The sequence below is a fragment of the Tinamus guttatus genome, unplaced genomic scaffold (assembly GCF_059628265.1).
Source record: "Tinamus guttatus ecotype Peru unplaced genomic scaffold, ASM5962826v1 Tinamus_guttatus_pri_ptg000194l, whole genome shotgun sequence".
NCBI lineage: Eukaryota > Metazoa > Chordata > Aves > Tinamiformes > Tinamidae > Tinamus > Tinamus guttatus.
Window position 1 is genome coordinate 1,043,030 of NW_028288728.1, and position 112,836 is coordinate 1,155,865.

Consider the following 112,836-nt stretch of genomic DNA (forward strand, 5'->3'; position numbering starts at 1 on the left):
GATCCAAAAGCCTATAAGGGACAGAGCAGAATTTACACTCTAATACCAATGTATGCAGCCCATTTAGAGGCAACAAATGTGTTCAGAAAAGTAAATCCATTGGAAAGATTGTAAACAACAGAGGAGTTGCCTGGGGTTGGGAGAGGCATTTCAGGCATGTTACATTGACAGGGACGTGTACAGGACTTACAAACATCTCTGAGAAATAAGTCTTTGCTGTTTTGTAGAGCAGTGATTGGAAATTGCCTCCCCGTTAAAGCTCATGCCAGTGGAGGTAATACCGGTAGCTCTTTCCCAAGCAGCACTGGAGATTTATCTGTGAATCACTCTTATCATTTACAGCAGCACAAGAGTCTAGGGATAAACTGAAGGGAAAGGAAGGCGCCGTGGTGCTTAGACATGGATTTTCTTCTCCTGAAGAGCTGTTTTGTACCTGGCAATCCCAGCGGAGGTTTAATTACATGTCAGCTCATAGCCTAATGACTGATCAAGTTACCAGCACAAAAGTGTCTTTCTGGCCTGATGGGCTCTTAAATGGGAGTTGTCTATAAATCTTACTTTCCTCTTAGATAAGATGCAAACCTTCTTGTCTCTACTTAGTGATATACTGATGACTCTTTGCTAAGAGGAGGCTAATGACAGATTAAGCCTCATGACAGTCTTTATATAGAAATGAAGGGAAGGAATAAATGGCTCGGTGCTGCGAGATGGCGCGTGGTGGCGGCGCGGGCAGGTGATAGTTCTTGGCAGCCTCATTCCAACCCTGCTGGGATTGGCAGGAATATTGGGGCCGTTCTCGGCTTCCACTGAGCGATGGGCTGAGCCCTCGGCCGCTCTCACTGCATCAGCTGCAGGAGCCTTTGCCTGGGGAGGTGCGTGAGCCACCAAACCGGGTGAGAAGCACCCTTAAATCTGTGTCCCAGAACTAACCCCCATGTTCCTATCTCCACTATGTTGTTAAATGGATCATTTCTTCTTTTTCAGACTGAACGTGCAGAGCTCCAGGTGGCTCTTCCTGGGTGTTGAGCAAGAGAGTTGGCTTCATGCATGCTAAGAACATTCACTTGATACCTGAGGCTCGAGACCTTAGCCAGACTTTCAAATTTATTAGTGAAATTATTTATGTTGGAAGATGTCGGAAACACAGGGATTAGTTTTAAATCAGAGTAATTACTCAACCCTTTAATCCTTCAATTTTTCTCCCTCTTTTGGGCAGGATTTTCATATATATAGGCTGTTTCTCACCTGTCCTCAGGAGGCTGGTGCCGGTGTGGGCAGCCTTTGGGAAGGCTCCTGCAGGGAGACCTGGCGCGGTGACCACGGTGCGTTTCCTTGCGGCGCTGCCCTTGCTGAAGGGCTGCGGCTTGTGCCATTAGGATGAGGGGCCTGAGGCCATAGGGAGCCAGATCCGCAGGCTTTGGGGCAGGTGGTGGCTGGGACGCGTGTGTCCAATGTCACTGCTGGCACCGTGGCACCGTGCTGGTGCCTGGGGCGCCGGCCAGGTCCCCGTCTGATTTGGCTGGTGCAGCCCTGCTGCCTCGCACGGACCCTGTTCCGTTTCCTTTGGTGCCACTGCAGAACGTAGCCCTCACCCTTCCATACTCCCTCTTAGGGAATTCCCTCCTGCTAATCATCTCTTTCTGTTGGTTTAAGCGCCTGTGCGCTCAGGCTCTGAAGATGTGGAGGCTCTGCTGCCTTGTGCTGCTCGGTGCCGGCTTGGCACCGTCGCGAGGGGCTGATAACCCGGGCGCTGTCCTCCGGATCGACATCGGCACTATTGACCATGGTGAGAGGAGAGCGGCGCTGGCGCTGGTCCCCGGGGCGCAACGAGCCGCAGGGGCAGCACCAGCCCTGTCACAGCACGGGGGCCATCGTCCCCTTCTGTGTGACCAGTGTCTTTACACAGACCTGAGCCCTCTGTTTCATGGCATGGGGATGATTTAATAACGTTCTAAAGGGTGTGACGGGTGGTTCAGAGCTCCCTCACCCTCCAGCACAGTGCTGGCAGATGCGCGTTTTGTGCTAAATTTGTTTTTTTTACCCTGTGGAAACACACCAGCGATCTCCACTGCGCTGGCTGAGAGTGATGTTCTTCAGAAAATGGCAGAGGAAGCAACAACAAAAAAGTCAAACACCAAACTCATCAAAGGTATCTCAGGGTGAGTTATAATCGGCACGTTACACTGGGGGCTGGAAATTGCAAAATAAAAGCAGGAGGTTGAGAAGCGGCAGCCTGGAGGCAGAAACAAATCACTCCCCACTAACAAGTGTGATATTAAAGCTGGTGATTTTCTGCATGGCTGTGTCTGCAAATACATGGAGGAACGATAACTTAAAGGCAACAAAGCGTGTCAGCCGGCTCAAAGCTGGCTGGAGATCGCTGCTGTGTCTCCCCAGGGTCCACGGGGAGCTCTGCTCTCAGCAATGCGTTGCTCCAGGTTTTTGGGCACAATATCCTAAGGGACACCCAGAATTTCTGGAGGATTTGAGCCATCTCTGAATAGTTTTGGACAAAAGAATGGAGAAGTTTTAAATACCAAAATGTTATTTTCATTTTTCCTTTTAAATTAAACATTGCAGTCTCTTCAGTCTTATGAAGAAGCCTACTTTCAAATTTTAAAATGGATCTGAATAGGAAGAAAAAAAGCTTAACCAAAAGGCGAAAGGAGAAAGATGATAAGTGCAATATCGTAATGGGTGGCTTTGATTTAAAAGGTCAGGCTTAGCTGTTCTAATAGCACCTCTTTCCTTGCTCTTTCTCTCTTTTCCCTCCCTTCTCCAGGGTGAAAGTGAAAGATATCCAGCCCCCCGAGATGAGGCTGGGGTTCTGCCAGGGGACGGGGCTCTTCATGGCCGTGCTAGTGCGGATGACCATCTGTGGGAAGAGGTGAGCAGGGTCCCGGTGCAGAGGGAGAGAAAAATGGATGTGACCGATGCCCAAAGCCCACTTGATTTTCCCAGTGTTTCTAGGAGCTCGAGCACGGCACCGTGGTGCCTCTGGTTCCACCATGCAGGCGGTGGGTCCCCAGGGACCCCCGGGGTTTATCCTGTGTTATCCTGGTTTGTTCTGTGCAGTTTTATGGGAAGCTACATGGAAATCAAGCCGGCAGCAAACCTGACCGCGCAGGGCAGGCTGGCTCAGGATGCGCTGGGCACCCCCCGCTTCAGCTCGGAGAACTGCCACATCGCTCTGATCAGCGTTAAAACCAACCTCCCCAGCAAGTGAGTGCCGGGACAGCCCCGTCCCACCGGGAAGGATGCGCTCGTGGTCCCTCAAAGCCAATAGCGCCCAGCAAGGACCCTAGGGCTGTTGTAACTGGAAATCTCTCGGTCTCCAGGTGGGGGTTTGTGCAGAACCGGGTGCTCTTCACTGCAAATGTGTGCTCAGTGAAGACCCCATTTTTTCCACTAAAAACCCCAAAATGCTCTATGCACAAATGCAGACTAGCCCCATCCACCTGATTTCATGTGAGGACCCCTGGCATGAGCCCTCATTTCAGCGCTGTCCTCCTGGGCTGGTTTAAAACAAGAAGGTGCCATTCACGAGAAGATATTTGTAAATAGAGCATTAGCTGTCAGGCGTGTGCGGGCCAATCGTGTTGGACAGGTTTCTTAGCACTGGACTTTGGTGCAGCTGCAGCGGAGCTGCTTGGCTGATCCGCTCTTTCCATCCAGTCGCCTGCCCAATGTCGTCAGCAAGTTTCTGGACAAGACCCTCCAGAAAGTGCTGCCGACTCTGGTGAGTCCAGGCCTCCTTTGGTGCTTGTTTTCCAGAGATCTCTCCCTCTTCCACTGCTCAGTAACAGTTTCCTTAGTTTTGCTAGCTCCAGGAGCGTGCAGGTTGGTGAAAGGCAACGTTTCAAGCATTTCTGTGTGGCTGCCTCGTGTTTTGTGCTGGCAGCACCCGCAGTGCAGGTGTCGCTGCTGCTGGAAGCGCTGGCATCAGGAGCAGATGGCGAGGGATGTGCCACGGGGACCGGTGCTGTGATGCTGAGCACATCCCTGCCTGGGGGCTCCTCAGCAGGCAGATCTGCAGCTGCTTAACCCACGCTGTAAACCTGATCTGGGATGATTTGATATTGGTGACCAAGTGCGGCCCTTTTCTTCATTCAGTTTAGATTAGATTTATTCCAAAATAACCTAGTTTGGTTCAGGATATAGAAAGCTGAGACCAGCCTCACTATGGGTAGCTATGAGTGGAAGGTCCCAGGGCTTTGGGTCTGGCGGTGCTCGTGGCAGCCGGCTCCATGCGGGGCTTCCTCACGAGTGTCCCCTCCTTTGCAGCTGTGTCCAGCTGTGGATGCAGTGCTCAGCCTGCTGAACGCAAAGCTGGCCCCCATCACCTGTAAGTCGGCAGCTCCAACTCGCCCGTTCCCAAGGCAGCGCCGCAGAGACGTCCCCCGGAGCGGGCAGGTTGCTTTAAAACGTCCCTTTGCCCCCGGCAGCTGAGGTGCCCCTGGGGCCAACGGGGACCCTCCGCTATGCCCTACTGCACCCCGCTGCAGTGACTGAGACCTTCATACAGCTGGATTTGAAGGTGAGAGCTGCCGCCCCGGGGTGTCCGTGCTGTCCCTTCGCTCAGCCGCAAGAGGTCCTGTCCTGCCTCTGACCTGGCCGTTTTTGCTGCCCTTTTAGACCATTCTGCACCAAAAGGAGGGAGTTGAGGTGGAGCTCCCCGCCAAGCAGCCGCCTCTCACTGCTCTACCCCCGAAGACAGAGGCTGCGACGCAGCTCGTGCTCTCGACCGCGTTCCTGAGCGCCGCACTCCATGCGCAGCCAGACGCCTTCGCGCTGGACATCACAGACACCATGGTGGGTAGCAGGGACAGAGCAGGATAGTCCTCGGCGTCCTTGAGTCCAGAGCAGCCTCCAGCCCAGAGGAGCCAAGCCCCAACCCGTTGAGTTTGCAGCCTCGTCTGCCCCCTCCCCTGCCCGCGCTGGCCCCAGAGCGAGTGCGTTGCTGAGCGGTGATTTATTGGCAGGTTCTTGGGCTCCCGCCGCTGGTGACATCAATGCTGGCCACCCTCATCCCTGAGGTGGGTGGACTTTGCTTAACGCTACCGACCCCTGGGTCCTCCTGGGCGCTTTATAGCAGCAGAGAGAGCAAAGCCCTGCGGTGGCTGCATGCTGAGGTCCTTGGCGAGTGTGCCATGGGGCAGGCAGAGCGTGCCGAGGACCTTGGTGAGCTCGCTGCACTCTGCGGCGAGCAGCCCATCCACCTCCGTGCTCTGCGTCTGCCCAGGTGTCCATGATGCTGCCTCCGTCGCAGCCGCTGCTGATCGCGATGCGGGCGGCGAGCGCCCCGCTGGTGACCGTCACTCCACGCGCCGCCTCCGTGCACCTCTCCAGCACGGCCGCCTTCATGGCCAGCCCCACCGGCGCAGCCCCCCAGCCCCTCTTCGTGCTGGACATTGTGAGTCCCTGGCCGTGGCCAGGACCCCGTGCGTGGCCGTGGCCGGGTCCCCTCGTGGGGCGCCCCGTGGCCCGGAGCCGCCGGAGCACCCGCCTGCCTTCCCTCCCCGCAGCGCTGCGAGCTGGGATTGCGCTTCGCCGTCACCGCAGACAGGCTGCAGGTCGCCCTGGCGCTGCGCAGGTACCGCGCTGAGCCCGCGGGGCTCCCGGGACGCGCATGGAGCAGGGAGCGCGCGGGATGATCCCTGCCGGCCCTCCCTTCCTCCGCAGCTTGGCCGGGCTGGCCTTGGCCTCCTCATCCGTGGGCACCTTTGACGTGAGTTCAGCAGCGCTGAGACCCGGCATGGGGCACCAGTGTTGGGGACATGGGCCGCTCACGTCGCTGGTCTCTGTTTCAGGAGCAGCCGCTGAGGGGGCTTTTGGCAGACCTTATTCACGTGGCCTACGCGCCGTCCATCAACGGTGAGCTCGGCGCAGCGACTTCCCCGGCGGGTCCGCTCTCTGCACAGGGAAGTGGTTCTTCCTTCTCTTCCTATAGACTGTTCTTATCATAGAATCATAGAATCATAGAATGCTTAGGGTTGGAAGGGACCTCTAGAGATCATCTAGTCCAACCCCCCTGCATACGCAGGGACACCTAAAGCACGTGGCACAGGACTGCATCCAAGCGGGTTTTGAAGATCTCCAGAGAAGGAGACTTATCTTTTGGGGGGTGGGAATGGGGGGAATATCAGTGACTTAACACGCTGGGGCTGGTCCCTGGTGCCTCCGTGGCCGCTCTGTGTTCCAGAGGCGCTGCGAGGCGGCATCCCGCTGCCCACGCTGCTGGGCATGCAGTACGGGCAGGCAGCGCTGCGCGGCGCCCAGGTAGGACGAGCGGCTCCCGGCCGCGCGCGGTGCCACAGGCACTGCCGGGCTCTCCCCCGGCCGCTGCCTGCAGCCCCGGCCCTTCTCTGCAACCCGCAGGACGCGCTGGTGCTGGACGTGCCCACAGCCACCAATGCCACTGGCACCGCCGAGACCTGACATGCAGCGAGGGGGCAGCGAGAGAGGGGCCAGCACGGCTGGAGGGCTGCCCAGGGGCGCTTTGCTCGACTTTCCATTGATTTGACCCTATTTGAATGAAATAAAGTCAGAAACTGAAATAAAATGACACAGCACCCGCCTGGCCCACACTTTTGTGCCGCGGGCTTTGCAGCAGCCCCAACACATCCTGGCCTCGCACAAGGAGCACCCCACAAAGGGCCTGTGGGTGGGAGGGCTGCATGCAGCCAACATGATCCTAGGGCATCCGTAGGGAACTCCGGTGTCCCCTCGGATGTGGCAGCATGAACCCAGGGGCTAGCTGTGTTTGTCCAGGACCTGTCATCATTCAATGTCGCTTTGGGCTTTTATCATGCGGCTGCAGACAGCAAGCTGCCATTCCCAAACTGCAAAGCCCAGCGCATTTAACAAATATTATCTTTGGCTTTTGCGCACACAACAAGAAGAATGAAAATAGTCGAAGATTTCCAGGCACCTTTTCATGTGCAGGCATCAGTCATCCGGTGCCTGCCCTAGGATTAAAGGTTAGCGCTGAAAGGGTCCCCATACGCATCTGGCAGAAACTAAACCCAGAAAACAAACACACTTGCCAGGCAGGGATGAGTCACGCGTTACCGTCCGGGCGGCAGGTTTTGAAGGCCACGAGTGCTGGGGCAGGTGCTGATGCCTGGACAGGCAGTCGGGGGGATGTGGAAGGGACGGGATGTGGCCGCGTAGGGCTGGGGACACCCGTGGTGCTCGATGGCCACGTGAGGGTCTTGCGGCATCGTGTGGGGACCCCAACCCAGGCTGGGATTATCACAGCACCTGGGCTACTTGGTTAGGGCTACGTGGGGCTCTGCCGATGGGCACTGAGGCACCTCTGGGGGTGCATTAGTATGTCACAAGTGCCTCGTGTTGTGCTTTGCTGCTGCTTGGCTGGTATCGATCCCACGCGTCTAGTCCACCGATTGCTGGGTAATTATTTGTCCTTAATAAGTTGGAATTAAGGCTGCTTTTGAAAAGACCATTGTGCTCCTAAAATTGTCCTCAAGAAGCTCTCACTGCTCCCTTGTTCGCTTGCACACGCTAGCAGCCACAGCAGGCATTGGCCTCGCAGTACCTGTGGGGAATGGCCTGGAAAAGGTTGGGAGCAACAAGAAACACCGAGGCAAAGCGCAGCTCCCGGCGGAGCGGCTGCCGAGCCCGCGTCAGAAAGAGTTTCCTTGTTCTTGCCTTAGCTGATAAAGAATGGAACAGTTTGAGCCCAAATTTCCTTATGAAGAAGGAGAACACATCGGAGTCCTGCAGGCTGCCCTCACAGGAGAGATCCGAGCAGGAAATCTCAGGCGGCACCTATTTATTTTTGCATGAGATAATTAATGGCACTGCCAAGTGGCAGGGCCAGCTCAGCAGCACATGCCGCCCACAGGCACGTGCACGAGGCAGTGGGTGCAGATTGCTGCAGCTTGGGGACCGCCGCGGAGACGGTCCCTGCAGCACCAGGGCCGGACGCTGCCAGCGGGATGGGCTGTCCCCTGGGACCCGGAGAGAACAGGGTCATTTTTGAACCAGGGCTCATGGTGGGGTGTCCCCAGGCACCTGCTACCCAGGGGCTGGTACCCAATCCCGTGCAAGCAGCGGTGACAGTGGCACAGGGGCCCCGTCCCCGACACTGCTCCTCAACAACCAGTTTTAATGATGATTCGCTCGTTATTTTACCCATGTCTCAGCACTACCTGCTCCTCTCCTATTAACATCAAGATCTCCAGCACTTCTCCGGGCTATGTCATGGTTAGTGCCTGCCCTCACTTTTCAATTTCCTGCTCTCCAAGCATCAAAGCTGCATTTATTCACAGCGTTCCTGTTCTCCTCTCTTTGAACAAGTCTGTCCCGATTTAGCCTGTGGTTCTGTCTTCATACATGGGTTTGACTTGATGTTCGTGGGGCTGCGCAGGCCGCTGCGGCATGGGCTGGACCTCACAATGGGAGGCTCCTTGTGGGAATCTCCTTCCCTTCTGCTGAAACGTTTAACTGCCGGAGAGCTCTGCACGTTGCAGGGGCTGCTGAGCAGAAAAACCACAGCCCCGCTGCCAGGTCACCGCACACGAGCTACCTCCCAGGGCCTGGATATCCTTTCCCAGGGCTGACCTTCCCTTGTGCCTTTTCTTGTGCTAATTCGGGGTGTGGGCAGTGATTGTCCAAAGTGCCAGGTGGCTGGGAGGGCTGATAACGAAATACCACCTCGTTAACGCACTCCTCCAGCTTATCAGATGTCCTGATCCGCCTTTGGCAGTCGGGTTTGTGCTCCAAAGGCCCCTGGCTGATCCAGTTGCAGGGAGAGCCCCAGCACCTTAAGTAAATTGGCACCTCAGTCATCCCTTCCCTGGCCTTCAGCTAAGATATTTTTCAAAGCTGTGCTTAATGCATGGCAAAAGCTGGCTAATCTCCTGGAAATGCTTCTTTCCAAGTTTGCAGAAAGTATTAACTCCGAGCAAGCGCTTTTCTGGGCTGCTCTTCCCCAGCGCGGGGAGCAGCCACCATTCTGGTGAGGGTGACATCCGTGCAGCTGGTTTGCAGCTCGCTTGCAGTTTGCTCGCGGCTGGTGGCTTCCCTGTCACCACATCCTCTCCTCCGCCGAGGCACGGCCTCGCTGTGCATGTCCCGGGGTGTGATCCTGTGCCGCTCCCTGGCCTGAAGAGCGGGGTTGTTCTTCCCTGCCCAAAGAGCTGCCTTCGTGCTGCAGCTCCAGGTAATCCAGGTCCGCACCAGGAGCGAAACCAGGGGCAAACTGGCACAAGCATATGGACACATGTGGTTCAGCAGAAGATTCTCTCTTTTCCTCCTGCTTGTAAAAGTAAGTTTTTCAAGCAGGAATGAGCAATGCTGCATGAGGTGGGACACAATTATCCATGCCATTTCCAGAGCCCATCCAGGAGCTGCGAGGGCTGCAGTGGTGGCAGAGGAGCCTGTGCAGGTGCAGGACTGCTCCTCTCCTGCAGCTCATCCGTGGCGGGTGGCCGGCTCCGGAGGCCCCCTTCTCTTGGTGTCCATCTGGGAACAGGAGTTCCTTGAGACTCCCGAGGAGGGGCTCCTGCACTCAGTGGTTTATGGCGTTGCCGTCTGATGTGCAGCTCTCCATGCATCCGTACATGTCAGTGTGCTTGCAATCACCCTGGGCCGCTCGGTGACCGAGTCAATGATAACACCGTCCCACTTGGGCCACTGCAGCATTTACACGTTGGATGGTTCAGCTCCAAAGAGCCTGTGCACTCAGTGCATCCACGAAGCGCTCACACTTCACCCATGTGCCTTCTCATGCTGTCGCTCGTCCAAGACAAGAAGACTTTTCCCTCCATTATCAAATAGATCTGGAGCTGACTCGTTGGTCTGGGAAGCTGCAGGAGTGTGGAGCAGGAATGTCGGGTTTGGCACACTGCCCTGGCCACGCAGCACCCCACGGTCTGCTCCCATCTCTGCACCGGACCCCAAGCAAGGTGCTGCCCTGAGCAGCTGAAACACGGCACGTCCCCTGCACGAGCCTGCTGTGGGGGACATGCTCCATGCATGCTTTAGGCAAACCCTAATTCCAGCCGAAAAAGAAAAAGGAAAGAAAGAAAAGATGAAGTGCAGGACACTTCAGTGTTCAGAAGTGTATAGGACATGTTCTTTCAGCCATCTCCATGTGCTGGTATTGAAGGAAGAGCAACCCCAAACCACAACACACAGGAGTCTGCCTGCATCCCAGGGGGACCCCAGGCCCAGACCTGGCCCGGCCTTTGCCCTCACTGGCCGTTGCTCAACAACTTACCTAACTTTTAACATCTATAAAGAAATATTTGCATTGGAAGTCACCAGAAACCATATATTGTTTGCTTTACTCCCCACCAATTATTCTGATGTCCTCGATGACATCAGTTGCCTCACTCCTGTTGTGAAGTTTGGTATATAAGGCTCCGTGGTCAGGGCAGCTCCAGAAGACGAGGACATTGGCTGGAGAGGTTCTTACAAGCAGAAGACTGGCCAGGTATGTGCAAAATTGCACCCTGAAAGCATCCTTCGAGATCCTGCTTTGCGAAGTCAAATGCCCCCCCAAAAATTAGATCTCTTAATGTTTGCTTGTGCTCATCGTGTTCACAGGTATCTTGATTTTTTAACAGAAATTGTTATTCTAGCCTGCTGTGTGGTCAGTGAGAAGCTGCTTCTGCCCTGAGCTCCACTGGCTCCATGTGAGTGTTCATCCTCTTGTCTGTCCTTGAAGAAGAAAGGGTATTTCATGATTTTCATAAACAATTATTGGTTAAATTATTCTTGGCATAACTCTATTATCTGGGATAGGTTTATACCTAAGATGAATGAGACCTTTCATGCTTATTTTGATTCTTTTTGATGTGCTATTTACATTTAAATGGATTGGGAGCAGTGAAGTTCATTACGATTCTTGAATAAATGCTACTTCCAGTTGTAGGACCCATAAAAATCCAGGAAATATTTCTGTGGCTCTGAAACTTTTAAAATGATTTTCTCCATATTACAATCTTAGCAAAAAGAACAACTATGCAGAGACCAGCCTCAGATGTTGGTCCTTTGTGCAGAACATTCCTGGTTTTCCTTTCCTCTTTCCTTCTCTTTCTTCAACCCATTGGCTCTTGGTCACCCTGTCAATGCTTTACCGATTGCAATTGCTTTCCACAGTTCCCAGACCAAAGATGTCCAAGTTCTGGGCATTTTTCCTCCTCTGTGGCCTGCTGTCCCCTTCACAAGGACTTCTTGGAAACATCCCTGTGGTTTCCCAAGTGGATAAAAATGAGTTAGAAAATGGTAAGTGTATGGAAGGGATGGTATTTTTCTGTATTTTGAGACCAGTTCTGTTCCTCCTGTACCTTGACTGTGCTTAGAAAATCAGAAGTCAGTAGTAGGGATGATGCTGATAATTTGTGCTTACAAAACACTTGGGATATGGGACTTGAGGGGTTTCACAGCCTTTGGTACCATCCTGGCCCTTGTGTAAAGGGGGAAATGGAGGAGATGCCAGGCTGGTCCAGTGTGTGTGTGCAGCGAATCTGCATGGCTCATGGTGACCTTCCTTTCATTTGTGCAGCTATTACAGGCTCGCTTACCAAAGGCGACTTACTTCAAGGGCTGCTGGGTGGTCTCGTTGGAGGGGATCAGCTCAGCGGTCTCGTGGGCGGCCTCCTTGGCGGAGATGGTCTTGTTGGTGACATCCTTGGCGGAGATGGTCTTGTTGGTGGCCTCCTTGGCGGAGATGGCCTCGTTGGCGGCCTCCTTGGTGGAAATGGCCTTGGTGGCGGCCTCCTTGGCAAGAAAGGCCTGCTGGGTGCACTCACGGGGTGAGTGACTGTGGAAGGCGAGGGTCTCCGGGTGGTGCGTGGTCCAGGCCATGCTGGGGAGAGGAGGTTCTGGTCCAGATCCTGCAGTCTAGTGCCACATGAATTCCCTTTTCCCTTCGTGGGTGGGTTTATAAACAAGCCTTGGGGAGATGCTGTGTGCAGCTAGCTGCCACGTCAAAGTGCCTTGTGTTTGCCCTGTGCGTCCCTGGCCATCAGTCCCCTTGATGGCCCAAGGCAGAGGACCACAGCAGTGGCTCGAAGGCTGCAGGTCTACAGGGGCCATGTTTTGTCCTGGAGCTGAGCTGCAGTGTCCTCCCCGTGTGCTGGTGGGACACCAGAACACGTCCCTAGAGTGCAGACTCGGCAAGGGGTGACGGCACTGAAAGGGGGGGCCGAGCTGACAGGGTGGCCTGGTCACACAAGTGAGCAGGGTGACAGGCCACATGTGTGCTACTTCTTGCTGCTTCTTGGTTCAATCCTCCAGGCTGAAAATCGTGAACATTACCCTGCCCAAAATCACTCTGCGCTTCCTGCCGGGCATCGGGCTGGAGCTGAGGCTCTACACCCAGCTCACCATAGACGGCGGCTCGTGAGTACTTGTCCCCCCGGAGCCGGCACAACCGGGCCTTGCAGGAGGGGGTGGTTCTCCATCTCTCTGGAAAGCCGAGGGTTGGGACATGTTCCTGCCAAGCCTTGTGCATAAGCGGTGTGGGGAAAATGCCAACGGGCCAGAAGGGTCCAAGAACGACATGGAGAAAATGCTAATGGGCCAGAAGGCTCCAAGAGCAGCGTGGGGACAACACGGGCTGTCTTATGCACCTGACAGCACCTAACGGAGCCCCCAAATGGCTCCTTTGAGGTCCCCATGTCCATCCGCCCCCCACTCACCGGGAGGGGGACTGACCCCCGTTGCAAGGGACCCAACGGGGAGGCTGCGAGCGAGTCACGCGCTGTGCCCCTGCGCAGGGCTGCGGGCGGGCTGCTCAGCACCCACGTGGAGGCCAACATCGTGGCGAGGGCCCGGCTGGCACAGGACGCCTCGGGGGCGCTGAAGCTGGTCATCGAGGACTGCAGGACGCTGCTGGGGGACATCACCATCCGTGTGGGGTAGGTGCCCGGCTGCTGTGTGCGGGGCTGCTCTTGCGCCTGGCATGTGGAGGCTGAGAGAAGGACACTTCTCTTCAAGCTTGGACTCAAATGCCCAAATAGCCTATTTCGGGGTTGTGCTGCCATCTTGAACAGGGCCACGTTCAGAAGGTTCATTTTTGTTAAAAAAAATAATAAAAATCAGGCCCTGAAGTATAACCCTGAGTAGTGCAGGGAGGCCTCAGGTCTCCCCTGTGCAGAGCACGTTTGTTTCTGGTCACTCATTCCTGCCACCTCTTACTTCCTATTTTCCTGCTATCTAGACCCAAACTGCCGGTTCTGGATAAAGCTCTCAAGAGTGTCCTGGGGGGTGTCCTGCCCAAGCTGGTAAGTCTGCAGAGCGCCCCGGGCTGCCTGCAGCCGCGAGCAGGATGAGCTGCTGGTGGCTCTGCGGGGAGCCCGGGGACCTGACCAGCACCTGCCTGCAGCTGTGCCCCGTCGTGGACACCGTGCTCGGCGTCGTCAACTCGCTGCTCGGCACCGTCACTTGTGAGTGCTGGGCGCCTTCCCTTCCTCTGCTCCGCACGCTCCCCGGCCCATGCCCGGGTGTCTGCCCAGCATCTGGAACTCCATTTTTATATATATATATATGTATTTAACATTGGATAAATGCAAATATTTTAACTCCCTAAAGTGCCCTTTCAGCTCTAACACATTCGCAGGAACCCCAATCAGCAGTGCAGAATCTTTCTGCAAGTAGCTGCTTTGGGCCTGCTGTGCGTTTGCTGCCATTTCAGTCCTTTTCACTCTTTCTCGCAGCTGTGCTGCCCCTTGGGGTTCTAGGAAACCTGCAGTACACGCTGGGCTCCCTCCCCATCATTGGTGACAAGTCCATCCAGCTGGATTTGAACGTGAGTGCTGCCGCTTCCCACACCCGGGCTCCTGTGTCCCTGAATGTGGGAGATGCCCCTGAGTTTTAAAGATGTGGATTTTAAAGAGCTGCTTGCAGAGGGCTCTGGCTGCCCCTGGGGCAGCAGTGGGGCCATCATGGCTTGAGACGCCCTGCTCTGCTTCGCTTTCCGGAGCTAATCCGTGTGCTGCTCTCGCCATGCCCCACAGCTCCTCATCCAGGACACTGCCGGCAACGTGGTCGACCCTGGCGTTGGGCAAGTGGGACAAGAGGGACAAGAGGGACAAGAGGGACAAGTGGGACAAGTGGGACAAATAGAACAAGAGGGACAAGTGGCACAAGTGAGGCCCATCGTGCTGCCGCCAGCGCCCAGCGGTGTCTCGCAGCTCGGGCTCCCTCCGAGCGCGCTCAGAGCTGTCCTGCAGCTGCTCCGTGGTACCGGCGCCTTCGACACCGACATCTCGGCGAGCTCCATCCAGGTGGGTGTTCGCCCTGCACGGGCTCCCGCAGCCACTGGAGCATCCTGCTTCACGCCGGCCTTTTCCACAGGGAGCCGGTAGCATCCCGTTGTCGACGTCCGTGCTGCTCTCGCTGATACCCGAGGTGGGTGCTCGTGTGCCGGGTGCCACTCCGCGCTGCCCACATGCTGCCCGCGCTCACCGTCCTGCCGCCCCCAGCTCGCTGCCGCCGTGCCATCCTCGCTGCCGCTGGTGCTGCGGGTACGGAGCGCCGGCGTCCCCACCGTGTCCCTGCGCAATGGACGTGCCACCGCCCGCCTGGCCGCCTCCGTCACCGTGCTGGCCGCGCGCCCTGGCGCCCCGCCGCAGCCCCTCTGCACCCTCCTCGCGGTAGGTGCCCGCGGCACGCGATGCCTCTGCCGTTCGGGGATGCCCCAGGATGTGACACGGGTTTTGCTGCTCCCTGTCTTTCAAACGGTGCTGCCCAGGGTCTCCAGCATGCACATAACAAAGTGCAAGCAAAATGTTTGGTGAATTATTCCAAATGCAGCTGAGAAGTCAGACTTCTCAGAACTGGTGATTCCATCTGTCAAAGGCTGCTCTTTCTACACACGGGGGTTGATCTTTCTGGTTCTGGGCTCTTTATTCTGGGGCTTCTGCCTAGTCCTAGGGGTGGCCAGGGAAATAACCTCATTTATTTTGTTGTTCCATCTTCAGGACATCGACCTGAACATTGACACGTCTCTCTCGGGTAACACGCTGCAGACCAGCCTGTCCATCGACCGGTAGGACCGCCCTGCCGCTCGCCATCCCCACAGCGCACGTTGTTCTGCGCCCGAACTCGTGTGCACAGGACAGATTCCAGCGCGGCAGAGCCCTGGGCGCCGGGCTGAGGTCTGACTGCTCTGTGTTTCTCTTCCACAGCATCTCCCTGAGGCAGGCGGCATCCAACATCGGCGACATCAACGTGAGTGCACAGGAGCAATGCGCCCGGAGGGAGGCCCAAGGGTTTTATTCCTCCTGGGTCTTCCCACTTTTTATACTCCTGGCAGGGAATTACTGTTGATTCTCACCCCTGTCAGAGCCTATAAGTACAGCATGGAATGTACGTGTTCCGTTGTGCTGCGAGGAGCACTGGAGGGGCAGGAAGCAAGGCTGAATCCCCGGGGCTCTCCACGTGCATCCCCACGCTCTGGCCCAGAAGGGCTTTGCTTAGGGACGTCCTCATGTTTGTGTTTTACACCAAACCCCCCGGCGCGATCCGCTCGTCCCCCCGGCAGCGCCGCTCTCCTAACGCGAGCTCTCCCCCCCGCAGGTCTCCCTCCTGGAGGGCTGGCTGAGGGACGTCCTCAGAGTCACCTACATGCCCAACATCAACGGTAGGGCCGGGCTGAGGGGGCTCCGCGGCTCCGCCGGCTCTCTGGGCTCTTCCCTGCCCGTCTGCGCGCGGCCGGGCTTCGCCGCCGGCTGATCCACTTCTCCTGCTCTTGCAGACGTGCTCAGTGTGGGCGTCCCGCTGCCCAACCTCTTCAACATAGACTTCGAGGATGCCGATGTCGACGTGGTGGACGTAAGAACCCAATTCTTTTAGCCTTCCCACGCTAGGGAGCTGCAGGGGAGCCCGCCTGGGGCGAGGACATGGGTGTCACTGCGGTCCCCTCCCTCGCAGCAACGCTCCTTTCTGAAAGGTCCCTCTGCCTTGGTGGCCCCGGCGTGAGACCTGCTGGGTGGAGAGGGGGAGAAACTGCTGAAAATACAAATGAGAAAAACGTTTTGTTTTTCTGTTGCTTCTTCCTGGCAGGATGGTTTCGTGATCTCACAGAGCCGCAAAATATCCTAAGAAGAGCCTCTTCCAGAGGAGCCTCCACCTTGCTCCAGGGGAGGCAGGAATTCCCTGCAGGAGCCCTCACCACCCTCACCCCACCTTGGAGAGGGTGACTCTGTGTCTGGCCCACGAGCTCTGCTGTAGACTAGATCTGGGGTAGGGAGAAGTTCCTCATCTGATTCACATTTAGGGGGCATTTTCTGTGGCTGTTTTAATGTCTGGAACCAGAGGTCATTTTTAAGCATACAGGTTGCTGCCTTTTCAATAAAACCTTTTGTAGTCCCGGTATTTCTATCTCCAAGCACCTCTTTGCTACTGGTACCGGGAGCGGGGCGCAGGGTCTGTGTGGAGCCCGGCCCTCCTCCGTGCTGCCCGGCTCAGCCTTCCCCTCGTTGTGTAAGCGGTGCCGGATGGGCCGTCCTGCCCGGAATGCTTTATCTCCAGAGGGAATTAGTGGTGCAAAATGGGTGGACACAAAGGAGCCGTTGAGCCAGGAGCTCCTTGTCGTGTCCTCCCATTCTGCGTGTGGCTGGCCCGGCCGGACCCCGGAGGATCTCTGGAGCCTCCGGGAACTGATGCACCCAGGGCTCGGGCAGGAGCCCGGTCTGCAAGGCCAGATCTTGCAGCTTTAACCTGGTGGGTGCTGGGTTGGAGGTGGTTGCTGTGCCCAGGCCCACCTGCGGGCAGGTGACCTGAGCCGGGCAGCGTGTCCTGCAAGCTGAGTGCTGGCATTTAGTGTTCGAGTGCAGGGACAAGGCAGCCGGGTCCAGGGCAGGAGTGTGGTGCTTTTGGTGTCCCCAAAAACCAAGGAAAAACCACCGCAGCAGCCCAGGTATCACCCTGGAAAACTGCCTGCGGATGCGTGTGGATGCCCAGGGAGCCCCTGGGGTGCAAGGTCCTGTGTGAGCATCAGTGTTGGCCCCAGATGAGCGGGCTTCCCAAAACGTGTCTGCCAGGGCCTCAGCCACTCTGGGGGCTCCGGCTCTTTCCTGGACTGGGCTTGGCCCCAGCTGATAACAGCGTCTCCGATGACTTGTTGCTCAATGCCGGCCCCGCTCCGTAATCGCTGTTTATGTTGGAAGATGCTAAAACCACAAATGCACTTTCTGCAATCCCCAATCTGCTAGTCCCACTTTTACGATTTAGGCATCTTTGCTCTTTTCCGTGTCAGTGCGGCTATATAAGGACCAGCTGCCCTTGTGCAACAGAGCGGGACGTGCAGGGGCCGGTGGCTGTGGGCAACCCCAGGGTCTCCCTGAATCCAGCGTCGGGCTTTGCAGTTCACAAGGGAGGCAGGTAAAGAGGGACACTGCATGTCGGAGTGGGGTGAGGGATGGGGTCACCCCCGATCCCTCCAAGGCACCCAGAGAACAAGGAAAGGTCATGGGGAACACAGGGGTGGCAGATACAGGGCGGCAAAGCAGCTTTGGGCTCGGGGCCAGACACAGAAATCAGGAGAAAAGGATGGACACAGCAGGGTGAAGAGCCTTGCTGAGAAAAGGAGAAAGGTTTAGAGTTATTTTAAACATGACAGTGCCTCCCTACATCGTCATTAATGTTAAGGTTAAAACATGCCGTTGCAGCGGCCGGGAAGGCTTTGGGGCAGCGGGACGCGTGCGGTGCAGGCGACAGCAGCAGCGACGGCGACAGCCCGCGCTGGGGACGTGCCGAGGGTGTCGCAGCGCCCGGGGCGGGCCGGGAGCGTGTCGCCCGCGGGCAGCGAAAGCCGCCTTGAAAACTTGCCCGCAGCCGCCGCCGGGCGCCCGCCCTCGCCGCTGCCGCCGTGCGCGCTGCGCTGCGCTGCCCGCGAGCCGGACCATGCGAGCGGCGCTGAGCCTCGCCGTGCTGGGCGCGCTGCTGGCGCCGGCGCGGACGCAGCCCCACGACGCGGTGCTGCGCGTCGACCAGGGCCTGCTCAGTGACGGTGAGCGCCGGGCTGCCGCAACGGGGAGCAGGGGCTGCTGCAGTGACAGCCCCCGGGGATGGGGATGGGAGGGGGTGACATCGGGAGGTGACACAGCACGAGGTCACCTGCAGAAATCGCTGACATCATCAGAGCTGTTATTGCTGTTATTATTATTATTATTATTATTATGACCCCGTGTAATATCTCCAGCTCTTGCAGGCTCCTTGCAGCGCAGCAACGTTCTCCAGGGTGCCCTGGGCGCCCTGCCGCTGGGGAGCAGCCTTGGTAGCCTCACTGGAGGTGCCCTCGGTGGCCTCACCGGAGGCGCCCTCGGTGGTGGTGGCCTCGGTGGGGGGCTGCTCGGTGGCGGTGGGGGGCTGCTCGGTGGCGTTACTGGGGGCTTGCTGGGCGGCGCAGGCGGGGGGCTGCTGGGCGGCCTGCTGGGACGCGACGCTCACGGGGGAGCTGCTGGAAGAAGCGCTGAAGACACCTATGGGGGAGCCCCCCGGAGCCTCCCTGCTCCCCCTGGCCATGACGTCCCCGCAGGGGGGACCCCCGCAGCGGCGCAGGGAGCAGGGGGGCTGCTGGGTGCCGGGGGGCTGCTGGGTGCCGGGGGGCTGCTGGGCGGCGGCGGCGTCCTCGGCATCCTCGGCGAGGGAGGTCTGCTCGGCACCACGCAGGGGCTCACGGGGTAAGGACGCAGCTGCGCTTCCCAAGGGGGCTTGGGTGGACTGTCCCTGTCCCATGTCTGCTGCTGGGGCTCCTGAGCTGGTGGGGAGGTTGGGAGGGCTGGGAACACAGGATGTGTGTGGGGGCCCCAAGTCCAGCACTTGACCAATCGCTGAATGCCCCATACTAATGTCTGGGTTGCCGTGTCGGATGGGAGGACAGGCAGGAGCCACAGGGAGAGACCAAAGCCCCTAATGAAAATGTCAAACGAGCCACGTGGTGGTTCCTGGGCTCCTTGTCTGGGTGGGCTGGGAGAGAGACACAGGGTTGCAGGGACATGGGGATACAGGCACATGGGGACGGTGGTGCTCAGCCGTGACCGTCCCCTCACCATGTGCTGCAGGTTGCGGCTCATGGAGCTGACGCTGCCGCGGGTGTCGCTGCGGCTGCTGCCCGGCGTCGGCGTCCACCTGAACCTCTACACCAGGGCGTCCATCAGCGCCAAGTGGTGCGTTGGCACCGCGCGCCCACACCGCCCGCGTCCCCGCGCATCCCCACGCGCTGCGGGGCACGCGGGTCGGCCACCCTGGCTCTCGGGGGCTGGTGACCATCCCGACTGGGTGGCCAGCGGTGCCCCAGGCCATCCCCTCATGGTGGCCCTCATGGTTTTTCCTCCCTGCGCAGCCTCCTGGGCTTCCTGGACATCGCGGTGGAGGTGAACGTCACGGCGCGCGCCAGGCTCACCATGGGCGGCCCCGGAGCGCCCCGGCTCGTGGTGGAGCACTGCGACACCCTCCTGGGCGGCATCCACGTGCGCCTGCTGCGCGGGTGAGGGACGGGGCTGACAGCGGAGCTCCCAGCTGAGCCCTTCTCGCCTCCCGCCCAAGGATGCCACCAGCAATGCAGAAAAGTATCAGAGCCATCTCATGCAAAATCCAAGCACACACACTGTGCTTTGGTGCTGCAAGCATGCGGCTCCGGGCGCCCTGCCTGCTCCAGGGTCACAGGGAATTGTCCTACAAGACTCCGCTGCTTTGAGCAGCATTTGTTTGTTTGTTTTTGGTTTTGTTTCTGTTTTCCACGATACTCCTGTATTTTTCCGCAGCCTGCTCCCCATTGTGGACAATTTGCTGGCGAGCGTCCTGAACAGGCTTCTCCCCAGCCTGGTAAGTCCGTGGCACCTTTGCGGTGCAGCTCTGTGAGCAGAGCCGGCTCCAGCTTCAGCGTCCTCATTGCACCAGCTGTGCCAGGACGCTGCAGACAGGGGTGTGAGCCCCATTTCCCAGGGAAAAAGGGGCACAAAAGGGCTGTCCTGTGTCCCATGTGCCCCCATGCCATCTCATGCCCTCTCCCGCAGCTCTGCCCCGTAGTCGACGTCGCCCTGGGCCTCGTCAATGACCAGTTGGAGCTGGTGAACTGTAAGTAGTTCCCTGCATTACGTCTCTGCCCATGCGTCCCCCGGCTCCATCCCATGCCCAGGCCATGCTGCATTCAGGGGCTTTTCCAGGGGAAACGCAGTGGGCGGGGAGAGGGAGCCGGGGTGACTCCTGCCTCTTTCTCCGCACCCAGCGCTGGTGCCGCTGGGCTTGCTGGGGAGCATCCAGTACACGGTGTCGAGCCTGCCGCTGGTGACCGGCCAGTTCCTCGAGGTGGATTTGAACGTGAGTCCTGTCTTCCTGGCTTTCTCTTTGTGTTTAAGAGGGTTGTGGTGCTTTGCGCCAGGGCTGTGACTCGGGGCTGCCTCTGCGGGTGACTGTGCGGGAAACAACCCGTGCGGCTGCTCCATGTTGTCCTGGGTCTTCTGCAGCGGGAAGTGCCGCGGTGACGGATGGGCTGCTTCTACCTGCGGCCATTGCATGTCAGAGGGAGCTTAGTTAAGCAGGAAAATACGAGCATCCCTGTAGCCTCCTGAACATCTCTATCGGTTTGGACTTTCTTCCCCCGCGGCTGCAGACTGTGGTGGGGCGCGCGGCAGGAGGCCTGGTCGACCACCCCCTGGGCAGAGCAGAGACTGTCCCCACGCCGCCAAGGGTCCCCATGCCCCCGCTGCCACCCATGCCGGACACCAGCTCCTCGCAGCTGGGCCTCTCCGTGAACTTCCTGAGCTCCGTGCTGGCGATGCTGCAGAAGCAGGGAGTCCTGGACTTGGACATCTCCAGTGGGATGGTGAGTGCAGGCCGGGATGGGGCAGGGAGACTCTGCCTGGCTCTGCAGTTCAGAGGCGTCAAGGGGGTCCCCAGCGCGCTCTGCCTTGGCTGCGCGTTAGCGTTTAGCATCTATCGGGCATTCTGCTGGCAGAGCTGCCCACCCCAGAGCAGGGGGCTGTGGCTGGAAAGCATTGAGCCCCAGCATGGTGTCCCCTGCTTGTCTGCCACAGTTCCCGGAGCTGCCGCCGCTGACGACATCGACGCTCGGAGCCCTGATCCCGGCGGTGAGCGCACGCGGTTCTGCCACGGCCTCCAGAGCCGGGGAGCTCGCCCGGTGCCTTCCGCCCAGAGGCCTCTGGGGGTGTGAAAAGAGCTTGGAATGAGGTTGGGAACTGAAAGCTGCAGCAGCCCAGAGCCTCATTTGTCACCTTGGGTTCAGGCGTGACTCTGGTGTCACAGATGAGCCTCAAGCAGCCCGCGGGCATCGCCCTCAGTGAGGGGCTCCTGTGTTCCTGTTCCCAGAACCGGGTGTCCCACACGGGCCCCAGGCTTCCTGGGGCTTGAAACCACCTAAATCCCCAGGGACAGAGCGGGGCCAGGCAGGAGCAGAGCTGGTCCCATGGCCCTGGATCCAAGCGAGTGCTGCCCTCGTAGGCAGCTTGTCCCAGCTCGTGTTCGCTGGCTTGTCCATGCGCCAGCAGCACGTGAGCTCCTGCCACCAACCACTGTCCCGCTGGGTGCCGGCAGGTTTTCCAGGCATACCCCGAGTCGCATGAACTGCTGCTGAAGATTGAGGTCCCCAAAGAACCGGTGGTGACCTTAAAGAAACACAAAGGCGCGATCCAGCTCACAGCAACAGTGGAGGTGATGGTGCTCCATCCCAACGACGTCCAGAAGTCCCTCTGCCTTCTCAATATTGTGGGTATTTCGGATGTCCCTGCTGTGCTGCTGGTGCTCCCCGGAGCCGGGGGACGGTGTTAGAGCCCGCGCGGCAGCGGGGCCAGGCCGGCCCTGAGCCCCTCACTTGCTGCCACAGGACGCTGAGCTGCTGGCCCAGTTCTCGGTGGAGGAGCACAGGCTGAGGATCAGCGTCAGCCTGGAGAAGTAGGTGTTGGGCTGGTGTCACCCGTCACATAGGACAGCAACATGCTCTAATGCTGGGGGGGGGTGAGATGGGACTGTCACGCAGGACGAGTCCGAAATGCTGTGGGATACATCCATCCATCAAAGAAACGGCCTTAATTTTACTAATTTCTGCTCCCTCCTTTTCTCCCCTGCAGGACTAAGATCTCCTTGGTGTCTTCATCCATTGGCAACTTTGATGTAAGAGCACGGCCAGGTTCAGCAATGTGTGAAACCCATTGTGGGGAGCAGAGTGCTGATAGATATTGGTTCAGAAGAAATAAGGACCAATTGGGGTGTACCTTTGGTGTCATGTTTGAAGCAGAGCCTTTCTTTCTTTTTGGTGATGGCTTTTTTCCCATGCATGATCCATCGGCAACTTGCAGGCAAAATCCTGTAAATCTCTGTGTGTGAAAAGCTATAATGGGAAACAGGAGATCAATCCCTGGTCCCCAGGACGATTCCTGGTCCTGGACCCAGGAGGCCCAGGGCAGAGGTGACAGAGCAGGAGTGATCTGCGCTCAGCATTTGGGGGAGTGGGTTTTACTGTCCGATTTGCCGTTCTTGGTCCAAACAAATGGGCAGAAGGGCTCTGCAGGGCATCTCTTTTGCACTGGAAGTTGAGCACTAAGTGGTCAAGCAGGGTCCGTGTCCTGCAGATGGGTCTTGCAGACGGGTGAGCAGAGCAGCTCTGTGGGGACCCGTGGGGCGCTGACCCTCTCCTTGCTGCAGACCTCGCTCCTGGACATGCTGGTGGAGAAGATCTTCAACGTCGCCTTCCTGCCGGCCATGAACAGTAAGGCTGCCCCAGCGCCCACCTTGGAGCTGCTCAAGCCATCGCATGTGTTTTTAACTCCACTCACCTAGGGATGACAGGAGCCAGTAGCACTGATTTGCTCCAACAACGGGGACAATTTGTGCTGCCATTTCGGCGGTTGGAAACAATCCCCCCAAGGAAACACAGGCCCCGGGCAAGGAGTTCTTCCCCAGTCAGGGAAAGCACCACTTGGTGCTGCTGAAGTCCCGCAGCCTCGGGAGGTCGAGCTCCCATCCGAGGGAGGGAGGGAAGCAAACGCAGCGTTCAAGAGGGGAAACCCATGGGCAGAGAGCTTAAAAAGCCATCGGGGTCCCTGTGCCTCGGAGCTCAGGGGCGCTCTGCCCCACAGGTATGCTCGGAAGAGGCATTCCCCTCCCCAAGCTGCTCAACATCGACTTCAGCAACGCCGACGTGGACGTCATTGAGGTGAGTGCCTGGGTGGCCAGGTCCGTTTCCCAGAGCACTCCGAGCATCCCAGCATCCGCTCCTCTGGGTGGCTGGGCATGTGTCCCAGAGCATTCCGAGCATCCCGCCTCGGCTCCCCTGGCGGGCAGGCTTTTGCGTGCACCACTGCCGTGGGAAGCACGTACGGATGGAGCTGGACACCGTATCCCTTGGCTCCTCCAGGACCTGCTCGTGGTATCAGCATGAACCAGGATGCAGCTCAGAAATGGAGACCTGCATTTGGACATCCCCCGGGAGCAGCGGAGCATCCAGCGGGGCCCCGGCGGCCGCAGCGGCAGCGCGGGCTCGACCGTGGCTCCCGCGGGACGGCGGGTGTGCGCCTGGCACTAATAAAACCAGCCTCCCCTGCAGCCGCGCGGTGCCTCCGAGCTGCGCCCGCTGCTCCGGGTCGGTCCCGTGGCGGTGCCGGGATGGTCCATTACCCGCTGCGGGGCTGGGGAGTCGCTGCTTGCACCAGGGAAGAGGGCCCTCAGTGCCAGGGTCTGGAGCATCTCCTGGGGATGCACCCGGCCTAAAGGGATGGGATCGCAGCCCACCACGGGAATCGAGTGCTCGGCACCCTGTACAGCACCGGGAGTCCTGGGGGATTGGCCTGTGGTGGAGCACATCCAGCCACGGTGCTGGCGCTGCCCCGGGAGCCACCGCGGGCTGGGGCTGCGGGGTGACACCGGCATCCCGGGCTGGTGCCCACGCGAGGCCTCGCAGCTGCAGCTCCCCCTGCCTGCTGCTCCATCGCCAGGGTCTGCCGGAAAATGCTGTGCTTCTTCCCTGGGAAATTCCCAGATCTCAGAGTTTGTCTTGGCCCTGAAAACTCCTTCACGAGCTCACAAGAGGAAGGACTGAAGGATCCAGATTTTAGAATAGGAAAATGCCCTTATCCAAGGGAAGCACTCCAGGAGTAGGACACACAACTCGGCCACATCCCCCCTTCCCAGCTGCTGCTGCAGCTCTGCCCTGGTGCCCATAGGACGGGCACATCCTGGGGCACGCGGTGCTCTGCAAGGGGCCGTGTCCCACCATGTCCCAGGGCTGCAGGGGCAGATGCAGCCATGTTCACCTCTTCCCCGGGCTCTGGGCAGGCTCTGGCCAGGGCTATGTCCTCGCTGCACCTGGGAGCCCCCAGCCCGAAGCTGCTGTGCACAGTGACCCCCAAAACAGCAAGAAATCCACCCCATGGGAACAGCTCCCAGGAGCCTGAGCCCAGCCCTGGGCGCCCAGGGAGGTGCAGGAGGTTGCAGAGCCGCAGCCCTGCGCAGTGCGGATGGCTCCTGCATGGAAATGGAGCTCCTGGGGTTGCAGGGTGACAGTGGAGCTCCTGGGGGTCCCAGGGGAAGTGTGGGCTTCCCTTGCTGCTGCTCCTGGTGAGGATCCCGGCATCCCAGGGATGCGAGATCCAGGAGTCCCATGGGTGCAGGTTCCCACTGGCCTCCTGGGAGCCAGAGGGGACCCATGTTCCCAGCAGGGATCCCATGGGCACAGACAGCCAGAGCCCAGCTCGGGGCTGGGACAAGTGAAAAGCTTTGCCAGGGCGGGAGCGGAGCCAGGGCAGTGTGGGAAGCCCGAGGCCACGGGGACGGGCTCGGCACATGCCCCCAGGCTGCGGCTGCGTGCGGTTTGCGGGGCCAGGCTGGCACCGCGGGAGCCCGGCTCGTCCTTTCCTCATTCCTGCGCCCGCAGCCCGTATAAGAGCAGCTCCGCGGTGGCGGCAGCAGAGCCCGCGGGCAGCGCCACATCAGAGGCAGCAGGTAAGAGGGGCCATGGCCCCCTCGCACCCCACGCACGACCCACGGCAGCGTGGGCGCCGCGCCCGGAAAACAGGAATTTTAATGCTGTTTTCCTTTGATTTCTGCAGCGGCATTTAATCATTTATGAAAATTAATTTTTAAAGCTAGGAGAGCTCTTGCTTGTGAAGTTCCACATTCATTTTTGTTGTTGTTCAGTTTATTGCAATGATTAAACCAGCAGAAATGAAAAGGACTTTTTTAAGCTCTTGGTACCCAGCATTCAGAGTAGTTTTGAACTTGCCAGATCTTGTCCAGCGGGTGCAGGGAAGGATTTAACTGCCCGGCTGAGCACGCTCGTGTGCGCTGGGCATCTCTCACGCGCACTCGTGCAAACGAGCAAGGCGCTAACCAGGCCGAGCTAGCCAGGTAACTGCATAGAGAGCGGTCTACTTGATCATGCATTCTCTCCAAGAGCTCCTTTAAAAGACCTGAAAACCATTTTGGCATCCTTTTACCATGCTACCCACGTCTCTCAGAGACCCTCCAACAAATCCTGCTGATTTTATTTGACACGATTTTCAATCGAAGCTGCTCAAGCCTCTCTCCCTCTCTCCTGTTCAATAATCTCAGCTACAGGAGCTGTGCATCATTACATGCTGATCAAAGGCAGAATGTAAAAGACAGTCTAGTGAATTAAAGTCTAATTTAATTGTGCCAAGAACTGTCATAAAGGGATTTTTAAAAGTATCTGGAACAGATAAAGAAGTTGTTCAGTGTGACCTAAATATTATTTCTTAGTGCTGCAACTCTGCAATATGCAGATCCTGGGCTGCCTTTCACTGCAGAGGCAGCACGGCCGTGCCGCGGGCTCTGGAGGCAGATGTTGTGCTAAACCTGAGCCTATTGAAAGCCTTTGGGGACAGCCTTTCCGATTTCTTTGCAAGTGCATTTATGGGCTTGAGCAAACACTCCAAGAGATGGCTGCAATCCTAGCTGGAGCAAGTGGTGTGAGAACGTGAAGCCCTTGAAGGTGCTTTCCTTTGAATAGAAGCAGATCAAATATGAAAAAAAGGGGGGAGGTGGAGGAGGGATACTTTCTTAAGCTGAATGGAGCAAAATGAGCAAAACAAACACCAGATCCATGGGCAAGTGGCTCTGGTCTTGGCTGCGGGCTGAGCCTGTGGTTTGACGCTGTGGTTTGGAGGTGGCTGTGGCCGCCAGCGGTGCCGGCTCAGGGTGGCCCCCGCTCTGGGGTCTCGGCAGGTCCAGCGCGGGACGAGATGCTGAGCGGCTGCTGCTGCCTCGCTGTCCTCTGGGCACTGCTGCCCGCGGCCCAGGGCCTCCTCGGCCTGGGCGAAGCTCTGGGGCTGCGTCCAGCGCGAGACGGAGCCGGTGAGTCCCAAGGGTTTGTGCTTTGTGTGGTGCAGTCACGGCAGAACTGTTCCTGGCTCCTGATTCCTTGATCCTGGCTCCTTTCTCCTCATTCCTTGCTCCTTGCTCCTTGTTCCTTGCTCCTGGCTCCTTGCTCCTCGTTCCTTGATCCTGGCTCCTTGCTCCGCATTCCTTGCTCCTTGCTCCTCGTTCCTTGATCCTGGCTCCTTGCTCCACATTCCTTGCTCCTTGCTCCTCGTTCCTTGCTCCTGACTCCTCATTCCTTGCTCCTCTCTCCAGCAGCAGCAATGAGCTGAGCCCCATGTGTCTGTGCCTGGGTGACATCCCACGGAAGCCTTGGCTTTTCAGGGGGTGCAGGGTTCCCCAGGGGTTGCACAAGTGGCACCCAGCTGGGAGATGCCCTGGAAGACCCTGGAATAGATAGATATTCCTGCACCCAAGGATGAATCCCCCAGGCACAGAGATGGGTCCAGCAACAGCTCTCCATGCTGGGGAGGTCTCTCTAGCATATCCGAATCACACTCTTGCCACTGAAATGCTTTCCAGTGAAGAAGGTCTAACAGTAACCGAGGCTTTGGTGGTGCAGGGGGCCTGCTGGGTACCGGCGTTCTCGGCAGCGAAGGTCTGCTTGGTGGCAAAGGCGGAGTGCTGGGCACTGGCCTCCTGGGCGAAGGAGGGCTGCTCGGAACCGGCCTCCTGGCCAAAGGGAGCGAAGGCCCCCCTGGAGCGGGAAATGCTTCCAGCGGAGCTGGGCTCCTTGGCACTGGCCTCCTAGGTGAGCAAGGTCTACTTGGCATGGGTGTGCCTGGGAGAGAAGGGCTTCCTGCCTATTAAAGCCAGTTTGGTAACAAAAGTCTGACTATTGCAGGGGGACAGTCCAGCAACAGCGGTCTGCTTGGCACCGGGGTCCTTGGTAATGGTCTCCTCGGCAATGGCGTGCTTGATAATAAAGGTCTTCTTGGAGAGAAGGGTCTGCTTGGCACCGGGGTCCTTGGTGGGGACGGCCTCGTTGGCAATGGCCTCCTCGGCAATAATGGTCTTCTTGGAGAGAAAGGTCTGCTTGGCACAGGTCTGCTCGGAAAAGGAGGTCTCCTAGGCAATGGAAGTCTCCTTGGTCTTGATGGTCTTCTGGGTGGAGGAGGACTTCTTGGTGCTGGAGTCCCTCAGATGTCTACACAAGGCTTTGACTGGTAAGTCAAGGCAGAAACACAACTGTGCTGCTCACTGCAGGTCCTCAGCCTGTCCCTCTCTTCCCCAAGACAGGAAAAGCCTGTAGGAGCTGAAGGCCTGTCCTGATGTTTTAGAGCTAAGTTTAGTAAATGATAACAGATACTTAGCCAGCACTTCTCTAAGAGACCAGTGGTAAATCCTAGTTGGAGCAGAGGTTGACTCAGGGCTCAGCTGCCCGACCCTCTGGCTCCTGTCTCAAGACTTGCTTTGATTTCGGCCTCCAGGTTGAAGGTCCTGAACCTAGAGAACATTCGAGCATCATGGAAGGTCGTTCCTGGAGGTGAGCTCCTGCTGAACCTCTACTCAAAGATGACGCTGAACTTGCCAGGGTGAGTAGGCTCAGGGGTGAGTAAAACTGTGAGGTTTGGAAAGGCCTGAGAGTGCTGGGGTGGGAAAGAATGTCTCCATGTGCTGGAGAAGTAGCAGCAGACACAGAGCCAGGCTCTCAGTGTGCTTCCTGCCTGTTCTCCATGAAATCTCCAGCTTCCCTCACATTAAAGGCACGGACTCACCGTCCGCAGCAGCAGCTTCCGTTCGGATCATAGAATCATAGAATCATAGGATGCTTAAGGTTGGAAGGGACCTCTAGGGGTCATCTAGTCTAGGGATGGTGAATCCGAGGTCGCCTGTCACCCCCGGCCCTCGCCCTGCACCAAAGCAGCAGGTCTCTAGCGCCTACAGGCACCTTCTGCTGAAGGGCCATCGTCTGCTTATTGGTGGCCCCACTGGAACAATCCAGAGGGCTCAGATTTCTGTCCTTTCTGCAGGGAGAGCAGCACTTTGGAAAGCCAACAGACCCGTGCAATTCTGTGGTAAAGGAAGTTTCAGAAAATAAATATTGGCTCTTAGCGGAGGTGTCACATTGCACACATCTCTGGAGCTGTTCCGAATTCACACTTTAGTGCTTCCTTGGAAAATCTTATTTGCTTTATTGTGCAAAACTGTTGACCTCAGCAGGGCACAGATTTTGACCCAAGAGGCTGGGGAAAATCCTGAGGCGAAAGCAGCGGCCCAGCTGAGCCCGCACTCGCCAACGCTGCTGTGCTGGGCAGCTTCCAAGCCGCAGGAGCTCCGGCTTTCTTTTCCAGAATCTTCCTCTTTCTGAGCGGCTCTTCAGTGGAAATGAACATCACGTCACACGTGGCCCTGACACAGGACACCCCCGGCGACCTCAGGCTAGTGATGAAGGACTGTGGCAGCATGTTTGGAGGCTTTAAAGTCAACCTGCGGCCGGGGTGAGTGTGGGGAACCGTCAACACTGCCGTGCGAGCTTAGCTTGTTTTACAGCTTCATTTACATCTTCTCGTGCAGAAACGTCAAGGGTCGCTCATCAGCTTGGGTTTTTGCTTTTCCTTTCCAGCCTCTTCACCAGCATAATGAGCGGTTTGGTGAACTCGTCTCTTCGGTCTTTCCTACCTGCACTGGTGAGTTTGGGCAAAACCCCTTCCCCATGAGCAGCTGCATCTTAGCTGAAGTTACTGCTCTTTCCCCATGCTTTAGCATTTAAAGATATGCCTATATAAATATGTATATACATGTGCATGCACGGACACACGTCCACATCCCATAACTGAATCCTCCAAACTTCCTTGATCTTCCTTGCAGTCAGGATTTATTTGTTAAAAGCGATTCAGATTCCATCATGCAATGTTACGGGCTAATTTGTAACCAATTGCTTTCTGAAACGCTTTTCTGTGCTGAGGCGGTGTGGGAAGCAGAAGTGACAGCATCACTTAGGAAAAAAGGTGCTTGTTAGAGGTGCTCTTATTCTGTTAAATGGAAGTGCTGCTGTTTGGAGACGCCTTGGAGACTGCCCTTTTTCTGCAGAGGAAACTATGTCCTAGAGCTGCTTGTTCCCCCTTGATTTAAAGTCTGTGAAACCCAAGTGCCGGTGGGGAGCAGCGGCCACGCGGCACTCACCGGTGCGCTTCCCCTTGGTGCCTTGCAGTTTTGCCCATTAGTGAACATTTGGTTCAGCATCATCAACATGAAGCTGCAATTCCTCAACCGTAAGTTGCAAACGTCCCTCTCCTACGTGGATTTTGCTAGTGGCACCTGAGCTTTCCGCGGGGGCCCCTGTTCAGCCCTGGGTTTCCCTGGCTCCGTCCGGGCAGGCAGCTCTGCCGCAGGCACAGGCAGGAGGGACGCCTGTTCCCGCTCTGTCGGACAGGCGGATGAGGACGTCTCCCTGTGTGCAGGTGTCGTCTCCTTCGGACTTCTTGGGAAAATCCATTCTGTCCTCGCCAACTCGCCAGTGACGACGGGGCAATTTGTGGAGCTGGATTTGCAGGTACGGCCTTGCTCAGGGGACCGTGGTGGCCGAGCCACCGGGTTTGTCCCCAACCGCAGCCCCCATCCTCAGCCAGGCCCTGCCTCCCAGCAGCCACAGCGTCCATCACACTGACACCTCTGTCACCGCCCTCTTTTTTTGCAGAATACACCTTTCCCCAGCGCCTTCATCAACTGGCTCCTGCGGAGTGAGTTCAGCCCACGGCAGGGCGCAGAGCACACGGGGTGCAGGGTGCTGGGATCGGCGAGGTGCACCGTGCTGAGCACACGGGGTGCAGGGTGCAGAGTACACGGGGTGCAGGGTGCTGGGATTAGGAAGGTGCAATGTGCTGAGCACATGGGGTGCAGAGCACACGGGGTGCAGGGTGCTGGGATTAGGAAGGTGCAATGTGCTGAGCACATGGGGTGCAGGGTGCAGAGCACACAGGGTGCAGGCTGCTGGGATTATCAAGGTGCAATGTGCTGAGCACACGGGGTGCAGGGTGCAGAGCATGGTGGGGTGCAGGGATCGGCAATGTTTGGGGCACTGAGCACGCTGCAGTACAGGGTGCTGAGCACAGCGCGGGGTGCTGAGCTTGACCCAGTAGCTCATGCAGGAGCCCCTTCTCCTCCCACGGAAGGGCTGAGCGCCCTGTGCCCCGCCGGGCAGCACCGGGAGTCGTTACTGCCTGCAGAGGCAACGGGAAGCGCTCTGGGCTCCAGGACACAAGTGACACATGGACAAGGAGCCCCAGCCTCCCCCGGGCTGGCCTCCCCTCGGGCCTTTCTGCAGGCGCTGAATCACGTCCCTGGTGCAGCCGGGGCCGTTGCTCCTGGCTGGCCCGTGCGGCCCTGCAGACACAGCCAGGTGCAGGGGGTGAGGGCAGCCCAGCGCTCACCGTGTCCCTCTGTCCAGCTGCAGGTGTCGGTCTCGGTGGCAGCAGCCAGTAGCTCCCGCGTTGGGGCGAGCCAGCACACCGTGGGGTAAGGCCGAGCAGGGCTCGCCGTGGTCCTGCCCGGGCCCCTGGCCATGCCCCTGTCCTTGCTCCTGTCCGTGCTCATATCCATGCCCATACCCTTATCCATGTCCATGCTGGTGCCCTTGTCCTTGGCCACGTCCATATCCATGACAATGTCCGTGTCTGTGCCATTGTCCATGTCCATCCCCATGTCCATGGCCATGCCCATTCCTGTGCCCATGTCCATGCTCAGTCCATGAGCATGTCTGTCCGTGCCCCGTCCGTGCCCATATCCACGTCCATTCCCATGCTCATGTCCATGCCTATATCCATGTCCATGTCCCTGTCCATGGCAGAGCAGCTCCTGCTCCACGCAGCAGTGGGAGCAGCACGGGCCTTTCCCCAGGTGCTCCGGGTACCACCAGAGGAAGATGCTCTGAGGACAAAGAAAGACGAGGATTGAGTCAACGCACCCAAGCAAATCCCGGAGCTTCTTCAGCTCCACGTTTCGACACTGCCCGACGCGGGTCTGTGCCCGGCTCAGGGCTAAGGCACCCCCGAGCCCTGCGCTTCCCTCTGGCACTCGCGCCCGCCACGTCCTTGTGCTCGCCCCGCTCCGCGGGCTGGGCAGGTGGAAACACCAGCTCCTTGTCCTTGCTCTCCTTCTGCACCTTGATTTGTTGACTGTTTGAAAACGAAATTTTGCTGTTTCTAGTGATTTTACACTGGAAGGGAAAAAAAAAAAACAGCCTTCAAGCTGAGCCGCAGGTGCACCTGGCTGGATACAAACATTTGTGCTTTGAGATGATGAGGATGAACACTGCGCTATGGGGCGACCTCTGGGTGGATTTGGGGTGCCTGCAAGGCGGGTTCACGGCCCCTCTGCTGCTCAGCCATGGAAAGGGCTTTTCCCCCTCTGCAGGGATCCTGCGGCCAAGGGGAGGACGCTGCCCCGGGCCAGGCTGCGCTTTGGTTAACGGGTTTTGAGACTGGCTTTTACTGTGAATTTCTATTCAACTCATGGGGGCTGCAGCGTTGTTGTAATTGCTTCTGTTCTCCTGCATGCGGGAGAACCGCAGTTCAGCTCTGCAGATACCCAGGGAGGTAAATGCTGCTTTGAAAACATGACGCCCGCTCCCTGGTAGTGCAGGAGGGGACATGGCGGGGACATGGGGGGGACATTCTGGCCTGCGTCCCACTAGCCCCTGCCCCAGCCCACGCGGACACTGGACACTGCTCAGGGCTGATGTCCAGCTGCTGGCAGGGCTCTCATCACCGTCCAATGGTTAAATATCCCAGTTAACTGATGGGGAAAAAAATATCTGAAAAAATATTTGGAGGGTAAGGTGACATAAATGAAAAAATGGGAAATTGATATCAAAGAACGGCACCAAAATGGGAGCTTATTAATAGGAAAGTCAAGAGAGAAAACTAATTCAAAGCTAATGAGGCAGGCACCTCATCTCCAAGAGAAGGAAAAGTCAATACTCGCTGCCAGGAGGGAAATGAGCGGCCGGGGAGGGAGCAGGCGGCGCGGGAATGGGGATGGTGCTTGAGCCCTGCTGTGGGAGGCACCGTGGAGGGAAAAACAGGGACAAATCCAGTGTGTGACACGAGGGGAGACGCGCGGCCCCGGGGGTCTCTCCGGGAGGTGCCGCCGCGCAGCCTGTTCCGTCCAGGGCTGCCACAATCCACCCTGTCCCAGCTCTTGGGGACGTGCTGGGGAACGGGCAGAGCCGGAGGCTGCAGGCGCTGCCGGGAAGTTATTATGGGATTGTCTTTAGGCTAACGAACTGCAGCGACGAGCAAGCCGGGCCCGGCAGCCTTTTCAATGCAGTGTTGTGTGGGAATAGTCCAAGGCAGGGATTAACAGCAGCCTCCTTGACTTGGGAATCCCTTCTATCACAGCGGGATGGAGAGGGAAGGGGGCACTGCTCGCAGATTTTCTCGCTTGGAAATGGGGTGGTCATGGAGAAAAGGTCAGAATGAGCAGAGAAAGGTGCGTGTCAGCCCTTCTCAGGAGGGGCTGGCCACACTTTTAACAGGCACAGGAAAAATGACCTAAAAAAGATGCTGCAGGGTAGTTAACCTGGTTATTTTTATTAGCAAGCACACACTGGCTTTGGTACCTGTCACTTTTGAGTGATGATGCTTGCGTCCTGCTTCTTCCCTTGGTATTTCCAACCAAACAGGCCCTCTCGTTTCCTTAAAATCCTCTTGTCAGAGGCTTTCACCCGCTGGCAGGGGCCTCTGAAGTGATTTGTGATTTGGGCGAGGATGCTGCCCTCCTTGGGGACGGCTGCCTGAGCAGAGCTGCGTTTCTGAACACTCCAGCACCCACACGGATTAGTGCTGACTGTGCAGCGCCAAGAGCCACCTCTGCGAGAGGAGAATTAGCTTTGGGGTAATCAGCAAAACGCGTTTGTTTCTTAAGCTAAGGGCTAATGAACACTCAGCGAACCATGCTGTTTTCAGAGAGATATAATTGGAACTTAGATCCCATGGAGGAGGAGGATGGACTTTCTAACAAAACCCTTTCATGTTAATTTAAAATTCTGCAAATTCATATCAGAACTACTTTACAAAGACTTGAGCAGCTTCTTCAGCATTTCTCACTGGAGAGAGCCTTTTACAATCTTTTATTTTAGTAACAAGTTATCCTTATGAAAAAGGCACGATTCTGTCTCACAGCTTGCGAGAGACTGTAGCCACAAGTGCAAGTTAGAGCTGTTTGCTTGAATTCAGCAGACAAGGCTGGACCATGGCAATGCGGCCCATGTTAACTGTGGGCTCTGGTTAAAAAAATGCAATTATAAGATGAACTTCCAGGATGAACTCCAGATGAACTTACTGGCCATTTAAACTGGTACCAACCATTTCTCCTCTTCAGCAGAGGGAAGGACATATCACAAAAAAAAAAAAAAAAAAAAAAAAAAAAAAAAAAAAGAACCTCAAACTCCTTGTGTTTGCACCCAAAGTTCTGACAGGTAACGCTCAGCTGCCCAGTCTTTCTAGTATGCATTTCCTTAGGCCTAAGGACAAGCAAATCCCTTTAGCCTAGATCCTAGGATCCCCAGTGCAAGGGGCACATTCCCTCAGTCCTTGGATATGACATACGAAACATCGTCTGTGCGTGTTAAACACAACTTTACATTCCACAGTTTTGTGCCACATTCCATCACACAAGCAGGATGCAGGTTCTCCCTTACCAATTCCACCTGTTTCCTAACAGTGAAGTTATTAATATTTGAAGGAATTCATAAAAATCTCCTCTTCCCTGAGTTGTTTGTCCTCTTGCACTGTCCCTGTTCAGCAACAGTCAGGGCTGTATTTTCTAGGTGCTGCAGGCTTTTGCAGCTCCCAAATCCAGCTCAGTCAGCTGCAATGCCCTGCCCTGCAGACATCGATTTCTCTGGCTGGGATGAAACGGAGGACGTGACTGAAGACAGAGATTGACCTGCAACACTGCAAGGGGCAGGAGCAGAGCCAAACAGAGCACCAGGGAAAACACAAGATCTTGCTTCGTTGGGTCTGGCAAGTCCATGCGCAGCTTCTATGCCTTTTGCTTACAAACCTGCACAGATCTATGGTGGAAGGTTGTTGCCAAAAGGAAAAGGAAAATCCCTAGTTTTGCCCCCACTTATGCCTGACCAAACTTCTTGTTTCTTCCTGGGGAAGTGTGCTGCTTTTGCCCCTCATCTGCAGGGATGCATCAACACGCCGCGGAGCGGGAGAGGGTAGTATGGCAAAGCAGGACTCCCTTCAAGGTCTGCGAGCTGGCAGAGGTTACCTGAAAGCAACAGCACAACAGTCCTTAGGAACAAAGACACTTGGAAACATCTATTTTAGTTTTAGGCTCTCCTGGCAGCAGCTGCTCTAGAGAACAGCACAATGCAGGAAAAAATAGCCCAAAAAACAAGCTTTCTAGGCAGGTCACCTTCACCAACACGTAGTCTCCTGGCTGGGCCCTGCGCAGAGCTTTGCCTTCTGCGTCCTCTACTTCGGCGTCAGGGAAAATCACCTTGATGTTGCCATCGTTCCTGCCACACAGCTCCGAGGGAGAGCGCTTGCTGGGCTGGAAGGAGAAGAGGGAACATTAGCTGAGTGGCAGTAACTCTGATTCACTGCTGGGCTTTATCACAGCAGGAATTAATTGAGCACTATTGGCAGTATTAAAAACCACTTTCCAGGCTGTTAAGCACGCTGTGAAACAAAGTCCTATGGCCAGAGCTGCTGTGTTGAGAACTGCACATGAAAGCCAGTCCTAGAAAACCTGACTGCTTCAGAGCTGGGCTCGAGACTGGTCTCCACCCATCCCATGCATTTCCAGCACGGCTGGGCCTCTGACAAGAGCCTCATCTTCACAAGTGCACAAAGGACCAACACGCTGTCTGTGCCATGCCAACAAGCATTGCTTAATCATTTTAGTCTCCTCCAGTTCCCTGATGGCTGTTTTTGAATTTGGACCAAGGTTTTTAGAAGCAAGATGGCTAAAGCCCAAGAGATCATGCACTCATTAGGCAGCATCCTGTGCGCAGCTCAGCACTCTAGAAAACATGCACAGACCTGGTACTGGAGCCCTAGGAATATGTGGCGAGATGGAAAGACAGAAGGGATACTGCTGTATATAGACCAAGAGCCCTTGACCAGCAGCCAGAGGGGAGAAGGGAAAGTCCACAGTCCAGACACACTCACCCCCTCCACCAGCACCACTTGTGAGTGGCCCACGACGGCTCCGTTGGCCCTCGCAGCCTCCTCTCTGAACACAGCAATGAGCTCCTCCAGGCGCCTCTGTTTCACGTCCGCGGGCACATCGTCCTGCAGCCGGTGATACGCCCGGGTTTTCTGAAAACAGACAAGGTCAGGGCAGCTCCTCCAGAACTAGACAACCCAAGAGCTGAACCTGGTCTTACCCCAGCCACGTGGGCTGCATTTCAAGCAGGCAACAGCTCTTCATGGGTCACCTGCTCTATCTGCAACCTCGGAACATCTTTAGCTACTGCGTGCACTGCTCTGGCAGGATCCCAAGGACCAGTAACGTCCTTGATTTCCACACGCTCTTTCTGTATCACCTTTTTGTGGAAGTACAGAGTATTTGGGCTGCATAAAGCTAAAGCAAAGGTTCAGCAGTTCCTGTGAGATGATGTCTGTTGCCTGGCTGTCCCCAAAGGCAGACTGTGGATGCTACTACTTTTAGTGCCGCATTCTGAGGGTTGATCCATACTCCTCTTTTTTCCCCCCTCACACTTCCCAGCCTCCTGCCCTTTTTCCCCACCAGCCTCTTACGTCCTGGAGAGAATCTTAATGGAAACTTGTCAAGCATCACTTCCTTTGCTGGTTATTCCTTCTGAAAATTCACCAGTTCTCTCCAGCCCTGACTGACAGAAAGCCTCTGTAACTGGACTCAAGCCCAGCTACATCAGCACAATTTTTCACCAGCAAAGACAAATGTACCTGCAGTCAGGTCCCTGCAGACATGGCTGCTCCACTGCAATCACTCTGGAGTGTCTGCAGAACCAGGTAACCCAATCAATAATCAACCCTGTTGCTTGTCCAGGGGAGCTGGAAGCCTCATAGGCAGAAAAGTTGCTCTGCAGAGCATGCTGAGAGACCTGAACCCTGCAGCTTCACTGCTTTTGCCCAGCATGAGCACCTAACAATCTCACACACCCTTGACGTGTTGCATGGAAGCAAAAAGCTTCACCAACATCTTGAGTCTCTAGGCATTATTTTCAAAGAGACTATGAGAAACAACACTCAGGAGCGAGGGACAAAACAGAAAATGAGAACGCAGGCGAGACGACCCTACAGAGGAGGGAGCCTTCTCCCCCAGATCCTCCACTCACCTCTCTCATGCTGTAAGCAAACAGGAAGCCTACGTTGTAGCGGACTTCCCGGAGCAAGGACACAGTCTGCTGATGATCCTCTTCCGTCTCCCCGCAGAACCCAGCAATAAAATCGCTGCTCAAGCTCACTCCTGTCACAGACACACAGAACAGGCTGTAAGATACACTCAGCATGAGTGTATCAGCATGAGACTCATCAGACCGAGCCAAAGGGAGCCCATACCTGGAATGGAGTCACGCACGTGCTGCACCAGCTCCAAATACGCTTCTCTTGTGTACCTGCAACGAACAACACGTGGATTTGCTGGTCAGCAAATCATGACATCAGCAAGGAGAAAACAGCACCCTGAATCAAAGGCCAGGAGAGAGGCTCTGCGTGGCCACCACTCACCCCCGTCTCATTGCCTCCAGAACTCGTGAGCTTCCGCTCTGGGCTGGGAGGTGAAGCTGTTTGCAGATGTTGTGTCGCTCCTGGATAAGCTGGAGAACCTGCGAAGGGCATTCGGAAAATACTCTCAAAACTGGCTCAACTCTGCCAGAATGTTAAAGGGAAGAATCTTCCCCAAGCAGAAGCCAGAACACCGCAAACCTGACAGCTTCAGCATAGTCACCTCCCCACTCCCAGGACGGCTGTTCCATGTGGGAAGAAGGCACAAAACACACACACCAGCTCACAGCTACCCGCCTGCAAACAGAGGTTCGGGTGCCTATTTTACACTTGCCTCATCAGGAAAATCCTTGGGGTGTGGAGAGGTGAAACGGATCCTCATTTCTGGGTCAATCCTGGAGACCTGGTCCAGGAGATGTGCAAAGCGCAAGCCTCCTGGTTTGGGTTTGTAGACCGTGCTGAAGCCACGGCTGAGGACTGGGGGAGCAGCCGACTGGAACTGGACCTCAGACATGTCTCGAAAGCTGTTGACGTTTTGACCCAAGAGAGTCACTTCTCTCACCCCCTACAAAGATAAAGAGAGACAAAAAATATACCTAACTTGGAAGGTCAAAGCTGCAGAAGCAGCCATGGTTTCACTCATACTTCAAAGAAGAGTTTCCAAGGGCAGCCCTCCCTTCCCTGGGAACAGTTACAAGGGCAATTAAAAAGTAACTGCTGAACCCTGAGGTAGCCTTATCTGCAGAGATAAAAGCTGCATCACTGGTGAAAGGTACCACTCAAAACCAACGCTTTCCCTGAGAACCACAATGTGGGACAGTTGGAATAAGGCTCTTCCTAACCTGATCCGAGAGCATCTTCACCTCCTGCAGGATGGAGGCAATGGGCCGGCTCCTTTCCCGGCCACGGGTGAAGGGCACGATGCAGTAGCTGCACATGTTGTCACAGCCCCGCATGATGGATCTGCGGAGCGGGAAGACACCAGTCAGCACCGTGACCGCCCGCAAGAACCACCCGTGTCGCATCCTCCCCTGCTCCGACCCAGCCTTCAGCCAGCCCCATTCCAACACTTGCTCTGCAGGGCACACAGCACCCGCTCGGAACCCAATTTTGTGGCTTTCCCATAAAGGGAACTAAAAATACAACAGAAATGACAACACATGGATTAGAAGAATTAAATAGGAAAATGGAACAGGGCGTAGCAGAAGGCAGGGATGAGAGCAGCACACATTTTCAAAGAGCACAAATGTTGGTGGGACAGAAATCACTTGGTGCAGCAGCCGGCTTAGACAACCAGCACTCCCAAAGGAGAGTAAGAGAAGCCTAGAGTCAGTCAGAGCCCAGGGCAGCCTCTCCAGGGCTCGGTCAGAGAGCAAAGAGGCAATGAACACTCTGGTAGACCGGAGTCCTGGGCCGCTGGCGGTGAGCACAACCAGGCCCTGCATCTCTTGGGTAGCTGCTGTCACTGACGTGTCTGTTCTGCACAACAGTATTTCCGAACCAGAACCATAGGAACTCGCACAGGAAGACGAGGTACTTACACAAACGCTGTTGCGCCACTTGCACTAGTCTGGACAGGCAAAATATCTGCATAAGTCTCCTCCAGTGACAGCAGGACGTTGGCGGCCTGCTGGCCAGATTCGGCCACTGCCAGCAGCCTGGGAAGGTCACGGTATGCATCGGGGCCTGCCACAATATCCACTAGCTTCTCCTTGTGCAGAATCTTCTCCTTCAGCCTCTCAGCCATGCATCCTGCCACCAAAGCAGAACAGTGCCTGTGAGGAAGGGCCCACCCTCAGTGACACCTCTGCCTCCTCTCCGGCTGCAGAAAAGGCTTGATGCCACCAGAAGGGGAGAGGGGACGCAGTGCGCGGCCCCGCGCAGCGCGTCCTGCCAGTACCTAGGATCCCGATGTGCAGAGGGAGGCGAGCCTGGAGCCGCTTGGCTTTCAGAGCCTTGAGGTGCTGCAGGCGATTCCAGATGGCCTGCTCTGCCTTCTCCCTGGGGAGCCAGGAAAACAGAGCTTACTGCCACTTGCCACTGCTCCAACCTGAAGGCACAACAGCTCTGCGAGAATTAACAGCGGTGACAAAAAGTTTCTCACCTCACTGAGCAGGTAACGAGCAGAACCACATCTGCCTAGAACGAGGATGAGACACAAGGAAGGAGAACTGGTAAAAGTCACCAAGAAGCACTAACCCCTGGACAGATCGCACGAGGAGGCCCACTATGAAACCCGCTTAACTCAGCGAGTCAGACGTGTCCCAGAGCAGAGCAGGGCTCAGGCCGGCAGCGAGCAGAGGCACCAGCAGGCAGCAAAGGCTTCCACCGGCCAGAGCAGCAACCTCAGGAGATCATAATGGTTGGAAAAGGCCTCCAAGGTCATCAAGCCCAACCATAAACCCATGGCCACCACATCCCCAAGCGCTTCATGAGCCAGGGGCACCCGCTGTGCACAGGCCCCCTTCCAGACGAGGCAGGACCCAGCGGGAATAAAGCCCCGAGAGCTCTGTGGGGTGCTCGCCAAGCGGCCCCGTTGGCCCCCGCGCGCCGCAGCCGCCGCGGTAGCGTCCTCACCTCGCCGAGCGCCCGCGCCCTCGCGTAGCCGCTCTTCTGCAGGATGGCCCAGGCGATGGCCGCGTCGTTGACGTTCATCTGGCAGCCGTAGGTCTCCAGGTACACTGCAAGGGGACGGCGTGACGGCGAGGCCCGCGGGACGCGCAGGCTGAGGCGGGGAGGCCTCCCGGGCCCACGACAGCACCGCGGCCGGCGGGAACCGGGAGGATGGGGAGGACCGGCACGACTGGGAGGACTGGGAGGACGGGGAGGACCAGGGGGACCAGAGGGACGGGGAGGCCCGGGAGGACGGGGAGGACCGGGGGGGACGGGGAGGACCGGGGGGGACGGGGAGGACCGGGGGGGACGGGGGGACGGGGAGGGATGGGGGGGACTGGAAGACAGGGAGGGACAGGGGGGACCAGTAGGCCGGGGGGGACCGGGACACCCTGCCCGCACCTTTCCTGGCCGCCGCGCACGGCCCCGCCTGGGCCTCGGGCTCGTGCTCGGCCGCCGCGGCGCCGCCGAGGAAGTGCCGCAGGTCGGGCCCGGCGGGCAGCGCGCGGTGGCCCCGCTCTCCCGGTCCCGCCGCCCCGCGGGCCCCGCGGAGGAGCCGCGCGGCCGCCCGCGCCAGCGCCATGGCGACGGCCACGGGGGGGACGGAATCGCGGGCGGACCCGCCGGCTCCGCCCAGCCAATCGCGCGCGGCCGCCGCGCGCGCGGGAAAAGTCGGTCCCCGCCGCCCCTGCTCCGCCGCGCTGCCGTTCCGCTAGCGGCACCGCTCCACTGCCTGCTGCGCTCCCAGCGCAGGAGGGATTTAAAAAACGATCAGTCAATCAGTCAATCAGTCAATCAAACAAACAAACAAACACCAACCCAGAGCCGGCCCGGGCCCTGCTGCCTCCAGAGAGGCGTGTTCGGGGGGTTTGTAACACCCTGGGGCCAGTGCTTGCAATGGCACCACAGAACGTTTCCAGGGGAAAGGGGCAGAGGAAGTGTCAGGGCCAGGCGGAACAGATGAGCAAGGGCCGTGGGGTGACGTGGGGTAGCGCAGGGTGACGCAGGGTGACACGGGGCAATGCGGGGTAGCGCGAGGTGACACGGGGTAGCACAGGGTGACACGGGGCAAGGTGGGGTGACGCGCGGCTCTGAGCACACTGGAGCTGGGGCCCGTGCGCAACTGGCTTTATTGGCAGCGCAGGGCAGGCCCTGGGGACCAGGGCCCGGTTTGGAGCCAGTCCTGCGGTCGATGCTGGTGGCGGAGGAGCCAGCGCGGGAGCTGCTTCTCCCGGGGCCTCTTCCAGCCCCAACGTCCTCGGAGCCATGGCGGGAAGTGTCAGGCAGCGGCCACCCTGGTGCCGGGTCCCCGGATCCTGGCCTTCACGCTCTGCGCTGGAGGTGGACATCGGCGCCCAGCAGCAGCAGGTTCTGGGGAATGGAGAGGGCGGCTCTGAGGGTGGCGCTGGTGCCCATGGCTGCTGCAGCCCCTGCGACCACCCGCTCGCAGGACGGAGCCCAGAGCTTCCTGCAGCCCCTTCTGGTTTAGCCCCAAAGGCGCTCGGCAGCCACAGCCAGCACTAAATCCTCAGCGGCCCCCATGCTCCCCACGGCCCCAAGGCTCCGGCTGCCCCAGCCCCCGGGGTTGCTGCACCCCAGCGTGCACGCCGGCCCCTCCACTGGCTCCAAAAGGTGCCCTGGGAAGCTCAGTGCCCCCCTTTCCACTGCTGGTGCCCACAGCCGGGCACCGACTCACCTGGTGCCACTGCACGAGCACGTTGGAGAGCTGAATGCGGTCGAGCAGGGGGAGCGGGAAGCCCTGGGCCAGACGCGCTGCAACGAGATGAGGCGCAGGGCCACGTGTGACAGGATGGGACGCGCCGGGCGGCGCAAAGCGGCAGCCACCTCCGACCCCAGCCCTTCGTCCTCCCTGCTGCACCCAGGGGGGCAGAGGAGCACCCCACCACGGGCTCAGCGGGGGGCTGGCACCCGGCCCCACTGCACCCAGAGGGTGCTGGAAAGCGTCAGGTTTTACCCACAGACCCATCTTGGCCCCAAGGATGTAACTAGCACCGGAGCGACCCGCTCTGTGCTTCCCCCGGTGCCCCCCGTTCCCCGCGGCGAGTCCCTGCTCACCGTTGAAACGCGGCAGCAGGATGCTGGACGTCAGGATGTTCATGACCGACTGCAGCGTTCGCACCTAGGGCAAGGAGAGGGTGTCTGCACTGCTGGCCACGGCCATGGGCACGCAGGAGAGGCCGCGGGCTCAGCGCACCCCAGCCCCGCGGCGAGGAGCGCGGGGACAGACGAGGGGCTCCAGAGCAGAGCGGAGGCTGGGCGGGCTCAGCACGGCCGGGGCCCGGGCACCGTCCGCCCTCTCACCCGCGCTGACGGCAGCGGCTGCGGGAGCCGCTCGCCAGCCCCAAGCAGCCAGGCGGGAGCTCCCGGGAGGCAGCTCACCTGGAAGGGGCCAACGTCCGAGTGCTTCAGAGACAGCCGCAGCCTGCGGAGACAGCCGGGAGCAGCTGAGCCCCTCGCGCCGCATCCCAGGGCAGGGCTGCTCCAGCAGCCCCGGCAGACGCACAGGGCGAGCTCTGCCCCTCACCTGCCGACCGCTAGGCTCCCGACGATGCGGTTGGACTTCACGTCGACGCTGGCGGACACGTTAGTGGTCTGGGAAAGAGCGCAGAGCTGCAGCACTGCCCGAGCCCTGCCCGGCCCCGCAGGAGCCCGGGGCTGGCCTGGGCCATGGAAACACAGCAAGGTCCCTGCCCATCCATGGACATGTTCACAGCCAGCATCAAAACCCAGGATGCCCATAGCTCCAGTGTCCCCCATGGGACACGGCAGGGCGCTCACAAGTACCCAGGACACCAGCAGGCAGCACAACAAGCAGTGCCCCGCTCACCAGGTTGAGCAGGAAGAGAGGAGCCAGGCTGGAGCTGGGAAGGATGGCGTATGCCTGGATATCCACAACAGGCTGCAGCGAGAGGCCCTCCGGGCCGATGCTCAGGAAGGGGGCGGCCGGCGTGGAGAGCCGCAGCTTCATCAGCATGTCGGGGTACATCTTCTCCAGCTGCAGAGGAGCAGAGAGCGGCACGTTCTTGGGAGCAAAGGCCCACGCAGGCTGTGCTTCCCTTGCCTGCAGCCTAGCATGGAGCGTGCAGCACTCCCAGATAAACCATCCCGCCGCACCGCTCACCTGGGGGACGAAGGCCGAGAAGGTGGAGGTGTTCAGGTGGAATTCGAGGCCCTTGGGGATCTGTGGGGCGAGAAAGTCACTGCTTGGGGGCAGCTCGGTGAGGCCACGCGGACGAGCCCATCGGGGAGCCGGGCAGGATCAGCCCTTCAGCCCCGCTGCCGCCCCTCACCATGGAGTCAGTGAGCTCGAAGACCAGGGCGCCCGCGGTGTGGTAGACCAGGCCGGCCGTGTTGAAGAAGTAGCTGGAGGCCCCGAAGTAAACCATGCGGGCACGGTCGGGCGGGAGGGCGAGCGGCGGCGGGGAGAAGGGCACGGCGGAGCGCCGCGCCAGCGAGAAGAACTCGCCCTGTAGCGCGGGGACGGCGGCGCTGGGACCGGGCAGTGCCGGGGCCCCGGCTCCCGCTGCCTCCTGCGGTGGCACCTCCCGAACCACCTCCCGCAGCCCCTCACCTTGAGGTCCGCGTCCAGCGCCTGGGCGGCCGCCGCCGGGGCAGCCACCAGGGAGTAGTCGATCCCCGCCACGGCGTCGATCTTGGCTGTGACTGCAGGGCACCGGGCAGAGCCGTGAGCGCGGCCGGGCACACGGGCTTCCCCACGGCGCCCGCCACACGCGCGCTTGCCCTCTGAGCCTCTTTGCAAGCAAAATGATAAAAATGATGGCGTTTCCCTCCTCACTCTGCTTCTCAGCACTGTGAGGACTCCCAAGCAGCTGCCCAGGGACAGCCAGGTGACAAAGCCCTGCTGATGCAGTGCTCAATGCTTTGAACACGGGTGGGGAAATAAAGGGAGAAGGGGCAGAGGATCGAGCGCTGTCCGTGAGGCCAGGGCAGCGCGAGGCAGGAGCGGCCGCGGCGCCGCACGTACCTGGCAGCGTGCGCAGGTAGGACTGCAGCTCGTCACGCACCGAGCTCACCACGCGCTCGCACACCTGGGGGAAACACAGCAAAGGGCAGTGGCTGCAGCGCTCGCGGCACCGCGCCGCAGCCCGGGGGCAGGCGCCCCGGACACGCGCCCCGCGCTGCTGCCTGCTCCTGTCCCCGGTCTTTGCAAAAGGCTGCTTAGAGGAGCACGCAGTGACATTCGTGTCTGCACATCAGACAGCAAATTAATTAAGTCCAGAACACACACAGGGTTTACACTTGCAAACACCGGCTGATGACAAGCTCCCTATGCACCGTTCAGCTGCACCACCGCCCTTCGAAGGGATCCCACTCAGGCCTCAGGATTTTCCCCATAGTTGTTGCTAGCGTGAACTGTGCTGAACAGCCAAGAGCTTAGCTTAAGCAGAGCAGTGGGAAGAGTTAGTCCATCCCTGCAGGGCAGGAGCCAGCTCGGTGCTGCTGGGACAGAAGAGCCTCCATCACTCCATCCTGCCGCCACTGCCCGGCCCCATCCAGGCAAATCCTCAGCATTGCCGGGAGATTCGAGCACTAAGCACTGGCCCAGGAAACCTGGTGCAGGCAACGTCCTGGGGAGAGTGAAGCTGCCAGAGGCCCCTTCCAATGCTGCTCCCATGTGGATGCGGGAACAGCCGTGCTGGATGAGCTCCTCGCCTGCCTGACCAGCAGCGAGAAGCAAAGGGCTGACGGTGCGGGAGCGGCCGCGATGCAGAAGAGCAGAGCTTTGGGCACGTCCCCACGGCCCGCGGGGCGCTGCTGCTCTCTGCCCCCCAGCCCACGCTCATCCATCGCTTCCTGGGAGGAACAGGCTGCCTCTCTCTCCCCGCACATGGCCCCTTCCCCTTGGAAAAGCGCTGGAGATCCCTGTGTTTGGCAAGGGGGGCAGCGAGGAGGCCAGAGCCGCTCCGCATTCCTGCAGCTTGGCCCCCACTCCAGTCCTGCTGCCAGCCCATCTGCTGCCACCGCTCCCCGGTGGCCCATAAAAAGCCACTAGATGGCATCCGGAGTAGCCAAACACGCCTGGATGGGGCCTCGGGTCTGCTGCAGAAGGAGGATTTGCCTCTTCTCCAACTGCCTCCTTCCCGAGCAAGGTTCACATCCAGCGAGGCTGCAGCTCCTGCCAGTTAGCCTTGTTGTGATTACTGCTAACAGCTTGTTTGCATGTCCTGCTGCAGCCTCCCTGCGCGCAGGTCTGCGCGGGGCTGCGGGCACCGGCTATCCCGACGTCCCCTTTGGAACGGGGGAGCAGTGTCCGCAGCGCCGAGGCCGGGACGTCCCCCCGCGGCTCCCTGCGCACGAGCGCTCCCAGCTCCGAGCGGGGCCCACGACAACGCAGCCGGCGGAGGGGAGAGCTCCGATTAACTGACCACATGGAAAGCAAAGTCTTTGTTAATTAGGAAACAATTACACCAGGCATTGGCAAGTGTTGCAGGCTGCGCTCGCCAATGCTCGTGATTTTACCCAAAGCAGCAGCGTTCCCGCATGCTCCGGCTCCAGCAGAACCGCCCGTGCAGCAGGAGCTCGGAGCAAGGGAGCAGCAGGAAACCTGGAGGCCTCCCGCCTCCCCTACCTGTCTCTCCAAGGTCCTCCTGAACACAGAGTCGATAGCGCTGTGGAAGAGGTTGTAGAGCCAGCTGCGGAAGAGAGCACCGAGACACAGTCACTCCCTGCCACACGGGGAATGCTGCGGAAGCGCCGGCCAGGGAAGGAGTGACACCAGAGATGCGAGAGAGTGGAGAATGTCCTTCCCGTGCCAATTTGGAGGCCAGCTTTGCTGTTGTGCTTACATTTGCAAACAGACCCGCTCACAAACAACACGCATACAAATGTGCAGCCCTATGCAAAACCTCTCCCTGGGCCAGATTTAAGTTCCTTCAGTTGTATCTCCAGATGGGAATTGCATTACAAGAGTCCAGAGGCAGCTGGGGAGTGGGGCACAGGGGCAAGTAGGTCTGGGGGGCTCCAGGGGCAGCCTGCAAGGGGTGGCAGGTGCCGGCATCCTACTCCTTGTGCCAGGGCCTGAAAGCCACACCACGCCGCCAACCACGTGCCCATAGTGGGTGCACTAACACATGGAATTCCTAGGCTCTAGCAGTGAAGTCACGCACCTAAACCTGCCGGAAAAGTGCACCCGGACGCTGGAGATGTGGGTGCTGCAGCTGGAGACATCCACAGTGGGCTTCCCGGAGCTGTCATTGCCCAGCTTCAGGCCGATGCTGATGGAGAGATCCTCAACCTTCAGGTCAAACGAACCGTGGTCCCTACTGTAGGGAGGGCAAGAAAAGGGCATTTTTCACCAGCGATTCCTGATAGTTGGACCCCAAACCAGCTGGATCTTCGAAACCTATCTGGCTCAGGCTTCTCCTTGTAGAGAACACCCAGAGAAGATGAGAAGACTTCTAAACTCAGACAGACCAGAAAGAAAACAGTGCAGAGCCACCGTGTGCCTGCGGAATGCAGCACCTAAACGGCTGGGAAATGCTCTCGGTGAGAGCCACAAGGCACCTACATGAAATGCAGTTTGACTCTCCAGTTCCCCTCCACCACGGCGGAGGCATCGGAGATGGAGACTTGCAGGCCCACATTGGGGATCGGGGAAATCTGCGAGCTCGGCAAGTGGAAACTGCGAAGGCTTAAGCTAGAAATAAAAAAAATAAGAAAAGCACTTGCAAGGTGGCACCTCGAGGCATTTGCATCGCATCAGTTTGCATTTCTGTGCTGCATCACCGTGCCGAACTTGCTGTTCTGAGCTCAGTTGCGCAAAAAGCCCTTGCTCCCCATGCAGTAACTCCAGTTCCCCTTTGCCCTGCACCAGGCAGGGTGGAGCATCCCAGCCCTCCGAGGACACGGATACGCCCCGGGGTGCCGCAGGAGGGGAAGGCACTGGCTGCTCCGGAGGCACCAGGGCCCTTCCCGAGCCTTTGCGGGTGGGAGAGGAGGGGAGACGGGAACCACGGGCCCACCTGGAGAGCTCGTAATGCACCTTCCCCACTCGCCGCACTCGGAAGTCTCCTGAGATGTCCGGCAGGCGCAGCTGGTGGAGCTCCTGCTCCAGGATGGCCACCCCGTACTGACGGGCTGCAGGGGACATGGAAACGCTCGTGGCCACGCTCGCCCGGAGGCAACGTGTGTCCTCCGGGTCCATGGGAGAGCATTAAAGCAGCCCTGCCAAGGGCCCGGCTCCCACCATGCGGAGTGGAGACCCCGGCGGGCCCAGGGCTACCCTGGGGCAGAACCCCTGGGGGCTGCGGGACTGTGTCCCAGGGCTGCCATAAGCCCCAGGGCAGCGCGGGGTCCCCAAGGGCAGCACCATCTAGTGTCACGGGAAAGCCGGGAGGTGCTGGAGCTGCCACATCTCTGCTCCAAGGAGGAAGGGAGGCCACGTCCCGCTCCCAGCGCGCTCCTTTCCTCAGCCGAAGCCCCGTGGGGCCCGTTCACCCCGCGCCAGGCACAGGCAGCTCCTCGCCGGGCTCGCCGCGACGCCGTGGACACGAGCACAGCAGCCGCTACCCCCACACCGGCTCCGCAACGGGGGACCCGGGGACCAAACGTACCGTAGTCCAAGCCCGCCTGCGTGATCCGGACCACGAAGCCGGGGTACACGGCCCCGGCTAGCGCCAGGCAGGCGGCCAGCAGCGTGCAGGCCAGCGCCGCCCCGCGTGCTCCCCGCGCTGCCATGCTCGCGCCTCACGCTCGCCCGCCCCGCGGCACCGCCCGCCGCCTTTATAGCTGCAGAAAGGGGAACCGCACGGGGCGGCCCCGCACCGCCCGGTGCTTCCTGCTTGGCCCCGGCACTGCTTCCCTGCCCATTCCCAACCCTGTGCTCCCCTGCCCATTCCCTCTCCCCGGGGCACGGGGACCAAGCAGGCAGTGACTGCCCCGTCTCTGGCGCCGGGTGCAGTGCCCGCAGCAGCAGGCAGGCACACAGCACGGGCTGCTGGCACCGCTGCCACCCCTTTCCTGGCTCTGTGCTCTGCCCCGGCTGCTCCTCCCTTGGTCGGGGGGCTGCCCTCGAGCTCTCCTGTGCTCTGGGGCTCCAGGCAGTCAAAGGCACCGAGCAGCCGTGGAGCCCCCGGGCAAACCCTGTTTTCCTCCCACATGGCCAAGGGAGCTGGGCAGGGCTGGGGGACCAGAACAGGGCAGAAGGGAAGGCTGCACCAAAGCCGTGTCCTGCTCTCCCGTCCCCGAGGCAGCTCTGCTGCAGAGCAGCCACCTGAGGACGCCCCGTGGCTCTGGTGCAGAGGCCCCGGGGGACTTGCTGTGTCACTGCTCAGGACTGTGGGAAGTGGCACATGGGCTGGGACAGCGAGGAGGAGGAAGGGGGAAGCACCTCGGCCGCTGCAGCCAGAGCGGGAGGGCAGGATGCTGCCGCGCGGGCGCCAGCTCCGCGTTTCCGAGCACTGCGGAGCACCGCTGCTCCTGGCCGCAGCACGCGCAGGGGAAGGAAGAGACCCTTTAAGCCACTTTCACTTCCCTTTCTGGAAGCGGAGCAGGACTGGAACTCCACGGGGCTGACTCAGGCAAACATCATCCCTGGACACCGGGGAGCCCTGGCGCCTCGAGCCGCCCCTTGTGAAACGGGGCCGTTGCTCAACGTGGCCATCGTGACGGGCGCGATGGAGCCGGGGGCAGAGCCCCAGCAGGGCCTGGATGGACTGGGCAGCACGGGGGCATTCGGCACACGGAGCAGGGCTGCAGCAATGGGATTCCCACCTCCGGCTTGTCCTGCTTCCCTAGCTTCAGCAAGGGGAGCTTGTGGCCATGGGCCTTGCCCTCGGTCACAGTGAGGGGTTGAGAGCCCCCAGCAGCACAGACCCTGGTGGCTCCGGAGCAGGAGATCTCAGACCTGGCTCAGTTCCCGGGGAAAGTGGAAGCTGAGAGCGGAGCACCAGTCCCTGCTGCTCTGTGCACAAGGCACTCCGAGGCCTCCGGTTCGTGACACTGCACCCGAGCAGGTGGTTTCATAACATTTAAGATCTTCAGGACAAGCATGAAGGAACCAGAACCTCTTCTGGGAAGTGAAATGAGATTTCATGAGGAGCCATGCACAGAGGAAGTGCAAATGGGAAGATTTCCACTTGTCTCAGAGCAGATTTTAAAGCTGAACTGAGAAACTTTCACGCAGCACCGGCACGCTGGCACCGTCGTGCCCCAGCCGTGGACACAGGCGGCACAGGAGGGCTATCGTGAGCGAGGACGCCCGGAGGCAGCAGCCTCCGAGAGGGAAAGAGGCGTTTTGCTGCACGCATCCGCTCCGGGAATTCCCCGGGCCGGTGCTCTGTGATCCTGCCGGAGGTGCCGGCAGCACCTTATCAGGCTTCCCTGTTTGCCGAGCTCCGCCCTGGCAGGGAGCCCTGCCGGGGAAAACCCAGGCACGGAGCGCGGGGCAGCGAGGAGCCTTGGCACGGGCTGCAGAGCAGGGAGCTCTGGCAGCCCCCACACGTGCGGGCTCAAGGCCACCCCCGCGTCCCCTCGTCACCTGCAGGTCTCTGGCAACATCTAAAAATACAGCAGGGCAGCACAGGGGCTGCTTCCCGCTGCTGTTTTCCCAGCTGTGCGATCATCCCAGCCCCTGGCATGACCCGGGCCTCGCTGTTGCGGGAAGCTGGGGGCAGCCCCCTCGGAGCGGGGCTCCCAGCTGGCAGAAGAGCCGGACACGGAGCAGCGTCGAGCGCCTGGGATCCCTGAGGATGTGACAGCTGGAGCGGGGCCCTGCGGGCAGGGGAGCAGTGCAGGGCACTGGGAGCCAGAGGGACCCTGCAGGCAGAGCGGCCCAGGGGACGGAGACACAAGGACGTCACCACTGTGCGGGACACTCAGGCACCAGCTCGGCTGGAGCCGGGGCCTCCCCGCGGGACTGCCTGGAGCTGAGGCCCTGCTGAGGCCCCTGGGGGTAGGAGAGGCGTTTTGGGGGGTATCGCTGCCCACAGGGCCTCTTGGCCACGTCCCCATTGGGCCCAGCTGGCCCACGAGGTGCCCCCTGCCCAGGCTTTACCCACATGATGCCCAGGAGCTGCACAGAAGACTGGGGAGGGGGAATATTTTGCAGCCGAGTCCCATCAAAATGCAGGAATGGGGAATGACGCCGCGGGGCGGCCCCGGGGTGAATGGCGGCTCTGTGCGGCGCAGGGCACAAGGCCACGCGCGCAGCTGCTCGCGCAGTGTCGCACACAGTGGCTCGGGGCTCCAGCACAGCAGACCCGACACGTCACAGCCCGGGGCCACCCTGGGGGGAGGTCACACGCATGGTGGCACTTGGGACACAGCCGGGGCGGCTCCACACCATCTCTGCCCCCTCGGCAGCCCTGCTGCACCAGGGCGTCCTACCTGCTGTGCCCAGGTCTGGTGCCATGTGGTTCTGTTCCCTCCATGGCTCCAGGTCACTTCAGCAACAACAAGACGGGGGGCCAAGAGACAGCACCAGCCCCCTGCACCCCCAGGGAGGCAGCAAGGCCCCTGCCCGAGCACATGAACCAGCATCAAGGGACGATTGGTGGCAGCTGCAGGAGGGAGGAGCCGGCCCCACGGGGCCGCAGCACCAGAGCTGGGCAGGTGGCTTTGACGGGACCAAGCGGTGCCAGCAACGGGGTGACCGGGCAATGCTAGGGGCTCTGTGCTGGGCCATGCGGCGGGGCTGGCATTGGCCTCGCGCCCCGGCTGCTCTCACCCCTGCGTGGCTGTGCCCTGGCAGCCCTCGTGCCGTGTAACGGCGGAGGAAGAGCCCTCCCTCGCACCAGTCCTCCCCTCGGCGCGAGCCAGCAGCCCAGCTGCACCGTCTCGCAGCCTCCGCTTGTTTGCACAGCGCGTCCTCCAGCTGCTGACTAATCCCCGGGCGAGCGTCACCGCGGCTGCCCCGTCCAGCCGGGGCTTGCGGCCCGCGCATTCCCAGAGCCCGGCCCTGCCGAGGGCTGCGCGCCCGGCTCTGCCAGGGAGCAGGGCTCTCTGCGTAGCAGGGCTTGGTCGGGCTGCTCCACATCTGGCCCTGGCTCTTGCTCCGATGGTTTCCGTGCAGCTCTGGGCAGGAGGCGCTTCGCGCTGCTGCAGCGTCCTGCAGCGCTGCCTGCTTCACGCAGTCGGGGCCCCGTTCCCAGACACACACTCCAGACTTTGCTAAGAGCTCGGGGTACAGAACGTGCCCTGCACCAGCGCGGGAAGGGGAAGGCAGCGCTGAGCTCAGAGCCGTGCACCAGGGGCACAACCAGCACCCAGGGTCGCTCATGCAGCCACCGCAGGCCCCGCAGCGATGCCGCTGGCCCCGGGCACCGCATGTCCCCGCTGCCGCCATGCCTGGTGCCGGGGGACCAGGGGGCGGCGGGGCCGTCCGGCGCGTGGGAGCCGCTGCAGCCAGCCCCCTCCCTCCTCCCCTCCTCTTCCCTCCCTCCTCCTCCCCGCGGGGCTCGCTCTCCGCTCGCTTTTTCCCTGTTTTTGTCCTTTTTTCCCTTCCCGTCGCGGAGCCGCGGGGGCGGGGAGGGAGCGGGCGCTGCTCTCCCTGCCGCGATGGAGCCTCGCGGGCAGCCGGGCAGCCGGGGCGCCCCGGGGGCCCCCGCTCCGTCCTGCCGTCCCGCGGCGACGGGACCGCGCTGAGCAGCGCCCGCAGCCGGGAGCGGCGGCCCAAGGAAGGAGGAGGAGGAGGAGGAGGAGGAAGGCTCGGGCACCACCGCCTGCCCCAGCCCCTCGGCCTCTCCCGGTGGACATGGTAACGCTTCTGCTTTCCTACCCCCGGCCCCCTGCCCCGCGCGCGCCTTATGTGCCCGTGGCCCACAGAGCAGCCGGCACGAGGGACACGGCCCGGTGAGAGCCGCCCGCCGCGGGCACCACGGAGAGAGACCGCAGGGCCTTCCCGCGGGGCTGCGCCCGTGCTGGGGCACTCGGCCTCCGCCGCTCGGCTCGCGGCACCCAGGCCGCTTGTTGCCCCGGGCTGCGGCTGTGCCGAGCGCTGGCCCCGCTCCCGGCGCATCGCCGCTTTCCCTGGCACTCGCAGCCCACAGTGCCAAACTCTGCTGAAAGGGGAAGCTGCTGGCGGGAGGGAATTGGTATTCCCTGGAGGTCGCAGCTCGGAGCTGCGGCGGCCCTGCGGGACGGCAGAGACAGCGCTGAGAGCAGGGGCGTTTGGGGAGAAACTCCTGCCTCTCCTTAACAGCACGTTGGCACCGCGGGTGTCGCGTCCACTCCCAGGATGGAGCTGGGGGCTTGTCCAGCACTCCGGCCTTGCGCTCCCTAACGGCGGCTGATGGGTGGCCTGGGGCAGGGACCGCTCCATCCCAGCTTCACCCAACAGCAGCAGCTTTCTGGGTGGAAAAGCTGAGAAAAGTCAAGGAGAATTAAGCAGAGCATGACTGCAAAGTGCTTTAGCAAAGCGCATTAGAGCTAATTAAGCTGAATTAACCCGGGCCACTTTGTTTCTTGACGGGCCTCCGGACTGGGGATTAGTTGCCTGAATCTAATTCCCAGTTCAGCTAATTCCACTGAACATCCGGACGCCAGCGCAGGCACCCGGAGAGCCCCGAGGCAGCCGGCAGGGACAACACAGAGCCCTGTCCCGCACAGGACAAGGCAAAGTCTGAGTGTGCGGCTGCCCCTGCTGTCCTGGGGCCTCGTGGGCCAAAATGGGCCGGCACCGTCCCTGTCTGCGCCTCCCCGCGCTGCCCCGCTCTGCGCGCTGGCCCCGTGCGCTGTCTGCAGCGTGGCCAAGTTTAGCGGAACCGCGTGGGTGCTGGGAGCAGGCTGGGAGCGAGGCCCGGGAACCGGGGTCTTCTGCAAAGCCGGGAGAGCAAACTCAGGAACGGGCGTTTGCGAGGAAGGGAAGGCAGGAAAGGAGCTTTCAGCCAGGCCTGTCTGCAGCACATGAGGCCCCAGATCCTCCCCCAGAAACCCTCCTGTGATTGACTTGGAGTTAATCACATCCAGCGACGAGCCCGCACGGAAACCCCCCCCACCATGTGCAGGAGCTCGTCCTCCATCCTGTCCCCGTGGTGTGGTGATGCTGAGTGTGGAGCCCCATGGTGCCTGTCCCACTGACCCTCCACTGCCACATGTCCCCACGCTGGTGCCCACACGGGGCGGCAGCTTCCAGGGCTTTCAACCCACTGGAGTCTCAGGGAACCGTCCGAGTGCCTCCGCGTGCCAGGGCCGCTGCCCAGCGCCGCTCTCCTCCTGCAGGACGCTGGTTCGCTGGACGCGGCGGTGCAGGGCGCCCTGCGCGCGCTCTACCCGCCCTTCGAGGCCACGGCGCCCACGCTGCTGGGCCAGGTGTTCCGCCTCCTCGAGAGCCGCTACGGCGGGGACGGGCTCCGCTGCCTGCTCGACTTCCTCATCCCGGCCAAGCGCCTCTTCGAGCGCGTGCGCCAGGCGGCCTGTGTAAGCGGGATGCTCTGCATGGCCGGGTCCCCAGCACGGCCCTGTCCCCATCCCCGTCCCCATCCCGGGGCCCTGGGTGGGCACTGCTCTCTGGGACCCTCATAAGTCCAGCAGGGATGTGGGCACCAACTCCTCTCCCTCCCACAGTAGCTCCCACCAAGGGTTTATCCCGTGGGACCTGGGGCAGCCTCCTGCCGCTGGCATCCCTGGGCATCAAGGATATCCCCTGGGGCCTGGGTTCTCCATGTCCCTGCCCAGGGAGTCACAAGGAGCTGGTGGGAGCGGCGAGGGGAGCATTGGGACGTGGCACTGGGGGCTGAGATACCTGCTCACGCCGCCCCGCTCCTCCCGGCCAGGCGCCCTACGTGGACTGCGTCTTCCTGCACGAGGGCTGGCCCCTGTGCCTGCACGAGAAGGTCGTGGTGCACCTGGCACCGCTCAACCCGCTCCTGCTGCGCGCGGGCGACTTCTACCTGCAGGCCGAGCCCTGCGCCGAGCGCACCGCCCGCATCACCCTCAAGCACCTCTCCCGCGACCTGCGCACGGTGCAGGAGACGCCGCTGCCCGAGGCCACCTACGCGCTGCTCTTCACCCACGAGTGGCTGGAGGGGATCAACTGCGAGCGCGACGGCGCTCCGCTGCGCGCCTGCCTCGTGGCCACTGAGGACGGCGTCGCCCCGCTGCCCTGGGGCAGGATCGCCACGCCGGAGTTCGTGCAGCAGCCCCACGTGGGCCACCCACGGGCAGCAGCGTCCTGCCCCACGGGAGCCTCCTGTCCGACGGGAGCCTCCTCTCTAGCGGGAGCTCCGGAGGAGGCTGCGGAGTTGGCACTGCCAGGCACTCCGGGGCCCCTGGGCACGGCCAGTGCACTGGGGCCCTACAGCAACATCGTGAGCTGCAGCGACGCCTCGGCCAAGTCCGGCCTCGGGAAATACCCGGGGCTCATCAAAGTAGAGCAGCTGGCGCCACGGCAGGAGCCGGCCCCGCTGGCTGTGCCCAGCCTGGCTGAGATCCTCAGCCAGGACCTGGCCGGGGAGTACGTGGACCTGCTGGAGCTGTCGCAGGAGAAGCTGGAGCTGCTGGCGCGGTCGTTACCGTCGGCCCGCCGGGCACAGGGCCAGCGCTGCGGAGCGGCACCAGGCTCCGAGGGTCCCCGCGCGCCCGGCCCGGGCAGGGGGCTCACCAGGGACCCCCGGTGCCTCGGCCCCCGCGGCCGCTACCGCGACTCCTACCTGGCCGCGCTGCAGAACCCCGTGAGCTTCGGGCCCGGGCTCATGGCAGCCATCCTGGAGGAGCCCACGGGCCCCGGCCACGCGCCGGCCGCTGGCGCCAGCGCGGTGCAGCGGCGGCCCAGCCCTGGGGGCAGCCCCGTGCGGCCCCGCTGCCCCGAGGGGGCCCGCGGACAGGGTGGCCACGAGCTGCTCCAGTCCCCGGCTCGCCCGGAGGCGCCAGGCCCCGGTCACAGGTTCTCCTTCCTGAAGGGCCCGTGGCTCGGGGCAGCACCCGGGGGCGGCTGCGCTGCAGACCGAGGCATCAGCTACCTCGAGGGGTCCTGGAGGAAGATGTCGGCCATTTACTCGCCCAGGATGAGCCGAGCTAAAGCCAACGGGAAAGGTAGCGGTGCAGGGCCAGGCTGGGGCCCGGCGTGGGCAGAACTCCCCCCTGGCACCCTCTGCCTCCCTCACCTCCATCTTGCTTATTGCGGGTAGGTCCGGCCCCAATGGCCAATGCCACTACGGAGGACAGGTCGCCACCGAGCACCCAGGGTGACGCTGAGCCCCAGCAAGCTGAGCGTGGTGCCCTGCAGCCACCGGCCTGGCAGGACCTGCACACCGGGCTCCTGCTCTCCGGCATCGTGTGTCTGCCAGGTACCGGGCACCTCCGCTGCAGGAAAGCACTCACTGCCCCCTCGGGCTTTGCAAAAGGCCCAGGGTTTTGCAGCCATTTCCACCCGTGGGGGAGCAGGCTCCGCTGCTCCGGTGCTCCCGTGCTCCAGGGCTGGTGGCTCCACATCTGCCTCCCTCTGCAGGGAGCACCGACAAGCTGGGCCGGGCGCTCATCCAGGTGAGCACGAGCGGCAGCGCCTGGGAGGCTCCGTGGTGCTCGGCCGAGGAGGTGGCGCGACTGCTCCTCTACCTCTGTTCCATGCCCAGGTAGGGGCTGGGGCCTCCAGGGTCCCCCCCAGCTGCCTCCCGCTCAGGTCCCAGCAGCGTGGGATGCCCAGTGCGGGGAGCTCAGCATGCCCCGCTCCGGCATGGGCACATCCCAGCCCGTGCCAACTTGGGCACAGGCCATGCCCGCCAGCTTGGGCACATCCCTCACACAGCAGCTTGGGCACATCCTGGCTTGGGGACATCCTAGATGCTCCAGCCTGGGCACGTGCTGGCTGGGCACATGCCATGCACAGCAGCCTGGGCACATCCCAACCCAGGCACATCCCGACCCGTGCGGTGCTGCAGCTGGGGCACCCTGGCACGCTCCGCTCGGCAGCCAGCCGGGATGAGGGCTGGAGCGGTGCCTCTGCCGCGACCGGGGGTGCTGGATGGGCACCATCTCCCCGACTTTGGTGCCAGGCAGAGCGAGGGCATCGCGTCCCGCTGCACTGCCCCGGCTGGGCAAGGCGGGAGCTGCGGGACAGGGTGCTTGCGGGCTGCCCCGCTGTGCCTGTCACCCACTGCTGTGTCCTGTTCCCACCCGGCAGGAGGGACGCAGCGCCCGGGAGGCTGACGGTCATCGTGGACGCGAGGAAGCAGCCACCGTCAGCAGTGCTGTACGCAGCGCTCCGCTCCGTGCAGGTCCGTGCGCCAGGCTGCCCCAGGGCTGCCTGGCCATGCTGGGGGCTGTGACGGGGGTGCTGAGCGCTGGCTCTCACTGTCCTCGTGCCCACAGAGCCGCGCGCCCAGCGCCATCCGCACGGTCCTGCTGCTGGCCGAGAAGGAGCTGCCAGCACCGCGCGGGAGGCTGCCTGGGCTGCAGGTGAGTGTCCTGCCTGCGCCTGGGCACGGGCACCCGCAGAGACCCCAGAGCTCCACTCCGGGGGGACACACAGGGTCAGGGTGCCCTGAGCCTGGCCTGGCCAACCTGGCTCCCATCCGTGTCCCCACAGGTGGAGACGTTGCCGTCACTGAGGGCTCTGTGCCGCTATGTTGACAGCTCCCAAGTGACACGTGAGCTGGATGGCTCCTTCCCCTACTGCCACGGCGAGTGGGTGCAGTTCTTCCAGGTGTCTGTGCCCGCGGCCGTGGCCCTGCTCCCATGCCCTGCGTGCCCTCGGGCATCGCGTTCCCTCCATGTGGCCACCAGTCCCACTGACCGGGCTCTCCCACAGCGGCTGCTCCCCTTCACGGCCGGCCTGCAGCAGGCGTCGGAGCTGCTGCGGAGCTGCACCCGGGAGCTGCGCGGCACCGCCGGCCCCGCGGGGCCGCAGGTAACGGCAGAGCCACCCGGGCTGTGCCCTGCTCCCATCCCTGTCCTGCTGCCCCGTCCCCATCCTGCTGCCCCAGCACTGCCCCACGGCTACTGCCCCACGGCCGCTTCCCACGCCGTGCCACCTCGGTGCGGGTGGAGCGCAGGAGCTGCGCGCTGAGCCCGTGCCCGTGCCCGCAGGAGGTGGCCGCCCGCGTGGCGCGGCACGGGGAGCTGATGCGCGCGGTGCTGCAGGAGCCGCAGCTCGCGGGGCTGCAGCGCGACGGCGGCGCCGTGCTGGCCCGGCTGCGCAGGGAGGCCGCCCGCCTCGGCGCGTCGCCCCACGTCAGGTAAGAGCGGGACGCGGAGCGTGTGGCCCCGCTGGCCCCACGCCGGCCTCCCTGCTGTGCCCCGCGGCCCTGCGGCAGCGTCCCCAAGGGCCAGGTCCCACGGGACGCTCTCCCTGCTCCCTGTGCCGAGGCTCGGCCGGGCCACACGTGCCTGGCAGGGTCATCTCGGGGCAGCCACTAGATGGGGCCAGGCCCTGGCCACGCTGCGCACGCATCCAGCCGTGCTGAGCCTGTCCAGGGTGCTGCCTGCACATGCCCCATGGTGACACGTGTGTCCCGCCACGCTGCACTCATGCAACCACACCGAGCCTGCCCACGGTGCTGCCCGCACACATGCCATGGTGACACGTGTGTCCCACCGCGCTGTGCATGCCCGTGGTGCTTCTCGCACTCCTCCACTCCACTCCTCACACTCACTGCCATGTCCCACAAGGCTACGGGTGTCCTGTCCTGCTACCTGTGTCCCGCACAGTGCCGCACACTCCGGGCAATGCTGCCCATGTCCCGCATGGTGCCGCACACACCAGTACCGCACAGCACCGACACTGACTGCACTCCCGGCAGGAGCAGCCTGGAGGCGGCCGAGGGGCTCTACGAGCAGCTGGAGGAGGAGCTGCACGAGCTGGTGTCCACGTCCAACAGCTGCCTGCAGCGCCTGGAGATCCTGCGCAAGGCCGGGGAGCTGGAGGCCGAGCTCCGTGAGGTGAGCGGGGCCCAGTCCTTCTTGCTCTACAGCCCCTTGCAGAGCACCAAACGAAACCTGCCCCTTTCCAGTGCTTTTGATGGTAAAGGAAACCCAGGGAATGGCAGAGATGCCTGGAGCTTTGATTTTAATTATGGGGCTGCTGGGTGCAAGCATGCCAGAGATCAAGATAGCCCAGGGGAAGGAAAGGGAGTTCCTGAGGAAGCCAGCTGCGGATCACGCTCCGATGGGAACCCCTTGCTCCCCTTCCTGTGCAGCTCAGGCGCTGGCTGGACGGCGAAGCAGCGGCTCAGCTGGAGGAGCTGGGTGCCCGGTGCAGCCCTGATGGCTCTGGAGAGCCCTCCAAGTGCGCTGAGGAGCTCCTCGCTCAGGCAACGGTATGTTAGGAGGAGGGTTTCTGTGACCACTGTCCCCAGGGCATCCCCACCACAAGAGCTGCTTCGTGGTTCAGGCTCCCTGCCAAGCACTGAGCGGAAAGACGAAAATGCAGGATCAGGAGTGTCATTGCGAGTCTCCATGCTGCCGGCCCCAGCCCCCAGATTTGGTTGGCAACAGGTCTTTCCTGCCGGCCGCCCAGGTTGAGCGGCAGCTCTGGGGGCCCGCCGAGGTCTGGGCTCGCACGTGGGGGTGTCGCTGCTCACCAGGGCACATGGGGCTATGGTGGTGGCTCCGCAGAGCTGGGGACCCCCATCTGCTTCGCATCTCCTCACGCACCCAGGGGGATGCTCTGGGTGCAGCCCAGGACGGCAGCACGGCTGCTGATGGGGATGCCCCGGCCGTGTCTTGCAGGTCACAGGACTTGGCGCAGAGAAAAGGGAGAGCCTGGCTGGGAGCGTGGAGGATCCGCAGGGCCCGCGTGGCACCTTCCAGACGCTCCCGCTGGATGTCTCCCTGTCGCGGCTGCAGGAGATGGTGGCCCAGGTGCGGGGTGCGCGCAGCGGCCGCGGGCCGGGCGCCTGGGCTGCGGCACAGCGGAGGCACCGGGCTGCGCGGCGGCTGCTCGAGGCGGTGCTGGCGGAGCTGCAGCGCGGCTGGGACACCAAGGCCACCGGCCACAGGCAAGGAGGTTCCAGTGGGGATAAACAGGGGCTCTTTGAGCCCGGTGCCAGCTCCCCGTTGACATCACCCCGGCCCCAGCATGGTGGGATGCAGGAAGGTGATGCCACTGGCTCCGGCTCTTCCCCCAGCCCCGGGAGCGCAGCCTGTTCTGGGGATGGAGGGAGCCCAGGCCGGGACACTCTGGGACGGCCCCTCAACTCTCCTGCCCCGACCCTGGGCACGGAGCAGCCGTCCCCGCGCAGTGACACCCAGCGCCCAGCCCACGGGACCCCAGCGGCCGCCCGCACCCGCCGCCCACCCCCAGATGCCACCCAGTACTTCCAGGTGTCCAGCTGGAGCAGCCTCTCCTCCGAGGACTCGGACTCGCACGCGTCAACCGAGGAGAGCCCGGCCCCGTGCGAGCCGCCCGCCGCCCCCGCCAAGCCCCCGCGCATCCTCTACCTGGAGGAGCCGCTCAGGGGGGACCCTGCTGCCATGGGCACCCTGTGAAGTGCCCGCTGCTCGGGGCCACGGGCACCAGCACCTTGGCCCATCGCTCTATCCTGGCTGTCCCCGCTGCGAGGCGATGCTGACCCCTCCTCACGCCCCGAGGCCACGGGAATGGGCGCCCTGCTGAGCACGGAGCTGCACATGGGGCCCTCTCCAGTGCGAGTGTCACTGCACCCAGTTGTGCGGGTGCAGGGCCACCCATGGCCCCTGGCCCATTCGCAGGCCCCGCAGTGGCCTCTGCCCTGCTGCGGTGGCAGCACCGGCCATTTTGCTGCATGCACTGACCTTGTTAGCGATGACAAACCTGGACGAAGCCCTCGCCGGGGCCGGGAGGAGCGGAGGGGAACCACGGCCGTGCACGAGCCCCTGTGCGGACGCCTCACCCTGGGGCCTGCAGCCGGGGTGCTGCTGCCCATGGGGACAGGGGAGCGAGGGCCGGCGGGTCACAGGGACACAGGAGCGGGTTGCACAGCAGCTCCGTGGGAGCCAGTCCCCGCCATGAGGCACCGGGCTCTGCTGCCTTGGGGTTTCTGAGGAGCTAAATTAACCAGGTACTAAACTGAGCTGTAAATAAACCAGAGCTAGAAAGAGGGACGAGGCTGTCATTCCTGCTGGGAGTCCCCCCGACACAAGAGCGCCTGAGTGATGTCTCCTCTTGCCATGGTGGCACCGGGTGAATATCTCCTATGTGGGGCCGGAGTGGCTCCACCGCAGCTGCACAGCCCCTGGCATTGCAGAGCTGCTGGCCTGCAGAAAAACCACCCATCCTGCTGGTTCTGCTGGGATCCGTCCTTCCCACAGCCTCCCCAGGCTCCTCGGTATGTGGACCCAGGCCTGGGATCACACTTGGTCCCCACTTGATGTGAGAGATGAAACCGCTCCCCAGCTGTGAGTAAAATCCTCATCAATTCCCAGGTGCTTCCCTTGCCCAGGATCACACCAGGAGCAACCTAGTGCTCTGCTGTTTCCCTGTGCCTATTACTTTTAGGGGAGCGGCACTTCCTATGGAGAAACGGAATAGATAGTATTCCAAAATTCAGTTGAAATCTTTTCTTCTACATAAGACAAACAATGGGTTTCCTGTTGTTCTCCAATTTCCAAAAGAAGAGAAATATTTCGAAAACCCTGTGATTAACTGGCTGCAGAAGGGTGACCTGCCTGCTCCCAGCTCTCGCTCTCCCACAGCACCCAGCACCGCATGGGCTCAGCCGGATGGATCCCACCAAAATGTGTTTTTGCAACATCCCGCAAAAATTTCCTTATCCACCCTGCTCCTCCAGGGCCTGATTTATGGTGCTCGGTCTGCCCAGTTAAGCTATAACCTTTCCAACAAGGCCAGTACGGGATTTAATCAATGTCTCCTTCCCATCCCAGAATGGCAGGAACATTAGTCAGGGCTCCAGGAGCAGTCCCAGCACCAGCCATCTCTGGCACTGCCAAGGGGGCCGCACGGGGTCCAGGGGAGGTTCCATCCCCGGAGGCCTTGGGAAGATCCCCAGTGTGCAGGGGAGGGAGAGCTCCTGCCACACGGATGCAGAGGGGAAAAGCAGCGTGGGGACAAGCCGGGGAACGGGCCGGAGCCCCCGTGCTGCAGCTGGCCCCACTGTGGCCAGTGGTGCCTCTGGACAGCTGGGATGGGGACGGAGCCACTGGTGGAGCCTGACTGGAGGTGGCCCCGCTCTGGATCACTCGTTTGCACCGCAGCCGTGCGGGAGCTGCACACCTGCAAACGGCTGGCTTGCATTTACGAATTGTCACTGTTTGGAGCCAGGGCCTGGAGAAGAGACCTCTCCTCTCCTCAGTTCCCGGGAACTGCTGTCGAAATCCACAAAAGCCTCAGATTACTGTGGAAAAGCCAATTCAAAGGCACAGTGACCACCTTCGGGGAAGAGAAAGGGTTTTTTTCCTTTTCTAGGGAACTGCTTGGAAGTGATTTGTGCAGGCTGGAATTCAGCCCCTGACATATTGATGAAGTTCAGTTTTCAACAGTTCTCCCAGTGGGCGCCGCTGGGCCAAGGCCGTGGTGCTGCTTCCAACCCCTCCTCAATCCTGGTGCACCCAGACCCTATTCCTGGTGATCCCGGTGCACCCGATCCTGAGCCCTGGCGGTCCCAGAGGCTCCTGCTGCCAGCAGGACTCATCCCAACCTGGGGGTCGGGACACCCTGACCCACTCCTGAACCAATCCCAGGCCAATCCTGAGCCCCCAGGACAACCCCTTCCTCCCATTCCCGCTGCTGTCCCCAAAATAAATCAAATAAATCAAGCATGTTAGTTTGAGTATCTGCTGCTTTTAAATAAAAAGGCCAGGCTTGGCCTGAGCACAAAGCCATGAGCTGTTCTTTAAACCCCTATTAAAAAAAAAAAAAAAAAAAAAAAAAAAAGAGAGACTCTCTCGCAGAGCTCTTTGCCCCAGGGCTTCCAAAGAATCCGGTTATCATTCCCTGATAGTCACATCTGGCGGCGCCTCCTTGATTTGGCTCTTGGCACGTCCCAGAAACGCTTCCCACGGCCTCGCTGCAGCCTGGCCCCGCGGCCGGCACGTCCCCGGCACGCGGGGAGCGCCGGGATCCGGCACCGCGGCGGGATGCAGCCCGGGGGAGCCCAGCCGCCCGCCCGCCCTTGCTGCCCGCTGCAAGATGTTATCACAGCGCTGCCAGCTGCTGTGTGCTGCCAGCGCCGTGCTGAGGCTGCGCCCATGGGCTGTTGGTACAGGGCCAAGGTTGCTCCATTGTCACTTCATTGCTGATAAGCTGTAGATAATTTGATGGTTCTTTGATCATACATTGTTGCTACTTTGCAGATACATTGTTGCTACACTGTTGCTATGCTGTCACTACATTGTTGCCACTTTTCTGCTAGGTTGTTGTTACATTGTTGTTGCATTGTTGCTACGCTGTTGTTACACTGATGCCACTTCACCCATACGGATGTCCCCTGCGCCCCGCTGCCATCCGGAGGGACCCGCACAGGGTGCGGAGCTGGGCCCGGAACCGCACGGAGCTCAAAGCAAGTGCAGGGTCCTGCTCCTGGGAGGAACAACCGCCCTGAGGCTGGGGGTGACCTGCTGGAGAGCAGCTCCGCAGGGAAGGACCCGGGCAGCCTGCAGGACCCTGTGCCGCTTGGACCCGGGCTAGGGTGCCCCCGTGGCCAAGAAGGCCAGTGGTGCCCTGGGGCGCATCGGGAAGTGTTACCAGCAGGTCGAGGGGGTGACAAGAGGGAGGTCAAGAGGCAACGGTCACAAACTGAAGCCCAGGAAGTTTCACCCGCATTGGAGGAAAAACCTCTCTCCTGTGCAGGTGACAGCGCGCGGGACCAGGCTGCGCAGAGGGGCTGAGGAGTCTCCTCCTCTGCAGATGTGCAGCCCCCAGGGCTCGAGGGGGCCCTGCTAGAGCCAGGGGTCGGGCTAGGGGACCTCGGGGTCCCTTCTGGCCTCAGCCCTGCTCTGACCCTGCCAGGGCTCCGAGTGCTGCCACGCCAGGGTCTGGGGGGCCGGGAGCCCCTCGCGCCAGCCGGGACCCGCGGCGGGGAGGGAGCAGAGGGGATCCACCCGCGGCTGATTCAGCACCGCGACTCGGCCCAGGACACTGACCCTTTTCATGGCTTGTTTATCTGTCTGCACAGGACCTGAGTCAGGGCTGGCCTGGCAGGCTCGGCCCAAGGCACCCGCCCGGGAGTGCAAACAGCCCGGCCCGGCCACACGCAGGACCCCGGGCAGCTGGGCTGGAGCAGCACCCAGCGCAGGGCGCCCACAACCCAACACCAGCGCCCGGAGCAAACACACAGCTACTGCGGGTGCCCGGGGCACAAAGAGCCTCATGCTGTGGCCTGGTAGCCACCTCCCCACAGGTTGTCACCAGCACCAGGCACCGTGGGCACCACGGCTGGCACAGGGGAGGCCGGAGCATCCCCGGGATTCTCCGCGCCCCTCACACTCCTCCTGCAGCAAAGGCTTTGGTCATGGCTGGCTCCGCTTGACGCTGCCAGGTGACATTGCCAATGCCCTGGTGACACCTCTGCCACCGCAGACAGTCCCAGCACTGCAGGATGCCCAGGGAAGCTGCCAGCACCTCTGCATCCCTGGCACATGCACAGTGAGATGTCACACCTGAGCTTCCCCAGCACATGCCCATCAGGACACGGTCCCTCCATCTCCCCAGCATGTGCCCGTCGTGACACTGCAGTGCCCTGCAGGACTCAGCAGCAGCTCCCCACGTGCCCTGAGCACCCCCAGTGCCGCAGGGTCCCCCCCGGGCTGGAGCTCCCGACTACGCAGCAGCGCTGCCCTGTGCTCCTCCGCACCCACAGACCTTGTGCCGGCCCTCACGGAGCCGCGGGGCTGGAAAGGGAGCGTCGGCCGCGGCACTGCCCGCGCGGCGCAGCCCCCCGGCACCCGCTGACGGGAAGGCAGCTGCAGCCCGTGCCAGAAGGGCATGGAGATAAGGGGAGAAAACTTTATATGGAGAAAGCATGCGCTGGCCCCGCGCCGCCCCCTCCACCCCGGCTGCCTCCCTGCCAGCACCCAGCGCCCGGAGCTGCCCGCCGGGTTGGAGTGTGGGACAGCGGGCGGGTGGCCACGGGTGACACGAGTGTGTCCCTGTGTGCCCGTGTCACCATGTCCCTGCGTCCCCAGCCTGCAGCCTGGCCCACGCTGCTGCTTTTCGCTTGTTTTTTTAGATAGGTGGGACCCAACCAGGGTTTCCTGGAAACTTTGTTTTCCCTGCCGGGGCCGCCGCGCCCCCCGGCCGGGGGTTGAGCCACCTCCGCTATAAAAGCGGCCGAGCGGCGGGGAGGGACAGGCAGCAGGGACAGGCAGCAGGGACAGGCAGCAGGGACGGTCCCGCGCGCCCACGGCCCCACGCTGCTCCCCGCCATGGCTGAAGGTAGGAGTGCGCCGGGTGGCCCGGGGACCCGCGCGGTCCCCGCCAGCGCGCCCCGTTCCCGGCACCTGCAGCGCGAGGCAGCCGCCGGGCTGTCCGGACGCTGCTCCGCCGGGGCTGGCAGGACCGGGGCAGTCGTGCTGCGAACTGCAGCAGACACAAAGTGCTGAAGCTCCAGCTCGTGGGGGACGTGCGGCTTCACAGGCTGCGTTCCCGGTCCCCGGCAGCGGCTGCGATTGCAGAGTGACGTTCTGGGCTATTTAAAGCATGGAGCTGCCTGCGAGCCGGTGCTGGCAGACGGGCAGGGAGCAGCAGGCGCCCGGCGTCTCGCCTGCATTTTAAAGATCTTTTCCACAAACTAAACCAAAAGGATCTCTCCAGGGCTACATCGCTCTGTAGGGCAGCTCCTCGTAACCTTGGAGCAAAGATTCTCCCAACCTGTGTCAAATGCCTCCAGAAATGCTTGTTGGTGCAGGATGGTGCTGGGCACATATATCTGCTGGAGGGCCAGGTCTGCTCCTTGCCTGCGCTCCAGGACGGGAGCTGCCAGAGTCGCCTCGTCCTTGACGCTGGGCAAACAGCCCTGGTGCCACCCTGGCCCCCTGACCCGGGCTCTGTGCGCAGAGGGGCTGTGCGGCCGCGGTGCCCGGGGGTGGCAGGGGAGCAGGGATGAGATGGGACCCCCCCGGCGCCGGCGGGTGCTGGGTGCTCTGCGCCGCCCGTGCTAAAGCTGCTGCCTGGAGCGGCCGTTAATCCGTCCGGCTGCATTCACGGGTGGCTGGACAGGGCTGATGAGGGGTGTCATTGCACCGCACTGCAGGGCACTGCAGGACACTGCATGGCTCCAGAGCGGCCCCAGCAGCGGATGCTCAGCTCTGCTCCTGTGTGCCATAGCAGGGGCTGGAGCAGGTGGAGTGGGTGCCCGGAGCCAGGGATTGACATCCCCTTGTTGGCCTCTGCCACCGGGCACAGCCACGGAGCAGCAAAGCTGCCCGGGAAGCTCCTGCTCAGCCTGGCCAGGAGCAGCAAAGAGCTGCAGGATGCCCAGAGCTCGGAGAAGCTCCTCGTGGTGGGAACCGAACTCGCTGCAAACCCGCACAGGGGCCCGCAACGGAGCTGAGCACCAGACTGCCCCTGATATGGGCACAGGGACCGGCCAGGCTTGGGACAGCCTCTGCCATCACCTTCCCCCCACAGCCCATCCTGCTGCCACCAAGCGCAAAACTTTGCCCAGTGGGGACATGGGGAGGGTGTCCAGCGCCAGCTCCCGTGGGCCAAGCCTGGGCACTGGGGGGGCTCAGCAGATCCCAGCCCCGCTGCCGCTGGGCTCAGGCGATGCCGCCTCCGCAGAGCTGGTGCTGGACGCGTGCGACCTGCAGTGCGAGAGCAACGGCCGGGAGCACCGCACGGCCGCCATGGGCTGCCGGCAGCTCGTGGTGCGCCGGGGACAGCCCTTCGGCCTCACGCTGCGCTTCGCCGGCCGCGGCTACGAGGAGGGGCTGGACAAGCTCTCCTTCAACGTGGAGACAGGTAGGCGCCCGGGCAAAAATAGCACGGGTATTTTTAAAGCCACCCGGGGCCGCCTGCTCTGCAGCCCTACCGGGTGGAGGGGCCGGGGCGGGCGCCGGTGCCTCCCAGGGCCCGGTTTGCTCGGCCTCGCTGCGTGGGCAGGGGAGAAACTGTGTCACGCTCATGAGTTCATGAGTATTTTTGGTGAGTCGCAGGCGGCCGCCCGCGCTGCGGGGCCGGGCCTGGCAGGGGCCCAGGGACGCGGCAGGGGCCGTGTGCAGGTGGCCTGGCCGCTGCTGAGCCCCGTGGCCATGAGCCCCTCCGCGCCGGCCCAGCCCCACGGCGCTGATGTAACAGCAAAATGTGCAGAGTTTGCGGCAGCGCCGGGGCTGGGAGCCTGCGCTGAGTCCTGGCTGGCAGCGCCCGCAGCGCAGGGGATACAGGGTGTGCGGGGTGCTGAGGATGTGCAGGATGCACAGGGAGCATGGGATGCCCAGGATGCCTGGGATGCACGGCGGGATGGGGCCGCGGCTCCCCACAGCTCCTCGCTGCAAAGGGCTTCTTGGGTCCCGCATCCTGGGAAGGGCCCCTCTCCCTGCTCTGCTGCCTCCAGCTTATCCCAGTCCCAGAGTTCTGACGGTGGCGCAGCCGCCTCTCCCTGCCCCGGCCCGGGATGGGTGTCACCATCCTGCCCCTTCCCATGCAGACCCCACACGCAGACCCTGCCCTCGCTCCCCGCCGTGGGTCCAAGCACGTAGTCCACAGCCGTGGGGCAGCCGTGGGCGCTGACAGCCCCACACCCCGCAGGGCCCTGCCCTGCAGAGAGCTCGGGCACCAAGTGCCACTTCTCCGTGAGCGACTGCCCCGAGGAGTCGAGCTGGAGCGCGGTGGTGCAGGAGCAGGACGGCGCCTCGCTCTCGCTCTCGCTCTGCTCGCCGCCCTCCGCCCGCCTCGGCCGCTACAGCCTCACGCTCGAGGCCGCCACCGACTACCAGGGCTCCAGCTTCAGCCTGGGCGAATTCGTGCTGCTCTTCAACCCCTGGCACCCAGGTGAGAGGGTCTCTGCCCACCCACCCATGGGGCTGCAGTGCCCACCCTGTGCCGGGTGCCCCCCGCGCTCGGTCCCGCGCTCGGCCCGGGCAGACGTGTTTGCTCAAAGCAGGAATTTCCTGGCAGCGAGTGGAGCGCGCGGTGCCGCCGGCACAGAGATAAGGGCTGGAGGAAGCGGCGCTCAGCCGCCTGCTCTTGCACACACATATATGTACATATATCTGCACACAGGCACTTTCTTTGCCAAACGATTTCCAGTAAATGCTGTTATTTCTCGCCGTAACCTCTGTGTGAGCAACAGGGCTTTAATGGCTTTCCCAGTCAGCTCCCGGTGCTCAACCTTTCTCGATGTTTCCCAGAGAGTTTTCCACTCCTGGGAAAACCCAGCTCCGTGGAGCAGAAGGGAAATAAGGGGGGGGGAAACAATAATAAAAGGAAAGCAGAAACAAAAGCTCTCGGCAAGGGTCACATTGGTTCAGCCCAGCTCAGCTGAAATCCTTCAGCAGCTTTTCCAGAGGGGAGCAATCCTGGCCCTTTGCTCCTCTTGCTTCATTTCCCATCAGATTTTATTCTTGGAATTGCTGCGGTTTCCTGGCACGTCCCCAGCCCAGGGAGGTGGCGCTGGGAGGGGAGATCTGGAGCAGGGGCAGACTGGGGGGGGTTGTGTGGGGCAGCTTCCCTATCCCATCCCCATCCCACGTTCACCCTCCTTCCTATCCTCGTCCCCGTCCCCGCAGAGGACACGGTCTTCCTCCGGGATGAGGACGAGCGCAGCGAGTACGTGCTGTCACAGCAGGGCCTCATCTACCAGGGTTCCCGGGACTACATCACTGCCATCCCCTGGAACTTCGGCCAGGTGACACGCAAAGGGACCCGTCCCTGTCCCCCGTCCCCACCAGGGCAGGCTCCGCTGCGTGTGCCGCCACTTGCCTGTCCCCCGCGGGCAGGGGGGCCGCAGGGCACATCCAGTGCTGGTGGCAGCGGGTGTCGCAGCCCCGGCGCTGGCTGCAATGGGGTGACAGGGGCTGCCCCTTCCCGGCGCCACCCGCTGCTCACACAGCCCCTTGCTGCCCCAGTTCGAGGACGACGTCCTGGCCATCTGCCTCAAGCTGCTGGACACCAACCCCAAGTTCCTGCGGGACCAGGACCGGGACTGCTCGCGGCGCGGGGACGCGGCCTACGTGTGCCGCGTGGTGAGCGCCATGGTGAGTGCGGCGGCCCCGCGGCGCCCCGGCCGCGCTGCGCCCCGCGCCGCGGCCCACACGTCCCCCGCAGGTGAACTGCAATGATGAGGACCGCGGCGTGCTGGCCGGGCGCTGGGACAACTGCTACGAGGACGGCACCAGCCCCATGTCCTGGATGGGCAGCGTGGACATCCTGCGGCGCTGGAAGAAGCTGGGCTGCCAGCCGGTCAAGTACGGCCAGTGCTGGGTGTTTGCGGCGGTGGCCTGCACGGGTGAGGAGCACGCGGGGACGGGCTGGGGACAACAGGACTGAGCTCCCGCCAGGGCGGACAGGGGCCAAGGCCGAGGTGCAGGCACCGTGGGGACAGGAGCGCTGGGGCTGCCAGTGCCAGGGCCCACTGCAGCGGCCACGTTGTCCTGGCGGGGTCCCTTGCCCAGGACGCGCTGGGGTCTTGGAGCAGGGATGGGGCCGGGATGGGGCCGGGATGGGGCCGGGAGCGCGGCGGCTCATCCGTGTGCCCCGCAGTGCTGCGCTGCCTGGGCATCCCCAGCCGCGTGATCACCAACTACAGCTCTGCCCACGACACCAACGGCAACCTGGTCATCGACCGCTACCTGAGCGAGACGGGCCGGGACGAGCGGCGCTCCAAGGACTCCATCTGGTGAGCGGCGGCGCGGGGCGCGGGGCCGGCGGCGCGGGGCGGGCGCGCGGGCAGCCTCCGGCCCTGCCTCCGCCGCAGGAACTACCACTGCTGGGTGGAGGCCTGGATGCGCCGGCCCGACCTGGCGCCCGGCTACGAGGGCTGGCAAGCGCTGGACCCCACGCCGCAGGAGAAGAGCGAAGGTAGGAGCGGGCACGCGGGCCCCGCGCGCCCCACGGGCCCCATGCCCGGCCCCACCGCGCGCTCCCCGCAGGCGTCTTCTGCTGCGGCCCCACTCCCGTCAAAGCCGTCAAGGAGGGCGACCTGCAGCTCAAGTACGACACCCCCTTCGTGTTCGCCGAGGTCAATGCCGACGTGGTCTACTGGATCGTGGGGCCGGACGGCTCCGAGCGCAAGAGCACGCACACCTCCGTCGTGGGCAAGAACATCAGCACCAAGAGCGTGGGCCGCGACACGCGCGAGGACATCACCCACCACTACAAGTACCCCGAGGGTGCGTGTGCTGCCGCGCAGCCGCAGGCTGGGGCGCTCCCCGCTCGTGGTGACGGCCCACGCTGCTCCCGCCGCAGGCTCCGACAAGGAGAGGGAAGTGTTTGCGAAAGCCGAGCTGGAGAAGAGCTCCATGCAGGAGCAGGACGAGGGGCTGCACCTCCGGATTAAGCTCACCGAGGGCGCCAACAACGGCTGCGACTTCGACGTGCTGGCCGTCATCAACAACAACACGGACGCGGAGCGCGTCTGCAGGCTCATGATCTGTGCCCGCACCGCCAGCTACAACGGCACCGCGGGGCCCCAGTGCGGCATGAAGGACCTGCTGAACGTGGCGCTCGCGCCGCGCGCAGGTAGGAGCCCGGGCAGGGCTGCACCACGCAGCTCCGGTGCCCTCCACACAGCTCCCCTGCTCCGGGTCCCCCCTGCTCCCAGGGCACATGGCACAGATGCAGCGTGTGGCTGCAGGCAGGGCATGGAGCGAGCGGCGGGCGCACGTCCTGGCTGGCTCCAAAGGCCCCTGCGCAAACGACCCCGCTTGCTCCGATGCCGGAGCCCCCGGCTGCTGGGAAAAGGGAGCTCGCTGCCCTTGGGTTGTCTGTCACAGCCATTTCCCTCCCGGCAGGCCTGGGCCCTTCGGCTGCTCCGGCAGCGGCTGCCCAGGGCTGTCCTGCCGCGTCCCCAATGCCCAGCACGATGCACTTCCTTTCTTTACAAATTAGCGGTGCTGCTGGTAATTAAACCCAGTTTTGATTTATGGCATCTTTTTACAGACCCTTCAGGGCTTACAAAACTAATAGATCTGATGTACCGGAACAGGCTCATTTTTAATCTATGCTGAAATCTGCTCCAAAATGGGCTGTGACAAGCTCAGCGTTGGGCCGGGTCCTATTTGTTCAGCTGCAACAAGGAAACGCCCGGGGCACCCAGGGAGCCAGTGCCAGCCCTGCTCGCGGGACATGGAGCCCCTCGGAGCGGGACGGTCCTGGCCACGCGCCAGACACGGCCACTCCGGGCACCTTGGCTCCCAGTGGGGCCCCCGCTGCTCCCAGAGCTCTCCAGGCAGCCCAGCCTCTCCGAGGCTTTGTCCCCGCTCCGAGCGTGCCCCAGCGGGGCCCTGCGGGATGCACAGTGCCCAGGACGCTCCCTGCTCCATCCTGGCACGGGAGCTCTGCGCTCTGCACCCACCTGCATCCCTGCGGCAGCTCCGCGCAGGCCCCGCTGCTCCCAGGGCCTTCGTGCGGAGTCAGCGACGTCCCCGCTGTGCACGGGTGGCAGGAAGGGGCCCCGGCTCCTCTGGCAGCCACCGGCATCCTGGGGGCAGAGGGGTTGAATCAACCCATGTGGAGGGAGCCAGGCGAGAGCAGGCAGGAGGGGAGCGCACGGGAGCGCTCCGGGGCTCCGGGACGGCTCCGGGGGCTCCGGGATGGCCCCCTGAGAGATGCCCACGTTGCCTTGCAGAGACGCGGGTGCCGCTGCGCGTGCTGTACGAGCAGTACGGCGCCCACCTCACCCAGGACAGGCTCATCAAGGTGGTGGCGCTGCTCACGGACCACGAGAGCGGGGAGATGCTGCTGGCCGTGCGCGACGTCTACGTGGAGAACCCGCAGATCCGGATCCGGGTGAGCGGCGCGGGCGGGCGCGGGCGCACGCGGGGGCCGGGGCCGGGGCTGCAGCCCTGTTTTTTTTCCGCAGATCCTGGGGGAGCCGATGCAGCGGCGCAGGCTGGTGGCCGAGCTCAGCCTCACCAACCCGCTGGGCGTCCCGCTCGCCGACTGCGTCTTCGCCGCCGAGGGCGCCGGTCTCACCGAGGGGCAGCAGCGGCAGCAGCTGTAAGTGCTTCCCCCCCTGCGGGAAGGGGTCGCTGGGACATGCGGGGACAATGAGGACCCTGCTCACCCCCGTTCCCGCAGGCCGGAGCCGGTGGAGCCGGGCGCCGAGGCCAAGGTGCGCATGGAGCTGCTGCCGCAGCAACCCGGGATGCACAAGCTCGTGGTCGACTTCGAGAGCGACCGGCTGGTGGGGGTGAAGGGCTTCCGCAGCGTCATCGTGGCGCCCGCGCCCAAGTGAGCGCCCACGCGGGTGACCTGGCACCGCTGCTCCGGGCCGCAGCCCCCGGCAGCGCCGGCCCCGCTTGCCCCGGCCCCGCGCGCCCTTCGCCAGCCCAGCTGCCCTGCGCACAGTTCGGTAGGGACCAGAGCGGGCCCTGCGAGCACAGTGCTGTCTATAGGCCCTATCCATACGTAGCGCCCGCCTGCTCATAGCTCTATAAGGACACACTGCCCCTCGCGCTGAGCACAGCAACACCGGGCACTCGCTTCACTAGCCGGGCCCAGCGCTGCAAACACCCTGCCACGAATAACGGGACGTTTCCTCGATGGGAATTAACCACACGAGCACTGAATAAAACCTCCCTTTTCCATTTTCCGTGTGGTCGCTGAGGCTTCCTGCGTCCCTGGGGGCTGGGGGGGCTGGTTAGGGGTGCACAGAGGAGCTGCAGGGGCCATGGCCCCGGGATGGCGCCTCGTGGGGCTCCAGGTTCCACACGGGACGGGCTGCTCCCGCCACAACCGCGCAGCGAACGCGAGTACAAAGCGCCCCGTTAAGATAAGCACTTCCGAGAGCGCCGGCCTTTTATTGCGGGCCAAGGCAAATCTCTGCAGAACAAACCAAGGCAGGGGCCAAAGGCGAAACAAGGTGAAGGCTCCAAGCGGCAACGGGGCTGGAGGAGGGAGGCGGCTGCTCCCCCAGCCCTGTCCCCCCTTGCCGCTGGGTTTCGCTGGAAAGGGACCCACGGGTGGGCGCGGGACAGAGCCCAGGGCCTTGTGGCCGGGGGGCTGGGACAGGGTCCCGCTGGTTGTGGTTCCCACGGGAGTGATGCAGGGACTGGGCTGCAAACAGGGCCAGGGGCCCCGGGGGGTTGTTGGCCCAGGGAGAGGGTGACGCGGGTGGGACGGAGCCGCGGTCGTGTCCCCTGTGGAGAGCGGGAGGCAGCCACGGAGCTTGGCGGAGCAGCGTGGACCTGCCGCCCCCGCGCCGCCGCCTCGAGAGCCGTAAATCGCAAATTAAATATTTACATTGATCGCAAAGAAGTTCTAGCTTGGCCCGAGGCCAAGCGCCGGAGCGGCCGCTCCTGGTGTCGCGGGCGGGCGCAGAGCGGGACTGGCCAAGGGGTGACGGGGAGAGACGGGGCAGGCCGGGGAGCAGCGGGGGAAGCGGCCGCTCTCGGTGTCCCGTGGACAGACGTCGTTCCGTGCAGCTCCGCACTGGGACCGGGGTGGAAGAGCACCCAGGCACGACGGGGTGTCCTGCCCCGATAGACGCCGTCCCGGGCTCCCCGCCACCAAACGAAGTATCTCACACAGCACAGCCGACTCCTGCAGCAGACTAGATAATCGCCGCCTTCGCTCGCTGCTTCACGCGCGGAGCTGCCGGGGCCGCGCAGGGCAGTGGCGGGGACGAGGCGGGAGCAGCGGGTTTGCGCCATTTCCCCCGCACGGCCCCGCTCTGCCCTGCGCTCCGGACGCTCCGTCCTGCCCTTCCTCCCGGCGTCTCCGTGCGCTCCAGCGCGTGCCGGGACCGGCTCGGGCGGCACCGGCCCCCGCAGCGTGCGGTGCGAGACCTGCTCAAAGCAGAGATCAGGAGGGGATTTTCCGCCTCGCAGCCGGCACGTTCGGCACCATCGCTGCCAGCAGGAAAAGGCAGGACAAGAGGAGGCAAAGGCCGCCGCTCTCCGGCGGATCCCAGCGCGCTTGCAGTCTCCTTTGCTTCCTTTCCATGGTCTCCCTCGCGTCCTCGCCTGTCCCAGCACGTCCTGCAGGCAGCGGCTCTGCCGCCGGGGCCCCTCTACGGCCCTCGCCACGAGCCGGGTCACAAACCCGGTCGCCCACGTCCCAAACCTCCAGCTTTGGGGCAACTCGTCCCTCCGCAGCCAGCCCGGGGCCGCCGCGGCGCTGCCGCCGGCACCTCCTGCTCCCCGAGCTGCCCTCGCCAGCCGGAACGTCCTGTTCCTCCTCCCTGTAAACAACTGAGCTCAACGCTGCTCCGCTTTACTTGGCTATTCAGACAAGATTTTTTTTTTCCTAAGATGGTACAAAAACAATAAATCTCCATGCTAATGCAAACTCATTTATCTTTGAAGTACAGTGATCCTGCACCCTCCAGAACATATTTTTTTTCATAGCTTGTTTATCCAACATCTGCAAGATGTGACTGGTCACCCCAAGCTGTGCTTGGAACCGCGCTGGACCCCAGGCTTGCAAACCACAGCAAGCCTCAAACGGGAAAAGGCAGTTGGTATCTGAGGCACTACCCTAAAAACAAGCAGAATTGCTGGGAAATGCTTGTTTCAGTTTTGCCCTGCTATTAATAGACGGAGAGCAACCACGCGGATGCCTCATTGAAGCGTTTCGCAGGGCTGTGCAGTTTCAGATGGTGCAGGGCGAGTTCTCCAGCGTTTTCCTACCTGCTGCTCCAGGGGGGACGGACGCACGGACTGGGACACAGCCGGGCAATTCCCCTTCTCTGCAGCCTCTGTCCTCTCCCTGCAGACACCCGGTCCCAGCGCCTCCTTCCTGGGACTCCGCGGCCTTCCTTCGATCAATACCAAGGGCTGCTTTAGCCCAGCCTGCACTTTTTCATCCTTGATGGTAAGATAAACTTTAACACATAGGGGACAAAACTCGCAGTTATCGCTAAGCTGTTGTTTTCCTTCATCCTTCTTTACGCAATCCCCAAATCGCCACTTTTGTTCCCCGAACTAGCCGATTTTCTCACTTCTGTATTTCATTCCCAGCCCAGCCCTTGCTGGGTGCCTCCCTGTGCCCCTGCCTGTCCCGGGGGTTGTGCACGGGGCAGCGACACGAGGGCCGGCCCGTCCGCGCATCCCGGGATACCCCCGAGACCGGAGCGAGGAGGCACCCGGAGCCGCGGGCCGGTGCCTCCGGCTGCTGCTGCCTCCGCTCCTCGGGGCTGGGAGCTCCGGTCGGCGGAGCCTCCTCCTGCAGCCGGGCGGAGAGCAGGAAATTCCTTCAACTCCACGGCAAAAAGATCCTCAAAGTGAATGAAAAAGCAATAATAAAACCACCACTATTCAACGACACCCTCTTTATTCAAAAATAGATATCTATGAGACATTTCAGAATATACTGCTGCCACAAACGGCAGCCTATACCTCTAAATTAATTCCTAAAATCAGTAAATATACAGATTTAAGCTTTTGTTAAAAAAAAAAAAAATCTTGGGGAAATCTGTTTAACCTTGAGAGGATTTCACCCAGTTCACCAGATGCCCTTTGCCCAAGAAATAAAGCAAATAAAATTAAAAACAACAAGACTTCATTTAAATTAAGCAAAATAAAACACACACGTATATTTGGAAAAAAAAAAATCAAAACATTTCAATTAAAAAAAATACATACAGTTTTCTCACAATAGATCTGCCCAAAACAACAGCATGAGATGTTAATACATTTTCCTACATAATTTTTTTTTAATTCCGGCTTTTTTGTTCTATATTGGATGCACGTTCAACGAATGGTCAAAATAATTTCTGGCTAAAACAGCCTCACAGTAACACCATGAGCTGGAACAGGATAGAAATGGATCTTGCAGTTTGGGTTTTTGAGTTTCTTGTTTTGTTTTTTATTTTTGGCAAAAGCAGAGAAAACACACGGCGCTTTATCTAACTATTGTTTGGACCATAAAGAGCTGCACTACCACATCAAATCATATTGGGGGAAAAAAAAAAGTACTTCTGTCACTGAAATTTTACTGTAAACTAAAGGGAAAAGCACATTTCTTGGCTGGGCAGTAAGGATACATGAAGATTAACCAAGGGAAAACAAAGAGAGAAAGAGAGAGAAACAAAGTGTCAGTAAGAAAAGCACACGAGCTTTTTAAAAACTTAATGACCAAAAATGCTGCATTATTTAACTGAATGCTGAATACTCTACCGACTACCCTGTAAATAAATAAATGAGAACGCAGAACAACTTTGCATTTCTGTAGGGTTCCTCTCGTGTCTTTGACAACAGCAGCTTAGGACTGTCGGGAGGCGCAAGCCGGGCACGCGGCTCCGATCCCGGCTCCGATCCCAGCCGGATCCCGCGTTTCCAGAGCCTTCGGATGCTCTGCAGCGAGAGGTGCTAAGTTTAAACAGGTTTGTTAGCCAGATTGGAATGGTTTTTAATGATTAGAGAGTCCAGCTTGTTAAAGCTAACACACAAACTGAAATCTAATTATATCCATGGCAGTTAAAACATTAGCTAGCAGAATCAAGGAATTAAAGAGTATTTTGAATTTGTTGTTCTTTGACTTTTCCCAATAATAAAATCAACTCACATTAATCTGTGACACAAAATTAAGTACATCCTTCTAATACCTACGTGCATGGTCATGGCACATGTACATACAGCATATGTGCACACATATGGGCCTATTCTCTACATAAATAAGCATTTATACCACATTTAACTTCTGTCTACCAAACAGCTTCTCTAAAGCTATAAAGAGAATTTATAGTATAATATTTCCAATATTTTCTTCCTCAGAGTAAATCAGAGCACCTGTCACTGGGATATCACCAGCTGCAATCCACCATTTCCACCTCTCAGCTAGTTAAACCGAAGCCTCTGTGACCATCTACTTTTGTATAATGGAGAGGAAAAATGTGGTATAAATCTAAGGAAGCAAAACCAAATTTACTTCCATTCTTGTGTAAGTAACATCCAGTTCTGCCTTGCTCAGCAGAGTGTAAATTATGAAGCTATCTCTAATTCACAAAGAAAAGCTGTTTATTTTTATTGCCTGCAGTGAGCCTCGATTTATGTACATGCCAAATACAAAATACCTTCATATCAGCCCTGCAACACCACGAGGAAGTGTAGGTTTAAGAAGCATTTCCCTGTTCCCTTGCTCGGTGGATGCCTTCCCCTGGCACCGGTGGAGCCCGACGGGGCCCGCCAGCCTCTCCACTGCGCTCAGATACGAGGTCCAGAAACCCAACTGAAATGGACAAGACTGATTTAGAAATAACACACGCTTTTATAGAGGGGGGAAAAAAAAAAAAAGTTATATGGTCAATCTTTCTTTGAAAACTTTCCAGGTATATATGTACATGATTCTTGTGACTTTCGTGGGGGGAACAAGTGCTAGGAGCAAACAGAAACTAAAAGGTATGGGAGAAATGTGAGAAGTTTGTCTGCACGGACTATCCGCGCTCCCTTCGGAGCTCGCCAAAGCTCCCTCCGTGTCCTCCCCCGGACGAGGCCGCCGCGCAGAGGGGCGAGCGGAGCAGCAGGAGGCTGGGAGCGGGTCTGCAAGGTCCTTCCTAGGGCACCCTCGGGGCCCGGGCGTCCGGGCACCGCCGGGGTCGGCTGTTCCTGCTGGTCATCGCGGAAACCGGGGCCACCTTCTGCCCTAGTCTGTTGAGAAGAGGTCGCCCGCGGACGGCAGAGGTGCCAGCCCTCCCGTAACGTTGGGCAGCAGCGACAGGTCGGGCAGGCTCTGGATGTGGGACTTGAGCTCCTTGCGGACCTGGGTTACCCGCGCCAGCTTCTGTTTATACTCCTGCAGGAGAGAGAAGGGCACAGGATTAAAAACGAGTTACTTAGCAGCGCTCTAGGCAAATAGGAGCGCATTCCCGGCCACGCTGCCGGAGAGGCTGCCAAGCGGCCGCCCTCGGAGCGAGCGCAGGCACGAGAGCAGAGCTCAGCACCTCACCCACATTGGCACGGGAAGCCACAAGCCCTGGCATCCCAGGGCCACTAATCCTGCTCCGGGATATGTTACTTCAATTAGAATGACACAAAGTGCCCCGAATTCAACCGCCCTGGGGCCTGGGAGTATCTGGGAGAAGGATCAGGACACAGCTGCTCTAGTGCTGTGCTCTCCCCCTGCAAGGGTCTTCTGCTCTTGTCACACTGCAAAGGACACCCCAGTGTTTACATTATACATCTCAACTGCCTCATCCTACAGGACACTGTCCGCAGACACTGCAAACCCTATTTGGATACAACCAAGCAGACTAAAAACTACATCGACTCCAAATACCACATTTGTTTACGTATGCTGCACATACGACTGCCTTCGCATGCATTCAGCGCATAGTTACTCTCTAGAAAGAGCAGGAAAGTAGCCAAGAATAAAGAGAAATCACTGCCATTAGGCGATTTGTGTTATTAGCCCTTGTTAGTACCATATTAAACAACTCATTAGCAACCACAGCAGCTCTAAGCACTAGATTGGCATGTTAACAAATAGCACGTAAATATGCATATGATTGCATATGATCACTGAACGCAAGTTCAGAGAAAAACACATCCCGACTGGATTGAAACCAAGCAAAATATAAACACCAACGCTTCCAGAACTATATGGAAACAAAAAACAAAAGAAGAAAGGAAGCAGATTTAAAACAAAAGGATTTGCAAGGGGTTTTTCCACAAGCGAGGTGTGGATTGAGCACTAGAACTCAGAAGCAGTCACAGTTCAGAGGCCAAAAATGAAACAGCCCCTCATCTCGTTACACCATGCTCAGAGACACGAGAGCAGAGCCCCCACACCCGGGTATCTGACACAAAAGCTCAACTGAACACTGATGTTTACCTCATTTTCAATAAATGCTTATGTACCAGGCACAGAAGATGCTACTGCCCAAACCATGCAAAACCCGTTGGTATCCTTCCCTTTGGAACACTCCGGTCTCTATCTCATTTCTCTTGCCATGTATTTTTAATGTGATCCCAGAAATGCAGGAAACAATGGGATAAAAAACAGTCCGCTGAGTAGATGTCTGTACAATCACTTGTAATATTTACTTACTTTTGATATCTTAATTACTTGGCAAAGAAAGAACTGTTTACCAGAGAATTGAAGTTTATCTTTGAAGATCAAATAAAACTTGGCGCACATTTAATCTAGAATCTTTCTGAAGAGTTTGCAGCTTCCCTCCATTCTTTCTAACCTTCTCAACGATGGATGTTCTCCTCCCCTTCTGCAAATATCAAAGCAGAGCAGCTCCCCTCGGTCACCAGACACGGATTTGCAGTCTCTGTGTTGTTAAGGGGAGCTGAAGAGCAGAGCAGCAGCACCGGGGGCAGGCGCGGAGCGGCCCTGGCCAGCGCCAGCCCCGTGGCCACCTGCGTCGGCCGCGCTCGTCCTGCCACGGGACAGCGTGGGAAGCACCGAACGTGCCGGGGCTCCGCGCGGTGCCAGCCGGAGCACGCGTCCCCATGAACGCTTTGGGCTTTAATAGAGGACAAAGGGTGAAAATGAGCCACGCTCAACATCCAGCCGTGCCACTCCGAGAAACACTTCTGCAATCCAAGATTAATTAACTCAATATGTTAGGAAAGGTCTCGGGCTAACTGCAGTGCAGCAGTCACTGAGAAGGGAAATAAAGTCTAAGGAATTAGCAGGAAAACATCAGAGAATAAAGAGACGTTAGAGGGATACAAATCCCGAGGCCTCTGCTTCTCCCATGCTCGGGAGGCAGGCTGCCTTGGGAAGTGCAACAGGAAGCAACAGAAATAAACTGAGGATAGAATAGGTTTTGTAAAAGACTTTATAAATTCACTTAATGCAAGCAGTCAGAGCTGAAGTTAGTTCCTTTCCACCTTCCAAAACTACTCACTTAACTGATTAAAATATTTGTCTTATATTGTCAGGAAGGACAGTGGACAGCAGAGAGGAGCAAATCTGAGGCATGAAACACAGGGAAATATGGCTCGAAAATGAACTTCGGAAGGCAGAGACCAACAGCAGCAAAAGAGAAAAGGGGTTTAAGCACGAATGGAAACCGCATGCAGCTAAAGAGGAAAAGACCTGGAAGCAGCAGCGCTGCAGCCTGCATGGCCCCATCAGCCACACTGCTCCCAGGGAAGGTGGAAGCCAATGTGGGGAACAGGAATGACGGGAGCCAGGATTTCTGCTGGGATCTGGTGACTTTGTGGTTAATGTGAGGCAGGCAGGCTGTAGAACACCAGTGCTGGCACATCCACACTTGCCTGACAGCAGAAGTATTTGTTATAAGCCAATGCTTACGGTTAGAAGGCAGATTTTGCTAAATTTAAAACATAGACATTCTGATCATTTGGGGGAAAGGGGGTATCTGTGGATTAATAGCGACATGTGATGAGCTTTAGAATTAACAGCTTCAAACGTGCAGGGAAACACTGCTCTTGGCATGAGCCCGCTCTTAGGGATACTCTCCTTTAAGAATGGCACAGAGGACTGAGCTACGAGAAACACCTGCACGGAAGTCCCTGTTCAAAATTAAGAGGATAGGATGACAAAAGTCACCTTGCGAAGCACATCCGCGCCACGCTGAGCGCTCGTGTCTTGTGGCACTCGCACTGGCCCTGTCCGAGCTTAGCAGAGCACACGGGCTGCAGCCAGGAGCAGCCCCCGTTTCACAGAGGCTGCACAGGGCTCCACAAATGCAAAAAAAGCAGCAGCGTGATTAAAAGCAACTGCTGCTTTCCAAGGTCTTCGTTTGTACTCCGTGTCTAATTGCCGCACTGCATAGTAGGCTCTCATCAAGATTAATGGTATTTGGATGTTATTTACCTTTTACAGACAAAATATTGAGATTCTTGCTGCAGCAGGACTTTGAGGGGGATGCAGGAAAGCTGGCGCTGCGCCTCGCAGATGCCTTTTCTAATCAAGATTCTCTTCTCGGTACGTGGGATTCTAACCCAACCGTGACCAAGGGAATTAGATATTTAGTCCTTGAAACAAACACCAAATCAGAATTAAACACCACTGAGCAAACATAAGACCTGATGGAAGTATTTCATTCAAAAGGGGCCTTGCTTGAACATTATAAATCTGATCTTTGCTGAAATTAATTTTGAGGACTGTTGCACGGCTTGGTTCACCTTTCTGGATTACACAGCGTGGGCTCCATTTTATTTGAGCTTAGAATTTGCACTGAAGACTTCGCTCCTGTTCCGGGTCAAGCAATAATGCTCTAAGTCACGGCAGCAATTGCATCTACTGAAAAACATCTAGTCAAGTATTAATGAGATTTTAGAAAGGGAGTGGGAAGAGCAGCCAGCCTCAGCTTGGAGAAGGGATAGCTCAAAATCAGAGATGCGAAAGCTAAATACCTGCCACGGACGCCAAGGGAAAAACGAATCAGAGGCTCAACAGAAACGTGACACCTGCACATAGCCCAGGAAGAGGTTTGACAGGGATGTGCTGAGAGGCACGTCAAAATTTCTAATTAAAACATTAAACATGACACTGACAGAACCTGATGTTCCTCAGCATTTCTTACACACTTAACCTGTGTAAAGGACTTAAAATCTATTCATTAAAGCACATTAGAGTATGACTGTCACAATGACAGCAATGTCTATAAAAACCAACAGGAACCACGCTGGGAGAAAATTACTGGAAGCGGAAAGCTTTTAAGGCCAGGAGAGCTGCCCTCATGCTCCAAAGCACTTTAACAGCAGATGAAGCCCTCACCTTACCTCCTGCCAGAGTTTTCAGAAATAGCCCATTAAAATGAGACCCGAAAGATATTTAATGAAGTGTAGATTATTATTAACCAGGATAGCCACTAACAACACGGAGGATCACCCAACAGCCTCTTTGCGCACAGATGATTTATCGGATCATTTTGAAAGCCCACAGTTTAACGCAGCTCCTGTGCTCCAAGCAGCTCCACAGTGCCGCCCGGATCATGTGCAGCACCTGCACTGGCTCCAGCTCCCTCCTGCCAGCCTTCCAAGGCAGCTCCGCGCTCCTCCTCCGTGCCCAGTGCCAGGAAGCACGCCGGGCACTGCAGCAGCTCTCCTCTGCCTCCACGCTGCTGGACGCGGCGGCTCCGAACAACATTCCCACCCGGACGCCCTACCAAGGAACAGAGCTCCGTCCTCCCCAGCCCAAGGCAGGAGCAGCCCCCAGGGAAACGGGGGCAGCCAGAGGCCCTCCCTGCGCCAGCCACATCCCCAAACCTCAGAGGGCTGCTCGGGAAACTGGATTCATCTTACAATGAAATACTATGGTCACAGAAATAAAGAGCTTTTTGGTCCAAAGGAGGCAGTGGGCAAACGCTAACACAGATTTGAGAGAAAAAATAAGGAACGAAGTATAAATTATGCATACATGTGCTCACTGTGCATCCAAACGGACACATCGGAGAGCTGGTGCGGAGCACCCGCTGCCCATGAGGGCCCACGTGGCCCTGGGCCGGGCTCAGCTCCTGGCCCTCCCAGTGCCGAAAGCCGCCTGCTCCGGAGGGGAGCGCGGGGCCGTGGGGCAACTCCTGCCCACCTGGGGGGCCGTGGGGCAACTCCTGCCCACCTGGGGGGCCGTGGGGCAGCTCCCTGCCCACCCCGGCACGGGCACATCCCGCTGCGCTCCCGCAATGCCGGCACTAGCAGCTGCGACCCAGGCGGCAGCTGCTCTGGGCTATCCGCGCTGCTCCCAGCAGGAAGGCTGGATCCGTTCTGTGGATCCAGCACAGAAGAACACGCCTCGAACGCGGGCTGGGAATAAATGTTAACATGGGAATCAGGCTCTCACAGCAGCAAAAAAAGCAGCAGTGGAGCTGAGGTACTCCAGCTTCAAGAAGGTACGTTAAAAGTGCACTGAAACCATCAATATTAAAAAAGAAAAAACAGAATGCACAGCTCTCTGTGAGATTCTAAGTTGTTTTGTTTGCTTGTTTTTTTCAGCAAACAATCAGAAAAATTCTAGTACTGCTTTCACTTATTTTTCCTGGTCTCATCTACTTAGCTGACTTCATTTTCCACTCATTTAGTACACCAAAATGGAAGTTTCCCTCTGCAAATCTCTCTCCCACGCTGCTACTCTATCCAGACGGATTCCCTGGATTTTCCCCCCTCTTTGCCTGCCACGCATCCACAAAACGAGCACGCGGCCTCCAGAGCCAGCCCTTCCCCAGCGCCCTGCACAGACGTGGGTGCTCCAGGATGAGAAGCCCTGCAAGCTGCGGGGGCCCAGCAGGGTCAGCGATGGCCAGGAATAACACGGCACCGAACTCGTACTGGAGCTAAACACTCCCAGCAGAGCAGTCAGTGCTTTATCTCATCCTTTCTAGCAGGACCAGTTCTTGTTCCTACGCTGCACTTGGAAATGGGCTTTAGTGCCTTTCGCCTGGTGCGAGAATCCCGGTGGATCTGGGATCCAAGAGCGGCCGTGCCGAGTGGCATCGATGGGAGACACGAGGGCTTTCAGTAAAGTCACTGAAGATAATATTTACTCTTTAAATATGTGCCTTGTTATACTCCGCTTTGGTCAAGTCGATTTGCTCCACAGGCAATTCCCAGATAAAAGGAATTTCCTTTCCTTTCCCGTAAGTGCTTCTAAACTACGGCCGAGCCATCACGATCCTTTCTCAGAAAAGTAACCCGCATTATCACACTCAGGATCATCCAGCTGGTGCCAGGGAATCGCTCCCCTCAGGGAAGGCTTTGGCTGCTCTAACCTCCAGGCCCCTCCGCCTGCTCCTGTTTCCACCCATCGGACCACCTGGATCCCGACTCGTGCCAACCTTCCCCGGCTCCCAGCTGGGGCTCAGTGCCCCACATCATCCTTCTCAGGATACTGCTCCTTGAAAAACTGTCTTTCTGCCACTGCTGACAAGAGTTTTATGCCCCAGAGTTATGGTGCAACAAATACCCAGGGATGTTTTGAATCGTCCATTTTTCACATCTTACAATAAAGCCCTGAGATTCATACTGCTAAGTAGAAGCCTCTGCCTCCTATCCAGGGGGCTTCACTGCAACAAGGTGCTTATGGAAGAACACGATCCATCTACAGCTGAAACGCTCCCTCAGTGCAGGGTCAGGAGGCAACTGCACCAGAGAAGGGAAGAGTTACAGCCAGCAGTGCCAAGGATTACGGAACATCTCTCGAGAGACCCAAACGTGCTCTGAAAAGATATTCAAAATTAGATTATGTTCTTCTTTCAGTCTTTGCTAAGTAATTTTTTTCAAATACATTTCCTAATTGCTGCAAGACTTTGGATGCTTCTATTAAAATGCTTATTAGCACTATAGAAGGAAATCAGAGCCCTTATCAGCAGCGCTGCTGTCAGAACATCAAAGACTCGAGCAAAAGCGATCAGCAGATAGAGCACCTCCTATCTGCAACCATCATCTTCCTCCGTTTCTTAACCCTCTGCAAGTCAAGAACGGGAGTGCTTGAACCAGGCAATACTGCTCAGCGAGGACCTGCTGCTCCAAGTGAGTGCAAGCTGCGCCCTCGGGTTAAGTATTTAGAATTGTAGAATCATAGAATGCTTAAGGTTGGAAGGGACCTCTAGAGATCATCTAGTCCAACCCTCTGCACACGCAGGGTCACCTAGAGCACGTGGCACAGGACTGCGTCCAAGCGGGTTTTGAAGATCTCCAGAGAAGGAGACTCCGCAACCTCTCTGGGCAGCCTGTTCCAGTGCTCTGTCACCCTCAGTGCTCTGTCACCCTCACTGCTAAGATTTTTTTCCTTAAGTTCCTAGGAGTGGCATTTCCTCCAGCTCATACAGAACTGCGGCCTCCTCGTTTAGGTGCAGCCAGGAAGCTGCTATCCCCAAGCCACTGTTTGATTCCAGAGACACCGAGCGGCACCTTTGCACCTACCAGCACACAAGCAACTGCCCCGCACCAGCAACGGGATTATTCCTGGGAACAAAGCAGCGCAGTTCATCTCCCCACCAGCTTAAATTTGCAACTTTGCCTCAGTAACGTGTTTTAAACAACATTCCTTACCAAAAGTAGAATTGGAAAAACAATACACATCACACCATTTCAGTGAGTTTTTGTTTTAGAAATTTTAATTTAACATTGTAACTTAATTTTGCATATCCTCAACCTGACTAAACTTATCAATTGCTCTATGCCTCTTAACAAGTCTGTGCAGCATTTTGCTACCCATTCCTTGCTTTTCAAGAGATTAAGTCTATCATAAATCTGCTCCTCCTACACAGGTGTCTTTTTTCAGAAAGAAAAAACTCAACCCAAGACTTGCACTAGAATTCAGCAAATAAATCACTGCCAAACATCACACCTGCCATATCCATGCCTGAAAGTACCTTTTAATGAGTCAACCATAAGACGGACACACTTGAAGAAATTTAAGCTAAAAAAAATCTGATAGAATTATTAGCTATTAATACTGATTCTGAGCAAAACATCAGCACTTGTCTTTCCAATCTCAAATGCGGAAAGGCAACGCGCTCACAATTACAAGACATTCACAGAGTGCAGCACAGAGTCACGCTACAGAAATGCACCCCAAATGCAGTGTATCTAAGCAAGGCCGCGGCGAGGTCCGTCACGACAGAACGTGCAATCACGACAGCAGGCTCCTTCCAGGAACCCTCCGCAGCAGCGTGTCCCACCCAACCACTGCTCATCACAAACAGCCAGGGAAATCCCTTAACGAGCTGCCAAGGGGCATCTGATTAACAACTGGCAGCGACACACGGCCCAAACCCTTAACTGAAGTGCCCAAGGCATCCCAGTGTGGTGGAGAGAAACCCCCAGGAAGGGCTGAAGGGCCACGCGCCGGCTGTGCCCGCTCCGGGACCCAGCTGGCCTCGTTTTTCCACGCTGTCCTGACCTCCCTTCCCATGAGGGTTACAGCATGGAAGGCCAAGGTAGCAACTTTTGATATCAGCCCAATTTATACTCGAATCCAGAACTTGTCGGTAAAAGCAGCTGTTAAAGGATGCCAGAAGCGCTTGTTTAAGCTGTGGCTGCTTATCAATTAGGGCCTGGGAAGAGATGAAAGGCATCCGAGTACGGGCAAAGGACAAAAGAAAAAACAAAAAACAAACAAAAGGATCACAGAAAGAGAATAATCAACTGCTTATGGTATCGAGAGCTTGACTTTTTGGAAAAGGGAATTTCAATTAGAAAAAGGTGAGGGGATCTGAACCAAACAAATGGGCTTGTTAAACAAGTATTTTCTATTACAAAGCTTTAAGATCTGGGTTTTCCACATCCACATGCAGTAAAACGTCTTGGACTGATTTGTTTTCTTCAGGGTTTTTACTTTGCTTCTTTACACCCGTTTTACTCCAAAGGGAAAAATGAGTCCTAGAATCACCTTCCCCGACAGAAACACCTTCCTTAGGCGTCAAGTGGAAGTATCTGCTGAGCCCGTGTTTGCCGGCACTGCTCCGAACTCGGTACTCACTTCCAGCTTTTTCTCCTTCTCCGTCAGCACGTCCTTCTGGTTCTGCGTGTACTCGATGAGCATGCGCGCGAGCTGGCGCCGGTCCTCCAGCTCGGCGGCCAGGCGCCCGTTGTACTCGGCCAGCAGCAGGCACGCCTCGTCCACCGTCTTCGAGAGACGCTCCGCGGCCTCCTTGTCTGCGAGCAAGAGCAGCCGGGAATTCGCAGGACAAGGTTGAAAACATTTCCTCTCTTACAGAGGGCTATAATTCACCATGTACAATAGCATTGCTTTCATAAATACAGGCCTGGCTTGATAAGAATTCCGTTTTCTTATCACAAGCACTATAAAGAAAATAGGCAAGACTAACAAATTGAGAACAGTGTTTTTCAGACGTGTAAATGACTATTTTGTTCTTGCAGAGATGTCCCTGATTAGACAGGAAAACATATCTACAACGTTATTCTTAGACTACTAAAACTAGAATTTTAGGCTGCACTTTCAGGATTTATTTAAATCAGGGGGCTTTAACATTTAAATATGGTAGGGACTTTTTATTTCCTCTGTTCTCTCATTGCCTGCTAACATATCCATACAGACAAACATACAAACTGCATGCTAGTATTCACAACAGAACGTAGCAATAATGTATTATAAAGAACTGAACAAGTGACACTTCATAATGAGTTCTAAATTCAACTACTTTCAGGAACAACAGTCAAATCAATTAAACCTTTAAGATCACCTTTAAAATATAACTGCAAAAGTCAGTTTAAAAAACGACTGTCAGACTCCTGGGAGCAGTGAATTTATTTTTCTGCAGCCATGAAGGAGTACGTGTGTAGTGAGCACAGCCTGAGTAAGCCCATTATAATGCCTCATAGTCCAGGTGTTCAGAAGTCAAACACATCCATTTCAGAACTCTGCCTCTATTCCCTCTACATTCTTGCAAAATGCTGTTGATGTTCTCGAGCACAAAAAAACCTTTGTAAATGTGAAGATTGGTCTAAGCCCAAAAAAAATGGAAGAAGGTGTATAAATTTCATCTTCAATTATATTTCATAGGGTCATGATCTAATAACTACCCAAGAATTAGAAAATAAGCACAGAAAAAAAAAAGAAATTTATTCCTTTTATGTAGAAATCAAACATCTTTAAGTTATTCTTTGGACCCATTTTCAATCACCTTCAAGTTTCATACCTGTAATTTTCTCCAGTAATGAAACATCTTGAACTTCCTGAGGCAGGGAGGCAATTTTCTGCCGCACTGTTGCATCTCCCGACGCCGCATTCTCCAAGTCTTGCAGGGCTTTGATCAAATCCTCAGTCTACCAGATGGAAAGACAAGCAGGCTGTCATTAGGAGCAGTAACTTCTGTGCTATTTCCTGCGGACACGGACACTGCATTACCCTCCTCTGAGGTCACTCACCTTGGAAAGCAACCATTACTGGAGCATTTTTTTTCAGTTAATTTTTAAACACTTTCTTGCTAATACACAGAGTGTTCACTAAGTTTACAATATCCTAATATTTATTAATTTATGTATAATTACAATGTTACTCAAAACCCTTCATTTAAAAACTCTTCATTCCAATTCAGAGATCATGTAAGTCAAAAGCTGAAAAGGCCACCACCAATCTGAGAAAAAACCATCAGTCCTTGGTTTGGCATCAGATTTAGTCTGCTTGTTTTAATCTTGAATATTTCCTTGACACTTTCTATTAGACTAACAGAAGCTGACCTTCTGTTCAACCCCACAGGTTGAATCTGAGAAAGCAAGAAAAATTTAGATCAAGCTAAACAACAGCCAGCTTGTGAGAACTGCAAGTTTTAGCTTGTTACCTACTATAAAGCTTTAAGACAATGAGAAATACCCCCACTAGAGGAGACTTTATATTGTCCTCTTTAGTAAAGCCACTGACATTCCTCATCTAGCTAAACGGGCTCTTCAGAAGCTGAGTTGCTGTATCCCAGTAATTCAATTTTCCAGCTATTCCCAGGACATTGAGGAAAAACACATCAGTATAAACAAACACACTCTAAAGGTCCCCCTGGACGAGCACTGCCTGAGAGGGACCTCTCCTCACCCACGTCACCCCTGCCCTCCTCCCTGTTCCCAAAAAAGAGAAAGAAAGAAAGAAAGAAAGGGAGATTCCTTGAAATGCCCTTTTGTGTCTTAGAAGACCACCCAGGGTCTTAGATGTGGTTTTTGAAGCTGGAAGGCTACTCCTCTAAGCAACACTGATTTTTGAATTCAAATTTAATACTTAAGTTTGAAACTTAATGAAACCATTGAAAAAAATATTTTAAATAAATATATATGGAAGTCTTGCAGTTTTATCACAAAAGTAAAGACGTCCATTGCCTGCCCAATATTTGCTTCTTTGCAAAACTACTATGATTTCCAATAGTAACAAACACAGTGCCTACCATCAAGAGAAACCACAAGCTGCAATGCATCTGGAGGTAAAAACAAAAAGCTCCACTCAATTCCTTGACAGTTGTAATTTATTTGTCAATGTTTACAGTCTACCAGATGGATGGTGTAACTTTTTATCTTTTCAAATAGACGATGGTTTAACATGCTTAGTTTGCAGCCTTAAATAGTCAAAATGATCCTCCTTATCCTGTTCCCATTGCTAACACATCACTAACATGTCAGCCTTAAAATAAAGTCTTTGAAATTGATTTTTGTAACCAACTCCACGCAAACCTGCCTGAGCTTTTTAATACATATATAGAGATATATGTCCTAAGAAAAATTACTTTTAACAGCTACAACTTGGGTTTGAGAGATCACCCCCGATCTCAGGAGGCCCTTAGAGCAGGGCCTGTTCTTCTAGCTGCCCGTTGACCTCTTCACTGCTGGCGCTCTGCAGCCTTTGCTTACCCCACTGATTGTTCGGAGGTTCTGCAGTGTTTTAATATGAACAAGCCAAGAATCTCCTCCATTTCGAACCGACTTCGTGCCCCCCACGTGAATTCCTCCCGTGAAGGCATTTTCACTTGCTGGCGGCTCCACCTCGTGGCTGTCCCACACAGGAGGGCACTTTGCCAACATCTCCCCCCCTCAATCCTCCAGACATACCAGAAGCGGCCCAGCACTAGGGTCTTGGGGCGAGTAGCTCCCGGGGTAATCATCATCTTCCTCCTCCTGTATTTGCTGAAAAGTCCTCTTTAAAGACTTCTTCTCCTCTGTAACTGAAGACACACACAAGCAACTCATTGGGGTGCCGCAACGGCCACTGCTTTGCAAACCACAAAGTGCCACACGAGCCGCCCTGGGGACAGGGTGTCTCCAGAGAAGGGCCATCACAGACGGCTCCGGCAGGGGATCTTGCTGCAAATGCCCAAGCAAGCAGCAAGGGAGCCAACCCTGCCCACACAGTCTGTGTACACGTGCCCGCAGCACGGGCAGTTACTCAGCAGTGCCGTGCGCTGCCCTCGGGCATCCTCCTGCACTGGCACGGGCAGGACAAGACCCGTCCAGCAGCGCCCTGAGCTGCTGGTTAACACTAACATGTGGTGAGGGACTCCCACCAGCAGAAACCGCGGCGGGATCCTAAAACACACAGGAACAAAAGAAAGGCTACATATTTTTTCTTCCCCACCAAGCATGTGCTCACTGTCAAAGGACAAATAACGGCTGCTTATTCAGCCTTCCCCTCCTCCATCAAAATAAAGACCTCAGGGCAGCTCTGTCAACAGGGAGCTCTCCAGCAAGAGGCGACAGCAGCACTGGCAATGGACTGAACATGAGCTGATGCTCCAAGCAGGTAGTTTGTAGCACCGCAGAAATAAGGACTGCATAAAAGGAAGACATGTAGCCCTTGGCATAACACGCCTTAGCTTGAAAGGGAAAAGCCCACTTATCTTTTGAGTCAGCAGCCTTAATGCAGCAGTTCATCCAGCTGCAGAGCCTTCAAAAGAGAATAACTCACTCTTCAGACTTGTCATCAAAACTCTGAAGGGTCAGAGTAATTTGTAAGACAGCTCAGGACAGAGCCCTAAAAATAGCTCTTGAGTGAGATAAAGTCTCCAAGAACCAAGATAACCTCAGAATTCAGGGGAAACAGTCAGTATATGTGCCAATTCACAGAAAAATCCAAGATCATCCTTGTTTTAAAAAAATGGGAGCAGTCTGACCAGCTCCAATGAAGGAGCAGACAGAGGTGTCCTCCTTCCATGCAGAGTTTTGCTTGCCTTGTGAGCCGAAAAGTTGTTTTAATGGAGAGGCGCTGCACATCTTGCTAGCGGGGGGAAAAGCCAAATCATTTTCATGACGTAGACAAAAAAAAAAAATCCACATCTCAAGACATCAAATCAGCTGTATGGAAGGCAAAGCAGCACGGAAAATCAGTCATCCAAAACTGCATTATTTTTTTGACGTATGCTAAAGCAAAGCTAAGCTAAAAGAACAGGTATGATAATGGTTACTGTGCATGTACAACTGAGGCAGGAGGGCACTTGATAATGAGTGATAAGCAAATAAGACACCAGATTAAGCAGAAGAATGGCCACAGTTCACTAAGGGATGCAAAAAACACCCACACGTAGAGCTGAATGGAAAACGTGCAGACCACAAAGTGGCCAGAGAGCATTTACAGTTACACAGCCTCAGTACGACAAGCCATGAATATTTATCACCCGTATGTGCTTAGCATAAAGTAATTAACCAACAAGAGATAAAAGGCGGCAGCTGACAGAAGAGCAAAGGACCGGTGTGACGACGCAAAGAGCTGCTGGAGCTGCTGGAGCAGCAGAGCGATCCCGCTGTATTCCCAGCGCTCCACCCCAAACCCAGCAGCTCCCTGCTCGCCTGCGGCCGGCTACTGCCGCAGCTTCAGCCTCAGCCCTGCCCGCACGAGGCTACGCGAGTTGGATCAAGAGAACTCGGAAGAGGAAAGGTGCATGAGGAGCTGCAGCCCCGGCACCAGCCGCTGGCTGCTGTGCTGGAAGAGCCACGGCTTCCCGGGATTACAGCAGCAGGTATCGAGTGCGCCGGCACGAAATGGAGCCCAGGCAAAGCAGTGGCTCTACTGGAGCGGGGTGGGGGGGGCCCTCAGGTTTGGAATCTGGCACCCGTCCTTCCTTGGCTTGGAAAGGAGGGCAGCAGGAGGCCGCTCTGGAGAGTTCTGGAAACACCATTCCCTGCCTCTGCTCTCTTTGAGAGGTCTCTTTTCACAATAGAGATATACATATACACACACATCCACACATAGGACCTCTGGAAGAGAACAGAAGCCAGGCTTACATCGCAAATGATCCTGCCTCGGTAACTTTGCAGATCTGCTAACTACGAGTAATGTAACTGTTACAGTTTACATTAAGAACATCTAAAACTGAACATAACTCAACAGTGGTATCAAACAAGCAGCCTCTGAAACAAGCACGATACCGTTGGGGAAAGGGACAGTTTCTTAAACCCAAAGTGGCAGAGAAGCCCCTGCTCAGGGAAGAGCTGAAGTCAGCTTCCCAATTCTGGGTCTCCCCAACGTGCAGATGAGGCACGTGGGAACATGGTTTAGCAGGAGGGTGATGAAGGGTTTATGGTTGGACTCGATGATCTTGAAGGTCTTTTCCAACCAAATGATTCTACAATTCATAGCCCCAAACGGAACTACTCCTCGAAAGCCTTAGGAGGGACCCACACTTGCTGCAGAACAGCTTCGAGCGGCACTCCGGGCGGTCGGTGATCCCACAGAGGCAGCACCGCAGGAAACCAAAGGCACCTGGAAAGGAATTGCTCCCCCAATGGACTTGTCACTCTGCAGCTCATTCCAGCGCCGCGAGGGGACCTGCAGGGCATCGTGGGGCAGCCTTGGTGACACAGGCCACGGAGCAAAGGAGGAGCTCTGCCCTGCCGGGATGGTCTCTTTCTGTTTTCTTCTCCTGAAGATCACTTTAGAGGTAAACGGACGTCTTTGACTGCATGCCAGGCTCTTACACAGAAACCAACAGTGGAATCTGTATATGTCTTAGAAGAGTAACTAGAAGTTCAAAATTCTGCTCTGTTACAAAGAGTGATTTTATATTGTCTTGAGATTAAGGATAAAAAAAAAAAAGGCAGCCTTATAATGAACACATTATCTTCTCTTATGAGGACCTGGTTACATTTCATTCCTTATCCAAGAGGTACCTGCACGATATTTTAAGAAGCTCCATATGTAGATTGGTGCATTTCACTGGTGGGACACACAGGAGTTTCTGTTTCTACAGAGACAAGCAGGCGACAGTTCAGGTGAGGATTTATCAGCCTTTGCTGACAATTGAACATCAGCTGCGGCTTCAACGCCAAGTGGCAGGAGCAGCTTCTGTCCAGAGGGGAACACGCTAGAAACACCACCCAAACATATATTCCAGATCTGGAGAAACAGCCGAACTCCTGTTTCATCCTAAAGATAACTGTTTACTCGCAGGGTAGAGCGGCTGGATTCAAGCGCTTTGCTTGCCTGGTGGCAGAGCTCTCCTCAGGCAGCAAAGCCCAAAACAAGCCTCCCAAAACCATGACAACAGCAACAAACCCCACGTTTCTGTGGGCTGCATGTTCCAGGGAACCTGATACACGAGGGACGCTTTTGGAAAGCGATTAGCACAAAATACTGAATACGGCAAAAAGTTAATCTCGCTGAAAAAGATCCCCATCAACTCAGAAGACAAAGACCAACAAAACAGGAGAAACCTAATACTTCAGTGTCCCTTGTAACCATCCCAACGCCTTGATGTGACGGTTAGATCATTCACGATTGTTAAGGTCTTCTTCCAACACACATTCTTTGGTACCCTGCCCCACATCAAGCTTCTCTAAAACTGACCTGCTCCAAAACGATACGTAATTCTGTCCCCAAGTGCCTTTACTGCAATTATTCTTGGCAGCATTCTTGTCCGTTTTCCTTTTGCCTTTTTTCACTTCGTATTCAAAGCAGGTCTCGCTCCCTGTGCCTCAGTGGACACCCCAAGCTCGTTATGTTCTGCAGTGTCTTAGGATGCTCCCACATCAGAGCACGTTCAGGGCTTCCTTCAATCGCTTATTAAAATGGCAATGACAACATCAGCCATACAGGTTACATTACCTAAAGGATTTTATATCAAACCTCTACACACTTTTTTTTTCAGTCCTTACGACAAATGGGTTGTTCTCCTACCTATTCCTTGTAATGAAACATTTTATTAGAACAGATTAATGAGAAAGCAAATGCAAGCTTAATGAACACATTCAGAATTGAAATCCCTGTAACTAATGATATCAACATTCTGAAGGTTATTGGTACGTGCATGCACGTTTCCTTAGCGAGCCTGAGAGCGCGGTACGGAACCAAACCGCACGGCTGCAAGGATGAACAGGGACACGACGCCTGGACAGGGTGCGTGGTCCCTCCGGGACAGCCTCGCGACTCGGGCAGCCCCTTCTGCTCCGCAGCAGGTCCCGCTTCCAACATGCCCGAGCACGGGAGCCTTTGCTATGAAGGGAATGAGAAGGGGCTGGGACCTCCCCCAGGCACACGAGGCGTTAATTCTGCTATGGACTTCTCGTACAACACCGGGTTCCGAGCCAGGCGGGCCACACTGCACGTGCACCGCACGGCTCCGGCAGCGGCACCGCTCCACGAGGGATTCAGGAGGCCTTAAACCACACATGGCAGCAGCTTTGTCTGCACAGACTGGCTGCCCTATCTTAGGCTTAAGAAGAGTGTATTTACTGTCACAGATATAGAGACTCTCAAAGAGCTTCAAAATTTTGTTTAACTGGTACATTAAACCAAGTCGAGATACCAGTGCTACCTATTTCTAACCTATGTCCACTTTGGAAGCAGGCAAAACCAGGAATTTGGCTTTTTTTTTTTTTTTTTTCTCCAGCAAACGTGTCTGTAAAACAAGTAAGATGGACAATAATCTTTCTTCTATTAGCTGGAGAACAGACACTTCTGCTACACAGATAACCACCCACCAGCAACTGGCAAACACCAACTTTAACTAGAAAGCCATTAGAATTCAACATGAAAGCAAGTTCTTACCATTATAAAGCTAATTAGAAAACAAGCCAGTCAAAACAAGGAGGAAAACCTCAAGAGAACTCTATGTTTTTAAAATTTCTTCCCCCCGCTCATTTAAATAAACAAAATCACAGTTTATTTTCTTAGAGTTGACAAGATGGCAGCAAAACTCACATTTCTGAAAAAGCTTGGATTATTTTCTCAAAAAAAAAAAAAATCACAGTTTTTCTAGCCACAGCACGCTCAGTGAAGTTCTAAGAACATCCGTATTCCTCTTCATTTTGTTTCCCATGAGGGTCTGTTACAATTAGGCAGTGTTTGACATTGTACAAACAGCTGTGGGTTTAGAAGGTAACAGTAGCAGCTCTGCCTGATGCCACCACCCACAACAGCGCTCATGGCTACTCCATTTGGCTTTCATAGGAGCATTTTTTTTTTTTTTTTGAACAAACACCGTCGTTTTATTAACATTAAAAAAGACACACACACTTCTGGGTACCTTAGCAGGTCGAGTTTCAAACATCCAATTATTCACTTCAACAAGAACCCAGGCATGCCAAACCTCTGTCCCTCCCTGCACACACGTGTCCTAAGCACTGCGTGCAGTCCAGGACAAGTCGCCCGGGTTATTTCCACTTCAGAGCGTGCTGATGTGCCAGGCCCCCCAGACGGCCCTTCCACCCTCCCTGTCACCTGTGACGGAGACCCCCTGGGAGGCCACGTGGATTCCGTGTCCCGACACGGAGAGGGAATCCCCACGGGCACTCAGCCTCCAGGCACCTGCACCAGAAAGGCGTTACCTTCTGAACGTTACAGGGGGTCACATTAGGTCAGAAGGCGCCAATTCTAAATTGCTAGAGCTGATCCACTCACTAATTTTACCCCAAAATGCATGTTAAGAAACAAAACTGTAACCACAGATGTACGTGACTCCACATGCTTTGCTCACATCTTCAGATTAACACTGTGCAATCCACATTATCACCCAGTATAGGGTTCACACTGCTCTTACTTGCTCCCCAGAACCCTTCACCAGCGATTCAGCCAGGCCTGCATTGAGCACAGCACCTCTGCAGGGAACACGGCCAGATCAGGCCAGGCAGCAACCTGATTTCAGCTCATTTGAAAAGCCCAAGACTGAAAGACTCCCTTGGCTGGAACTGGTGTCATTTTTAATGCCTGTCACCTGAGCAAGCAAGGTACCTCCTGCTGCCCCCCTCTCCTCACAGCACTGCCAGTTAAGTCCCAGGCGCTATGACAGAGGGGCAGCACCTGCCAGAGCAGCCACAGAGTTCAGCAAATTCAAGATGTTTCACTCTCCCACACCTGCCTCCTGCAGCCACAGGTTGTAACTAGGATGCCCTACAGTCATTAACTAATGCAAAATCATTATGTTATTATACCAGGTGCCACTATTTGGAAAAAAAAGGGACCAGATAAGCTTCTTGGCTTCTACTCCAATACCCATTTATTAAAAAGTTTGTCAAATCATCACAACTACGCAAAACCAAAAGAATACTGTGCAAATAAAAGCACAAGCAGTAGTGAATAAAGCATGGTAACCAGGCTGCTGGTTAGGCTCATACACATGAGGTGGGACAACTCTAACTCCCCACAACGGCTCTGTGCACCGTGCCCGCCCGGTCTCCCACCAAGGGGCAGCCCCAGAGTGTCCTCCCCGACGCTAAGTTCATTGCTGGGGACGTCATGAAGCAACAGACTGGCAAAGCGGAGCTCGGGGCGTGAAGACCCTCTCTAGGTCCTCTTGAAAAGTCAACCCTGACAACAGCTCAACAAGCTCACGAGTGCAGAGCTCAGCGTTTCACAGCTAATCTCTCAGTGAAGCATGCATTAATTAAAAAGCAAAGCAACGCAACAATTAAAACACTGCTCACCTTTAGTCTGGGGACTATTGGAGTCTTCCATCGAAAGTTTTAGTTGCTGGATGAACTCGCTGCCATACACGCTCCTTTCTTGCCAGATGTTAAGCAATCGTTCCAAAGGCTTTTTGCAGCCCTCATCTGCTTCTCTGTTCAAAGATTTAAGTGGTTATAGCTCAGCTGAAAACATGAGAAATGTGTTAAGAAGGCATCTTCCAAAAGAGAACTTGCACTCATCGCAACATCTGCACTTTTGGAGACACTCTCTGGCATAAGCTGCACAAAACACACTTGAAACCAATTTTCCCCTTGAATTAGAATCATAGAATGCTTAGGGTTGGAAGGGACCTCTAGAGATCATCTAGTCCAACCCCCCTGCACGCGCAGGGTCACCTAGAGCACGTGGCACAGGACTGCATCCAAGCGGGTTTTGAAGATCTCCAGAGAAGGAGACTCCACAACCTCTCTGGGCAGCCTGTTCCAGTGCTCTGTCACCCTCACTGTTAAGAAATTTTTCCTTAAGTTCCTGTGGAACTTTTGATGTTCCAGTTTCCGGCCATTTCCTCTAGTCCTATCAGTGGCCACCACTGAAAAGAGACCATCACCGTCCTCTGCACTCCCTCCCTTGAGGTATTTATAGACACTGATTAGATCCCCTCTCAGCCTTCTCTTCTCCAGGCTGAACAGGCCCAGCTCCCTCAGCCTCTCCTCATAGGGCAGATGTTCCAGGCCCCTGATCATCCTTGTAGCCCTGCGCTGGACTCTCTCCAGCAGCTCCACATCCCTCTTGTCCTGTGGGGCCCATAACTGGACACAATACTCCAGATGCGGCCTCAATAGGGCTGAGTAGAGGGGCAGGATCACCTCCCTCGACCTGCTGGAGACCCTCTTCTTAACGCACCCCAGGATCCCATTGGCCTTCTTGGCCACGAGGGCACACTGCTGCCTCATGGTCAAAGATTAGAACCAAAGATTGCCGGAAAGTGCCCTGCCTTCCCACCCCAAGGAAAGAGACAGGAAATTATTCAAGGAAGAAACTTGGTATCTCTCAGAATCAGGAAAAAAAAAAAGTTACAAAACGCCTCCATGTTTTCTATTTCGAGTACTAACCAGAAACAATTGTTTCAGTCAATAATGTCCTAGTTGGAAAGCAGATTGTTTGGATCGTTAGGCACTTAAATGGACACTGAAAGCACAGCATACCACTAAACACACGTAATGTGAAAGTCGTTTAGTGGAATTATTATTATTACGCTATTTAGAAAAAGTCAAGACTTTCCCTAAACAAGTGGTAGATCACTTTTCACAGCTGCATCACATCCCCCCTCCTCACACATAGAAAAAAATTTCCTTCTGTCAGCAAGGAAGTCAATAACTTTTAAAACAAGTAGTGCAAAAAACTATGCTCAAACCAGAGACAGACAGGAATCCAGTGACCCAAAAGCATCACATGCGTTTTAAAATCTTCCAAAAAGGGGAGAAAAAGTCATTGTTACGTAGCTTTAAAACACGTGTGCAGCTATTCAATGTTAGCAGCTTTGAACAAGGTGCAATTGCCATCTCTGAACAGATCTTCAAGATCTTTTAAGAACAGTTAAAACAAAGTGCTTGGACTTGCATGCAGGGCAGAAGTGTCTTGAATCAGCCCCTCATGACTTGAAACAAGTATCCCCCAAGAGAGAGACCAACACTAAGCAGTTCCTATCCCCAAAGCAGCCAGTGCCCAGTTCCTGCCAAACACTGGGTAGAAACACTCCTGAAGTTCACCCACCACCACCACCCCCAGCTACAACAAGAGTGCACAAACGCTGGAGAGCAGACTGGAGGTAAAGAGCGATGTAACAACGTACCTGGCAACATGGGAAAATGCATCCACAAGAACAGATTCAAATTCCCTCGTGAACTCGGGTCCTTTCCTCTTACTGTTCTGGATGACATCATTTGCGAGGTACAGGAAGGTCAGCTTCCTGCTCGACTTCGCTATGAGAGGAGAGAGGCACAGTTTGCAATTGGTTCTCACTTCTTTCTCCAGGCGTTATTCACAAGCTCCTAGCGGTTACTCAGCCCTACAGGGAGTTCCAAATACTCCTGCTGCTATCAGAGCAAGAGCCCTTCACGCCAAGCAGCTCTTGCCCTCCCTTGCTTTGGCTATTTCTTTTCCAATTAGCTTACAAAATAATCGTGATTTTGATCTTTTTTTGCATAGTCACCTCAACTCTGAGGAAAGCTACGCAAAATTTAAGCCTTAAACGTGCCTGAATATAAGAAAAAGTTGCTTCAACCTACCAACAACTTGGTGCAGAATTTGTTTTTCATTAAATGTGTTAAAGAAAAGGCTGTATTGAATTGCCAAGATAGACAGATCCAGAGAAGAGCGAAACCGCCCAGGGAGCTACCGTGGACACCGGCTTCCCATGCGCTCCCTGCACTGTGGCGTTGCCGAGGGTGCGGCACAGCAGTGGGGACACACAAGGGGACATGGGCTGGGACACCCTGGCCAGGCCGTGCATCATGGTGCCCGGCAGCGACGCGGGGCTGCCGAACGTCACGGTGGGCACGGCCACAGCTCGGCGTGAGCACCAGTGGGGACACCGTGCCGGGGCAGCCACGGGGACACCACAGAACAGGTGACACTAGGTCACCCCAGCTCTGCGTGACCACAGAACCGCAGATGGCTGAGGCTGGCAGAGACCTCGAAGGACCATTCAGCCCAGCCTCCTGCTCACCAGGGCCACCCAGGGCATGGGGCTGCGTCCAGGCAGGTTTGATGATCTCCAGAGAGGGAGGTTCCACAGCCTCTCCGGGCAGGCTGTTCCAGTGCTTGGAATCATTATGGTTGGAAAGGGCCTTCAAGATCACTGAGTCCCTCCACGGACGCGTCCCCAACGCCCTGCCACGCCGCGTCCCAGGCGCCTCATCCACACAGCTCTGAAGCACTGCCAGGGACGGGGACTGCACCACTGCCCTGGACAGCCTGTTCCCATGTTGGCCACTCTGTCCATATGGAGATTCCTCCTAATGCCCAACCTGAACCTCCCCCGGGGCAGCTCGAGGCTGTTTCCTCTTGTCCAAGGACCAAGGGGGCCCGGTGGACAAGATGTCACTGGTGGTGACACCAAGTTGCTGAGACCAAAGGGGACAGCACAGCCAGGGTGCCACTAGCGGGGCCGCCGGCACCCCCACCGCCGCACGAGGCCCTCCGGGGCGGCAGGGCCCGTTCTCGACCGCATCCCACTCTGCCCGGACCCCGCGCAGCCTCCCCTGCCCGGGCCCGGGGTATCCGGACGGGAGCGGGACAGAGTCGGCCCCAAGCCGTGGAGAGCCCCGAGCGCGCGGCCCCGCGCCGGAACCCCACCCCGGCCCGGGCCGTTCGCTCGGGCCGGCCGCCGCCGCTCACCTTTGCGGAGCTCGCGGTGCCACACGGAGACGATGGGCCCCGCGTGCTTTCGGTGGTGGATGAGCCACAGCGAGAGCGTCTGCACGCTCTGCTGGGAATTGCTCAGCTCCGAGAGCTTCTTCTCCAGCGCCGACTCCGAGAACGAGGACATGGCGCAGCGCCGCGCAAGATGGCCGCGCGGCCCTTCACCCGCCGCCGCGGGTCAAGGGGCACCGGCCTACGGATCGCCGGAAGGGAAAGGGGCGGGTCGGGCGGCGGCGCGTGCCGAGGGGCGGGGAGGAGGCGATGCGGCGCATGCGCAGCCGCCCCGGAGCGGCGCGCCGAGGAGGTGGGCGTGCGCCCCCCCGCTCCGGGCGCACGCGCAGCGCGCGCTCCCGGGACCTTTCTCGCAGCGGCCGTGCCGCGGCGGAGGCGTTTTGTGGCGCCGCCCTCTCGTCACTTCCGCGCCGCGGCGGGGAGCAGCCATGGCCGTGCTGGGCACGCCGCAGGCGGCGTTCGCGGAGCTGCGGCCGCTGTGCGCGCAGCTGGCGCGGGCGCGCACGCGGGACAACGTGCGGCGGCTGGAGGCGGCGCTGGGCGGCGTGGGCCCCGCGGCGCTGCAGGAGCTGCAGCTCTACGTGCTCTTCCCGCTGCGCGCGGCGCTGCGCGGGCCGCCGCGCGTGGCGCAGGCCGCCCTGCAATGCGTGGCCCTGGTGCTGGGCGCCACGCGGCTGCGCGAGCCGCGCCTGGCGCGGGAGCTGCTGGCCGAGCTGTGCGGCTGCCTGGCACCACCGGCCGCCCCGGACGAGGAGCTGGCGCTGGCGGCGGCGCAGGCGCTGCAGGCGCTGCTGCATGCAGCCGGCCCCGAGGCGCTGGACGCGCTCTACGCGCCGCGCACGCTGCCGCTGCTCGGCTTCGCCGTGTCGCTGCTGCTGGCGCTGGCGGAGCGCGAGCGCGCGCGCCACGTCAAGGCGGCGGCGCTGGGCGCCCTGCGCGCGCTCCTGCGCCTCTGCGAGTGCCCCGCGCACGCGCCGCTCGCGCACCACGAGGCGCAGCGCTGCGGGGGGCTCTTCGCCGCCTTCCTGCCCGGCCTGGCCCTCGCGCTCACCCGCGTCACCACGGCCGACGTCAAGCAGGGCCATGCGCCCACCGTGGCCGCCATGCGGCTCTTCTGCCACGTCGTTGGCTTCGTGATGGCCGACGAGCAGCTGGCGAAAGTCCCCGAGAGCCAGGAGAAGCTCCCGGAGGAGGACAGCAGAATAGCGGAGCTCATGGTCCATCGAGGACCTGAGTGGAGCAAAAGCACCGCGGAGAAGCTCGCTCTCCTCCTGCGTAAGATAGTCGAGTCCTCGTCCGTCCACCCGCACTGGAGAGTGAGGCTGGAGCTGGTGGAGCTGGTCTCTCACTTGCTGCAGAAGTGCCGGCACTCGCTGCTCGACTCCTTCTCTCACCTGCTCAAGGCCTTGGTTGGGCTGGTTAACGACGAAAGCGACCAAGTGCAAACCCGCTGCAGGGAGGTTCTGCAGAGCATTGCAGAGCAGGGGATAGTCACCGAAAACAGGGCACTGGCTGACGTGCTGTCCGAGAACCTGCATGCCCTGGCCACAGCCCTCCCGCGCCTCATGAACTCCCAGGACGACCAGGGCAAATTTGCTACTTTGAGCTTGCTGCTCGGCTACTTGAAGCTGCTGGGCCCCAAGATGAACATAGTCCTCAACTCTGCTGCCCACCTGCACCGTGTCTCCAAGGCGCTGATGCAGGTCCTGGAGCTGGACGTGACGGACGTGAAGATCGTGGAGGAGCGGCGCTGGGGCTCCGAGAGCCCCCGCGAGCCCGCGGGCTGCCCGCAGACGGGGAAGCGGCAGAGGAAATATTTCCGCTTCTTCACGGAGGAGAAGGTGTTCCTGCTCCTGCAGCAAGTGTGCCGTGTCCTGGGCTACTACGGGAACCTCTACTTGCTGGTGGATCATTTCCTGGGGCTGTACGCGGAGTCCGCCGCGTACCGGCGGCAGGCAGCCATGGTCCTCAACGAGCTGGTCACGGGGGCTGCGGGGCTGGGTGTGGAGGCCCTTGGCGACAGGGAGGATGCGGTGAGCGAGGACGATCTCCGAGGGAGCATCACCTCCATCCTCGACGAGTACACAGACCCGGCAAACTGGTATTTGGTCACGAGTATTGACACGGGAGAGGCTGGCGCCGAGTCCTCCGTGCAGCCCCCGGGGTTTCCTGCCAGGCCGGGCAGTGCCCACAGCAGCCTCCTCATCCCATCCCCAGACCCGCAGCTCTCGACCCGCACCATGAACGGCAACATCTGGCAGATCTGTATCCAGCTGGAGGGGATCAGCTGCTTTGCTGCCGTCCTGGGGAAGGGCTTCCGCCTGCTTCTGCTCTCAGCCCTGTACCCAGTGCTGGAGAAGGCTGGTGACAAGACTCTGCTCATCAGCGAGACAGCAGTGGGGACACTTGTGGACATATGTGAGGCCTGCGGTTATGCCTCCATGCAGTGCTTGATTAATGAGAACTCTGACTACCTGGTGAATGGGATTTCCTTGAACTTGCGCCAGCTGGCACATCAGTCGCACGCGTCCCGCGTCCTGGACACGATGCTGAGGCATTCGGATGCCAGCTTGCTGCCGCTCGTGGAGGATGTCATCCAGGATGTCCTGTCTACACTTGACCAGTCTTATGATAACCAGGCTTCCACCTTTCTCAGGGTCCTCTACTCGTTAATGACAGCTTTAGGTATCTAAATGACGTTTACTTTGCATAATTCAGCCGTGCTTTCCCTAAGATGCCGGGCTCTGACGCTGCAGCTTGCGTGGGACCTTGCAGAGGTGGCATCAGGTGGACAGGCAGGGTGGCAGGGGACAGCTGTGCTTGGGGATAGGGCGGCAGGGGACAGCTGTGCCCGGGGGGGAGGGCGGCAGGGGACAGCTGTGCTCAGGGACCAGGCAGTGAGTGCTGGCAGCAGCCACTCTCCACAAGCAGTTTTCAGTTTCTCTGACCTTGAGCACTGCAGGACCACAGGAACCTGTGCCCATTCTGCAAGGATGGATCTGCTGCTCCCAGAAGTGGAGGAGCACACGAGGGGCGCTCCTGTCCCGTTCAGGGGGGTGCCGTTCTCACACTATCGGGATGGTCACGGTGATGTGACAGCTAGTGCCTCGCGCAGCCTCTCAGTCCCGGGAGATTTAAGCCATGTTGTTCTCCCAGGAATCCGTGGCAGCTCGCTGGCTCGCAGGAGGACATCACCACTCTGTGACCTCTGGGTGCCTCTTTTGCAGCGCGGTGGTTCGGGGCAGCCTGCAGCGAGGAGGGCCAGCGAGGGCAGGCCGCGCAGCAGCCGCCGGCGACCAGCCAGGACCTGGAGCGGTTCTTCCTCGACTACGTCAGGCAGAAGCGGATCGCGGAGGGCGACGTGGATGACTCGGATGACGAGGAGGCAGGTCAGTACCATGCAGGCCTGGGGAACAGTGTGCTCGGCCTGGGCAGGAACAGGCACCCGTGAGGTTTTCTTTTGCCAGATGGGCACTTGGGAGCAGGCTGAAATGCTGCCTTGTCCCCGGCCTTCTCGAGGCCACTGTGAGCAGACTTTAGCCCTTAGTTTAAGGGGCTCCTGGGTGTTCTTGCTCAGGAAAGCACACAAAGAGAAGGTGAAAGGGTTGCAGATCAAAGCTAGCTCTCAGACACAAAAAAAAGACCTGTGCTTTTCTTCACCTTATAATAGGGCAATTACACAGGAGGTCAGGACCCAAAGTTGCCTCTTTCTAGAAACCTATTGCATCTTCCTTCCTTCACCTCAAAAATCCCTGTGCCATTTCCTTCCTGGCCATTAACAACAGTACTTCATGCCTGGCCTTGGCAAGCCCTGCTGACATCCACATGGGAATGTTTGCTGTCTCTGGAATGGGCTGTGCTGCAGTCCTGACCTTTAAATACATCATCTTTAAATACCCAGTCTTTTCATTTTTAATAAAAATCAATGGGAAATACAGAAGGCTGTGGTGAGGAGAGGCTCCAAATGTCAGGCTAACAACACTATCCAGGGAGGAAAGCAAAGCTTCCTTCCCTGGTCCCACACTGTCACCAAATGAGCCACAGAACTCGAGCGCAGACTTGCCTATACCTAAAGCAAAGATGCCTGAGCTCTTGTTTGGGATTCTGCAAGAGAGTTGTGGCAGGTTTTGGGATCTCCCAGGACCTTCATTATCATGGCTTTGTTTCCAGAGCTGGTCCCCCCGCCTGCTGAGGCTGAGCTGCAGGACCCTGAGGCAGAAGGAGAGCCCCAGCTGCCAAGCCACGCACAGCTGGCCAAGGACATCCTGGAGAGGTGCATCCACCTGCTCTCCCACGGGAACCTCCGCGTGCGCCTGCAGGTTCGTAGGTGCTGCCTCGGGGACGGTGGTGCCCAGGAAGGGGCTGGTGCTTCATCAGCACCTCCACGAGGCGCCTTGGGCTTTCTGCAGCAGTTGGGGTAGAAGAGAGACCCTCCAAGCACTGGTGAGAGGCTCCTGGCTGCCGTTCCCAGCACAGACTGCAGTCTCAGCAGTGGCTTCGTGCCAAGAATCCCTTCTTGGTGCTTGTAATAGTTAATTCTTGTGCCTCAGTCTGAGGAGGAGAAAGATCTTTCTCCCATCTAGGACTCCCATCCCCCTTTTCTCAAGCCGTAGTGCAGGGACCGAGAAACATTTCAGAAGTTTCTAGGGTGATGATAAGCAGGGCTGAAAGTCTGGGGGTTTTAATTATGAAAAATCCTTTGAAGGTGGCCTCTTTTAAAGTGCAAAGCAAGAGAGAAACGCAGCAGCGAGGCATAACCCAGATTCCCACCAGGAGGCCGCAGCCGCGCTAGGCGGTGCCGCGACTGTTCCGTAGCGGTGCCGGGGCCTCGTGCACGCTCGGCACGTGGGAGCAGACAGGAACGGTGTCCCCAGGCAGCCCAGCCCTGCAGCCTGGCAGGAGTTATGTCACCATGCTCTGTGTTGCACTCAGAGCAGGTCTGTTCGTTTGATCCCAGTCCGTACTGAGGTAAAGCTCTATCCTTTTCCTTCATAGCCCTCCTCCTCCCTGCTCCCTGAGACAGCTCTGGGGATCCAGCTGAACGCCTGGCGCCGCTGGCCCTGCAGCACTCTGAGAGTCTGTCACCCCGTGCACAGGTCCTGGACGTGCTGGAGCTCTGTGTAACTGTCCTGCATCCTCATGGAAACCATCTGCTTCCCATGGCCCATCGCGTCTGGCCAGCTCTCGTCACCCGGCTGATCAACGACGACCCCCTGGCAGTGCTCAGGGCCTTCAAGGTACTGCAGTGGCTCCTTGCCAGCAGCCCTCAAGTTAGTGCTCAGGAAGCCAGCAGCCGAGCTCTTGCTGCAGCTGCGTGCGGAGCGCTCATCTGGCACAGCAGTGTCTGGGATTTTGGTTGGTTTTCTTAAGAGTGGCTCAGAACAGGGGATGCCACCCAGGTGCCACCCTCACAGCTTGTCCACAGATCATATCTTGACTCTGTTCCTGCAGGAAACAGCAGTGTTAGCTTTTATTACAGGAGAGGGGAGAACAGTTATTGTGCAGCCTTAAGCAGCAGTGAGAGGTACTGCGTAGTGCAACTTAGCCCTTACAACAGCTTCTGCCATTTGTTTTGTTCTGGTTTTTGGCCTTCTCCATCAAGCACACGTCTTCTGCTCAGAATGGAGGGCTGCTAGGCACAGTCACATTGCTCTCAGCTACAGACAGCTATCAGGGGAGAAGGAGCAGCCCACAGGGCTGTGAGGGCTGCTGAGCACGAGCAGACTCCTCGCACCTGTGTCTACACTGACTGCTCTTTCTCCATTAGGTGCTGTGCACCCTGGCTCAAAAGTGCGGGGACTTTCTGAGGCAAAGGTTCTCCAAAGACGTCCTGCCCAAGCTGGCCAGCTCCCTGCGCAGCCAGGCGCCCGCCAGCGCCAGGGCTGGGCCCGTGTACAGCCACACACTGGCCTTCAAGCTGCAGCTGGCCGTCTTGCAGGGCCTGGGCTCTCTGTGCGAGAAGCTGGACATGGGTGAGTACTGAGCGCAGCGCCAGGTAGCGTGAGATCTCTGCCTGGTTTAACCCCTCGCCTTTGAGCAGAGCTAACTAGGCCCCTATTTACTTCTTATCTCCCTGCTGCTCCATAGGCTTGGTTCCCTCATCTTCCTTAGCCTGATCCCTTTCAGGTCATGCCGGGCATTAATCTCTCCTCATTGAGAACCTATAAAGAGGATGGTCATTTTTCTACCCAAGGAACAGTTGGGTGGAAGATATTCCAAATACCCTGTAGAACTGGGCTGCTCAGCTCACCTGTGTGTAGAAGGGAGTTTTAGGGGGAGTTCCTGGAATGCTGCAGCCAGGTAGGTTGGCCCAAGCTTTGTTCTTAATTAACTGGAGAGCTGGAGCCCGGATAAACCCCAGGCTAGGTTGACTGGTTCTGTTTGGATGCATCCCTGTCAATGCAGCACTGAATGAACCAATGAAATTCTCCTGGGGCCGGTTCTTGAACGCAGCTTTGATGAGAGAACAGGTTTGCTCCTAGTTGTTCTTGTCCTCTCTCAATGCCCTCGATTGTTTTCTCAGCTCTGCAGCAAGTGCTCAAGGGGACAGGTCAGAAGAGCCCTGGGTCAGACAGTTGGAAGGCTCAGAAGCCACTTGCTGCCAATTCAGAGCAGAGCCTTTTAGGCAGCAGCAGCTGAGTAGGTTCCCTCCTACCGTTCTCTTCTGTTCCCTTTCCGCAGGCGAGAGCGACCTGAATAAAGTGGCAGATGCCAGTGTGATCTACCTGAGCGCCAGGCAGCCCAGGAAGCTGCAGGAAGCTGCCCAGAGGTAACGTCTCCCGGCCGCAGGGCAGCGGGCACACGGGGAGTGTGGGGAGGGAGTGCACAGTAACCACCACCACCCCTTTTTTATCCCCCTTTTGCACCTTTTTCCATTCCTCCCCCAGCATATTTGCGTCCTGTAGAACAGAGTCTCTCATGGAAGTTAACCCCATTCTCTGGTGAAGTAGTGGTTATTACCAAAAGGAGCCAGAGAGATGAGCTTGTCCAGAAAACACTGCTTGTTTTCAAATTACCTCTCAATTCATGGGGACAGAGAAGGGAAGAAGTGCTGCTCGCTTCATGCTAACTGCCTTGTAAACTAGAATTCTTGAGACTTTTGGCCCATTGGTGGGATAAACCTGCAGAGGGGAAGACAGTTGCATGGGTGAACGGTCAGACATTCCCACATGGTTTGTCACCAGGCTGATACCTGCTCCCCCTTCCCATCCCCACGTCATCACCTCAGCACCTCTGCTGCAGAGACTCTTGTCTAGGGAGCTTTATTCCCTGCTTTCAGTCCTACCTCCTAGACTTCAAAGTTGCACCAGAACCAACAAGGTCTCACCTACCAACATCAGAACTTTTCCTGAGACTCCAGAATTTCTCAGCAGTGTTGCTTAAAACACTGTGCAGCCTTGCGAGCTCAGACAGCAAAGCCTGTTTAGAATTAAATTATCTCTGTGGATCCAAACCATCTGAAAAACAGGTTGGGAGTAGGACCCAGTTAAATGACTTGCCTTTCCATCTGCCAGCCTGTGACTATGCAGAGAAAGAGGCCATTTGTTCCCAGGCTCAGCCACATAGGGATTTGTTGGAATCCTGTCAGTCCTGACACAGGTTTCTTCGCTGTGTTACTCAGAGAAGGCTGGAAGGGGTTGGAAGGACAGTAACGCTCTAGATGTACGCACAGTACATCTATGAAGTGTTGGCAGATTTGGTTTGTGTTGCGAATCCTGTTCTGCATGTCCTGCTGTCAGCATAAGAAGCTGCTATTGTCATATGTTGTCACCTGGAAAGAGAAGACCAGCGATTTCAGTAGATAGAAATCAGTTTAAGAACATGTCAAGTGACCGAGGAAAAACAGAGGTTTCTTTTCCTGCTGAAGGGCCCCTTCTCCGTGTCACTGGCCCAGCTGTGGGCAGGCCAGGGGGACAAGGGACAGGGGACAGGCTGTGAGGAAGGGAGGGCGCTCGGACCCTTCCCACAAAGCGGCTCTCCCGGGGCCGCCAGAGGCTTTTGTGAGGCCGGGCAGCGGTTCAGCAGGGAGCTCTCAGGAGCTGCAGCCCTCCCTTGCTGCTTGTTCTCCCGAGCTGCTGAGAATAGGTTTATTTTTACCTTCGTGGCTTTCATTGCATCGCAGCAGGCTCCAGCGGCGTTCTTTCTGCAAAGGGTTTCTTGTATATCCTTAACACAATATAGCTTCCCTCTCTGCATGCAAAGCAGAACTCCAGGATTCATCTAGATTTTTGGGATCTTAAGCTTTTAAATCACAACACAGTAGTCTAAAAAGCTGTGTAATTTAACAGCAGTGGGAGAAACACTGAATTAGCTTTATGGTGCGACAGAGTCATTTGAAGCTGTATTGTCAAGCAAGCTTGCTGTGGTTGGAGAAAAGGGGGAGCGAAGTTCAAGGCAGGAGTAGTGTCTTCTATGGGGTATTTTGATTTTACATGAAAAGTGCCACATGCCACGCTGCCACCCCCACGTCTTCAATGCACCACACGTTACCTACTTCACTGAACAAAGCAGAGTCTCCTGCAAACAGCTCTCCGGGGTAGTTCTCTTGCTCGGACACGTATGTTCATCAAGGAATGCATAATGTCTGGCCTGATACCAGCCACACATACATGGCAGTACTTTTGCCTTTTAACTACAGTATGTATAATAAGCAGCTTCAAATTGCACCAGTCAAAATTAATGTGTACCATAACAATCAGCTACAGTTGCATGATAAGAATCACTTCTCAGCCATCTTAGCTTCCTTTCTAAAGCTGTTCAAGCATCAGATGCCTGTAAGCCCCGTTTCTTTTCTTTGCTGTCCATGTGCCTGAACATAATTCTGCAAGCTTAACTCAAACTGTCATATGGAAGGCCCTTTGTATCTAAGCAAGGGTAAAGTTATCAGCCTGCTGCATGAAAAGTTCTGCATTTTAAATTGCTGCTAAAAACAGATATAACAGAAATAATCTTACATTGGCACTCGAGCTAAGTCACTTGACAACCCAGCATTAGCATTGCAGAAGTCATACAAAGAGTCAGCTTGCCATTTTGATTTATCCTAACTGATGTTTTCCAACAAAAAGTAGTTGCTATGGCTCACCTTAGTGGATTCTAATTGAATCCATGAGTTGTGACCTGCCAGGAGCAAGGTCAGCTCTTACGAAGCCCGTTGCATCTCCAACTCGCTGAGTCTGATTCTGTAGCCACATAAAGGGCTAAGCAGGAGCTTCTGGGCAATGTGCTGGAGCTTAAAGGAAGAACAGAAAAGGGAAAAAATAAATAAGTAAGAAGGGTTGTCCATCTTCCAGAGATGTTAGCGTGCTGGAGGGAGGCTGTTTAATCCCCTTTGTGGGACCTCTAGTTTTATTAGATGAACCAGAGGGAGTGAATGTGGTACATGCAGCATAGCGCAGTACTCAATGGGCAGATATAGGTGCTGGGCAAAACTGAGCTCCTGGTGACTGCTGGTAATAGTCCAGGAGAGGAAATATTATTCAAAGCTTGTGAAAATAAGCCAAAATTTACATGCACACACTGAAGAACAGCTTGGGAAAGCTAGGAAACACGAGTTACATCTTTGCTTTCATTGAAAGTAAGCCAGTGCAGCTGTGGTTGTGTGGCCAGGGCACTGGAACAGCTGAGGAGTTTTGCAGGAGAGATAAGAAAAGGCAACAAGGCAGAGGGGAAGAAGTTGTAACTGCAAGTCACAGTACATAAAACCTGAGATTCTGATCAATTTAATCAATTTGCATCACCCCCTCACAGGCTTCTCGCTTTCAAAATAAAAATGAAGGAAAAGAGATGAGGAAACTGCTATTGGCACACCTCACCACTTTAGAAAGAGCAGTTCAGCATTTTTTTCAGTTAAAGGTGACTGTTTCAAAACAAACACACTTAATTCTCTGAGTAAGCCTTTGCAGTTCATGAAGTTTACCATTTGACCTTTTGGTTGACATCCTGGATATAGATTATTTTTTTCCTCCAGAATGCAGAAATATTTTTTTCCTAAGTCGTCGGTGAAGCCTGAGGTCAGTTGGGTCTAGTTAACATTCAGCTGAGATGCAAAAGCCAGAAACACTTGTCCTTCAGTGGGTCTGTTCATATTGTGCCTGTTTGCTCTAGATTTGCTTAGACCTTGGGGAAAAAAAAAAAAAAAAGCAACAAAATAGTCTTAACTCCGCTTTGTGCCAATAGAACAAGTTGTTTAGTACAACTGGAACAAATAGGAGCTATTTTTGGACCTCTTTAGATACTGAAGTTGATTATATGGCATTAAAGACACCTCCTTTGGTTTGACTCTGTAGTTTATTGGATATTTATTGACAGCTGTCATTTGCAAGCTGGGCTGAAGTACACTAGAACAGCCACTTGCACCGGGCAAAATTCAATAAAATTATATTTAAGCAAAAAAACCAACAACAGAAAGCAAACCGGGATTAACCCCAGGATTCTCTGCCATGGAAACAGGTTGCTTAGAAACTACCTAACTAAGAGTTAGTTTGAAAATGTAAAAGTCAACCCGGAGTGCCGTGCAGCAACTTATCAGGGATAACCACATGCCTTAGGCCGCCGCGGGCACGAGTCGGAGCTGAGTTCTGCAGGTACCAACTGGTCTCCGCAGGGTCCCTCTGTCTGGAGCGGCCGGAGGGAGGAGGCTGGAGAGCGGGATATCTTTGCTCCGGATGTAACAAGGAAGGCTGTAGGTGCACTGGGCACAAGCCGGCTGAACAACATCCTTTTTCCCCCCCTTTTACTTCCCAGCAGTTCATCTCTCTTGGCCGGGCTCCCTGCGCTGGCTGCTCCCGTCAGGCGCAGCCCTGCAGAGCGGGGACTGCGTCTCCGTGGCTGCTCCTCCCTGCAGCCATCGGAACCAGGGGAAACGGGCTGGGATCCGGCACAGAGCTCGGGGCGATCGCCGGGGAGGCCCCGGCGCTGCCCTTGCAGCCCTCGCGCTTGGGCTCCGGCCGCAGCCCGCGGAGGCCGGCGGTGAGTCCGGAGCAGCCTCCCTTTTCCAGACAGCACAGCTGCAGGAACGGGAAGCTGGGGGGAGGGACCCCCGCACATTCACCTGGCTTTGGCTGTCCTCCCAGGAGACGGCACTGATGCCAACAGTCATTCCCAAGCACGGTTGTCGTTTTGGAGCTTGTTCACATTGTGTTCCTCTGGAAATGACGGATAAGGCCGCAGGCACCCTCAGGAGCAGCCACTGGCTCTCGGTGGCAGCATCGTCACTTGTGGCTGTTGACACCTGCGCTGGGAGAGATGGGCAACTGGTTGCCAGCAGCCAGGCAAAGGCAGCCCCCTTGGCTGCTCGTGGGTGACGAGTCAGGCCCCGGTGAGGTTATCAGGAAGAGGTGAAGGAGATTCCGGGACCTCCATCTCACTTCCCTTTGAGCTTACCCAGGACCCTCCACTCCCAGGACACAAGAAGAGACAAGAGCTTCCAAACAGCATTCCTGCCTGCTCTGGAGGGGAGACAAGCTCGCTCCGGGATAAAAGGCTCAGCAGAGGTTTGACAGCTGTCAGGCCTGTTTTTGTGTGGCTTTTTTAGCAGCTGTTAGATTTTCCTGTCTGAAAGGGAAACAAAAGACTGTCCTGTAATTCACAGAGGAACAAGCAGGTCTCCCCTCTGATTTCTTTTCATATAATCTCCCCCCAGCTGCATCTCCTCCGCAGTGGAAGCGAGGCCAGGTGCCTGCGGGGATGGTGCCAGGCGCACAGGGAGCTGTTTTGGTAGGTGCTGAGCACCCTCCAGAGCACCCAGCACCACGCAGGCTGAGCCCTCTCAGCACTGCCAGGGAGTCTTGTTCTAGTTTGATTTTTATCAAATCCATGGCATAGCCAGAGAACTTAATAGCCAGTTAATCCCAGTCTGCCTGTGTGTGTGAAACCCTGACCCAAACCTTGCCAAGCCCAAAGGTTATGACAAGGAGACCTGGCCAAAGGGAACCAAGCAGCAGAACTCGTACAGATTAGCCGCTTGCTCCTGGAAGCTCCCCCTGCACAGCAAGACTGTCTGCAGCAGCTCACAATTGAAGGCACAAGTGTGAAGAGCCTCCTCCAAAGCTAAATCCCCCATCTTACCTGGCATATTGAAATGCAAAGTGAAAGCCATCAGCACAGCAGCAAAAAGCATTACTGCAAGTTGTCACATCTCTCTTCCTCCATTCTATTCTTAATGAAGGTTTATTAAAAAAAAAAAAATCCTTCTCTGTGAAGGACGCTTAGCAGAGGGAAGGCACTCGAGGCAGCTCCAGAACTCGGCCTGAGGAGCAACTTGGGAGCAGGAGCTCTCGCATGGGCACAGAGCTGCCCGGCAGCCTAACCTTGGCAGAAACCCCTGTCCCTTTCCCTTCCGAAGGGGGAGGCCTGGCCGGGCAGCACGCGCGGCCCCAGAACCAGGCAGGGGAGCGGGCAGAGCGCAGCGGCGCTTCCAGCATCCCTGCAGGAGAGACCGGCCCAACACCAGGGCTTGCGCAGGAGCTGCGGCCGCCCCTGCGGCACTCGCCCCCACGAGGCTTTGGGCAGCCCCGGGCACCAGCGCTCTGAGCTGCCAGTGCTTCCATCCTGAGCCCTGGGTGCTTGCAGGTCCCCCCCAGTGGCGCAGGGACCTCCCCATCACCCCTCGAGCCACCACGGGTCCCACCGCAGGACGTTGTCCTCTTGAGTCGAGTGTCACCCCTTGCCGAGCGCAGAGCCGGGCTGCTCGCTGGTTCCTTGTACCATACTGCAATAACTGTTTTTCTCCCACTTTCCAGCAGACACAAAATGACTCCTCCTCTGGGGCACAGGAGCCCTGTTAAGGGCTGCCTAATGAGCCTCCAAATCTGCTCCGCTGTCAAAGGCCTCAGACAGTGTCAGAGCTTTCCACACACAGTTGTTAATGACCCTCTCGGGTGCAAAACCAAAACCTTCTCCTGACTCTTCCTCCTTCCGTTCTTTCCAAAGCGTTTTCCTGCACCTGATGCGCGTGGACCCCGACGGCACGTGGCTCCTCCTGAGCGAGCTCTGCTGCCCTGGCCCCTCCGAGCCCCCGCACCGCAGCCTGCGGCCCGTGCGGCTGCCGAGCGCGGGGCGGCCGCGCAACGAGTTCAGCGACAACGCGCTCGTCCTGCTGGAGACGCTGCGGCGGCAGGAGCGCGCGCCGCCACCGCCGCCCTGAGCCACGAGGAGCCACCGGGACACGGAGAAGGGACATTCCCCGGGGGAAAAGGAGGGGAGCCCACGTGGGACACAGGAAACACCTCTCCACAGGCAGGGGTTTTTTTCTTGGAGAACGAGGTGGATAGAGACCTGGAGGAATCCGGGCGATGCGCTTCCTGCACGTGGTGCTGGGGGGAAATCCAGGGATCACATCTGTATCTGCAGTATTCAAAGAAGTCGCTTGCCGGCAGTAGCGTGTCCACACCTGACTGTTGGGCCATTTCCCTTCAGCCCTGGCTCCCTTCTGGGATGAAGGTGGCTGCTGCCTGGCCCCGGCTCTGTGAGCAGGGACTGGGTGCTGCCTCCTGTTCATAGCCATGAGGTTATCTGGAAACTCGAGGTGAAAGTGATTTTCTAGGCTTTACTCTTCTGAGGGACAGAATTCTCTCTGGGGGACATGATTTTATCTATCCGCCCTCCACGCCCCCCAATAGCAGCTGAATGAAAAAAAAAAAAAACAAACAAAAAGTTGTATTTTCAGTAAATTCCTCACCACCACCAAGAGCAGCAGTACCTGATGTCCTATTGGAAATGTTGAGGCTGGGCCTTAATAGTTTACTGTTCTCCAGGACCAGCTGGTGAGACTAGATGAATGGCTTATGCTTCCTGCTCCTCTTACAGCAGGGCTGTAGCAGATTCCTTAGGAATAATTACCAGCCTTGATTTACAGCTTGTAAATGATTTGAGAATCCACTGTGTTCCCAGATGACTTGTTCCCTCGTTAACTCCTTGTTAGGAATTTACCTGTCTCCCCTGTGGATGTCAGACTTCAGGTTCCAGCTCAAACTCTCCATCTTCCTGCATGGGAGAACATCTCCCCCGTTCTTTTCCTCCACACGACGTTTGGTCACCTCTTGGTGAAACTACAGAAAGGGCTTTGTTTACCCTGGTCTCCACAGGGCCGCTTTTCCAGGTTGCCTGCTGTTCTCAAGCGTATTTCTCAGCCCTCTCAGGTGTTTATCACCAAAGGAAAACCTGCTGAAACGTGTGTGCACCCAGCACAACGTGCCCAGCGCACGCAGGGGCGCTCAGCAGCGCGGGTTGGTGGCTGGGCACATGGGTGCCACAGCCGCTGGAAAGGGCGCAGGGCAGCGCGGTGCATGGAGAGGATCTGCTGCTCTGTGCCCTGCTCCGTCAGAGCAAGGACCAGCCTCCCTGCTCACCTGGAAGGTGTCATGAAGCTCTAGGGCCCTCCTGCAGCTGCTCCATTTATCTCGGTTGCTCCCCAGCTGCTCCAACCGTGGCCAGGACCTGCTTTACCACACGCACCTGTGCAAGGCACGTGCTAGCGGGGCAAAAGGACACGGCCTTCATTGTAAAGCTGGAAGCGACTCAGAAAGGAGCAAAGCAGTGCAATAAAGTGTGATTTTTGTATGTGACCGGCTGTGTGCATCTCTGTTG

General features: G+C 57.7%; 10 protein-coding genes across 10 annotated transcripts; 7 read left to right on the plus strand and 3 right to left on the minus strand.

Moving 5' to 3' along the window:
* Window positions 1-1,677: 1,677 nt before the first annotated feature.
* BPIFB6 (BPI fold containing family B member 6) lies at window positions 1,678-6,438 on the plus strand. The gene is made up of 15 exons (XM_088523628.1): window positions 1,678-1,786; window positions 2,060-2,159; window positions 2,783-2,887; window positions 3,076-3,222; window positions 3,676-3,739; window positions 4,285-4,345; window positions 4,446-4,537; window positions 4,636-4,812; window positions 4,983-5,036; window positions 5,243-5,413; window positions 5,526-5,593; window positions 5,683-5,728; window positions 5,811-5,874; window positions 6,203-6,279; window positions 6,379-6,438. Exons 1-15 carry the CDS (start codon window positions 1,678-1,680, stop codon window positions 6,436-6,438), a joined length of 1,395 nt encoding a protein of 464 aa, XP_088379754.1.
* Window positions 6,439-11,144: 4,706 nt separating this feature from the next.
* BPIFB3 (BPI fold containing family B member 3) lies at window positions 11,145-16,080 on the plus strand. The gene is made up of 16 exons (XM_088523661.1): window positions 11,145-11,256; window positions 11,537-11,786; window positions 12,271-12,375; window positions 12,753-12,893; window positions 13,196-13,259; window positions 13,361-13,421; window positions 13,692-13,783; window positions 13,992-14,042; window positions 14,109-14,271; window positions 14,336-14,385; window positions 14,460-14,630; window positions 14,958-15,025; window positions 15,165-15,207; window positions 15,556-15,619; window positions 15,734-15,810; window positions 16,042-16,080. The coding sequence occupies exons 1-16, from the start codon at window positions 11,145-11,147 to the stop codon at window positions 16,078-16,080; spliced, it is 1,551 nt and encodes a 516-aa protein (XP_088379787.1).
* Window positions 16,081-17,883: 1,803 nt separating this feature from the next.
* Window positions 17,884-23,377, plus strand: LOC104572530 (BPI fold-containing family B member 4). Its single transcript, XM_088523660.1, has 15 exons — window positions 17,884-17,989; window positions 18,182-18,662; window positions 19,044-19,148; window positions 19,325-19,468; window positions 19,746-19,806; window positions 19,998-20,058; window positions 20,210-20,301; window positions 20,594-20,806; window positions 21,018-21,071; window positions 21,535-21,705; window positions 21,824-21,891; window positions 22,068-22,110; window positions 22,642-22,705; window positions 23,076-23,152; window positions 23,354-23,377. The coding sequence occupies exons 1-15, from the start codon at window positions 17,884-17,886 to the stop codon at window positions 23,375-23,377; spliced, it is 1,764 nt and encodes a 587-aa protein (XP_088379786.1).
* Window positions 23,378-26,195: 2,818 nt separating this feature from the next.
* Window positions 26,196-30,605, plus strand: LOC148594844 (uncharacterized). The gene is made up of 11 exons (XM_088523629.1): window positions 26,196-26,307; window positions 26,894-27,086; window positions 27,162-27,226; window positions 27,272-27,497; window positions 27,762-27,866; window positions 28,626-28,772; window positions 28,898-28,961; window positions 29,486-29,546; window positions 29,736-29,827; window positions 29,972-30,051; window positions 30,599-30,605. Exons 1-11 carry the CDS (start codon window positions 26,196-26,198, stop codon window positions 30,603-30,605), a joined length of 1,152 nt encoding a protein of 383 aa, XP_088379755.1.
* A 3,289-nt stretch (window positions 30,606-33,894) lies between these two features.
* Window positions 33,895-40,194, minus strand: CDK5RAP1 (CDK5RAP1 mitochondrial tRNA methylthiotransferase). The gene is made up of 13 exons (XM_088523630.1): window positions 40,184-40,194; window positions 39,576-39,723; window positions 39,103-39,137; window positions 38,899-38,999; window positions 38,540-38,750; window positions 37,841-37,961; window positions 37,333-37,563; window positions 37,002-37,099; window positions 36,834-36,889; window positions 36,611-36,741; window positions 35,460-35,609; window positions 34,702-34,839; window positions 33,895-34,554 (listed from the first exon to the last, which is right to left on the minus strand). The coding sequence occupies exons 1-13, from the start codon at window positions 40,192-40,194 to the stop codon at window positions 34,477-34,479; spliced, it is 1,509 nt and encodes a 502-aa protein (XP_088379756.1). The 3' UTR covers window positions 33,895-34,476.
* Window positions 40,195-40,919: 725 nt separating this feature from the next.
* Window positions 40,920-47,330, minus strand: LOC104572551 (bactericidal permeability-increasing protein). The gene is made up of 15 exons (XM_088523631.1): window positions 47,207-47,330; window positions 46,616-46,730; window positions 46,162-46,290; window positions 45,761-45,916; window positions 45,223-45,286; window positions 43,618-43,681; window positions 43,204-43,295; window positions 42,923-43,099; window positions 42,754-42,813; window positions 42,460-42,627; window positions 42,157-42,224; window positions 42,012-42,054; window positions 41,688-41,751; window positions 41,308-41,384; window positions 40,920-40,982 (listed from the first exon to the last, which is right to left on the minus strand). The coding sequence occupies exons 1-15, from the start codon at window positions 47,328-47,330 to the stop codon at window positions 40,935-40,937; spliced, it is 1,449 nt and encodes a 482-aa protein (XP_088379757.1). The 3' UTR covers window positions 40,920-40,934.
* A 3,946-nt stretch (window positions 47,331-51,276) lies between these two features.
* KIAA1755 (KIAA1755 ortholog) lies at window positions 51,277-59,015 on the plus strand. The gene is made up of 13 exons (XM_088523633.1): window positions 51,277-51,348; window positions 52,812-53,009; window positions 53,366-54,623; window positions 54,719-54,877; window positions 55,039-55,162; window positions 55,711-55,804; window positions 55,899-55,985; window positions 56,116-56,232; window positions 56,338-56,436; window positions 56,616-56,764; window positions 57,329-57,467; window positions 57,725-57,844; window positions 58,257-59,015. Exons 1-13 carry the CDS (start codon window positions 51,346-51,348, stop codon window positions 59,013-59,015), a joined length of 3,306 nt encoding a protein of 1,101 aa, XP_088379759.1. The 5' UTR covers window positions 51,277-51,345.
* Window positions 59,016-63,873: 4,858 nt separating this feature from the next.
* Window positions 63,874-70,862, plus strand: TGM2 (transglutaminase 2). Its single transcript, XM_088523576.1, has 13 exons — window positions 63,874-63,897; window positions 65,245-65,424; window positions 66,211-66,453; window positions 67,191-67,309; window positions 67,530-67,658; window positions 67,729-67,909; window positions 68,164-68,299; window positions 68,378-68,481; window positions 68,553-68,792; window positions 68,869-69,141; window positions 70,250-70,410; window positions 70,484-70,620; window positions 70,702-70,862. Exons 1-13 carry the CDS (start codon window positions 63,888-63,890, stop codon window positions 70,856-70,858), a joined length of 2,070 nt encoding a protein of 689 aa, XP_088379702.1. The 5' UTR covers window positions 63,874-63,887; the 3' UTR covers window positions 70,859-70,862.
* A 5,292-nt stretch (window positions 70,863-76,154) lies between these two features.
* Window positions 76,155-98,388, minus strand: RPRD1B (regulation of nuclear pre-mRNA domain containing 1B). The gene is made up of 7 exons (XM_088523577.1): window positions 98,215-98,388; window positions 96,668-96,797; window positions 94,833-94,966; window positions 88,032-88,144; window positions 86,144-86,270; window positions 84,964-85,139; window positions 76,155-76,356 (listed from the first exon to the last, which is right to left on the minus strand). Exons 1-7 carry the CDS (start codon window positions 98,363-98,365, stop codon window positions 76,207-76,209), a joined length of 981 nt encoding a protein of 326 aa, XP_088379703.1. The 5' UTR covers window positions 98,366-98,388; the 3' UTR covers window positions 76,155-76,206.
* Window positions 98,389-98,678: 290 nt separating this feature from the next.
* TTI1 (TELO2 interacting protein 1) lies at window positions 98,679-111,394 on the plus strand. The gene is made up of 7 exons (XM_088523634.1): window positions 98,679-100,935; window positions 101,478-101,639; window positions 102,421-102,569; window positions 103,347-103,487; window positions 104,018-104,222; window positions 104,932-105,019; window positions 111,181-111,394. The coding sequence occupies exons 1-7, from the start codon at window positions 98,679-98,681 to the stop codon at window positions 111,392-111,394; spliced, it is 3,216 nt and encodes a 1,071-aa protein (XP_088379760.1).
* The last annotated feature ends 1,442 nt before the right edge of the window (window positions 111,395-112,836 follow it).

Coding starts and splice junctions, on each gene's coding strand:
- LOC104572551 (XM_088523631.1), bottom strand. CDS start 47,330: ATGGCAGCGCGGGGAGCACGCGGGGCGGCGCTGGCCTGCACGCTGCTG. Junction 42,055..42,156: donor GGGAGCCTAGCGGTCGGCAG/GTGAGGGGCAGA, acceptor CTGTCTCCGCAG/GCTGCGGCTGTCTCTGAAGC. Junction 41,752..42,011: donor CGGACGTTGGCCCCTTCCAG/GTGAGCTGCCTC, acceptor TCCTTGCCCTAG/GTGCGAACGCTGCAGTCGGT.
- LOC148594844 (XM_088523629.1), top strand. CDS start 26,196: ATGCTGAGCGGCTGCTGCTGCCTCGCTGTCCTCTGGGCACTGCTGCCC. Junction 26,308..26,893: donor TCCAGCGCGAGACGGAGCCG/GTGAGTCCCAAG, acceptor TTGGTGGTGCAG/GGGGCCTGCTGGGTACCGGC. Junction 29,828..29,971: donor TTGTGGAGCTGGATTTGCAG/GTACGGCCTTGC, acceptor CTTTTTTTGCAG/AATACACCTTTCCCCAGCGC.
- BPIFB3 (XM_088523661.1), top strand. CDS start 11,145: ATGTCCAAGTTCTGGGCATTTTTCCTCCTCTGTGGCCTGCTGTCCCCT. Junction 11,787..12,270: donor CTGCTGGGTGCACTCACGGG/GTGAGTGACTGT, acceptor TCAATCCTCCAG/GCTGAAAATCGTGAACATTA. Junction 14,386..14,459: donor TGCTCTCGCTGATACCCGAG/GTGGGTGCTCGT, acceptor TGCCGCCCCCAG/CTCGCTGCCGCCGTGCCATC.
- TGM2 (XM_088523576.1), top strand. Junction 67,310..67,529: donor TCCCCTGGAACTTCGGCCAG/GTGACACGCAAA, acceptor TTGCTGCCCCAG/TTCGAGGACGACGTCCTGGC. Junction 68,793..68,868: donor CCACTACAAGTACCCCGAGG/GTGCGTGTGCTG, acceptor CTCCCGCCGCAG/GCTCCGACAAGGAGAGGGAA.
- LOC104572530 (XM_088523660.1), top strand. CDS start 17,884: ATGCGAGCGGCGCTGAGCCTCGCCGTGCTGGGCGCGCTGCTGGCGCCG. Junction 17,990..18,181: donor CCAGGGCCTGCTCAGTGACG/GTGAGCGCCGGG, acceptor TAATATCTCCAG/CTCTTGCAGGCTCCTTGCAG. Junction 22,111..22,641: donor CATCCATTGGCAACTTTGAT/GTAAGAGCACGG, acceptor TCCTTGCTGCAG/ACCTCGCTCCTGGACATGCT.
- KIAA1755 (XM_088523633.1), top strand. Junction 54,878..55,038: donor CGGCATCGTGTGTCTGCCAG/GTACCGGGCACC, acceptor CTCCCTCTGCAG/GGAGCACCGACAAGCTGGGC. Junction 55,805..55,898: donor CAGCGCTCCGCTCCGTGCAG/GTCCGTGCGCCA, acceptor TCGTGCCCACAG/AGCCGCGCGCCCAGCGCCAT.
- BPIFB6 (XM_088523628.1), top strand. CDS start 1,678: ATGTGGAGGCTCTGCTGCCTTGTGCTGCTCGGTGCCGGCTTGGCACCG. Junction 5,729..5,810: donor CATCCGTGGGCACCTTTGAC/GTGAGTTCAGCA, acceptor TCTCTGTTTCAG/GAGCAGCCGCTGAGGGGGCT. Junction 5,875..6,202: donor CTACGCGCCGTCCATCAACG/GTGAGCTCGGCG, acceptor TCTGTGTTCCAG/AGGCGCTGCGAGGCGGCATC.
- RPRD1B (XM_088523577.1), bottom strand. CDS start 98,365: ATGTCCTCGTTCTCGGAGTCGGCGCTGGAGAAGAAGCTCTCGGAGCTG. Junction 88,145..94,832: donor CAATAGTCCCCAGACTAAAG/GTGAGCAGTGTT, acceptor GTGTGTCTTCAG/TTACAGAGGAGAAGAAGTCT. Junction 85,140..86,143: donor ATTACTGGAGAAAATTACAG/GTATGAAACTTG, acceptor TCTTGCTCGCAG/ACAAGGAGGCCGCGGAGCGT.
- TTI1 (XM_088523634.1), top strand. CDS start 98,679: ATGGCCGTGCTGGGCACGCCGCAGGCGGCGTTCGCGGAGCTGCGGCCG. Junction 101,640..102,420: donor CTCGGATGACGAGGAGGCAG/GTCAGTACCATG, acceptor CTTTGTTTCCAG/AGCTGGTCCCCCCGCCTGCT. Junction 104,223..104,931: donor GTGCGAGAAGCTGGACATGG/GTGAGTACTGAG, acceptor CCCTTTCCGCAG/GCGAGAGCGACCTGAATAAA.
- CDK5RAP1 (XM_088523630.1), bottom strand. Junction 35,610..36,610: donor TTGCTTACAGCATGAGAGAG/GTGAGTGGAGGA, acceptor GTCTGTTTTCAG/AAAACCCGGGCGTATCACCG. Junction 34,840..35,459: donor AAGTGGTGCTGGTGGAGGGG/GTGAGTGTGTCT, acceptor TTCTCCTTCCAG/CCCAGCAAGCGCTCTCCCTC.